Source organism: Onychomys torridus, chromosome 11, assembly GCF_903995425.1.
Source record: "Onychomys torridus chromosome 11, mOncTor1.1, whole genome shotgun sequence".
Classification (NCBI taxonomy): Eukaryota; Metazoa; Chordata; class Mammalia; order Rodentia; family Cricetidae; genus Onychomys; species Onychomys torridus.
Window position 1 is genome coordinate 4,135,956 of NC_050453.1, and position 143,554 is coordinate 4,279,509.

The 143,554-nt window shown below is 45.9% G+C and overlaps 3 protein-coding genes and 1 pseudogene across 4 annotated transcripts; 3 read left to right on the plus strand and 1 right to left on the minus strand.

The window, feature by feature from the left end:
• Positions 1-17,797: 17,797 nt before the first annotated feature.
• Ppp2r5a (protein phosphatase 2 regulatory subunit B'alpha) lies at positions 17,798-63,813 on the plus strand. Its single transcript, XM_036202315.1, has 13 exons — positions 17,798-18,611; positions 42,130-42,326; positions 45,805-45,906; positions 53,243-53,335; positions 56,294-56,424; positions 57,416-57,475; positions 58,131-58,239; positions 58,971-59,024; positions 60,638-60,688; positions 60,884-61,003; positions 61,087-61,214; positions 61,743-61,844; positions 62,810-63,813. Exons 1-13 carry the CDS (start codon positions 18,431-18,433, stop codon positions 62,940-62,942), a joined length of 1,461 nt encoding a protein of 486 aa, XP_036058208.1. The 5' UTR covers positions 17,798-18,430; the 3' UTR covers positions 62,943-63,813.
• On the plus strand, positions 32,373-32,876 carry LOC118592985 (annotated as a pseudogene).
• Positions 63,814-65,017: 1,204 nt separating the features above from the next.
• Positions 65,018-92,176, minus strand: Pacc1 (proton activated chloride channel 1). Of its 2 annotated transcripts, XM_036202954.1 has the most exons (8): positions 92,002-92,176; positions 89,732-89,828; positions 74,995-75,204; positions 73,158-73,309; positions 69,907-70,049; positions 68,640-68,784; positions 67,345-67,452; positions 65,018-66,298 (listed from the first exon to the last, which is right to left on the minus strand). In XM_036202954.1, the coding sequence occupies exons 1-8, from the start codon at positions 92,035-92,037 to the stop codon at positions 66,137-66,139; spliced, it is 1,053 nt and encodes a 350-aa protein (XP_036058847.1). In that variant the 5' UTR covers positions 92,038-92,176; the 3' UTR covers positions 65,018-66,136. The 2 variants fall into 2 exon arrangements, with proteins under 2 accessions (XP_036058847.1, XP_036058848.1); XM_036202955.1 differs by lacking the exons at positions 65,018-66,298; positions 68,640-68,784 and having other exon boundaries at positions 67,341-67,452; positions 92,002-92,137.
• Positions 92,177-98,396: 6,220 nt separating this feature from the next.
• On the plus strand, positions 98,397-109,183 carry Nenf (neudesin neurotrophic factor). The gene is made up of 4 exons (XM_036202841.1): positions 98,397-98,805; positions 105,592-105,652; positions 107,318-107,421; positions 108,659-109,183. The coding sequence occupies exons 1-4, from the start codon at positions 98,632-98,634 to the stop codon at positions 108,833-108,835; spliced, it is 516 nt and encodes a 171-aa protein (XP_036058734.1). The 5' UTR covers positions 98,397-98,631; the 3' UTR covers positions 108,836-109,183.
• Positions 109,184-143,554: the final 34,371 nt, after the last annotated feature.

Genomic DNA, 143,554 nt, shown 5'->3' on the forward strand with positions numbered 1-143,554 from the left:
AACTGTCTTCTGTTTCCACATTCCATAAGAGAATGAATCATAGAATGTGCACACCTTTAGGGTAACTTTAAGAACTACATCCACCCACGAGCTCGCTCTGAAGCATCTTCAAAATGTATCATTTAAGTGGAACAAGGAGCAGGGTGTTAGTGGAGCACACCTTTAATCTTAGCACCCAGGAGATAGAAGCAGGTGGATTTTTGTCAGTTTGAGCCAGCCTGGTGTTCATAGTGAGTTTCAGGCCAGCTGGGCTGCACAGTGAGTTCTGAGATAGCCCATGCTGCACAGTGAGACCCTGTCTCAAAAACAAACAAATAAAAAAGAGGAGCAAAGCATCAGGCAAAGGACGAACTTCTTGTTTTTGAAACTGCACTGAGTTCAGGGAGGCGTGGTAGGACACCCCAGTTCCAGTTCTCCATGGGACACCCCAGTCTGTAGGACACCCCAGTTCATGGGACACCCCAATCCCATCTCTCCGAGGCAGAGGCAGGAGAGTTGGAGGCCTGTGGGGTTTCATAAACTTAGCTTCTTGAGAAGCTAGAAGAGACCCTGCCTCAAAAGCCAAGGGCCAGGCTAGGCAGTGGTGGTGTAAGCCAGGCAGATCTTTGTGAGTTCAAGGCCAGCCTGGTCTACAGAGCAAGATCCAGGACAGGCACCAAAACTACTCAGAGAAACTCTCTGGGGTGGGGGGTGGGGGTAGGGGGGGTTGGGTGTGGGGGTAGGGGGGGTGTGGGGGTGTAGAGCATTTGTCTGGGATGTGAGAGGTCCTGGCCTGAGCCCTGAAGCCAAGCAAGCAAACACCACAGACAACCCAGGTCCTTATCTGTCATGGGTGCCCTTCACTGTGACAGAAATTACACTTGTCTTCTCTGGCAGAGGACTTTGACAGATGTAAAATTTGCAGATGTCTATGTAAATTAATTCAATATTCTACATAATGACAGTACTTTAAAGAAAATAGGTTTGAAAGTCCTGTGAGATGAATCTACTCCAAATATCAGTTGGTTGTGCTTCTCACATCATGTGACTTCCTCTGTAACTGAAGAAAGTCCTTAACAAACAGGATTTTGAATCGATTATATTTTTATATACTCTTAGGAAGACTTTGCATTCAAGGGCAATTGTTTGGTTGATTAAATGAAGAACTTCTGTTTTTTTCCCTCTGGAAAAAGCTGTACATATTTAAGATTTGAGAAATGCTGTGACATGATTACTAAATAAAACCAAGTATTTCACATCGACCATCTCAGGTACCCTTTAAAGAGTGGTGGGAATACTTAAGATCAAATACACTATGCATTAACAGTAATTAATACATTCTTATTTGATCATTTTGGGGCCTGGGGACTGAATCCCAGGCATTGCTCTTTCAAGGCAAGCATTCTACCACTGAGGAAACCCCCAACCCAGAATCATTATTTTCATAGTGGCCCTCCAGATCTCCACACTGTGAACGAGATCTTCTTCTTACAAAGAAAAGGCAGTGGCCTTCCATCAGCATCTCCCTGTTTCCAGGGCTCTCCATCTCTAGGGACTACCATGCTACTTTAACTCCTGAGCTGCCACATGTAATGAGATGGTACAGCATTTGTTCTAGACCTTCTAGCTTATCTCAGGTAGCATGGTGTCTCCCAGGTTTATCCACGTTGCAGGAAATGCATTTCCTTCTTTATCAGGCTGAATCATATAGATATAAACTTATATCTTTATATATCTGTCTATCTCACGTTTTCTTTATCCATTCACCCACCAGCAGGCCTTAGGCTGTTTCTGTATCTCAGCTATTGTAAACTGTGCTGGAGAGAGTAGAGTCTAAATATCTCTTCAAGGTACTGATTTCATCTCCTTTGGATCGATACCCAGAAGTAGGATTGTTGAACCATATGGTAGTTCTGCTTTTAATTTTTTTTTTTTTTTGAGGAACTTCCAAAACTGTTTCCCTAACGACTGTGCTGAGCTTATACTAGCTGTTAAACGTCCTTCAGATCTTCTATTGTACCTTCCCAATAGAATTTCCAGGATGAAGATGGTAATGTCTTTGGCTACCTCTTCATCTAAAAGTGGTTCTCTTTTGGGTGTGAGAATTCAACTCATCTTAACAGGCCAACATTATGAGCTAGGTCCTGGTAAGAATTGTTTAAAAATATTTATTGAACATTTAATTCCAATTTCAGGTAATTAATACTGATTCTCGTTTAACTGTTAAGAGAAAAGTTATTTTTTAAATTTCTGTCTTTTCATTTTAAGTGTCTACGACAGTCTCATGTAGTCCAGGCTGGCCTTGACTCCTGACCCTCCTGCCTCCACCACTCAAGAGCTAGGATTGCAGTTGCACACACCACAATAGCCCACTCTAAATTGTCTGTTTTAGAAAACAGCCTTTCCAGGCTGGAGAGATGGCTCAGAGGTGAAGAGCACTGAATGCTCTTCCAGAGGTCCTGAGTTCAATTCCCAGCACCACATGGTAGCTCACAGCCATCTGCAATGAGATCTGGCACCCTCTTCTGTATACATAATAAATAAACAAATCTTTAAAAAAAAAAAAAATCCTTCCCCTTCATGGGATATAATGGTGTTTAGTGGCTTTTTACCCAGAGTAAAAAAAAAAAAAAAAGACTTTTCATATCCTGTTTCTGCTGCCATAACAGAATACAACAGACTAAGTAATTTATAAAGATTTTTTTTTCCTCATAGTTTTGGAAGCTGAGGAATCTAAGAGCATATCTTTCTTGCTGCATTATAACAGGTGAAGGCTTTATGAATAGAGGAAGCTAGCTGGTGGGACAGACAGCGGGTGTGAACAAGAGAGTGTTGACAATATTGGGGACCCTCCTCCCCTGTCAGTCAGCAGGACCCAGGTGGAAGGAGGGAGAGGAGTCACCTTGCCTTTGCAACAGATCAACACACAAGATAGCTATCTTACTATTGTGACAGTCCCAGAGGTCTTCCCAATACCATCTCAGTAGCATTAAATGTCATCATGAATTTTTTTAGGGGGGTGGTGCCCTCACTTGTACCACTGTGCTCTGTACAGAGGACAGAAGACACATTACAGGAGTTCCATGTAGGTCCCAGGGATCAAATGCAATTGTCATGATTTAGAAAAGAAAGACTTCTTTTGAATTATGTCTATGTGTGTATAGATATATACATGTGACTGTAGATGTCCTTGGAGGCCAGAGGAGGGTGTTGGGAGCCCTGGAGCTAGAGTTACACTTGGTTGTGAGTTGTCCAGTGTGGTTGCTGGATACTGAACTAGAGTCCTCTGGAAGAACAGTAAGCATTCTTACCTACTGAACCATCTCCCAAGATATGAGATTTGACAGCACAGTCAACCCACACACTACTAGCTTTTGCATCCATTATTGATTTCTGTGTAGGTAGTAGTCCTTCATTTTAAACATTACAACTTTTCATGATTATTTTATAACTTATTATACCAAATTTTAAATTAAAATACTTCAGTTTTTTTAAACCAATTGAGTTGTGCAGATATACCTATAACTTGCATTACTGCATCAAATATTCAGATAAACATACTAAAGTGTTATGCTGACGTGTAAAATAATCACTCAAGCCATTAATGACAGTTAGAAAATGTGTTTATATGTAATATCGAGTCTATCCAGGTAGCACATGCTGCCCTTTCTTTCTTTCTTTCTTTCTTTCTTTCTTTCTTTCTTTCTTTCTTTCTTTCTTTTTTTTAGCTGAAGATTGAACCCAGGGCCTTGCACTTGCTAGGCAAGCACTCTACCACTGAGCTAAATCCCCAACCCATATGCTGCCATTTCTAACACTTTCCACAATCTGATAAATATAAAAATTATTTAAGTTTAAGGGTTGGCAAGATGGCTCAGCTTGTAAAGGGGCTTGGCACCAATCCCACCAACATGAATTCAATCCCTGAAATCCATATATTCAAGAGAGAGAACTAACTCCTAAAAGCTGTCCTCTGACCTTCACATGTACATGTGGTATGTGAATGCCCCATCCAACCTCAAATTAATAAACAATAAAAATTATAACTAAAACTTAATAAAAATTACAGGTAGGCATGGTGATACATACTTGTACTTGAAGGTTGAAGCAAGAGTTTAAAGCTGCAGGGTGGTGGTGGCACACACCTTTGATTCCAGCACTCAGGAGGCATCTGAGGGAGTTCGAGGCCAGCCTGGTCTACAGAGTGAGATCCAGGACAGGAACCAAAACTACATAGAGAAACCCTATCTCAAAAAACAAAAACAAAAACAAAAAAAGAAACAAGAAAAACAAAAAAATAAACAAAAAAGAGTTTAAAGCTAGCCTGGGTGATGTAATGAGTTCCAAGCCAATCTGAGATACAGAAAAATCTCTGAATCACCAGGCAGTGGTGGTGCATGCCTTTAATCCCAGCACTCAGGAGGCAGAGGTAGGCAGATCTCTGTGAGTTCCAGGTCAGCCTGGTCTACAAAGGGAGTTCCAGGGCAGCCAGGGCTACACAGAGAAACCCTATCTCAAAACACAAAGAAAAGAGAAAAAAATTCTCTGTATCAAAAGTAATTGTTTAATTAAATTGAAGATTAATTTAGGCTAATCACATTTCACATGCTCAGTAGCCACGTTTGGTTGGAGGCTACTGACTTAGGCAACAGACAATGCAGCCCCAGACTCTCTCAGCAGCAGACTCAGAGCCATGATTCAAATCCAGTTCCCAAGTCCAGAATGTCTTCCTCACTTCCTGCTGGGTCTCAGGAAAGGAGCCTTGGCTTCTAGGAGACATTTTCATGGCCCTCTGGGTTTAAGGCCTCTAGACTGGGGTTCAGAGAACTATAGGGTGAGGATAGAAAGTGTACCCACACCCTTTACTTCACAGTTACTTTATCGCCTCTGCAGAAGAATGTGGTAAGCAGGCTACTCCAGAGCCTCTCTTAAAGGCCACAGGGTTCTGTTCTCTCAAAGACCAGCAAAGTCTGCCCATTCTGTCTTGTTGGAACTAAAATGTTTCCCAGCCTTCCAAGCTCAGGAAACTCTTCCGCTTCCAGCTTCCAGGGGTATCTTTGCCCAATCGCCTAGATTGCATGCTGTGAAGCTTTGTTTAGTCACAAGGAAGCTCTTCTTAGTACACTCCCCCTTCTCTAGTACGTACTCTGCCTCACAAATGCCTCTGGAGCAGGCCTGACTGGAATGGGGAGGAGATTCTAAAAAGACACTTGTGTAGTCTTAGTCAGACTACAAGATTGTTAAAACAATCGACCCCAAAGAAATGGGAACTTCCCCAGGAATCTCATGCTGGGAAAAGGAGCAGGTACCAGCCTGAGTGGGAACCTGTCTTCCAGAGAGAGACTCCACACAGTTCTAGCTTGTCAGCCCACCTTACAGGATAAGATGAAGGCCACACATTGATGGATCAGTGGTGGGCGGAGGCACACCTTGGTCTCACTTCAGGACCAGAAGATGGACCGGGTGTGTGTGTGTGTGTGTGTGTGTGTGTGTGTGTGTGTGTGTGTGTGTGCAGGGGAGGGGAGGGGAGGGTTACTGGATCTTTTTGTCCCTCTTGTCAATGTGGCCACACTGAATAAATACCCCCTTTCTGCTTCTCACTTTGAATCTGGCTCTTGTAACTGTCTTATTGGGAACAGTTGACTGACCTGATTTGGGTCACAGGTTGTGATGGCACTGTGCCTTCCAGATGCTGCTGTTTCCCTCTTAATTTCAGCAATCCTATTATGTCCACCTGGATTTCCCCTGTAGTCTGAAGAGTACGTCCAGGCAGAGCGCCAGGGTACTGGACAGGTCCCTCATTTCTGTCCCTGTGCTGAGTGTTGCCCAATGAAAACAACCGTCCCTACGTTTTCCCCAGGTCGTCGTTTACTGGTGAGCATTTGGGTCTGGAAGTCTCCATAGCAATCACTGTCTGCACTGCTCAAACGGAGCCAATACAGATGCTCTGCTGACATCTTACTCTCTTCCCTGCCCCCACAAATGTCTCTCCCTTCCTAGTCTGTGCTTTTTTTTCTCCCCAAAAGTCTACAGAAGGGAACTTCCCTTGTCTTTGTTTTAGCGACCCGTCTGTCTCTCCAGGCTTCCTTCTGCGGCTGCCACTTCCTCGGCACATTTTCTGTGGTGCGTTTCCTCCAGGGAGGCACTGGAGACTGTCTTCCAGTATCCCACTCTTTCCTTGTGGGGATTCCTTCTCTGAGGGTTGGCAGTCTGTCTTCTGCCTGGATTAGATGTAGGCGGCAAAGGATCCTTCCCTCTCTGGTTTCCCTCTTTGACAGAACCCAGATGCCAGTTCGAACTCACCATTTCAAAAATAGAGGACCTGACTTTTTTCTCTCCAAAATTTAAAATTGTATACATATATCAGTATATTATTCCCTTCACACAAACTATGTAAACAGTAGAATAATAACTATCCACTCAGCACCCAGCTAGAAAAACATGTGAAATATTACTGCGTTTATTTTCCCTTCCTACTTTTCTCACAGGTGGTAACCCGTTGATTGACTTCAGTGTGTTTAAGTGTTCCTTATTGCTGTCATTAGTGTGCATGTGACAGAGGACGAGCCAGTGGAGTCAGTTCTCTCCTCCACCTTTCCTCGGGTCCCAGGGATCAAAATCAAGCCTCCTGGCTTGTGTGACAAGCACCTTACCCACTGAACCATTTCATCAGATATGAGTTCTCATAAAGAGTGTGTGTGTGTGTACATTGTGTCTACAGTTTGGGGACATGGAATATAAAGTTTTCTGTGTATGAATTTGTATATATGTATAATATATATACTTAGAGTTCCATGTATTTATAAACAATACAAAATTCTTTACGCATTTTTACTCCATTCATTAGTGAATCCAGGATTATCACTTTTATGAAGCCCTGTGCCTGGAGAAAGAAGACACAGAAAAATAGCCTCTGGGAAAAGGAATTCTGATGAATGTCTAAGTGTCCACCCTGGAGTGTGGCTGTGTGAGGAAAACAGAGCCAGTTAACTGTGGTTTCAGTGTTTAGCCTTGGTCATCACAGGGAAAAGCAACTGGGGCTGCAGCACATGTTTGCCACGTGTTTTTGTTTCCTGGCCTGGAGGAGGCATTCTGGAGCGAATAGAAGGGCTACATGGAAGAAGGAACAGTGTCACTGCCTCTGATGTAACCACAGCATTGGGCTATGTAGAAGAAGGAACAGTGTAACCACCTCTGATGTAACCACAGCACCATTACTGAACCTGCCCATCTTGAGTCAAATGCTGTGCCAAGTGTTTTCTAAAGCATTGTGTCTGGTTCCCAAAACAGCCTGAGGTGAGTGTGCTTGTCCCTGCCCTTGAGATGGAGAAGCTGAGGTTGCATAGACTATAACTGTATCTTCCTCCTGAAGGGCAGGCCCTCTTTCCGAGTCCTAGTGAGTGCAGACATGTTAGGCCCAGCATGTACAAAATATCTCTCTACCTTTGTTCTCCTCACTCTGAATTCTTCCCAGTGAACAGCTGCAGACTTAAACCTTGTTTTAGTTTACTTCCAATCACCGTAAAAAAGACCATGACCTAAAGCAACCTGGAAAGGAAAGGATTTATTTGGCTTACGCATCCAGATCACTGTCCATCATTGAGGGAATCAAATCAGGAACTTAAACAGGGCAGGAACCTGGAGGCAGGAACTGAAGCAGAGACCATGGCTTGCTCCCCATGGCTTGCTCAACCTGCTTCTTATATAACCCAGGACCACCAGCCCAGGGATATCACTGCCCATGGTGGGTTGTCTCCCTACCCCCAATCATTAACCAAGAAAATGCCCCACAGACATACCCATAGGCCTAGTCGATGGAGGCATTTTCTCAACCCAAGTCCCCTCTTCCCAGATGACCCAAGAAGGTTGTGTCAAGGTGACAAAATTTCACAGTGCAAGCCTCTTAGATCCAGGGGTAATCTGTGACTACCCTGCTCCAAATTCTTCACTAGTTCCTCTGTACCCAAACAGCTATGTGAAAGTCCTCACCTTGGCACCCCAAGCTCCTCTCCACTCTTTTAATAAACTTGGCTTTATTGCCTGCTCTCTCAACCCCCATCTCAGCTGCCCACTCCTGCTCTTCCTCTTGTTATTCACATCTGCTCACCCACTGACATCTGCTCACCTGTTGACATCCCACAGACCTCAGGGTAGACTGGCCAGGCTTTCCCTGTCGCTCGCTTTTCGCCCCTCAGTCAGAATATTCCTCTTGGTCTTCCAGCCCTGACTGAATTTGTGTGTGTCCCTGTGATCCTCTGTGCTTGCCTTTCCCAACCCCATGAAATGGTAAACTCCTGACAATGAGCTGTTTCCTCCTCACTGCTGCTCCGCCTAAGGAAGAAACAGGAGGAAACAGAGCTATCTGAGATCTTTGAATTGATGTAGCACTTCCCCTCCTCAGAGCACCAGACTCAAACAATGCATGTTGAAATACGGAGTTCAGCCTGGGCACAGAATAGATTTGCATCTTGCACGAGCTTAAGGCCGCGCTCCTCGTTCATCCTGCATCCTTGACCCGGAGAAGCTGAGAAAGACAATTACTGTAATTCAATGTGTGAGAGTAAGACAAGGTCCTGGGACAAGGGCACAGCTAATCAAGACTCTGGGAAGCTGTTTCATTTTACACAGGCTTTGCCTGGAACTGGGAGACAGTGTTCAATGGGCAGGTAAGATGTTGTACTTGCTCTGTTAGAGGCATTGTGAAGCCTTTCATAGTTCCAAGTGGAAGGTGGTTAGGGATAAACACAAGGCAGATGACAGAGTGTGCACTGTGTAGTGTACACATACTTGTGTACATATGGTATGTCCACAGTGGCTCTCAGCCTGTGAAGGGTATATGCTGTCTTCTTTCTGACTTTCAGCCCACTGGCACAGGAGTATCAGGGCTTGTCATGGGCTTTAGGGTCCCCTCCACACAGTCCTACTGAGCACTCAGTTACCCAAGAACCCCGAGGCACATGAGAGGCCTTTGCTTCTGTCATGATTTTTTTTTCCTGAAAGAGAAAGAAGCTTATGTTTGTATAATTTTCTCCTTTGCTCTTGCCTACTTCAGGCTGTTAGCCTGGTTCCAGGCATCTTCTTTCCCCAAATTAATATACATGTCATCACCTCTCTTTAAAAGTAAAGGTCCAGTCTGCCAGCTCCGATGTCCTTAAAAACTGTTAACTCAACACAGCTAACCTTGGATTCACCTTTGCTTCCTTTTTCTCCCTCCCTCTGACATCCCTCCTTCCCCCCCCCCCAACAGAACTGGCTCAGTTTCTGCCCTTTTGGTAAAGGGTCCGATTCACTTGATTACTGTTCAAAACCTTGGCATCATTTGTAATTCTTCTGATTTGATAGTTCCCAGCCCTACAGACTAGTGTGTGTTTGTGTGTGAGTGCGTGTATACACACACTAAACCCATTATCTTATACATACATACACACATGCTGGCCTAGCACTCTACAGCCCAGCTACATCCCTAGCCCTTTGTTACGTGAGTTCTTACCAAGATAACCTTTTTGAACTTACTGTTTGTCTTGATTTGATTTTTTTGTTTGGTCGCGGTGCTGTTGAACCCAGGCCTTGCACATGCTCAGCAAGTGGTCTACCACTGATCTGTAGCCCTAGCCCTCAAATCCTGCTTTAATCAAGACTTCCTAGCATTTCTTTTGTTGCATCTTCCAATATCTATTCCCAAAGCCAAGTTTAGCTTACACTCATCACTTAGAATTGTGGAAAGGGTTGAGTTGGGAGATTTATTATCTTTCCAAAACACAATTTACCTCTTCTACCATATGATTTTAGTTGCTTCTGGGGAGCTAGGGATGATAGCATAAAAAACCCTATGGGTGCACTTATACACACTGCTTAGCATCACTCAGTCCAGCCCTTGCTTCATGGACACTTGCAATCACCTCCAACCAATTCCTTTGGCTTCTACTTCCCCTACCTGCTATTCTGAAAACACTGCTTCTGACCTGGCATCTTCCATCAAATATTCTTCAGCTCCTCCTTGCTGATCTCAGGTCAAGTCCAAGACTGACTCTGTAATCAGATATCTCCTAGTGTCTGCTGCAAACCTGGCCACCCCAGCAGCTTCCTCACTCTCTTCCCTTCTCATTCCACATACTCCATTCTCTGTACTCCAGGACAGTAAGCGATGCCCTGTGTGCTCCATTTAGTCTGTGTCCTCTCCCAAGCCTCTGCCTCCAGCCTAGATCTCTTTCCACTCAGACTTCATTGTCCAACTACTTCTACATGTCTCACAGATTTAAAGCGTCTAGCTGTATGTCACCACCCTAAACCCAACCGCATCCACTCAATCTAGATACCTGGGGGGCCATCATTCCCTATCTGCCCCCAACCCCTATGCAATCCAGTAAACCATCAAGTCATCTCATGTATTTTGTGATATATATATATATATATATTACATCCGTATCTGAACTGTCTCCCATCTTGGGAGCAGACCCAGTTTCCCACTCCTTTTCTTCTGGTCTCCTGGGTCCCACTTTGCCCTGTGTAGTCAGTTTGTCCTCTGCATTGCCAACAATGTAGTTGTTTCTAGAACACAACTCTAGGTCCCCTCACAGCCTCCCCTCCTGCCATCTGCAGAGTTCAGAATAGTGTCCCCCTGGTTCTTGAACCACCTCTTTGTAGGGCTCTCACCTCCTGAACCTTGCTTCCCATGCTTAGAACAATTTTATTTCTTTGTTTTGGCTAACTTCTGGCTCTTTCTGATGCCTTCATCCAGAACCTTCCCTCTCCTACTCACCTGGGAGCTAGATCTAACCTCCTCTAGAACAAATGCTCCCTTAGGGCAGAGACCACAATGCTTTCCTACAAGATAAGCACACTGGAGGCCTTTAGTAAACTTGCTTTGTTCAAGAAGAGCTGTGCCTGTGGAGCGAGACCCTGCCAGAAAAAATAAATGTTCCTGATGTGACAGAAATAGCCAAGGGGCACGGAGGAGTCACATAGGTTAGAGAGGCCGTGAGGCAAGCTCCAGCTCATTTGTTCTCTTTCTGTTGGGGTCTTCACACTAGGGGCCTGACACACAGGAAGTAGGATATGTGTGAGGAAGATTATATTTATACATACTATAGACCCGTAGTTACTCCTTCATCCTCTTCCTTCCTTCCTTCCTTCCTTCCTTCCTTCCTTCCTTCCTTCCCTCCTTCCTTTCTTCTTTCTTTTCTTTTTCTTTTGTTTCAATAAGATCTTGCTGCATAGTCCAGACTAGCCTCAACTCTCCAACCAACCTGCCTCAGCCTCCTAAACAGTAGGATTTTATGAACACACCACTGCACTGGATTTATACATTTTGTGGTTGTTGTTGGTGAGGGTTTCTTTGTTTGCCTTTGTCATTGTTTTTGAGACAGGGTCTCATATGTAGCTCTGGCTGGCCTGGAACTTGTTATGTAGTTCTGCCTGCTGCTGAATCACACGGTTCTGAAAAACTGATGGCTTTTGTTATGGAAGTCAAAAATGTAGGCTCTGAAAATGCCCCAGTGTTTCTAACTCATTAATTCTGAACTCCCCCCACACACCATGATTATTATTTCATCCAGCTGCAGACAACATCACACTACTGAAGATAAAAGTCAGCTTGCTGGGTTGGAGCCTAAGCAGCAAGCCAAGGAGAGAGGACAGACGGCTGACATTCAGCAGCTTCGTGTTTTAGAACAGCCTCAAACTACCAGATGCTTCTTCAGGTAAATGAGGAAAGGCCACCCTCAGACTTACATAAGAGCTGCATGTTAGCACCAAGCGGACATGCAGGTTTTTACATCACTGCTTTTCATAATATGCAGAGGACAGTCATATGCCAAAACCTGCCCCTCCTTTCTTCCTCCTGGTCAAATTCTGATACAAGATGTGGCATAAGGTATTTTACTGTGTCTTTGGAATTTTAATTTTTGGCTGCACGTTATGTAAAATATGCAAGTCTTTATGGTGATGAAATGTCAGCTCGTTTCTAAAGCAGCAAGACTTTCTCTTTCGGGGGTCATCTGAAAAGTTGTTTTCTTCAAGTCTCATTTATTTCAAACATGGTTTCTGTCAAAATTTCTCTGACTCTTTCTTTCCAAACCAAACGAGGTTATTTTCCCGTAATACCGTAAAGAACATCTGTGGAAAGCGTTTGCTCCTTCATTTTGTCGTGGTGACTGTGCCTCTTTTGTTTCAGTGGGTTTTATTTACTTTTTCCTTCTGTTTTTGTGTTTTGAGACAGGGTCTCACGTTGCCCAGGCTGCCCTCAAACTTGTTCCATAGCCAAGCCTGGCCTTGGACTTCCGATCCTGCAGTCCCCACTTCCCTGGTGACGACAATACACAGTGGCACAAAGGCTTTTTTGGTATTTGTTCAAGTTTGTCTCTTCTCACTGGGCTGTTGTAAGGGCCACACTGTTTTTATGTCTTCATTTCCAGTGACTGGCGACACAAAGACACCTATAAAACGCTTGTAGGATTTTATTATTATAGCATGGCGAGTTTGCCAAGCTCAGGCATTTTACTTGTACTCTGCAAGGACAATAGTACATGACATGAACTTTACAATTCTATCTGACTCCTCATCTACATAGGTCAAAGACTGAGCAAGGACAAGCTGACACTTACGCCCGGTATTGATGGAGCACAGGCTTCCTAGCTGTGAAGAGAGAGTTAGGTGATCACCAGGAAGTTTACCACTGCAGGATCTTCAGGCACATTTTTAGCTCTGCTCCCATTCAGTCCACTTACAGGTCCCTTGTACTCCTCACCCCAAACAGATCTCCAATCTAACCATTCCGATTGTCACTGGCCTTGTGGAAAGTCCTGGTTGACCAACACAGTAGACCACAACAAACTGAGTTGAAATGATGCGCTTAAAAATGTTTACAATTACAATTAAAAAGAGAAAATTGGTGCCAGTTGAAAACTGGGACTTCCTACCTTCCTTGCTAACATCTTCTGAAGTCACAGGGACTCCAGTCATCTCAACACACGGTCGCACTTACAAAGTACCCAGGTAAGCCACATGGAATTTTAGTCCTTGAAAACCTAGAAAAGTGGCTGGAGGTGATGGCACTTGTCTTTAATTCTATTGCTGTGGGAGACAGAGGTAGGAGGATTACAAGTTCAGAGCCATCTTAGGTTATTTTGCAAGACCCTGGACTCACAAAATAAGCACCAGGTTTGGTTCAGGAAAACCAAATTTCCATACCTTTGAATAGCTCACATAGCAAAGATCTTCTTGCACATAGCAAATCTTTGGTAAGACAGTTTTGTTTTGTTTGAGACAGGGTCACACTATGCAGTCCTGGATGGCCAGGAACGAACTAGACAGACCAGACTGGCCTGGAACATTCAGCAGTCACTGTTCCTTTGCCTCCCAGGTGCTAGGTTTACAGGTGTCTGCTACCTTATAGATGCTTACAGTGACCAAATTTCTGTCTAGGACCCAAATGTTTTATTCAAGACAGAAGGTGGGAAGTAGATTTTTGACAAACACCTGTGTGTAAAGTGCTGTCTGCAGAGGTTCAAGTGTCCTTCATGCGTCACATTTAAAGCCCATGCCAACCCTTCCAAGGCCATGCACTTTTTCTTCCTACCGAGTATGCATGTGGAAGTCCAGACTCTTCAGGGTAAGCGATACAACAGGCTCACCCCGTTAATACCATTTAAAGTTGGGCCACTTCATTGCCAGGGTTCCCAGGCACAGGGGGATAGACACATCTATACACAGAAGGGCAGCAAGAACTGGACTTAGTGGGTTGCAAAATATTAGATTAGGGGGCTGGAGAGATGGCTCAGTAGTTAAGAGCACATGCTCTTCTTTCAGAGGACCCAGGTTTGTAGTTAGAGTTTTCCTGCCTGGCCCACAGTCAGGACACATCTCTCTTACCCGCCAGTCCCACAGTTGGTCAGACCCAACCAAGTAAGCTGGCAGAGACTTATATTGTTTAAACTGTATGTCTGTGGCAGGCTTCTTGCTATCTAGTTCTTATATCTTAAATTAACCCATTTCTGTTAGTCTATAAGTTGCCACGTGGCTCGTGGCTTACCAGTACCTCACATCTTGCTTGTCATGGCAGTGGCTGGCAGCATCTCTCCCCTCAGCCTTCCTGTTCCCAGCATTCTCCTCTTCCTTGTCCCGCCTACCCTATCTTTCCTGTCTGGCTACTGGCCAATCAGCACTTTATTTATTTTAACCAATCAGAGCAACACATTTGACATACAGAACATCCCACAGCACGGGTTCAAATCCCAGCACCCACAAGGCAGCTCACAGCTGTCTGTAACTCCAAGATCTGACACCCCCACACAGACATACATGCAGGTAAGACACCAATGCACATAAAATAAAAACAAATGTTAAGTTGGGTCTTAGTTTGCTTTGAGACAGGGCCACATTACATTTTATCCTTCCCAAAATGCTAACATGAACTTGGAACCACCCTCATTTTTTCTTTCTTCCAGTTTTTGACTTTACCTTTTTTTTCAAACTTTGAAAACTTCTTCCCCAGGTGACCACTTCAGACAATACTCAAAACAGTTATGCTCGTTCTAACTGAATTGCTAGGTCTTTTCTGTAGACAAATTTTCTCATTGGGACCCCCAGCTTACAAATAATGGCACAGAGACTTATTATTACTTATAAATGCTTGGCCTTAGCTTAGGCTTGCTCCTAACTAGTTCTTATAACTTAAATTAACTCAGTTTTTAATCTATGCTCTGGTGTGTGGTTCTATCTCATCTCCACACTGCCCATCCTGCTTCCTCCTCTTCTGGCTGAGAACTCTGTCATTCTTCTTCCCAGAGTGCTCTCCGTTCCCAGAAGTCCTGCCTAACCTCTTCCTGCCTAGCTATTGGCCCATTCAGCTTTTTATTAAACCAATCAGAAGTCGCCTTGGCAAAACCACATCTTTACAGAGTAAACAAATATTCTGCAACACTTTTCTTTGTGTGTATGTATGTATTCTTATATACATTGTTTTTATTATAAATAGCACTACCATGCATTGTAAACATTGGGGTGGTGCTGGGCACTGAATCCAGGGCCTTGTGTATGCTAACAAGTACTCTTACCTCTGAGCTACACCTCCAGACCTCTATACTATTTTTAATAATCTTTAGGTGACTAGAGAATTGTCATTTTAGACTTCTGTGTGTGTTAACAATAGAGAGCTTATTAAAAATGGATTTCTGGGCTGGAGAGATGGCTCAGCGGCTAAGAGCACTGGCTGCTCTTCCAAAAGACCTGAGTTCAATTCCTAGCAACCACATGGTGGCTCACAACTATCTGTAATGAGATCTTGTGCCCTCTTCTGGCCTGCAGGCAGACATACAGGCAGAACACTGTATACATAATAAATAAATAAATCTTTAAAAAAAATGGATTTCCAACCTTTTCTCCATATTGATATAGTGCATTAGATTAGAGGTCCAAGAATCTGTCATGCCTAGATCATGAGGACCACCAAACTCCCACCATGGAGACCAAATACCATATGTAAAAGCAAAGAGCCTTTAGTTCAAGCTCAAGCTTGGTCTCTCTGTCCAACACAGTGGTGAGAGCAGAGAGCCCCAAGCCCAGGCAGGTAGGTGAGGGGATTTCCAGGATGCAGGGCCCTGATTGGCTAACATTTGTCTAGGAGTACCTTGGTAAAAAGGGGAAATAGGTGTGTGGTAGGCTCAGGGACATCTGGCTATCTTATCTAATGGTTGGAATGTTTGGGATGTCAGATTCTTTCCCTTAGATGCTGGCCCACCCAGGGTGGATCTCTGGGTAGTGTCACCTTATGTCTTTTCCTAGATCTGGGTGTTGCCCGCCAGTAAGCCTGCCATGGCAGCTCTGTGGTCAAGCTGTTTGGGGTCCCCTCACAGAGTCTGCATTTCAAATAGTTACCTCAAGGATTCTGACACTAGGAATCCAGTAACCACACTTTCAGAAAATATTGAAAGCTGAAAATGATATTGCATTATACTGCCTGTCTATTAAGTAGAGGCTAGGAGCAATAAAGTAACCCAGGTCTGGCTTTGTTGGTGCTTCCAGATCTTCAGAGGAGAAGAGGCATACTACCATCTGGGAGATGAGGTGGCAGGTCATATGAGGAATATACCTAATACCTACAGTTGGAACACTGGCTCAGAGATTAAGAACACTGGCTGCTCTTCCAGAGGTCCTGAGTTCAATTCCCAGCAACCACATGGTGGCTCACAACCATCTATAATGACATCTGATGCCCTCTTCTGGCGTACAGGCTAACATGCAGACAGAACACTGTATACATAATAAAATAAATGTTAAGAAAAAATAAAATAAAAAAAAGGTCTTTTAATTGCTGATGCAGTCTGAGCCTCCATGGTGAGCCTCCAGACTGCATATAACCTTTTTCTTTGATTTTTAATATTTAATTTTATATTAGAAATTTCATACAAGTATTTTTGTGCATCAAATAAATTCCCCTCCCATTTATTAATTTATTAACACTTATTTCCTTAGACAACTTCATGTCTACTTTCAAGTTGTAAATACATACACGATTTAATGTACCTATGTAAAATCTAGAAACCACAAACGAGAAGGTCCAGGATATTTTATCTTTTTGAGAATGCCGTAATCAGCTTAATATAATTATCTCCAGTTGGGTTATTTTCTTACAAATGATATAACTTTGTTCTTTATAGTGAAAAAAATTCATTGTGTATATATACACGCACATTTTCTTTATCCATTCCTGGTGGGTGGTTATATAATTTGTTTAAGCAAATGTTTTGTGCATCCCCCCCCCCCCCAATTGGGTCAGTTTACTTCAACAGTTTTTATTATGTCAAAGGAAAGGGTGTGGCACTTGCAGAGACACTGTTGGGGGTCATTTACTGTCGAAACATGAAAAGCACTGCACAAAAACTAACATGAACAGTCCTTGGCTTTAAATTTAAATTTTAGTCGGGCGCTCCAGGGAAGAGATCCCGAGACCCCAAATCAGTGAATCTGAACTTGACTATATAGATTAGAAGACTGAAGGTCTTCAGGTGAAGGAAGGGGTTACATTGGGCTAAGTTCGAAATGGGAAACTTCTCTTCAGAGGGCATGGACTTGCATAGTTCTTTGAAGTGGCAGGGGCGAGCTTGCCCAAACCCCACGCGAGAGCAGCGCTCAGCGAACCGCGGCGCCTAAACCCTCGGGAGCTACAAAAAGCCTCCGCAACCACCAATTACGCGGTTTAGGACCCGGAGGACGAAGGCCCGCCCAGGAGCCCAGCACCGCGTTCCGATTGGACGAGCTCATTCCTCTCCGCTCGGGGGCTCCTTCGCCTGTCAATCACATTGCTCTGACACGACCTTTGCTCCGCCCCCGTTCCACTGACGCAACACTTGGCGTTCGGTGGCGCCCCGGCCCTCGCGTGAGAGGGCGGGAGGACGCTCTTCTGCCTACTGAACGGCTTGTCTAGTCTTCCTCTCTCCCTCCGTCTGGAGCCGAGCGCAGGCGTACACGAGGGCCCACAGTGGCGCGGCATTTCCCCGCTCTCCCTCCCGAGAGCTTGCACTACAGTTGTGACGCACGAGGCACCCCGCTCACTGCCTTCACTTGCGATTGGTTGACACCCGCGTCTGTCACATAGCCCCTCCCTCCCTCCCACCCGGCTCTGGACTCATGATAGACATCAAGGAGGCCACGCCCCCGCCCCCGTTCTGCCGCTGAGCCCTGCGATTGGCTGAGGGAACTGGCATGCTTTCCCGCCCCGGCCCCCTCCGGAGCCTCGAGAGGCTAGTGGGACCCCGCGGAAGTTGTCAGTCAAACTCCTCCCTCCACCCCCCGCGAGGACCTCCCCCGGGCCGCGCGAGCGCGCACGCACGCGCACGGTGCCCCCCCTCGCCCGTCCCAGCCACCCTCTCAAGTTGTAGCAGTCGCTCGCCCGGCGTGCTCCGTGGGCGGTCGGTGGGCGCCGGGGGGAGAGCGAGGGCGACGCTCCAAGCATTGGGGCGCGGGCGGCCGCCCCGGGCGATGAGGGGTCAGCGCTGACAGCAGGGCGAGCGCTCGGCGGCGGCTCGCGGGGACCTGCGATGGAAGTGCCCCGGGAGGAGGCTCCCGGCCGGGCGGACGGCGCGGGCAGCGGCCGCTGAGGAACCGCCGGGGCTCCGCGCGCCAAGGGGACGTCCGCGAGGCGCGCCCGGGGTCCGCACCCGCGCGCTCGCCCCAGCCGTCCAAACTTCGGGCTCGCCTCCGCCCGCCCTCGGCGCCGGGCGTCAGCAACTTGTGCGGCCCGCGCGCCCCAGCCCTCCCCTCCGCCAGCCCCGGGAGGCGGCCGCGCGGCGCGGGGATGCGGCCGTGAGGCGCTGTCGGGCGGGGAGCAGCTCGCGGAGCGCGAGGGCGGCGCGGCCGGGGCCCGGGGCGCAGGGGCGCAGGCTCGCCGCGCCCGTCCCTCGCCGATTTCCCCGGCTAGCCGCGGCGAGAGGCGCCCGGCGCCGGGGTCGCGGAGATGTCGTCGCCGTCGCCACCCGCGCCAGTTGCCTGCGCCGCCATCTCGGCCTCGGAAAAAGTGGACGGCTTCACCCGGAAATCGGTGCGCAAGGCGCAGAGGCAGAAGCGCTCGCAGGGCTCGTCGCAGTTCCGCAGCCAGGGCAGCCAGCCGGAGCTGCACCCCCTGCCCCAGCTCAAAGGTAAGGCGCGCGGCGGGCCGCCCTTGGTCCGCTCTCGGGGCCAGCCCACACCCCTTCCCACCTGTGCGCTCGCCCCACCTGCCCTGCCGTGGCGACCCCAGGGTCCCTAAGGTACCTAGGCTCCCTTTCCTTATCCGGTGCTCCGGCTCCCCACTTTGCCGAGTCTCAGCCCTGGCTTACCTCCACGCTTAGCTAGTTCTTCACTTTCTCTACTTGTTCCTCGGTCGCCAGGTTCAGGGTCCGAACAAACTGCCGCTCAGTTAGCTGGCCTTTAGACATAGCTATTAAAAAAAAAAAAAGCCCAAAACCGGGACCAAGTGACATATTTTACATACTGTATCGTTCGGCGTAAATGGTGTCCCTTAGAAGACCTCAACTGTCTTTGGAGAGGTTATGAAGGAAAGAGTATTCCTTTGCACTGGAATGGGAACTTGGTTCACGGGGCTGTGCTTCCAAGGACTTTGCAAGGTTTTGTACAGTAATTCAAATTGGTATCCGTGCCTAATGCCTTGCAGGAGTGCTTGGCATTGGTTTTGGCTCACTTTCCCCAGTGGGTTTGGAGGCTTTTCACGAAGTTGTTTCCCGGTGTTCTTGCTTATTCTTTGAGAATAACTGGCTTTTGATTGAATAATTTTACGTCTTTGCCTTTTATAGCTAGATGTCATTATGGAAAGATAATTATGTTCCTAGATATTTGAGAAATTCTTGCAAACCTGATGGGAATCTAGAGAATGATTTACAAGGCCAAGAAATTAAAGGCTCATGCCTAAATAGATAAATGATCAGCAGATTTTAAAGTTCGTTTGACAAAGATCCAGCATCCTTTCAAGGCCAGTCTGGTTCTGATTTGCCTTTGGGTCGCTGATTCCTGACAGTTTGGCAAGGAGTGTAAAGAAAAGACAGTCCCAGATCAAATCAACAGTTGACCAACAACAGCTTTGGAACCCCAGTAAGACCCTACATCCATCTGCCTCCTGGGGTGCTTCTGAATCAAGGACATACCACAGCTACACTCAAACGGACTTTGAAAAGAGTTTATGTATGTTCAGTGTAACTCCTTTACTATTAACATGCTAGAATTCTTAAAATTGATAAAGCACTGTCGGAGTGCAGCCATAGCCGCCATACAATAATCCTGTCCTGCCTGTTAGGATATTGAACTACTACTCAGAGGTTTAAGTTTATACTTAATTAACAGTTATTTTATACTTTGATTGTTTTTCATTATCGTGTTATTTTTAGTTTGAAGTCTTGATACTAGCATTTTTCTTTCATATTTTAATCCACTCAAGTGAGTTGTTCTTAATGTTGTATTTATTGTCCTTACCTAATAATTGAACTTTAAACATCTGGTTAATCTCAAGAGATAAAGTTTTAATAGGTTTTGCTTTTAAAGCTGACATAAATTTATAGAATCAGTAATCATATTCTAAGTTACATGGTGTTTGGTTCAAGAAGTTACAGGTACCATAGTTGTTTTTATGTACAGAATTTGGCCATTAGTAAAAAAAAAATTGAAACTTCAGATTAATTTTAGATATTTGCATGTGTACTATTTCTCAGGGTATTCACAATAAACCGATGCTGATTCAGTTGAAGAAGTAAAACCTTTACTTGGAAATAAAACCCTCAAATAGGAAAAACTGCTTTTACTCTAGTTGTCAAAAATGCTTTGAAAAATTGAGTTGTTTTACTTGGTTCTTTGGCCGTGCCCTTAATACCACACTGTTGTATGTTTTTGCTGTCAGTAGTAGTCCCCTACCCCCATTTGTGGGTTTAGCAGAAATAACACCAGAACCCTTTAGTATGAAAGAGAATTCTTCCTGCTCTAAAATACAATCTTACTGTGGAGTGATTCAGATATCCGTGGGCATCCGAGATCTTTCAAGTATTTATATCAACCTGTTTACTCTACACTTTGTCCACACGATCTGAACTGGAAAAGTGCCAAGTAGTTTTCTCAAAAGCAGACTGTGAGTAAGGATTAACAAAACAATCCAACCTTTTCAGTTTATTTTTGCAAAATCATGTAGGTGAGTGGGTTGCATGATTTTTAATGCTGCAAATGTTCAAAATAAATAGTAAGTTCCTCTGAGAGCTAGGTACTAGAAAATAAAATTAGGAACATTATATGTGAATCACCTTTCCTGGCCTTGAAATGTATGTTCATTTAAGATGTAATTTTTTTCACCTAAAACTTACTTGATAATGAACAATTAGGAAACTTGTCATTTAAAATAGGTAGTCTTTCAGTGTGTTTAGTCTGTTTTATTTTAAATTTCTGGAAGGATTGCTTTGGTACCATAGCTGATTCCGTACATGTATATAACAGCTTAGTATTTAAAATGATTATCTTTAAAGAGACAAAACAACACTAACCAACCAGTGTTGTCCATGACAACTGGAACAACCTGAAACTGTGTATTGTTAAACCTGTTCTCTGCCTTTTCACACCTACAATGGTAATGCTGTTACGATGTTATTTGACAGTCTAGGGCTCAGTGTATTTTCACAAATATCTTTCTTTGGTTGACACTAGTAACTTTTTATTTAGGAGAAAGCTGAGACTTAAACTGGTTAGTTTAAGTCTGACTTTGGGAGTCTGGTCAAAAGTCAGTATTTTTACCATAACTCATTTTACATAAAGTTAAAGTAGTATGGTTGAGAAAGTCAGGTCAGTTAGTTCAGGGTGAAAAGAAAGTTTTTGATATGAGTTATTTTCCTTATCTGAAAAGTGGGAATAACACTATCCTAGGATTGGAAGGATTAAGTGAAACAATTAAATACCTAAAAATAAGCAAAGAATGCTAGCTCCCATTCCCTTTTGTGTTTGAGAATCCAGATTACTATATATTAATATTTTATTAATTATATTTTTATTAACTTTATATATATTTTGGTTTTTCGAGACAGGGTTTCTCTGTGTAGCTTTGCGCCTTTCCTGGAACTCACTTGGTAGCCTAGGCTGGCCTCGAACTCAAAGATTCGCCTGGCTCTGCCTCCCAAGTACTGGGATTAAAGTCGTGCGCCACTACCGTCCGGCTAAAAAATATTTTTTAATGAAGAATTACTAATAGTACTTCAATGTAAACTTTCCCAGAATATTATTTTTAATTATGTATATGTGCATGTGAGTACAAGAGTCTTCAGAACCCAGAGTTGGACTGACACGTAGTTATGAGCGACTCTGACATAGGTGCTCAGAACTGAACTGGGGTCCTCTGGAGCAGTACATGCTTTTAACCTAGGAGTCATCTCTCCAGCCTGGAGTAATAAGGTTTTTGTCTATTTGTTTGTTTGTTTGTTTTACCAAAAAAGGGATCAAATTAGTTGTATGACTATACAGATTTGTATTTCTCCTGGAATAAAATTAGTAAACAGCAAGGAGCAGAAACTGATTTTGAGATTGAATTCCTTTTAAGATGAGGTGAAGAGGGTCTGGAGAGATGGTTCAGTGGTTAAGAGCACTGACTCTTCTGGAGGACCCAGGTTCTGATCCCAGCACTCACATGGTGGTTCACAACCATCTATAACTCCAGTTCCAGGGGATTCAATGCCCTCCTCTGGCCTGTGAGGACACCAGGCACATAAGTGGTACACAGACATACACTCATGCAATTTAAATAAATAAAATTTTAAAAAGACAAGGTAGAGAACTTTCCAACAATCATTCAGTTTCATTGTTGATCTCTGAAGGACCGAGGCCAGAACATAGCTGCTGATTGAAGGAGCTTGCTTAGTATTAGGGGAAATGTATGTGCTTGTTTTGTTCAGGATGTGGTCTTCTGAGTTAATTATGACATAATTGGTTTTTTAGTTATCTTGATTTGGGGAGGGGCACACTGCTACTACTCATTTACTTTTAGGTTCCTGGATATTCACAAGTTATTATCCCATCCAAACAACACCTTTGTAGTTAGGAAAACACTAAGGTAAAGTTGAAATTCATCTGAATAAGCTGAGGAGTGTTTTCTTTTTTCTTTTCTTTTTCTTTCTTTCTTTCTTTCTTCTTCTTCTTCTTTTTTTTTTTTTTTTGAGATAGTTTCTCTGTGTAGCTTTGGAGCCTAACCTGGAATTTGCTTTGTAGACCAAGCTTGCCTCAAATTCACAGAGATCCACCTGCCTGTGAGAAATGTTTTAATGATTTATAACATTTAGTTATTTTAGGACTGTTTTGACTATTGTCATATCCCTTCTAGAAGATATAATTAATTTTTTTTTTTTTTTACTTTTTAAGAATATACTTAATATAATGTCTAATGCTAGTATTCACATGAGGACAGCCTTTCTCCTTTAAGGCTGACATCTGCAGAATTCCTATTTAGGATCATATCCCCTTCCTCCCATTTTTGGTTGTCTTTCTTAATTTAATTTTGGATTATTTTTGGAAGCATCTAACTGGGTAAAGTGATAATCCAGGAAAATATATCTAGCAAATTGGTGAGGCCATTGGGGTAAGCACTGTCCTGTAAATAGCAGATTTGAATTGTCTTCCCGCTTCAGTGATGACTCACAGTTGCTTTGGGGTGAGCTGTTTAACTATAAATGGATGGTTTTCACCAGAAAGAAAACATTCTCCTTGATACAGGTACTGTGGTAGTTGGTCTTTATTATTGCTCCTTTAAGTTTTATAGACAAAGGCTTAGCTACAAAATTATACATTTGGGAAATAATAAGTTTTGTATTTTGTTTTGTTTTCCAATTTAGCTTTTAACATTGTAGCATCTGGGGTAAAGTCCAGTTTAGCTTTGTTTCTATGTATTGAGTACTCTGTGGCACACACTTGGAAAGCTTAAAATAAACCCATACCTGGCCCCTATTCCTCAGTCTGTGTTAATCGTCTAAGGTGGGATCCATGCATGTTTATTTTTTTAAACTCCCAGGGTGATTCTCATGGGCAGTTAGCAGTCAGGGCCGAGCGTCACTAGTATAGTATCAGGCATCTGCTGGTGTAATTCATTAACTGAGCTTTGTCTTTCCCTCTGATCCTCATGGCTACTTATACTTAGCCCCTTAGCTTTGGTGCCCTCACTTCACCTTCTGGTATTTACAACTCACTCTCTTAACTCTGCTGCCCCCTGTGGCCAGCTAATCAGCTGCTTTTCTAAAGGGGAAAATGTGGGCCTCTGGAGTTTTCATATGATGAGGGATTCTTTTAGATCTTGCTTTATTTATTTATGAAATGAAAGCCCAACTATTGTCATTCAGTGCTAGATAATCAGACCTTTACTTTAGTTTTTTAAGAGCTGAGAATTGAATAGGCAAGAATTGAGAACATATGATAAAGGTTGGCCTAGCTTTAGCCCAATCTTTTAGGATCACAGATGATGATGCCAGTCACTTTGGTGTAACAAACTGATGTCTTCAGTGTCCTGGGTATAGAATAGGGTGTAATGGTGGTGTACACGTTTAACCCCACCACTCTGGAGTCAAACAGCTCTCTGGGAGTTTGAGGCCATCCTGGTCCACATAGCAAATTCCAGGCCAATCAAGACTGCACAGTGGACCTGCCTCTTTTTCTTTTTCTTTTTCTTTTTTTTAGGTAATGGGAAAATGAACTGTTGAATTTAACTGTTTGGATCGTGCCTTATATTTATATCAAATATTTTCTTTCAGAGAGTTTTCATGTTAACGTTTAACTTAATCTTGACCATAGCTTTTTGTGAAAGGTAGCAGTGAGGATCCAGAGCCACTCTTAATCCATTTTCCTAGTTTATCTTTGACCTTTCTGTTGACCACTTTGAATAATACTAGCATTTGTTGATTTGTTACTGGTGAATGTTCAGTTGGCGTGTGGTAGTTTTCTCCCTAGACTGAAATGTAAATTTTGTTTTGCAAAAGTGGATGTCATTATCTCCCCCACTCCAAAAAAAAAGCTCATAGTACCAAATGCAGAATAATGAATGTCATGTAGACAAAGTCAGTATTTTGGTAAAATTCCCCTTGGTTGTCTTAGTCACCTACCTTCAATATTCAATATTGACTATCAGAGACCCATTCTCTTTTATTTGCCTTTTGTTTTAACATATTTATGCTTAAAACAGGCTAAGTAAATGAATTCTGATTTCTTAGTGCTTTCTAGTAAAGAGTAAATATGGGTTCAACTTGGTTTTTGTGTAAGAGCTGCTGAAGTGAGCACAGTAAACACTAGATTAAAACAAAGGTATTTGTTCTTTGTGTTTTGACATAGTGTGAGCTGTATAATACTGGTTGTTCTAAGAAAGCAGTTGTATACAGTTGTGTGGAAAAGTACTACAGGTTTGACTTAGATATGAACTTACATGTATTTAAATTTTGATAAAGAGAAATAGTTTATATTAATTTTTCTTTTTATTTCTTTGTGTGTGTGAGAGAGAGAGAGAGGAGGGGGAGGGGGGGAGGGAGGGAGGAAGGATATCTCACTGTGTAGCCTGGACTGATCTCAGACTCATTACTATGTAGCCCAATCTGGACTTGAACTCATATCCTCCTTCCTCTCAAGTGATGGGATTACAGGCCTGTACTACCATGCCCCTGTACTGCCATGCCCCTGCACCACCACGCCCCTGCACCGTCATGCCCAGCTAGTTTATATTAATTTCTAAATTCAAGGTGCAGCCTTGAAGGAAATAAAAGAAACAGATTTAAAATGTATAATTACTTTTAGTGCATTATTATGTAACAAGAAACCTAATTGCTGAAAGTTTGACATGGCAGGCTGGGTTTCTGTAAAACAGTCTACTTGTCTGAGCAGGATAATTGACTAATAAGCAGGTTCAGAACTTTTTTTCATGTATATATGTTTGAACTCTTCCCTGAAGGAATTTGTTTATATGAGCCTTTTGAGTGAGTAATGAAAAAATTTCAAAATCCTATCATTTTGATTCACATTTCCTTAAACGTGCTGGGTTTTATTTAGTCATGCCTGTTGTGCTGTAGTTTGTAGGTTTGCATGGTCTGAGAGAGCCTAGTCTAACTTGGATATGGACGGACGGAAGATTTCTTGGGGTCACAGTCCTAGAATAGCTGAGCTAACTCACCTTCTGCCCCCGTGAGGTGCTGGGCAGGAAGGCCTCGTCCCTCAGAAGTCGTTCTCTTGAGTCTCCTTTGGGAAGTAATTTCACTTTTGTAATAAAAAATAGCCTTCTAGTTACTTCATCAGAGAATCTCTTAAATAGGGAGGCGAGTGTGGGTTTGACACCGTCTAGATGGGGCTGGAGAGATAGCTGAGTGGTTAAGAGCTCTTGCGAAGGACCAGATTTGGTTCCCGGCACCCATATGGCAGCTCACAAATGTCTGTAATTCCAAAGGTACTAGCTGTGCACGTGGTACACATACATATGTAGAGTCACACACTCATCATGTAAAAATAAATCCTATGTGAATAAAAATAGTATAGGTCATGACTAGAGGTTAAGTGCCTGAAAGAAGAACTTTTTAATAACTGGGCTTAGAACTTGAAGTTCAGGAATATCAAATGTCAAAACTTGATTCCCCCCCCCCCAAATGTATACTTTGTCTGATCAAGGATGGTCTAAAATGATAGTTATTATCAGAAGCCAAGCAGTATTTGAAGTCATTATTAATTATTTCCTCGCAGTTAATAAAAGTGAAAAATATGACAATTGTTTTTATAACCCTAAAGTTAGCAAAGCTGGAGTGATTTTCTAAAACATAATTTTTCAGACAGACTTCTAAAGATAAACATCTGTTGAAGTTATAAGTAAAATAAGATAAAACTTTTGCAGAACTGTGTGTCTGATAAAAAACCCTTACCACTGCCTTTCTTTGAAAAGAGTCTGCTTGCCTGATATGAACTTTGCTTAAAAAAATTTTTTTTTCTCCCTCTGGTTTCCATGGTACTTAAAATTTACATGAACCATTATGGAGATTAAAATGTTACCTACGTAAATTAAACAATAAATGCTTTTTCTTTTTAAATTAATCCTATTTAGTAGCTTATGGTGGGTAAAGAATACATCCCTTTAAGAAGTTTCAGTGAGTTTGCTAAGTATTGGGATGTCAGGAAAGTGCAAGAGACCCAGCCTAATTTTATTATGGAAGGAGAGAAAAAAAGAAACCTTCCTGGAGAACGAGATCAACTGAGACCTGTGGCTAGGAGAGCTAGGCAAAGATGGATGGAGCCTAAGACCCACTCATCAGACAGCATGAGCAGCCCACAGATGAGCACAGCACATTTGAGGATTGCCAGCTTTTGTGTGCTTAGAGAAGACACCATAGCGGCAGTTCGGTGCAATCATTACACTGCGTTTATAGCTGACTGTTGTGAGGAATGTGGGGGATGAGAATAAGGTACTGATTGTAACCTGCACATGAGATATGAAAACAGCTTTCCTAATGGAGATGGGGTGGTGTCTCAGACAAGAGAACTTGGAAGTCAAGAACGGTACGGTTTTTTACTGAATAACTACCATATGATAGCGGTTTGTCAGTAGTAGTCCAGGCTAGCCTCAGACTCAACAGTCCTGCCTGCTTTAGCCGTCTCAGTGATGATATACACCACCTCACCCAGCAAAAACAGTTTACTGCGAGACACGTCAGATTTGTGGAAAGAAAAAAAACACTTTCATTGTTGTTTTTGTTGGTAGTGCTTTAAAAAAAAAAAACTTGTTTTTTTGTTTTGAGATAGGGTCACACTATAGTACAGGCTGGCCTAAAACTCATGGTGATCTGCCTTAGCCTTCCAAGTACTAAAATTACCAGCGTGAGCCACCATGCTAGGCAACATGTACATTATGATAGTAATTTGGGAGTCTTTAGCTTGTCAGTGGCTTTGAAGCAATGGGAGTTGAAGCAGTTGTTCAGTGGAAATCTGTAGACTAAGAGGCCAGACACGCTGACATCTAGAGGCGAGAGAGACAATGTGTGCATGGCACCAATGCACCAAGGTAAGAGAGTCTTAGTAAGGGGGCAGCAGAGTGAGTAGGAACAGAAAAATGGATGAGTCAAGTAAGAACTAAAGCTTGCCGTGCTTTTGGCAGTCTTCCTTCTGGTGTCATTGGTTATTTTGGGCATTTCAGAGGGTTGATAGACTTCAGTGAAGTACTTGTAGGGTAAAGATTAAGTAGAAATTGTGTAAGTACAGTCAATAAGTAAGGGAAATCCTTCAGAAAGTTTGGCAGACATATATGTGTGTCTCTCTGTGTGTATTTGTTCATTTAAATATTGGCTAGAGAGATGGTTCAGTGGTTAAGATCACTGGCTGCTCTTTCACAGGCCTGGGGTTTATATCCCAGCTCCCACAGAGCAGCAAACAACAGTTCTTAACTCCAGTTCCAGAGGATCTTCTGGCCTCCACAGGCACCAGGCACACATGTGGTGTACAGACATACATGCAAGCCAAACACCAATACACATTAAAAAAAAAAGTCTTTAAAAGTGTGTATTGTAGCTGCAGAGGGGAGAGTGGATTATAGCAGATCAAGGATTTAAGAGGGGAAGGCCCACTCAAGAGTTTTTTTGTTTTTGTTTTGTTTTTTTTTTTTAAACAGGCTAGGTAAGGCATGATAAACCATCCATAACGGTAGCTGCAGAAGTAGAAAGAGGTTTATTTGAAGTACATTATAGATAGGACTTGTTAATTGTTTGAGGTGGGATGAGATAGAAAGGGGAGGGTGGGTCATCCTGAGGTATGTTTTATCCTGGACACTTGACTGAATGCCACCACTGAGGAGTATGCTGGAAAAGGACCTAAGTAGGGAGGGAAGATCCAGTTTATTTTGTAAATTTAAATTTGAGATCCTTTAGGAAATACATTTCCAAATATCAAAAAGACCTTTGGATTTTTTGTTACGTATATTTCTGTGTGTGTGTCTTTCGAGTACACACATAGTGCAGGATTTCCTTGGTGTGTTAGTAGAGGGAGATGATATGCTGGGAGAATTGAATGAGTTATTTAATTGCCTGCTTTGTACCTTTAGACTATGTGCTGTGAAATCTGATGCCTGTATCTTCCTACACAGCATTTAGAGCCTGCCATATTGTTTATTGTGTGAAATAATTAAGCAAAAGCTATTATTAAGTCAATCTAAAGAAAAACACTTTGTATCATGTTATAGTTAACAATTTTAATATATATTTTATATCTTATATATTTATGCAAATTATATATTTGATATATATTTTGTAACATGTTTTATAACTGTCAGTTATTTTTCTATTGCTATAAAGAGACACCATGAACAAGGCAACTAATAGAAGAAAGAGTTTATTAGGAATTTATAGTTTCATAGAATTAAGAGTTCACTACCATCATGTGTGAACATGGCAGAAGGCCACCACCTAGCTGGAGGTGGGGGTGGGGGGAGAACACTATCTGGGAATGGCATGGGCTTTTGAAACTCAAAGGCCAACGCCAGCGACATGTCCTTCAACAAGGCCACTCCTCCCAATCCTCAGTTCCACCATCTGGGGACCAGATGTTCCAACATGTGGGCCTATGGGGCAGCTGCTCTCATTCAACCACCACATTAACTGAGTAATGTGTAGATATACCAACATTTTTACCATTTTGTAGATAAAGAAACCAAACCCTAGGTTAGGTTGTGTTCTATGCTGGTCACTTACAGTCTAATCTTCTCAGTTGGTTGTTAATTCCTTCTCTGTAGTGTTAACCTGAAGATGTATGTTGACTGTATTAAAGTAAAATTTAGCACCCTGTTTTCTTCTGTGCAAGAGAAAGACTTGTGGTTGAAAACTTTCCAAGAAAGCTGCTGGTTTCTTAGATGCTAGACAAGTGGCCCATTAATATTTAACACTGTATTCACTGCTCTTAAATAACCTAAAATTTGTTCTAAAATAACTGAGAACATTTGCTTTATGAACAAATCCTGATAAATAACTGTTGATGGTACAGCACATGTGTGACGCAAATAGAGTTGTAATCGGAGTCACCAGTCACTCCAGGATACAGTGACCTGTTCCAGAACTGTTGATAAACTTCACCTGTTTACCTCTCTTTTGGAAGTGCTGTCTGTAAGATTTTTGAATTTTCTTACACTGTAGCCGCATTAGTGTAGCTCGTCTTTCCTATTGGTTTCCCCCAGTTTGAAAGCTGGAAGTAAAGTGGGATGAGAAAACGGAGATTTGCATGTAAACCTAATAAGGAAAATTCATCAAACATTTCACTAATTTTAGTCTCCTAAGGTTTCCAGAGGGGATAAAATTGGACAGTTATGTATCATCTCTTTAAGTAGTGTTCCAGATGCATCTGTGCCTGCATTAAGTCAGCAAGCCATAACTGGAATGTAAACTACAACTAGAGTAGCAGGTGTAACAACGAAATGCTTCTAGGTGAGTTTGAAGTCCTGTTTCCTTCCAGGGAAATTCCAGTCATGCACTAGGAGAGGGGAAATAGCTCAGCTTTCCTTAGCTGACCAGCCACAGGTCTGCCAGGGATGGGGTTGGTGCTTCATTTGGCTGGTATCTGGTGTTGGTGTGGTCACCTGGATGACCCTGCACACACTTGGAAACTTGTTTTTAGTTCTAGAGCAGTAATGACTAATTTAAGATATAATACTTACTAGGAGTCATAATGAGTCTCAGTTTTCATTGTTTTCTGAAATAAACTCATTTCAAGAATACACAGTGAGAAATATCCTTCTTAACTACCCTGTGTCTTTGTGCCTTTATTTTTTTTAAGAGCTTGTAGATTGTTAAAAACAAAACTCCCTATTGAGAGCAAACCTCCAGTTTAACCTCTCATCCTCTTCTGTCAATGGGACCAGTGACGCTGGGTTGTTCACTCCATGCTTTAACTTCACAGTTCGGGGTTGATTCTGAATAAAGTAGTATTTCTAGAAATACTGAGTTGGGTCATTTGAAAGCTTGGTTATAAATTTCACTACGAGGGCTGTTGAGAAGGTTCAGCAGGCAGAAAGTGCTTGACGCTACGCCTAACGCCCTGCATTGGGAGTTGTCCTCTGGTTCTCACCTGCACCCCACACCCTGAGAGCACATCCTCAGTCTAAAATGAATAAATGTTAAATAAATAAATTACACTAACTAAAAGGAAGTTTCTTTTTTAAATCTTTACTTACTTACTTATTTACATATTTGTATGCATATGTGTGCACTCCAGGCATGCCTTGGAACAAATGGAGGTCAAAGGGCAACTTGTGAGAGTTGGTCCTTCTACTGTGTTAGTTCTGGGGATTTGACTCAGGTTGTCAGGCTTAGCAAGTGTCTTTACCTGATGAACTGTCTTTCTGGCTCAGAAATAGTTTTTTTTAATCTTTTCATTTTTAATTTTTTGTAGTGTAGTACTATGAGTACTGTTTCTAAGAGTCTTGTTTTAGGAGTTTATACATGGGTCTATTGAAAGAGTTCAGTTAAATCCATCATTTTCCCAGAAACTCGATGAACTATCCGTAGGTTTCTACTCTCAGCCATCACCTGAGAGCCAGTCTGTGATGGTAGAAGGAGTGGATGTAGAGCTGTGGTGCTGATGTAGATCTGGACCCCTGGAAAAGAAGGCAGCGCTCTCTGAACACAGTAGCAGGTGTTTCTTAAGAGCTGTGTAGGAATCAGCAGGAGGGAGATTTCCTCCCAGCCATTGAAGTAAGAGAGCTACAGCTGCCTTAGCCTTCCTCGTCATCTGTAAAGATCTACTTAACATTTCTTGGTCCTTAAAAGTCCCTCGAACAACTGTTTTGTGAGTCGCAGGTTTGTAGTCAAATGAGATTAAGGAGACACAAGTTTTCCATTTATTCTCCCAAGAGACAGTTGTCAGCAATGAGCTTGTTGATTTCTACAGCCACAGGGCTATGTAACGTGTCCAGTAGCTCACCTTGTTCTTGGTGCTTTATCGGAAGTGATACTTGACATTCAAAAGGTAATATGTAATTAATTTCCCTCCCTCCTTCCTCCTTCTCTCCCTTTCTTGATTGGGTTATGTAGCCCAGGATAGCCTGGAGCTCTCCATTCTCCTGCCCAGCCTTCAAAATATTAAGATTATAGTCGTGTGCCACCTTACCCAGATTCTAGTTATTTTTTTTGGAATAAAAACTAATTAGTATGCTTCTATAACAATAGTTACAGGTACACTTATATTTGAATGGTAATTAAAGCTGTTGTAAGGGTTTGGACAGTATTCCAGTGTTGTTTTATGAATATACACTTATATATTAAAATACCAGACTGATAGTGTGCATGTTAAAGTTTCCTGAAGTGTGATGTCTGTACATCTTTCCCACTGTTTTCAGTTGTAATGAAATCACAGACTCTTAACTAAGTCGTAGTTCTGAGACATTTGTTAATAAATACAAGCATTTCCCTTGTTCCTTTGCTAGTGCCTGATCTCTAGTTTTAGATAAAAGCTAGATCATGCTCTTAGTTTTAATGTTCTCAGATATTGCCAAAAAAGCTACATGTCCTATATCCTGTGTCAGTCTCTTAAATTAGAATTCTGGACCACACCCTCAGCATGCCACTGAATGGTGGTGCTGGGTTGCTATGATACTGTGCTTGTTCTATAATTTGTAGCATGAATCCTATATGAGATGTTAGTTTAGATTTCAAATAATTGAGCAGCAGTTACTGGAGATATGGTTTATAAAATTATCTTATTACAAATTATGCATGCCCTTTCAAATATTCATTATTAAACACAACCTAACAAATGAAAAACTTGAAATAGCTTGATTGTAGCTGGGTTTCTCACACTGACTATAAGGAAGATGGTGAAGAGGAAGAGAGCTTTAAGATAGGCTATTCAAGTATCAGTGTTCCTTTCCCCTGGCAGCAGCCATCGAGTGGGCCAAGATGAGTGCATGCAAACACATCCAGGAGCTATGGAAGGAGAAGCAGGCTGATGTGATGCACTTCTGAGGGTTCACTGCTGTCAATACTGCCAGGTCTCTGTGCTGCACAGGGATCCCCACCCTACCAGACCAGATCAAGTTCGTAGGCTGATGCAAAACCAAACAAGGTTATGTCATATACAGGATTCGCCTAGCTCCTTCAGTCTGTTGCTTAGGAGAGGTGGATGCCACTATGGGGCTTTGAGAGTTCCTACTAGGCTGGTGAAGATTCCACATACAGATTCTTTGAGGTTATCCTCATGGGTCCATCCCATAAAGCTATCAGCAGGAGCACTGATAGCTGTGGATCACCACACCCATCCACAAGCTCAGAGAGGTGCATGGCTGACATCTGCAGGCCAAAAGAGCTGTGGCCTTGAAAGGGCCACAAGTTCTCCCATACTGCTCTCCACATGCAGCCTGGAGAAGGAGCATTTCTTTCCAGCTCCACCATTCCGATAGCTAATACATGCAATGTACGTAAACTTCATACCCAATAAACAATCTGTGACAGTCAAAAAAAGAAAAGAAAAAAACCAGTGTTCTTAGGCTTAGTGTTTGAAACCTTGAGAGGTGAGAATATCGATTAGACTTTCTGCTGAGTTGCACTTGAGATAGTCCCAGCAATACCACATTATAGGGCCAATTCTAAATCATATCTCTGTAGTAGTTGATTTTACTGTTTTGAGACAGGGTCTCACTGTTTGCTCTGCTATCCTGAAACTCACTATGTAGACCAGGCTGGCCTTAAACTCAGAGATTTACCTCCTTCTGCCTCTTTTGTGCTGGGATTAAAGGCGTGTGCCACCACATCCAGCTTCACTAATTTTTATCAGTTTGTCAAACTGTTCTACAGACCAATCCTATGTGGCCATTCACACGTTTTTATTATATCTTTATTTTATTTGTTGATTTTTGGGTTCTTATTTATGGGTCCTTACAAGTTTTTACTGAATCCAATTTAATATTATAGAGATACTGTAAAGATTAAAGAGGAAATCTAAGCATGTGTTCTATCTATGTTTGTGGCGGACTGAAATGTATATGACTTCATCAAGGACATAACTACAGTTGATCTTTAAACTTTACTGTCTCTCAGTAATGTTAGGTATTTGATAGGAAAATATTTGAGAGTCTAGGACTGGACTACATTTTAAATTTACAGGGCTGAGGATATAGCTCACTTGGTACAGTACTTGCCTAGCATGTACAACCTAGGTTCACATAACCAGGGCTGCATAAACAGATTGGTGCATTGTGCTTGTGATCCCAGTTCCTAGAGGTTAAAAGCAGGAGGATCAGGAGTTGAAGGTCATCCTTAGCTACACAACAGATTTGAGGCCAGTTTTGGCTACATGAGACTACCTCAAAAAAAGATTAAGATTCACATCATATAAACCACCCATTTCCATAGTTGAGTAGCTTTTAATATATTCACAGATGTGTGCCACCTTTAGAGTCAGCTTTAGAATATTTCCATCATTCAGTTTTTTATTCGGTAATATCTTTATTTTTGCTGTCTTTTTAAAAAACAGCTTTGTTGGGTTGAGCATTTTTTTGGTCCATTGTTTTTTCTTTGAGACTTTGAATATGTGATTCTGTATTCTGGCCTCTGTTTCTTGGTTGATAATTTAACTATCAATCTCAGCTCCTGCAGATGACTTTTTATCTTGGCATTTTGAAGATTTTTGTCCTTGTCTGATTGTAAGTACTTGTACTGCACTGCGTCTGCAGTTTATGGATCTCTTTGATTTTAGCCTTGCTTTGGGTTTGTCAGGTGCTTTATTACTTTAAAACCTGATTTATTTTGAAAAAAGATCTTGCTCTATCTCCCTGACTATCCTGGATCTCTGTATGTAGACCAGGCCTTGAACTTTTGGTGATCTTCCTGCCTCTGCCTCTCAAGTGCTGGAGTTACAGGCATGTACCATCATATTTTGCTAAATGGTTGTTTTAAACTGAACTTTGAGGGAAGCAGGTAGGTCTGAGGAATTCTTACCCTTGTCTTGCTAGAAGTTGGCCTCTGACTTGACTATAATTTTAGCTTGTTTTATGGTAATAATTAGTACCTTTTATCTAGGATGTCATAGCTTTCAGGTACAAAATTATGCACTTACTTAAAATATTAAAGGATATGGGAAAAGTCTTTGATGTAAACAGCTTCCTAAAAATGACACAAGAAGAAACAAAAGTTTTAATAGGTATGTTTTTATTTGGTTGAGTCTAAACTAAGGAAAAACATTACTAGAAAGCAATGTCTCTATGAACATAAATTGAAAAATCTTTAATAAAATATTGGCAGATTGAATTCTAAAATATATAGGTAGAATAATGTATATTGACCATGTAAGATTCATGCAAGGGATGTAAAGCTGGGTTTGTTTGTTTGTTTTCATTCTTTAAAAAAAGACCAACAATCATTTCTTGGCCTTTTACTGAGTCTAGTGTAAAACACGACTACCCTTAGTTTTTGACAAAGATGTAAAGAATAAAGATGGAAGAAAAGATCGCCTCCTTAATAGTGCCAGAAAAACTGGATTTCACATGTAGAAGAATGGAACCAGATGCATATAGACTACCTGTGGTGTAATCCACTCAGGGTGGATCCAAGGCCTTAAGTTAGTTAAGTCTTGATTTTGAAACTGCTGGGAGTAAAGCACTTCACCATACGTCACAGGCAAGGACTTCCTGGAAAGGATTCCAACAGCCCAGGATAATCCTGAGAATTGGCAAAATTGTAATGACATGAAATTAAGCTTCTGCACAGCAAAAGGAAACAATCCCAGAGTGAGGAGACAGCTTAATGGACAAGGAGAAGTAAATCTTGACCATCTGTTGTCAGACCAGAGAGTTGTCCAAACAGATAAAGAGAGCTGCAAAAATTAACCACAGAAATCATCCAGTGAGTGAGTGGACTAAAATACAATAGTTCTCAATAGAAGAGATAAAATGGCCAGTAGTACTTTAAAAGTTCTCAATATCGTTAGCCATCAGGAAAATGCAAATTAAAACTTTTGAGAGCCCATTCTCACCCCTGCCAGATGGCTCTCAAGAAAACAAATAATAGCAAATGCTAGCAAGGCTATGGGGAAAGGGGCCCTCTTCACTGCTGGTGGGAAGGTAGACTTGTTTGCTGCACTGTGGAAGTTTCTCAGATCACTGAAAATAGAGCTACCCTATGACCCAGCTCTTCCACTATTAAATCAGCATATCACAGAGGTAACTTGCACACCCATGTGTGCTGCTGCTACACTGTTCACAACAATGAAACCAGCCTGGATGTCTGCCAGAGAATGGAGTACATGCACACAGTGGAATTTTATTCACCTTGAATGGGTGCTTTCTAGAAGAACAGAATTGATAGAATGAATCTATATTGAAAGGGAGTTTATTGGAGTGGCTTACAGGCTGTGCTCAGTCAGTCCAACAATGGTTGTCTCCTGAAGGAAAGGCCGAGAATCTGGTAGTTGTTTAGTCCACAAGGCTGATTTTTAGCCCGTGTTGGAGTCCCAAAGAAGTAAGTTCTAAACTAGCAAAGGAAAGCTTCAGCAGAATAGATGAACTTGCCAGCGAGAGGGAGGGCAAGCAGACAAAAAACAAAAGCTTCCCTCTTCCATGTCCTTTTATGTGCATTGTCACCTGAATGTGTGGCCTGGATTTAGGGTGGTCTTTTGACCTCAAATGATCTAATCAAGAAAAATCCCTCACAGGTGGGTCCAGCTAGTTACTTGGGTTTTAATGGATTCAAGTTGACAACCAAGATTAGCCATCACACAGCCATAAAGTGAAAGCCATGCTATACAGAAGAATAAATAAAATTAGAAAGAATTGAGAGAAATATGCCAGTGTCAGGAAGTCAGTAACCACTTGTTTTCTCTTATGCAGAACCTAGACTTAGCAGAGAGATATAGAGAGACAAAGAGACAAAGATATTGATTGATGATTGATGATTGATTGATGGAACTAGAAGAGATGAAAGGGGAGAAAGAGATTTTAAAGATGGGGTAAAATGAGGCTAGTCAGACACGTGTTGGATACATGGGACATGAAAGTAGAAGAGGCAGCTCTTGGCTCCTCAGCTTCCTGACGCTGTGACCCTTTAATCCAGTTCCTCATGTTGTGGTCACCCCCAACCACAAAATTGTTTTGGTTGCTATTTGGTAAATGTTATTTTGCTACTTCTATGAATCATCATATAAATATCTGTTTTTGATGGTCTTAGGTGACCCCTGTGAAAGAGTCATTGAACAACCAAAGGGGTCATGAGCCACAGGTTGAGAACTGCTGGTTTAGATAAACTTAGGTTCTGTAGGTCAACTTTCCAGGTTCTCAGAACATCATGTCAAGATTTTGATCCAAATTACATTTTTTTGCATAGACTTATTGGGGAAGATATTGAATGTTATAATCTCCATTTATTTGATGAAAGAAAGTGTCATGATTTTCTTTTTCTTTTTCCTGGCTTCTTGAGACAGGGTTTCTCTGTGTAACAGCCCTGGCTATCCTGGAACTCTCTTTGTAGAGTTTGAGGCTGGCCTCAAACTCACAGAGATCAGCCTCCTCTTGCTTTCTGCATGCTAGGACTAAAGGTGTGTACCACCATGCCCAGCTGTGTCTTGATTTTCTGTACAAAAGTCTTCCTTGTCTTTTGTAGACCTCTAGATTTCCTTTTTGTTAACCCTGATGACTGTATCTGAGGAAGCTTAGATGGGCCACGCTACAGGAGTTAAAGCTACCTGGCCTGTCTGTGGATGCAGCTTTTATATGGCTAGGCACATCTTCAAGTTAGGTATTTGGGGCAAAAACCCTGAAGAGTTTAGAAAACAAACATCCAACAGGGCTTTGGGGAGTTTTTGAAGGTATGCTAATAAATCTCCAAAGAGAAAATACATGCCTCATTTCCTCAGAGCTGTTTCTTCCACTGTTTCTTGTCACAGTGATTTTTTTTTTTATTTTTTAACAGTGGTAAAGTCTTTAGTGAAATCAAATTTCAGTCATAATAAAATGGAAAAGTTAAATGCATTTAAAAACTCCTTCTGTCTGGGCATGTTGGTGTACACCTTTAATCTCAACAGTTGGGAGACAGAGGGAGGCAGATCTCTGAGTTCTAGGCCAGTCTGATCTACAGAGCAAGTTCCAGGATAGGTAAGGCTACACCAACAAACCTTGTCTTGGGGCGGGGGGGGGGGGGGAGCCTTAGCTCTGAGGATGTTACTGAAGATGAGTACAGTTTGATAGTACAGGTCATTATATAATGACTCTTCCCTGGGCAACATAAAAACCTTAAAGCATTGAAATTGTTGAATGTGCTGAATTGCACCTTGGTAAATTCTTGGGGAGATCAAAATACTATTACAGGTTTATGTAGGATTGTTTTCGTTTTATCATTTAAATGGAGATCACTAATGTAAACTTTCCTCATCGATGACAATTTTGCCTGTCAGAAACAAGGGAGGAAATGTTAGTGTGGCTCACAGTTTCAGAGAATTGCAGTCTTCTCAGCCACGAAGGCACAGCAGTGGGAGCATGTGGCTTCAGATGCTTATTTGCATAAGGGCAGGCAAGCAGGAAGCAGAGAATGCAGGCTGGAGCCACAAGTACTATAACTTCTATAAGAAGTACTATAATTTCTATAAAAGCCCACCCCTAGCCACCTACCTCTGCCGTTTAAGCTCCATATTCCAAAGGCTCCACAGCCCCAGAAACAGCATCAGCAGCTGTGGACCACATGAGCCTGAGGGGACAGTTCTGACTCAAACCTGTTACTTTAAATACTCTGCCCATACACTCATGGTTCATTTATATGTTTCGAAGAGATTAATATCCATCAGTGTGTTCATTTTCTTATTGCTCTGACAAAAATACCTGATACAAATAAAGGAGCAAGGTGGTTTTTTGTTTGTTTGTTTTTTGCTGCATGCTCTTTGGCAGCACATTATTGTGGCAGAAGTGGCATGACCCCAGTGACCCATTTCCTCCAGGTAGACCCACCTGCAACCAAAGGTTCACCTCATGGGCTTGTGGGGAACATTTGCATTTTCAAACCGTAACACTACTTGAAATAGATAAATAGCATCAGTTCAAGAAGATTTTATTTAAATATCCCAACAAGAACCTGAGTTCCTTAGGATAATTAAATTCGGAATGACTGAGCAAGTGCAAATAGTCTGTGGCTTAGGATATGGTTGATACAAATACTTGGGGTTTCATGAATCTGCATTGTGTCTCTGGCAGTGGAAGGGATCAGAATTGAAACTAGTTTCTTATGAATGCAAACCATTTTCCTACCACTTTCTTACTATATTGTAGCATCAGGGCATGGGCTTTGTTGTTGTTTTTTGTTTTTGTTTGTTTTTTTTCAGACAGAGTTTCTCTGTGTAGCTTTGGTGTCTGTCCTGGAATTCACTCTGTAGCCCAGGCTGGCCTCGAACTCACAGAGCTCCGCCTGCTTCTGCCTCCTGAGTGCTGGGATTAAAGCTGTGTACTACCACCACCCAGCTTTGTTGTTTTTGAGACAGGTCTCACTGTGTGCCCTGGCTGGCCTGGAATTCACTATGTAGACCAGGCTGGCCTCTAACTCTTAGAAATTCTCTTGCCTTTGCCTCCAGGGATTAAAGAAGTGAACCACTGCTCCTGGCTAAGGTTTTGAATGGGTGACATGTCGTTTATAGAGTAAGAAGAAAACTAGTTTCACATGTGGAAGTGGGAGGATGGAGTGACCAGGACTTGTTTATAGATGGTGATTATATGTAGAAGTGGGAAAAAGCACCAATTTGTGTTCATTTCAGCATCAAGGAGAAAAAAGCTCAGAAAATATTTTAATACTGTTAAAACTGAGTCAGCCTCTGAAGATGGCACTAATTATCCTGAGATCATCATTATAATGGAATCTAATTATATTAAAGATGCAGTACAAGGGCTGGAACATAGCTCAGTGATAGAGCCTAGCATGTGTGATGCCTTGTGTTCAGTCCCCAGTACCACATACATACAAAAGACTAAGTTGTAATGAAGATATATTGTCTACTTTAGTAAAGATAAATCTATATTTGAAGGATATAGGTATTTTTGAAAATAAATGAGTGAGAGAACGATGGGGATTTTCTGTGAGTTAAGAAAGGGTTCTTAGAATGACTTCATCTTCTTGAATGGATACACAAAAATAATTATTCCGAAAAGCTTACCATTGTTAGTTTACAGAAAGCAAAGATGTCTTGTCTTCTAGCTTTTTAAACTAATGAACTTGGTACCAGTCTTAGGAAATGTCATTTATTAATGAAATCAACCATTTGACTTTAAGGGCCAAAAACTCCAAAAGATTTAAGAAAAAGGCCTTTCAGATATTATTGACTTAGCAGAGGTGGAGCAGTTTCTGCTGCTGGACACCTGATGTTTTGGAAGGAGCAAGGGTAGTAGGGCTGACTGCTGGCTGTGTGGCCATGTGTGTCAGATCTGCTTTGTTTTTACCACCGTATAATAAAGTCTAAATCCATAGCACAGATAGCTTTTATGTATAAAGGGCTGTAATTTTTTTGTTTTTTGTTTTTCGAGACAAGGTTTCTCCATGTAGTTTTGGTGCTTGCCCTGGATCTCACTGTGTAAACCAGCCTGTCCTCAAACTCTCAGAGATCCACCTGGCTCTGCCCACTGAGTGCTGGGATTAAAGGCGTGTGTCACCACTGTCCAGCAAGGGCTACAAATTTAATGATCCTTTTTTAAAAAAAAGGCTGTATTAAAATATTCCCACTTCAGAGCAGTTCCATAAAAGGTGATTGAATAAAAAAAATGTGACTACCACGATGGTGGTAAAAACATTTACTGTCTATCAGCTTTCCGTGGATTCTGAATACTAGTCTTATGGTGGAAACCTCAGCTTTATGCCAACAGAGACCCATTGCCAGTTCTGGAACAGAACAGTAGATGCATTATTCGTGAATGTAGAAACAAAGCCTTTAGTGGCATGGTGGCACAAATGGCTGTTATAGCAGATTCGGAATTTATTTTGTAATTTTCATTATTCACTCCTGAATTTATAACATTTACACTTTGCTACAGTACAAATGTACAGGGGGGCTGGGGAGATGGTTCAAGATGGGCTGTGAAGTCATGAGAACCTAAGTTGAATATCCAGTACCCACCCACAGAAGCCAGGCACCTATATAGTCCCAGCACTGAGGAGACAGAGACAGGAGGTCCCTGGAACTCACTGACCAGACATCTGGGCAAATTGGTAAGTTCCAGGAAAGTTCAGTGAAAGATCCTGACTCAAAAAACAAGGAGTTGATGGAGAAAGACATCTGATGTCAACCACATGTACACTCAAACACACACATGCATACCCACACATGGGGACGCAAAATGTAAATACCTACGGTGAGATTTTAATCTTTCTGAAGATCTTTTTCATATCTTTATATAAAATAGGTATTGGTTTTGGATGGAGAAATAACTTTACAAATTATGAACCTAAACATCAGGTTTTAGATATATGATCTTAGAAATTTAATCTCAGTAGTTCAAGAGACTTAGACAAGTGAGCAACTGGAAGGTTCCTGTTGACAGATGTGTAAGTCCAGAGTTTAAATGTTGTATTGTTTTATGCTAAGAACAAAAAGATGTATTTGTTAGGATCAATGTAATGTACCTTGTTTTTGTAACAAGCAAAAGGCAGATATTTATTAAGTGCCTTTTATGTACCAGGCTCTATGCTGGGCATTAGAGGGGAGAGAGAAAACAGTAGGCATAATGAGATAACACTTGCTTTCTGCTTTGGGGGACTTCATAGATTAGGATCATTAAAAACAACAAGATATAATTGCCATGTGATAGAAAAACTACTGCAGTAGAGATACAATCCTTAAATACTTCAGAAAAGGTGGATTAACCAGCCAGTTTAGTTTCAATTCTGTTAGGAAGACCCATGACTAAGGACTTAGGCCAAGATGGAACTAGTGGATAGAGTCTCCACAATAGATAGTAATGTGGGGAGATGGGCATTCTGGAGTCTCCACAATAGTAATGTGGGGAGATGGGCATTCTAGAGTCTCCACGATAGTAATGTGGGGAGATGGGCATTCTAGAGTCTCCACGATAGTAATGTGGGGAGATGGGCATTCTAGAGTCTCCATGATAGTAATGTGGAGAGATGGGTATTCTAGAGTCTCCATGATAGTAATGTGGAGAGATGGGCATTCTGGACTTGGGGAGCAGCATGTGCTCTTCAGGAGCCCCAGGGGCTATGGTTCCACCAGGATGGGGAGGCATGATGGGCTGTGTTGAAAGGTGACTTGGTGTAGGCAGCTACACTTTGATACAATACAGAGACTTCATTTTCTAAATTATTGAGGATCTTACTGAGTATGATAGTATTGATTCTTTTAGGAAAGCTTTAACTTTTTAAGTAGCTTAGATAATAAATCAGAAATGAATAAATAGTTATGGATAATGAGCATGTTCTGATTGAAATCTAGGTGAGGGATGATGAGCAGCTAAAATAGTTGAGGTGATCACGTTAGAATCAGTAATATTCAGTGATTGATTGTGGGCAATAAGAACAGCCCAGTATAAATCCCTACATGATAGGATTATAGATGCATGGATTTACCTCAGCCACTTAGAGGATTGTACACATGCAAATGCCTTCTACAAAATTATATTTAAAAAACACAAAAGTAATGTTGAGGTTGGTTTATTCAGAGCTTTTCTCTTTCTATTTATAGATGCCACTTCAAATGAACAACAAGAGCTTTTCTGCCAGAAGCTACAGCAGTGCTGTATACTGTTTGATTTCATGGACTCTGTTTCAGACTTGAAGAGCAAAGAAATTAAAAGAGCAACACTGAATGAACTGGTTGAGTATGTTTCAACTAATCGTGGTGTAATTGTTGAATCAGCGTATTCAGATATAGTAAAAATGGTAAGCCTCTAGATTTCTATTCCTCAGATTATGTAAGCTCAAGGATCTGAGGTGTATGTATAGTAACTAACATACCCAAAAGGATGTTCTTAGAAACTTTGCACTGGGACTTGGTGTGGTGACGTAAGCCATTCATCTCAGCACACGAGAGGCAGAAGCAGGTGGGTCTCTGAGTTCAAGGTCAGCTTGTTCTACAGAGTGAGTTCCAGGACAGTCAGGGCTACATAGTGAGATTCTGTCTCCAAAAAAGAAAAAAAAAGCCCATTTGAAAGATTATCCATTTCATTGATGTGGCCATTGATTATAGGAGCTGGAGAAATTAGTATGTTATAGTGGCTCTTGGCTACCATATTGGATAGTTCAGATCTTGAACTTAGGAGAAAGATGTAGGTTCAAGTGTACAGTTCTTGTACAGAACTACTAGAGTTCGGTTCCCAACACCTAAATCTGCTCACAACTGCCTGAATGTAGCTCCAACTCCAGGAGGATGCCTCTGGCTTCCGGCAGCTGCATTGAGGTGTACATATCTGCACACAAACACATACATGTGACTAAAACTAAAATCCTTAAAAAAAAAAAAAAAAAGCAAACTCATTTATCCAGATGACAGATGATATCTGAGCAAGTAGTCACTGGGAATTTTTAAGGGGGTGGGGAAGACACGTGAAAGACACATGTAGGCAGTGGCTAAGGGAGTTGGGTTTAAAAGAAAGTCTGTATAGGACATTTTCATATATTCGTAGATTATAACATTTTAATTATAGCTCACAACCTTTAAGGAGTTAAATAGGCATCTTATCAAGCCTCCTTAATGTGGAACCCAGAAATCTAAAGCACTGACATCATTCCCTAAGTGGAAAATTTTACACCTGACTTTATGGATTGAAGTTCAAACAAATGGGATAAAAATATTGACTATAATTGCCTTTAGGTTATGTGTAAGGCAGTCTTGAAACAAATGAACTTCATGTTTAGAGCTCAGGATACCTCATTATAGGCATGTATAGATGAGTAAGCCAAAATCCAGGACACTTCTTGCTCCAAGCATTTTAGGCAAGGACTGCTCAGCACGGGTAAATAAATTGTAGAATCTCTGATGTGAAAAAAATGAATTGTTGCCATTTTTATTGCAGTAAGGTTTTTGTTTGTTTGTTTTTTTAGGATGATGCTATTAGTAGTTTAACCTCTTCCTTCAGCAGTGGGAATTGATTCAGCATTTGAACTGCCCTTTCATCTATACTAATGAAATACTTGTGGGAGTGGTTGGAGTCATGGAGAACATAGTTTGAACTACCTAACACATGTTCTAGGAGAAGAATAAAATGGATAGTAGGAAAGACAGATCTGGCCCTAATAAACTAGTTGAGTTTTCTTTTAATCACAATCGAAGACCTGTCAAAGGAACTTAGGAACTTGTGTTGTATTTTTAAGAACAGAAATTAACGCTTTAGTGTTTTTTAAATAAGATTGGCTATAGAGAGAATATTAACCAGAATAAAACTAGCTTCCTAAACTCCCACATATAGTAAAGGGGAATTGTTGTTTGGTTTTGTTCTTTTGCGGGGGTGGGGGGTTATGGGGTGGGAGGGGGTACCCAGCTCCCAAATAAATCACGCAGGAGGCTTATTCTTACTTATAAATGCCAAGCCTTAGCGTGGCTTATTGCTAGCCAGTCTTTCTTAACTCTTATCCAGTCTGCCTTTTGTCTGTGGACTTTTACCTTTCTGCTACTTCTGTAAATCTTACTTTCACATTCACTCCGTGGCTGGCTGTGTAGCTGAATGGCTGGCCCTGGCATCCTCTTCTCCTTGGTCCTTGCTCCTTACTCTTACTCCTCAGTCCCTCTTTTCCTCCTTCTGTTTATTCTCTCTGCCTGCCACTCCACCCATCCTTTCTCTTGCCTCACTATTGGTCATTCAGCTCTTTATTAGACCATCAGGTGTTTTAGACAGGCCCAGTAACACAGCTTCACAGAGTTAAACAAATGCAACATAAACAAAAGTAACACGCCTAAAAATAATATTCTACAACAGGGGATATAAGTATTAAATATTGATGAACTTTCTATTTTTATTTATTTATTTGTTTGTTTGTTTGGTGGTTTGGTTGGTTGGTTGGCTGGTTTTTCAAGACAGGGTTTCTCTGTATAACAGTCCTTACTGTTCTGGAACTCTCTCTGTAGACCAGGCTGGCCTTGAACTCAGAGATCTGCCTGCCTCTGCCTCCTAAGTCCTGGGATTAAAGGTATACACCACTATGCCTGGCTGAACTTCCTATGCTTATTTTTATTTTATTATTAAAATTTCAAGAGTAAATCTATTTCCTTCTGTTAACTGATGTCCAGTGGTTTTTATTGAGAAACTTTGAAATTCCAGTGGAAGATACCCTATTTTATGAAGTGGATAGATACTGAAAACACTCAAATATTTGAGTCAGACTATTCTATAATTTTCTTCATATTATCCTGGGATTTAATCTCTTTACTCGAGTGTAAAGATGTATACATTTCATTGTTTTTGTTGTTTAAGTTCTGGTGTATTTTCTAGGTAAAATTGGGCCACCTGATCAGCCTAGTCCTTTAACATGCTTCTGAGTATTTGTTGTGGGTTATTTTATTGGTGGCTGCAAGGGTAACTTTTAGTTTCACTGGTTACAATCATGAGACTTCCTGCTATTTGTAAAGTTGATGCCCATCAGACTATTACTGGTTTTACCTTTAAATTTGGTTTTGAGAGCTGGGCATGGTGTCACACACCTTTAATCCCAGCACTCAGGAGGCAGAGGCCGGTGGAGCTCTGAGTTTGAGGCCAGCCTAGTCTACAGAGCATGTTTCGGGACAGCCAGGGCTACACAGAGAAACCCTGTCTCCAGTAAATAAATAAACAAAGAAATAATTTTGAGTTGTAACTTATGAAGTTCTAGATAGTTTCCTCCTGGCTCTTATTTGGGGTTATGGTAATGGTGCTGACAGGTATTTGACTGTCCTGGATGACACTTTATAAGAGTAGTTGGAAAGTTACTTGTATTAAAATACAGAGTTAAACCATCATTGAAGTTTTATAACTGTAATAACAAGGAAGGTGTTCTTGTTATGGGTACAGAGCATGCTGGGATAGAATATGGGAGGAGCTGTAGAATGATCGAATGAAAGATGGGTGAAGTTGCTGACTTTTACTTTCCCTCTCTTCTTTTCCCTGGGCCTCTTTCATTTTAAGCAAAATATGGAAAGAGCATCTGGTAATGGAAGTGTGTGGAGGTAATATGTAATCATCAGCTACTGGGGTCCAAGGGAGTTAGTAATCCACAGAAGAGAGAGAAACACTTCCCTCTTTTATATCCTGAAGAGATTTATAGATAGGAACTAAATTTATAGCTGTACATTTTTTCTGTAAAAAATGGTGTTAGAATGTTTTAATTTTTCACTGTTAAGCTCATTTATACATCAAAGAACATGAATACAAACTTATTTTCATTTCAGATCAGTGCTAACATCTTCCGTACACTTCCGCCAAGTGATAATCCAGATTTTGATCCAGAGGAGGACGAGCCCACACTTGAGGCCTCTTGGCCTCACATACAGGTATGGACTATAAGGTTGTATTAATAATGTTTACATTTCAATATTCTGCTGATTCTGGGGGTTTATTTAAAATATTTGACTTTTAAACTGTGCATGTCTCAGACCTTGGGAGGCTGAGGCAGGACGATCATGTGTGCAAGACCAGTTTGAGCTACATAGTAAGAACCTGTCTCAAAAAAAAATTTGGGGCCACCAAGATGTTGCAGTGGGTGAGGGCACACGCTGTGAAGCATGATGACAGTCGGGAACCCACATGGTGGAATGAGAGAACAGATTCCTGCAGGTTGTCCTCTGACCTTGAGATGCAAGGTGTGACATGCACCCTTCCCCCCACACACAAAAGATTAAATTAAAAAAAAACTAAATAATTTATTCTGAATACATTTTCTTAACATTATTTGGTTTTCTAAAAGTAATGTTTTGTGACAGCTTCTCTGTGTAGCCCTGACTGTAGGGGAACTCACTATGTAGGCCAGGCTGGCCTAGAACTCACAGAGATCCACTTGCTGAGTGCTATGATTAAAGGCATGCCACTATGCCTAACTAAAAGTAATGTTGGTTTTTTATTGTGATAAAATACATCTATGTTAAGATAAAATGTTACTTAGTGACATTTTAAGTTCATTCAAAGTATTGTGCAAGTGCCATCACTGTCCGTTCCAGAACTTTCCTCAACATACATGGACACAATGTTATCACTAGTAGTCAGCTCTCTATTTCCCATCTTCATTGCTCATAACAGATATAAAAAAAATCTGTTTTCTCTCTGTAGATATACTTACCTAGTTGGATATTTCATTTACACAGAATCATAATGTGTGGCTTTTCATGTATAGATTCTTTTACTTAGCATAGTATTTTCAAGGTTCATCCATACTGTGCCATAAGTCACTGCTGCTTATGGCTAAATAATATTTTATTTTATGGATGTATACTGTTTTTTTTTTTTTTTTTAAATCCATTGTCAGTTATTTGATGTTAAAGGTCTTTTTACCCTTTTGGCTGTGTCTTAGTTAGAATTTCTATTGCTGTATAGAGACACCATGACCACTGCAACTCTTTTGAAGGAAAACATTTAATTGAGGTGGCAGCTCACAGTTTCAGAGGTTCAGTTCATTATCATCATGGTGGGATATGGTGGCATGCCAGCAGACATGGTGTTAGAGAGGTAGCTGAGAGTTCTGTATCTTGCAGGCAGCAGAAAATGGACTCAGTGTCACACTGAGGGAAGCTTGAGAAAAAGAGACCTCAGAGCCTGTCCCCACAGTGACACACTTCCTCCAACGAGGCCATACCTACTCCATCAAAGACACGCCTCTTAGTAGTACCACTCCTGAGATTATGGGGGCCAATTACATTCAAACTACCACAGGCTGTTACAACTAGACCTATTTATAACATTCATATATAAGTTTTGTCTGAACATTTATTTCCCATAATATATGATCAGCCTTTTTTTTTTTTTTAAGATTTTATTTATTTATTACAAATATAGTGTTCTGTCTGCATGGCTGCCTAAACACCAGAAGAGGGCATTAGATCTGATTATAGATGGCTGTGAGCCAACATGTGGTTACTGGGAATTGAACTCAGGACATCTGGAAGAGCAGTCAATGCTTCCAACCTCTGAGCCATCTCTCCAGCCTGGTTTTTTTTTTTTTTTTATTCATCTAAAAATATTTGATTTCCCACATGATTTTATTGCATTGTTTAGAGAATATGTATTATATGATTTTAGTTCTTACAGAGTTGATGGCAGTATACAGTATGTCTTGGAGAACATTATATGTACTTGTGCTTGTTAAGAGCCTGTGTGCTGCTGGGCCTAGCTGGTTTATAATGTCAAGTCTATTCTGTTCCTTGAAAGAAAGGTATTGAGTCTCCAGATGTTGAATTGTCTTGGCATTTCTGAGTTTTTACTTCATGTGTTTTGGGACCTGGTTGATAGGTGCATATAAGTTTATGTTTATAACTGTTTCTTCCATGTGGATGGACCTTATCATTATGAAATGTCCTTTGTCTTTATTTTGAAGTTAGGTTGTCTGATGTTAGTACAACCAGTCCAACTTTTAGCTACTGTTTACATGACTTATGCTCTCCACCCTTGTTTTCACCGTTGTTTCTTTACTGTAAAGTGTGTCTCTTCAAATAGCATTTAGTTGGAGGTGCTGGGTCTGCAGTCGTTTTGTTTTGTTTTGTGTTTTGAGGTAGGTTTGTCTCTCTCACGTAATTCTGGCTAGCCTGGAACTCATAAAGATAGATAGATCTGACTGCTTCTGCCTCCCAAAGTTCTGAGATTAAAGGTGTGCACCCCATGCTGGCCCCTAAATTATTTTTTAAATAGAATTGAGCACAAGTTAATCTGAAATTTTCTGCTATACTTGGTATAAAATTAGTGGTACTATTTTTAGTAATGGGAGGTTTTTAAAGCGTGTAATTCTCATTAGCCAGTGTTATGCTTTTTTATTATGTGTAGTTGGATAGTCTTTGGAAAAGACTTTTAGTTTTTGAAATTTTAAAAGCAAAGACAGATTTTTCCATCAGGATATTTTTTACTCAGAAATTAGCACAAGAAATTCAGCCAAGTAAACAATGTGTTTTCCATTTTTCACTGGTATAATTTGAGGCTCCATTTAAATTCCCTCAGAGAAAATGATTCTTAACATTTTAGAAGACGGTAATTGCTATAAGATCCTATTTCTGTGACTAGTGAGGTTGCTCAGCAGATAAAAGCACATGCCATCAAGCCTGGTTCTGCCCTTAACCTTGTGGGGAAAAGAGCACCAACTTCCATAAGTTGTCCTCTGAGCATTACATATGTTCGCACGTGCTCTGGCACACACACACGCACACGCACACACACACACGCACGCACACACACACACACACACACACACACACAAATATACAAACAAAATATACAAACAAATGTAATTTTAAAAACGGTCCCAGGGGTTGGGGTAATGACTCTGTTGTAAAGTGCTTGTCATGCAAGCATGAGGACATGAGTTCAGAACCCCAGGACCACGTGGTGGAAGGAACTAACTCCTTGAAGTTGTCTTCTGCCTCTGCACATGTACTGTGGCACACTCACATAAATAAATGTAATTAAAATAATGTTTAGAAAGTGGATACCAATAGAAGATGACACTCAACAGTGACTCCTGGCTCCAAAGTGTGTGCACACTCACATGGACATCACACACACACACTTTAAAAGATAGATTCTTACACAAGACATACTCAGATTGTACAAGCATACAAACAATTTTTGTTCATTATGGTCTGTATGTCTAAAATTTTAAAATCCTGAGTTACTAAAATGTGGTTTGGCATTTAAATTTGGTGATTAAATGTTTTGGGGCTTTCTGAAGTGATTGTATGTTTCCAGCATGTTGTAGTTACATATTTAATCATCTTGAGTTTTTGATTTGTTTGTTTTTGCTTTTATTTTTCCTTTTTTTTTTCCCAGACATGGTTTCTCTGTGTAGCTCTGACTTCCCTGGAACTTGATCTGTAGGCCAGGCTGGCCTCGAACTCAGAATGCTGGAATTAAAGGCGTGAGTCACCATGCCCGGTGCATCTTCTCTGATAAGTGAGAGCACAGAAATTTACCATGCCAGAAAAAAAGGTGCTTAATGCAAGGTTCCTGTTGTGCTTTTATACAAGCTTCAGAGATTGATTTGTGACATTTTTAGTTGTCAGTAGGTATTGGTAATGATCTTTGCTGATCACTGTGTGTGGCGTGGGAGGCTTGTGGTGTTGCCCAAGCTGGTTTTGAACTCTTGGGCTCAGTTGATCTCTTGCCTCAGCTTCCTCAGTAGCTGGGATACAAGTGTGTGCTGTCCACCATGCCCAGCACGGTTTTGGTTGTTGTTGTTTAATTTTGAGATCGTATTTTAATTACATTTCTCCCTTTCTTTTTCTCCCTCCACATCTCCCATATACTACCCCTCCCCACTCGCCTTCAGATTGGTGGCTTTTTTCATCAAATGTTATTGAGTACATATACTACTGGAATGTATGTTTTCAGGGCTGACCATTTGCACTGGACAACCAGTTAGTGTGCTCTTTCCTGGGAAGGGCCACCTCCCACCCCCGGCTTTACTCAGTTACCTATAGTGCTTTGTGTCACGTTGAGCCTCATGGGCTCGTCTCTGTCAGTTTGGCATGTTTGTGAATGTCTGCACTTTTGTTCTGTGGATGAAAGAGCAGAGGGAAAGCATAGGCTGGCCATAATTAAACAGCTCGGTGTTTTGCAGAATCTTTGTCTTGCTTTCTCCAATCTCCAGAGGTAAGGAGGAGTCCTAGAGAACTGAGTTTCTGTTACTGCTCACTGTGTCCAGGCAGTGTTTTAAACATGTAATATGAACTACACGTTATAATTTATAGATGCTCATCCTCGTGAATTCTTTCATGGAGTACATCATCTTAAATTTCATTTACATCACTTTCCTATAAACAGAAGTTGTATACCTATAGATGAAAATAATTTAAGAAAGCAGGGGTCTGGAAATATGGCTCAGTAGTTAAAAGTTGACACTGGCTGCTCTTACAGAGGACCCAGGTTTGAGTCCCAGCACCAGCATCACAACTGACAACTATCTGTAGCTCCAGTTCAGGGAGATGTGATGCCCTCTGCTGTCCTCCTGGAGCACTGCATACACATGGTGCATACAGACATGTAGGCAAAACACCCCCACACATAAAATAATAGTATGATTAAGAAAGGAAGAAACCATATACAATTTATTAACAGCACAGTGTCAACAATATATTGCTTTAGGAAACTGGGGCTTGATGTCATGTACATCTCTCAAGGGATATGCTGTTTCTCTGAAAAGTTATTTGATGGAGTGCGTAAGAAAGTGGGTGATATGGGATCTGCATAAGAGCTGAGGCTGATTCCACACCATCAACCCCTTCTCTGCATCACCTCCCTCTCAAACATACACACATTGGCACTTTATAAAAGCCCTCTTCCTGTGTTCTCCAGATCAGAGTGAATGCAAAGCTCAAGTTGTATGTCCCTCTCCACAGCTTTCTTGCTGACTTTATCTGCCACCAGCTGTCTGTCAGAGCTTGTCAGTCTGTGCCGTGTCACTTGTGGGTATTCCTCTTGCTTTTTTGTTCACATCACTTCACTGTCTAGTTGGATGAGCTTTTTGAGCTGCACGGTGCTTATTCTTGCTCTCACTGTATGTAGTCTGCCTAGTGCCCAGCATGAAAATAGGCACCAAATAAGTTATGTTGTCAGCAAAGCTCTGCAGTTTAACTTTCCAGAGCATTCCAGACTCTTATGTTTTAGCATGTTTGTGCTCCAAAATAAAATTATTTTTTATTAGTATGTTCTTTTTTTGGTTTTATGAGACAGGGTTTCTCTGTGTAGCCCTGGCTATCCTGGAACTCTCTCTGTAGACCAGGCTGCCCTCAAACTCCAGAGATTAAAGGCGTGCACCACCACTGACAGCTTTTTATTATGTTCTTAATGTACACCGTCTCTCAGCCAAATAAACATTGTTCCCTGTATGTAGATGGGTAAATGTGCATTTAAACTTTTTTTTTTTTTCTTTTTCTTGAGACCTTTTTTTATTTTTGGAGCCCTGGTTGACCTGGAATTCACTATGTAGACCAGGCTGACTTTGAACTCACAGAGATTCACCTGCTTCTGCCTCCCAAATGCTGAGATTACAAGTGGGCCACCACACCTGTTTATCTTTTTTTCTTAAAGGTGTGTGTGTGTATGTGTTTGTGTATGTGTTATGTACACATGCGTACAGGTGCCTACAGAGGCCAGAAAAGGGCATCAGATTCTTCCCTGAAGCTGGAGTTAACAGGCAGTTATAAGCTGCCTAATGTAGGTTCTGGGAACTGAACTTCGGTCGTTTGAAGGGTAGCAAGTGCTCTTTAACTGTTGAGCCGTCCAGACCTTGTTCAGCTTTTCATATAGGATCCAAACTCTAGTCCTCATACTTGTGGACAAGAGATTTATCCATTGATCTATCTCCTTAGACCCCAAATGTTTCTTAAGTGGCCATTTTCTTTGAGATCTAATTCTCTTGTATTTCTAGGTTGCTAAACTGACATATTGTTTAATTGTGTTTATAATTAAAGGTATATCTTGAGGCTAGTCTCTTGCCTTTTGTAGCTGTTATGATTTTTTTGTTTTTTGAGACAGGATTTTTCTGTGTAGCCCTGGCTGTCCTGGAACTTGCTTTATCGAATAACCTGGGCTCTAACTCATAGAGATCCTCCTGCCTCTGATTCCCGAGTGCTAGGATTAAAGGCATGTGCCACTGCTGCCCAGCTATGATTTAAAGACAAGACTCTAGCCCGCTTTCTCTTTGTGCGCTGCTTTGATTCTGACTTGAAGTCCTGAGGTGCACTTTGCTGTCACACAGGTCACACAGCGCTTCTGGATATCAGACTCGCCCACACATCTGTTTTATTTACTCTGTACAGACCTTCCTTTCTCAGGCTCCTGCTTGTACAGTTTGGTTTGTTACTTTTAGGTTACTTTCTACCATGGGTACTGGGAATTGTACTCAGGTCAGCAGTTGGTGGCAAGCACCGTTATCTGCTGAACCATCTTACCAGATCCCCTGCTCTAGTTTATAGGAGACTTGATTTTTAAAGCTGGTGTGGATACACTGCCCACTCTCATCTGAGCCCGTGTTTAGGGGACCCTAGGGGTGAAATTGAGGTAGGCTAGTAGTGTACTGGGGGAAGGAACATGACCTGCTGCCTTAGGGGCCCTCTGACTGATGAGTGATGCAGAGCCACAGACCTCACAGACTGGCTAAGGAGACTGCCCCTGTGATGAACACCATGACCGAGAGCAGTCTGGGAGGAGAGGGTTATTTGGCCAAACTTTCATGGCACAGTCTACCAAGGACAGACTTCAGGACTGGAGATGGGAACTGAGGCAGAAGCCAGAGAAACACTGCTGACTGGTTTGCTTTCTTACAAATTCCAGGACCACCTGCCCATAGGGGGCTGGACCCCCTACATCATCATTAATTAAGAACAGGACCCACAGACTTCCCTACTGCAGTCCAATGGAGGCATTTTTTATCAATTGACTTCCTTTTCCCGGATAATTGTAGCTTGTGTCAAGTTGATAAAATAAATAAATAAACAAACAAACAAATAAACAAATAAATAAATAAGACCAATCAGGACAAAAGCCAAATTATAAACATAAAGTTTTTTTAAAACTTTGTTTTTCAGAAACAGTGGCCAACTCAAAGCTGGTAAGAGGTGTGTTTTCACATGAAACATAATTCAGAATAGTATTTTAAGCATCATTTTGCTTTTGTTTTACTTTCTTGCATAGTTGGTGTATGAATTCTTCTTGAGATTCTTGGAGAGTCCTGATTTCCAACCCAGCATTGCAAAGAGATACATTGATCAGAAGTTTGTACAACAGGTAAGGGACTCTTAAATCTCAAATCTTAGCACTTGCTTATTAAGACTAGTCATTCAAAATGTAAGTAACTTAAAAGTACTTAGTAATTGTCCTTGACAAACAAAAGCAACTTTGAGGGGTTGACAAGATGACTCCAGTCAAGCTTTCCTGCTTTTCCAGAGGCTCTGTGTTTGAGTCTTGGCACCAATGTCAGGCCCCTCACAAAAGCCTGTTAACTCCAGCTCCAGGGCATCAGGCAGGGCATCTGGTGGTCTTCTGACCCACACAGGCCACACCTCTTTTAGTAGCTTTCAGAAGTTAAGGGTTCTGTATCAAGGGTGAGCACCCAGTGAAATCAGTCAAGCTGCCCTTCCTGCAGTTCCTCAAAAGTTTGGGGTGACCATTTATAATCACTAAGTGTGAACTCTGGGTGCCTTTCTGGACATCCAGCATCAGTCACCTCCTTCCCTCTCCTAGTGCCACAGGTAAAATGAAGTGGTACCATCAAGGAGAAGAGGGAGCTAAGCATATGGAATGATTTCTTCATTTTAAGAAACTGGTATTGCCTCTATTTATAGAACTTACATGCAATTAATTTCTAAGAATGTGTCCATTTGTTTTTATTGTCAAGAGTTTTTAAGACAATTTAACAGTCTCTTTTTAAATCATTTGAAATTGGCCCTAAACAGAATGGTAAAGTGAAACAAATGTTTCTCTATCCATTTCCTTTTTTGGTTTTTCAAGACAGGGTTTCTCTGTGTAGCTTTGTGCTTGTCCTGGAACTCACTCTGTAGCCCAGGCTGGCCTCAAACTCATAGAGCTCCACCTGCCTCTGCCTCCCGAGTGCTGGGATTAAAGGTGTGCGCCACCACCGCCTGGCCCCATTTTTTCTTTTAAAGCCATTATCCATATGTAATAAACCTTGTTAGGAATTCGATGCTGAGGGCACAGTTAAACTCCATTATGAGGACCTTTCAGACCACTGTCAGACCACTGTCGGGTGGTCCAGATGTTAAAGACTCTACATAGTTAGAACTGTTCCTGGCTCATAGACGGTAAACAACACTGCCTGCCTAGTCCTTCAAGAGCTCTTCATAAACTACACCAGACTAGATGTCTGTTAACAGTGCAGTGTACACTTCAGCCATGAGTAAAATCAGTCAAATTAAAATGGGGTCTTTGGGGCTGTTGCAGAGGAAGCACATTTATTTTCTTGTCTGATTCTCATGTGGAATGCACTCAGGCCCTAATATTTCAGATGTCAGCAGGTTGAGGGGAATCTTGCTACTTCAGCCTGGTACTCTAGGTACACAGAATGCTGGGCTTTTCTGGGGGTGTGAGGGTAAACCTGGTACAGCAAGAACCATTTTCTACCTCTACCCCAAACTCCTAAGCTGTCTTGGGAAGCTAAGGCAGTAGTCTGATTCCAGCAGTCCGTAGCCTGCCTATGACCGCCTCTGGGGACTAGATGGTGCTCTGTAAACTGCTGTATGGGGATTCTCTGCTTTTGAGAGATTTTGTCAGACTTGGGGGTGGGGAGTAACCCTGCAAAATTTAAATTTATGTTCAAATCAGGGAATCTCCAAAGAAGACTAAGATGTATTCATTGTTTTTGTGAGTGTGAGACATGGAACCCATCATTTGAATACGTCACAAATGTTAAGCTTGTAGAGAGAGCCCACATCCAGTGCCACACTGCTAGTAAATGGCAGAGTCTGGATTTGAACTAGAGCAGTGGTTCTCAACCTCCCTAATGCTGTGACCATTTAATACAGTACCTCGTGTTGTGCTGACTCCCAGCCATGAAATCATTTCATTGCTGCTTCATAACTAATGTTTCTATTGTTATGGCTCATAATGTAAATATCTAGTATGCAGTATATCTGATATGAGACCTCAAGGGGTCATGACCTACATGTTGAGAACTGCTGAACTAGACCCTCTGACCTTGATTGAATTATTCTTAAAAAGTAGTTTGAGGGCAACAGAGCCAGAAAAAGCAGGTTTCCTGATATGAATATCATATTTCTAATTAGGTTTATTTAGTCATAATATTTCAAAATATGTTCAGCTAACAAGTACTTTCAGGCTTAGTATTTCCCCTTTAGAGATAAATCTACTTTGAACAAAGTCATTTTTCAAGTAAACCAATATCCAAAACAAGAATTTAAGGTTAAAAGTTTAGCCATTTTTAACTATAGTGATTTGGATCAGTGCTTCTGTTTCATAGGTATTTTTGGCTATAGCCTCATGCAGTACCATAACCTAGCCAAAAGTGAGTGCAAGTCATTTGTTTAGGGCACGTGAGTGTGACTTATGACTACCTCAGAAATTCTACTTGGGTTTGAAATCTACACGTAATTGAAGACAAAATGGAGTCAGAGCATCTGGTGAGGCCCAGAGCTTGTCACCTTTTCTGCAACTACCCAGCATTGCAGTCTAGAACATAAGGTTCCATGCAGTTTGGTAGTAGACTATATATATTTGCATATGGGCTTGCTGTTTGATACAGTCTCACCTGATGTGGCTTTGGAACTCACTGTGTAGATCAGGCTGGCCTCCAATGACCAGTTCTTGGAAGGCGGAGGCAGGAAGATTGCAAGTTCAAGGCCATCCTGGCCACATGAGTTCCTGTCTCAAAGACCAAGTTTTTAAATGTACTATCAAAATACATTAAATGTTTCTCAAATTATAACACTTAAAAAATTGTGTTAGGAAAGAATTTTAAAGTCACTGGCAAGGTTAAAAAAAATCTTATTTTTATAAAGTATTTATATTCTTTAAAATGACACAAAAGATGTATAAAGATGAATTTAGTAAAAATATTCATGCTTTCCTCAGAAAAGATAAAATCTGATAAGGCAGAATATTTAGGAAAAAGGTTAAAGATTTCATAAGCAGTCTTACGATCAAAATTAGAAAAAGAGTGGTTTTAGCTCGATTATTTTTTTAAAGTAATTTGTCAGATTTCTTTTAAAGCTCCTGGAGCTTTTTGATAGTGAAGATCCTCGAGAACGCGACTTCCTGAAGACTGTTCTGCATCGGATTTATGGGAAGTTTCTCGGGCTGAGAGCGTTCATCAGAAAGCAAATTAACAACATTTTCCTCAGGTAAATCCAGCGTTTAGAGCATTCTTCCCTCTCTCATTTTCTTTAACCAAGTTCCTTCAGGCTAATTGTAACATCTGAAACCTGACCTAGCTGATGCGCTCTCCAGCATTCCTACCTGTTTCATGGTCTCACTTGTGGCAGCTTCACGTTTGAGACGCATGGGACCTCCTCCTCCTCCAGGTCGGCAGTGGGGGTGAAGACAGTGTTTGGTAGATTAAAGGAGAATTTGCTGAAAAACTTTCGCAGAGCTTTTTAATTTTTTTAAATGTTATGAAGCCAATACCTGTACAAGTGCTTTCTTTTGATTTTTTCTGACAAAGCTAATTAAAATCCATATGGGACTATGATTTAAATACTTGTGAAACATTTGCTTCACATTAATACCTGTGTTTGAGGTTTATTTTCCTTGTCTCAGTTAATTGAAAACAGGGGATTAGGCTAGAACTGGACATGAGTGGTGACAGACACCCCCCCCCCAGAGTCTTAGGTCAGTGCTCTGTCCCTCATCTACTGCAACCCCATATCACCCCACTTCCTGCTGTCCTTTGCTCTAAAGGCAGTGGATAGCCTATGTCATTTACACTCCAGAAAAGTTCTGAGCAGCTGAAACAGCAGACCCCTTTTCCTTGGATCTTGAGAGTAGTGGTTTCCTTCTTTGAAAAGGCCGCTTTAAGCAATCTCTCCCTCTTCCTTATATATTAAGTAAAATAGAATAATCCAGATGAAATGAGACTGTTATTCTCAAGTGGCAAATGTTATGTGACTTGAGCAAATAGCTCAAAAGGTCAAAATTGGCTACATAGCAAGCTTGAAGACAGTTTGGGATGCATGAGACCCTGTCTCCAGAGAGAGAGAGAGGGAGAGGTGAACAAAATGCCTTGGGCTAAACACTTCAGAGAAGACCCATCACTGCAGCCCAGGCTTGGTTTCTTCGCCTAGCCTGTTTTCTGATGTTTACATTTTATTACATCTATCTTTATTTCAAATTCAGGTTTATATATGAAACAGAACATTTCAATGGTGTGGCTGAACTTCTTGAAATATTAGGAAGGTAGGTGGGGTTGTTATATTTAAAGAATTCAGTACTGAATGAATGTTTTATGTAACAAACAGCTGGAGTTGAAAAACCCAAGTTCCCATATTTTTAGAGTTTAGAACACAATGCTAGAGTCCCTGGGTTCAGGCCCCAACAACAGAGCCTAAGATGGTTTTAGGGCGTTGGCGTATAAAATACTGTTGTGTATAAGGTCTACACAGCCTTCTCCCTTTGGAGCTGTGGTGTGTATGCCACAGATGTTTTAGGCTCCAACTGGCAAGAGATAGGAGTTGTCATTTTATCAAACATTCAGTACAGGAATTCTTACCCGTTAATCTAGCTGTTCTTTAGTCTTTGGTTTTATATACACATTCCCTTCCTGTTCACTACACAGAAGTCATGGTAGAATTACATTAATTCCAGATTATTCAGAAATGTGGGAGAGACTCCCCACTTACCCCAGAACGTGGCGATTCTAACAGCACTGAGACAGACTCCTGTTGCTTTGGGAGGAAAAGAAAATGCAGCAGTGCAGAGCTGATGTGACAGTGTAGAGGATGGATGCACATGGCCCTGCAGGAGCAGAGCCCTTTCTGTGTTCATAGATAGTGTAACTCTGGAATCAAAGGGACTCCTTAACCCTTCCCCTCCCTGCCTTTTCTTCCCCCAGCATCATCAATGGCTTTGCATTGCCACTGAAAGCAGAACATAAGCAATTTCTAATGAAGGTTCTTATTCCTATGCACACTGCAAAAGGATTGGCTTTGTTTCATGCTCAGGTAAGTTTCAGAAAAATTGCAAATGAAATGAATATTTAATATAAAGGCAAAGATTTGAGAGATACTAAGATGCTAGTTTTATGTCTGTTAAGGAATTTGCTTTGGACCATTTTTATGAGTTTGTTTCCGTACTACTAGTACAGTTGTAAGTTAGACATACAAGTTTACTTAGGTTCAGGTCCAGGACCTAAGCTAAGCTACTTAGCTACGTGACCCTGAGTGAATCTTACACATCAAACCCTAACGACCTGTTAGAAAGGTCCTGGTCACTGTTAAACTTAAGAGCAGCAGTTCTCAACCTTCTTGACACTGTGACCCTTTAATACAGTTCCTCATGTTGTGGTGACCCCTAACCTTACCATTATTTTTGTTGCTACTTTATAACTAATTTTGCTTCTGTTATGAATCATAATGTAATACCTGATATGTAATCCCCAAAGGGATCACGACCCACTTGTTGAGAACCACAGCCTTAGAGGATAATAATCTGCATATTTCATATTCACAATTTCATAGGCACTGGAAGTCTAAATGGGTATTAAAGTTAACCAAGTCTAAAGCTAAGAATCTGCTGAACTTATAACTTAAAGGATTAAAAGTTACACAATTATGAATATACTCATCCCATACTGCAACTAAAAACTGAAGTGACATTTTGTGTAAATGTGAAAATATCTCGTATCCCTAAATGTCCCTTGACTGCCGTCTCCTCCACTTGTCTTTGCCTTTAGCTGGCGTACTGTGTGGTGCAGTTCCTGGAGAAAGACACAACGCTGACAGAGCCTGTAAGTGTTGGTTCCCTCATGTGCTGGTCTGGTGAGTGCCTGTGCAGCATGGGAGCAGCTTCTGGGGGCGGGGACGGGAGCATGCTCACGAGGAATGGAGATCCAGACACCACAGTGGACACCCTCACTGGGATCTGTTCCTCAGCCACTTTTTACAGTGAGTTTATGTTAAGAAGAAAGACACAAAAAGATGGTTTCCTCGCCTTTAGCAGTTTGGATTACAGTCTTAGAGTATATCTGCCCATAAGATGCAAATTCGGGAGAGAGTGAAAAGATAGATAATTATCAAGAAAAGTGACTGAGCTCGGACAAAGATGGAAGGTACCAGAAGCATAATGAAGTGTAACCTTCAGCACTGGCTGATCTGGAACATCCTGTGTATATCCTAGACTGGCCTCTAGCTTGCTGTGATCCTCCTGCCTCAGCCTCCTAAATGCTGGGATTTTGACCTCACCCAACTGACCATACAAACCCATTGCAACATTAATAAAATGAGTGATAGAATGATAGAATGCTTTCTAAGCACTTTAAATACAAATACTAAAGGATTAAATTCAACTATATTAGGCTAACCCTAGGGGTGCTTAAAAATTTATATGCATGGTATTCATCTTTCACTTGAAAAGTAGTTACAGTATCACAGCTGAAAACAAATCTTAAAGATAATCAAAATTCAAAGCTCTGTGGTACACATGGAGCTAAAGCACCCTAATGAGGTCAGCTATCAATTCTTGACGGCTCACACCTGGCACACAGTAACTAACTTAATGTGGTGTGAGTGAAGATTAAGGAGAGTTTCGAAGGCCATGTAGTTCTGTTTTTCTTTTTAACCTACAGAGTTGAACATTCTGGCAATTCTATTTTTTGTATTAGTGCACTACTGGATGAGCAGAATTTCTTTAACTGTTTGTTGAAATATATGGTCTCCTAATATTTTATTGTACCTTGATTTTGTCAACCAAGAAATAACTTGGGAACCCTGGCTTTTAAAATGTGTAGTTTATAAAGTTTAGATAATAGGAAATTATCTGTTCTTTGCTTGTGAAGAGCTGAGGCTTGAGCTCAGTTTATTGAGTGCTGGCCCAGCATGCACAGGGCCCTCATAAGCCTAAATGAGCCTTTCATCTCATTGAAAAAAAAAAAAAAAAAAGAGGAAGGCAGACACAGAAGATCAGAAATCCAAGGTCATTCTTGACTCTGGTATAGTCTTTAAAAAAAAAAAAACTTCCTGTAAAATAACCTCCTTCACCCAGTCAGGTTGTATTTCATTTTCTTGTGTTTTAATTGATCATTATGTCAATGTTCTTCCATTAGAATGTCAGTAGGTTCCACGTAAACCAGAGACTCCATCTGCTCACCTCTGTCCAGTGTCATGTCCCAGGCCCTCAGTATGTATTTGTTGAACTAGCCCAAGTGCAAAGCTGAGTAGGAATGTTCATGTACTGAGTGCTGAATGCTTTATTTTGGGAATTAGTAACTATCCTGACATTAGCTAGTGGAGGTCAGACAGGCTCTGGCTGTATTCCAGGACCTGTACCCGAGTACTAGGATTACAGACATGCATCACCACACCCGACTGTTCAGTTCATTCTAGCTTTCATTGTTTCTTGTAGGTGATCAGAGGACTGCTGAAATTTTGGCCAAAAACATGCAGTCAGAAAGAGGTAGGTTTTAGTAAAAAATACAATGCATTTCAGTCAGACTTTGCAATCTTGACCTGCTCCAGCATGCGGGGAGCAGGGAGACAGCACAGCTCTGAACTGTGCCCACTTCCTCATGTGCAGATGTGCCTGTCTCTACAGCTTCTAAATTAGTGTCATTTGTTGTAAAATTTTTAACACTTTTTTTTTTTAACCTAGGTGATGTTTTTAGGAGAAATTGAAGAAATCTTAGATGTCATTGAACCAACACAATTCAAAAAGATTGAAGAGCCCCTTTTTAAGCAGATGTCCAAGTGTGTTTCCAGTTCTCACTTTCAGGTATCAGCTTCCTTCCTGGGTGACACTCTGATTTGTCCCATCCTTTCCCCGTGAATTTTGATGTTTCTCATTATCTTTTGTAGGTTGCAGAAAGAGCACTGTACTTCTGGAATAATGAATATATTCTTAGTTTGATTGAAGAAAATATTGATAAAATTCTGCCAATTATGTTTGCCAGTTTGTATAAAATTTCCAAAGAACACTGGAATCAGTAAGTTCTTATTTTTATTTTTTTAACATATAGTCTAAATAGCCCTGGCTGGCCTTGAAATCATGTATTACTTAAAAAAAAATTTTTTTTTGAAACCTGTACTGCAGGCTACCTAACATTTTAGATATTAAAGTTGTATGTGAACATTCCTTAGCAAATGGTCTCACCAAAGTGTGGTCCAGTGCACTTTCGGAAACATAATGTGGCTGAGCTGCACCTGGCCTCCCAAGCTAGGAGCTTAAGACAATACATTTTAACATCTGTGACATTTTCATCTTGCCACCCAGGGTTTCAGATGAGACATACATGAGGAGAACCAGAATATTCTCAGCTATGTTAAACCTCAGCATAACATAGGAAGGATGTAAGCTTTGGAGTCAGATCATACATGCACCTCTGGCTTGTATAACCAGAGTTACATCATCTAAAGATAACTGTGTGTTCATCTGACACCAGCCCAATTCAGAGATGAAAGTGCTGTGTTTCCTGGCTGCTGGCCTCTAACCCTGAACTGGCTTCTTCCTTCAGGACCATTGTAGCACTTGTGTACAATGTGCTGAAAACCCTAATGGAGATGAACGGCAAGCTTTTTGATGATCTTACTAGTTCCTACAAAGCCGAGAGACAGAGGTACTTGATACACTTTATAATTCAGTGTTACTCAGTTCAGAAAGGTCTATCTCTCAGTTGTTGGATTTTCATACATTTTATAAATTTGACATGACTTTCTTCCTCTAATGGTTAGATTGTGGTCTTCTGTTGGTCTCATGCTGAACCTTAAGCTAGTAAGTACCACGTGCACTGTAATTTACACAAACCGTTTGTCCACACTGCATTCCCTGACAGTTCCAGTGCTGTGGATTACCAGCAGGTGGTATTGAGGTCAGCATACTGTCACAGCCCTGGCTTAGGATGATAGTTACCTGGTGTTCCTTGTGCTGTATTTTAGAGGATAGATGAATCCCATATCCACCTATAGGAACATGCCTTAGTGATTATTTCCTCATAAGGAGGGCAATGACTACTCAGTCCATCAAGGCTGCCTGCCACCTACTGTTTTGTTTACGTAGAAAAAATCCAGCCCTCCAGTAATTTACTGAATGCATTCTTCTCTTAATAGCTTCATAGTGGGCCAGGACTTGGGAGGGTTAGGCAGTCAGATCTCTGACTCTAAGGATAGGACTATATAGCTGAGACCCCCTGTCAAACAAAACCCCACAATGTTCAGATAGAAATTAGGAACACAGTCTGAGCCCAGAAAGCAACAGGCAGAAAGAGGTGAGTAGGAAACTGTACATTGGTCACATGACTGTCAGATTCTTTAAAATGAGCTGTAGAAATAAAAGCCCATGTTTACGGCCTGTACCCAAACTGAACATGAACGGATGGGTGGGTGGGTTGTGGGTAGGAGAAAAGGTGGGGCTTCTGCATCACTGACCTAGAACCACTCTAGTGACTGTGGTCAGCCAATCCATGTGTGGTCACCGAAGCCTACAACCACTTGGGAGGGTGACAAAAGTGAGGTATTCCACACAGTCAGCTGCCAATGAGTGGCTTCCTTGAGCTTCTGATTAAAGCTGTTGGTTTCTCCGTAGAGAGAAAAAGAAAGAATTGGAACGTGAAGAATTATGGAAAAAATTAGAAGAGTTGAAGCTAAAGAAGGTTCTAGAGAAACAGAACAGTGCTCATCACATGCACAGCATTCTCGGCAATACAAGTGCCAAATAAAGACCAGCTCCCACCGCTGCTGGGTGGGCAGCTTTGTACACTTTTTTGGAATATATAAAAACTTCAAAGCAAACCTCATCAGTATAATATAATTAGGAGGCCAGTTTTTCCTGGCAAGTGTAAGCGAAAAAAATCTGGACTAAACATAGCCCTGTGCTGTATCATGGCCACAGTCTATCATAACCTTTGCCTAATCGATTGTCACCGTCATCATGTTAGGAGGGAGGTGGCTGTGCTGCACACAGAGCGGGTCGTCTGCTGTGCTTCCACAGTGCTGTAGCCCTGTCACATCTGAGGAAGGAGCTCCGAAAGATGAACTGAGGTGTTGTCCTTCCCTTCTCCCAGGGAGAGGGTAGGGTAAAAGCCCACATCTTTGAAGATACTGCCATTCTCTGGGTATTGCAACACCTTGCAGTTCCAGGCTTCCGAAGCACAAAGTATTAAAGCTGGGGAAAGTAAACCAAAATTCTGACTGCTCCCAAATACCCCCTTCAGCAGCAGCACCCCAGAGTGTAACAAAGTAGCATCAGCAGGTGGACCCTAGGCTCACCTCACCTTCATTCCTCTCCAAGGCTGGAGGCAGGGCCTTCCCAGTCCTCGACTGCCCGACCCCAGGCCTGCCTGCAGGGTGGAGGCTCCGAGTCCCACAGTGTGATGCAGACTGCTAGCTGTCACTGCCTGGCTTTATTTAAAGGAAATGCATTGACTATGTAGAAGCCTTGTATGTTCTTACCTGGTCAGGTATTTCTCACATGTTGTTATCAGTACCATTCCAACCTCTTGCCTTGCCGTTGTATGGAAACCTGTTTTATAATGAAAGATCTTCACTGGGGATTGAGCAGCATTTAATAAAGTCTATGTTTGTATTTTGCCTTATGTCATCTGCTCTTTTATATCTGGGAGATATTTACAGAAAATCACAACTTGTGGATGTGTTCTAATTAAAATTAGGATGCTTATGGTCCATGAATTTGTAATCTGGCCATTTATTGAAATGTAACCATTTAAAGAATCTTTTATAAAATCCCAATGTTCTAGGACAGGTTTATCATTAAAGCTAGTTTTAATTAAAACAGGCTGGGGAGGGGGTGAGTCTCATAATCTACAACAGCAGCAGTTCTGTGAAGGGCTGGGAGACTGTAACACGGTTTCAACCAAACACCAGTTTAAAATGAGCACAGGATTCTTGCTGCTGTGACAGGAACCTGGACATTCTCCATGACCCTGGAGAAACCTTCCTTGCAGTATAGTGGCTTGTAATTTTTGCCACATTATCAAGCAGTGGACTTCCCAGGGCCACTCTATCATCACACAGGCTTGCCTTTCCATAAAGTGGGAGTTTGGTTTTTACTCAGTCAGTAGGCAAAAATACTCCCTAATTATCTAAAGCAAATGTAATAGCTTAACTTTTCACAATACAGGAAAGCTCTAGTGTTCGCTGAGGCAGATTTCATTAGATATTTAATTATTAAAGTGATACGCCACTTAGAGTTTTGTAATCATGCTAAGCACACACCCTACCACCAGGGCTGCACTCTTGCTCCTAGATAGACCTGGAGCCTTTCACTTATTTTTAATGTTGTTGATGTGTTTATGCTTGGCATTACATACTGTAATGGTATTTTATAAAAAAAAAAAATTGTCAGTTATTGGATGAGAGTTCCAGCACAGCAGTTAGGGTGTTTGGCCATCCGATCACCAGACTAGGTCAGTTCAGGCTTTCTCTCCACCATTGCCAGCAGTCTACAGAGGATGTATCATTGTGGATTTCTGGGGACCTCTCTAGCACTTTGCCTCTTCCTGTTCTCATGTGGTCATTTATCATGGTCTGTTATTCCTTGTTCTCCCTTTCTGTTCTTGATCCAGCAGGGATCTCCTGCTCCCCTAAGCTCTCTTTCCCTTGAACCTTGCTCTTCATCACTGGCCCTGGAGGAGATGGGAATGCAGGGGAGGGGCTGGGGGGAAGGCAGAGGAACCCATGTCTGATATATAAAATTAAAACACAAGTATAATTTAAAAAAACTGTCTAAAATCTAAATTCATGTACGTCTATGACACAGAAAGGTAGCAGGAAATACTTCATTATACAAGTTTATTTCTAGAGATTCAGGCAAAACAGTTTCTTGCTGCTAAATTTGGAGACAAAAATACCTTCCTTATACATGTGAGCAGTTCCCTTCAAATTCCCCAAGGCCTAATTTTGAATTCTTTGAATGTTACTATATTCCCTCTGGACACACAATTTGGAAAAGACAGGGTTTGGGTTTATATAAGTGCTATTTGTCAAAGCCTTAAAGGCCACCATTTTAGGTGAGTGTTTCTTTAGGACACAGTGACCTACTAAGCAGCTTACTCATAGTGTGATACGTCCATCTTACCTTCCCTGGAAGCAGTGGTGGCACACCTGGGGCAGAGCTGCCGTGGTGCCATTTGGTTTGGTGGTCACAGGGTGAACACGTCAGTATTGATGCCTGTTGGTTTACTGGGTATTCACACTCAACTCCTGTATTAGCCCAACTTTATTTACCTGTTAATGAAATCAAGGTACACTAAGTAGGTGCCTACTATATACATCTGTGCAAGTGCTTCCAGCAGGGACCACTGAGTTCACACCTCCATCAACACAGTCCATCACAAATGTCATCACTAGTTTCTAGTAGCCTTTAAAGTCTCAGGTAAGACCAGGCACCGTGGTACTTGCTTTTATTCTCAGCAATGGGAAGGCAGAGGCAGGCCTGGTCTAAATAATGAGTTCCACCAGGGTTACATTTTTAAAAAAGTCTCATCTAGACTCTGACAAGTTGTTAAGTAACAACAGTAGATGGTGTAAAAGTCATGAGGAATTTTGTATACAGGGCAGATCTGTCCACTTTAAAGAAAAACCTAAGGTAAAGAGGGAGTTTAACTATTTAATGAACAAATGGGAAGAAGCTGCCTTCCACAAACCCCCTCCAAGGCACTAGACAGCTCTGTAAAATGTCTGTTAATAATTTAAGTACTTAAATAAGTTTCAGGCTATTCATTGGATGTTTGCCTGTGGGCTCAGAGCAGCCTCCTGGGCCAGGTTTGACTGTCCAGTTGAAAGACGGTCCTTCCCTGCAAGTCCCTTCAAGTGAGTTCAGGATTGCTGGTGGCACGGTTTGTCAACGGGAGAATAAAGCTTCTGTGGGTTCGGAGTGCTGGACACAGCGGCTTCAGCTTATGTGGTTGGTTGCCTGGCCTCTTCTTTTTAGGTATCGTTTCCTGATTTTGATCATCCACTTCACACTTAGTTTGGCAAACTCTGCTGCTTTAAATAAGGCAAGGAAAGCCCCGCAGAGGAGTGCAATGGTGTTCCAGGGATTGGCCGTGATGATCTGTGGAACAGAGAAAAGTGGGGTTGTTGGTCTGCATCGACCCTGGCTCTGTGTTTTAGATTTTGGAGCCTCCACTCATTCAGACTTAATGCCCACAGCTGGCCAGGGGGAGCCATGAGCCCCGCCACATGATGAAGTAGCTCGGAGGACATTCCTTCTCAAAACTATAAGACATTCATGCTGAGCTGTAACTTGGTGCCTTCGTCCTACAAGTGACTCAATATATTCCCCTAAAGTCTTCTCATTTCAGTTACCGGTTTCCAGATGTGGCCCCCACACTCATCATGTGGACTCTGCCACTCGGCCTCTGTGCCTCTTCCTTCCCCTGCTGGGATGCTGACCTATCTGGACTTTATAATCCTTCCAGCTCAGCACTTTCTCCAGCCACTCAGCCAAAAACCTTCCTTTCATTGAAGTTGTTTATCCCATAGAGCCCCGTGACAGCTGCTTACTGTCTAGCAGTGACTTAAAGCAATAGCTTGGTCTCTACTCAATACTCTTATCCCTGTGCAGTGCTAATGGATGGACTCAGCCTTGTGCATGCGGGACAAGGACTCTTCCATCGAGTCTTCTCCCTCACCAGACTTAGGTAGAGTTTTGGAATTCCCATGTGTGGCTAAAAAAAGCACTTGCAAGCCTGGCTCAGTGGAGTAATCTGAGACAGGATGAGCCCCTGTTCACACATTGCACAGTGGCCATCCCTCTGCCTTCAGGACTGTTGTGATGCATGCTTCAAGGGACTTCAAGGGCTCCACTTGGACCGAAACAAGCCTTGCATAACAGGTAGCTCAGGTGAAGAACATCAGAGCACATACACTACGTGCACAGCTGTAAACCAGTTCCTTTCACCCTAGCTGTCCTAGCCTCAAGCCATCACCCTCACACAGCCTGGGCCAAGGGTGACAGCAAAAACACATCCATCTCACAGAATCCATCCTGGGATCTGAAGTGTCCATGTTTGAGCTTTAGAATCTCTTCCCTGTTGCCATGATCATTTCAGGATGTCTTGTGATGATGTGAAGAAGACCACTCTTAGCAGTACTTACATCCTGGACCTTCTGGATGAAGGGATCTTTCCATTCAAAGACCACAAAGAATAACTGAGTACTCTTCTCGGCGGCCGGCCTCTGGTCAATGTAATTAACCACACTGGTCTAGGTGCAGAACAGACAGAGAATTAGCACTTCTGGGCCCTCCCTTGCCTGGACCTAGGAAGAAGCAGCAGGAAGGGACTTGGCCCTTGCCTATTCTCCTCACAGCATCTTCCAGAGAAGGAAAGTCAAGTCTCATATACAAGACCTTTTCACTGGTACCAGAGCTGGCTGGGGCTTTACAGTTCTTTGGGAGAGAAAAGATTGCAATGTCTGTCACCAAAATCTGCCATCAGATGCCGAGACTCACAATTAAGCCATATTCAATCTACTACAGAAGACAAATTCAGAAGTCCCAAACTTCAAAATACTTGGGTCTTAAGGGATAAGCAGTCTAACCCTTAAGTCTACAAGGACAAAGCGTGGCCCCACTCCTTGTGACAAGGCAGTTCTAGAAGGTACTTGGTGAGTGGTAAGATCCACCAATCAACTATGAGAGCAGCTTCGTGAAATGATTGCGAGAAGACAGGCCTGAAAGGCATGGCCACCTCTGATCTGATGCTTACGTTGGCCACGAGAAGACAATGCTGAGATTTATTGCAGGGCTGCCCATGAGTGTGATGGCTAAGGACATGCCAAGCCTTTGTGGGACTGGGCAGTCATGTTACAATAGCATTTTGTAGTCTTGTTTTCTGGATTTGTCACCACCAAAGGCAGGAAAAATCCTGTCCCTTGACTAGACCTAGGTGCCAGGGTTCCAAGTGCACAGAGAGAACTAGAAAACCAGCACTAAAGCAGAGGTAGGGCTAGGTTCTTTCCAATTGTAATGAAACAGCACTCCCAAAGAAGCAAGCAGATCCCTTTCCGTCCCAGATCACAGTAGAAGGTCCCCAGCAATCCTCCTGCCTCAACCTGGCATGCTCCTGGCTCTGGGCCAAGGGACCAAAAGCTTTCTGATGAGCTCATCTTCTGCATCCTCACAGGTCATCACACCCCACTGTGCCTGATTCCCTCATCCCCCACAATCCCTGGCAGCATCAGGAGGTGCTTCCTATGTCTACAGGTATAGAGCTAGTTTTGTGGAGAACAAGCAAGCTGCTGTGGACTGCCTTCAGCACATAAAGCCTTAACAAGGGCTACTAAAGATATCCTCATCCTAGAACCCCACCCAAAAGACCCTTCCCCTCAAAGTCTCCCTCCACCACAGATTCAACTGTGGAGATCATGTATGCCAAGGAAACAGCCACTACCTCTTGCCGGAACTCGACAGCTTCTCGGCCATCCTCCTCTTTGGTCTTCACCAATGACATCTTGACCCAGGTACGGAAGCCTCCTGAGAACTTCCAGCTGGAATAGGCACTCTCACAGGCCTGCATGAAGCCTGCTTTGTCTGGGCTTGGGGAAGCAAGAAAAGGAAGGTCCAGGTTAATCCAATGTGGCCAAAGCAAATTCTAGTCCTGGGTCAAGCTGGTTTCTTTTCTGGTACAATCAAGATGCTGTGGATCTCCTGCTCCCTTCCCAAAATCTGACTATCTTTCCAGGGTTGTTGGTCAGCTAGCATCAAAAGCAATGCCCAACCTGGCTATACCTCCATTTGGTTTCCATGATCCTTGCCCCTCACCCCACCTCCACCATGGGCACATTCCTTCCCTCTCACATCACCCCCCCCATTAGCTCAGTCACCCACACTGGGGTTTCTGGAAGCACCCTGAAATATGGCTGAAGCATGGCGTGCCACAGTCAGTGAATTCAGCTTCCCTCTGAGAGGCCCAGCAATGGGAAGAACATCCCATGGGAACTAGGTGAAGCAGAAGCACAAGAGCGCAAGTGTAGAGTGGCATTACACCTGTCATCTCAGCACCCTGGAGGACAGCCTAGGCTACAGAGTAATGCCCTGCCTCAAAAACAGTGCGTGGTCCTAGAAGGGACAGTTAGACCACCACCACGCTCCCACTGAAGGATCAGGAAAAGTCTAGTTATAAACAGTTTACATGGAAAAAGACATGACAGTAGATAGGGGACTCATTGGGGACAATAAGGGTTTCAGTGGGGGAGACACTAAGGCCAAGGCTCAGAGATCCAGGGTGGGAAGGATAGCAGAGGTGGTATGTGACTTTCCGTTCTAGTGGACAGTCACCTCCCTGACACTGATGTATCGTCCTACATGATAGAAATGGAGCCTTCGGCTCAGCAACACTAGGCAGGGACAGACAGGAATATTCCTATTTTCTATCAAGTGTTTTAAGCCCCATAGATGGCACCAAATTGTCCCTCAGTGTTTGAAGACAACAGGAGCGGTTAGCGGGCAGGCATCTACAGGCAAGAGGGTTCCTCAGCACCGAGGCCGACAACAAGCCCTCTCCAGGCAGTACTGCATCCACAATTGCTTAACTGCGGCTAATGCAATGGACCACCAGGTTCTTAGGGTACCTCCTATCCTGAGCCAGCCCTGCTCCCCTTCCCCAGCTCCACCCCTACATTTCCAGCACGGACATGCGCAAGGCAGGAGACAGCCACCTTTGCATGAACTCGTGGAAAGAGGAGAAGAGGAGGTAGTCAATGGCACTGAAGTCCTCGGTGCTCTGGTTCAGGCTGAACTGGAGAAACACCAGCTCCCGCTTCTTCACTTCCTGTGGCCCCTGGACAATCAGGGCGGACTGCTGTGGGGGAAACAAGCCAGAGCCTTAGTGCTCGGAGCTGCACGCTCCCCCAGTGCTCACACAGGCCTGCAGAGGGGACTTAGCACAGCACCCAGAGCCCAGCTGAGTGTGACACACGTCCCTCTGCACAGGCTGCCCACGCTGTGGAGCACCTTTACTGGATGAGGGTGTTTGCTGTCTCCTGTTGGGTTGGTGTGTCCCAGTTAACCTTGCTCCTGATGTCATCTACTGCATGGGAGTGTTCGATTCAATACAGTGAATGAAGGCTGTCCATCTTTCTCTTGTGCCTTCTGGGTTGGCTTGCTAAGGAATGCCAATACTTTCACATTCCCCAGGTGTCATGTTTTAAATCTTACATATATATACTATGTACGCCTGGCTTTAGTTTTATGTGGCATTGTAAGCAACTGGTTCCCAACCTGCCTCCTGCCTTCCTGTCCCCTGCACTGTCCCTGAGCCAGGACTGTGTACCAATGGCATCACCCTGTTGAGGACAGTGACCATGGCCTGGGCTGGTCCTTCCCACATATTTTTCCCATAGTCTAGCTGTCGCAGTATGCGCTCTCCTCTCTCCTAAATGTACTTTAACAGTAGCTTGTAATGCCCAGCTAAACTCACCGGGGGTCTCACTGAGACAACGGCTGGCATCATGGGAGAAGATTACCTCCCTCCCCTTGCCTTCACCCTCCCTGACCTCTAGCCACTAACCTTCACCTCTATCCTTCCATGGAGCAGGCATGTGCTCAGAAACTGACCCTGACCACGTGAACAGACAGCACAGATAGTGGCACTGCTGGGCAGTCCCGTGAAGTGGCAGTGCCCGTGGGAGTGCCCGCAGTCAGGCTGCTGCCTCGGGAAGCACCTTTCCACACAGGAGCTAAGCCTGTGCCCTGACAGATGCAACTCAATGCTACAGGAGGTAGAAAAGCCAGAGGTGGTATGAGCTTCTCCTGTGGGTGGTGGGAAAACCGGGCAGTGAGGGGCACACCGATCCTACAGACCAGAAAGGGGGTGGCCCTGGCTGTGCGAGAGCAAATCATTGGCTCCAGGCAAACCACCATGAAATCCGGAGCACAAGAAACCAGGAAGTCAACAAAAACCTGAAGACTTAGGCAGTGACCTGATAAGACCCTCAACAGGGGTCACTGTCACGGGACCCAGTAGGCTCAGTCGGCCAGAGCCTGCACATTAACAGCTCACTGCAGTGAGAACAGGCCACCTCCCAGCCTGCCAGCTCAGTCCAAGTCCCCGGATAACTCAAGCTGGAAGCAGATCCTGGGGAAGAGGGCAGTTTCCTAAGATCCAGTTCTGATGCAGACCAGCCTGTAGATGAGGCTGCAGCAACCAGTTCCCCAGAGAGCAGCAGGAGCTGGCCACACACCCAGCAGAAATGTAGGCCCTGGGTGGCCATCACCAAGGTTGCAGAGCAGCAGTGAACCCTCCAGTCATCCTCACCACATGGACACAACGGTGCATCTTACTCCTCCCTGTTCCTTTTTCAGAGATGGAGTCTCACTGAGGTGCTCAGGCTCAACAGGCTGAACTGGCCTTGAGCAAGGTCCTCCCACCTCAGTCTCCCAAGTGCCCTGGAAGCTGGGTGCACACCCCACACCAGTCTCCTCATTACGTCATTACACGCTGGCTTTTGCTCAGGGAGCAGGTTCTTTGAGGTTCACAGCATGTGGCTGGAAGGAATTGATGGAGAATATTTATTATCCCTCAGAACTAGAGGTGGTAACTGCATCTAACATACTTCCCATGAAAACACTTGACTTCTGTGCCCCTTATTTCACGGGTTCTATATTTAAATCATGAACTACCATCGCAATACAACAGTTTTGAGTTTGAGCGGCTGCCTCATAGGAAGCATGCCCAGGTCATGGGGGAGAGGAAGGGATCCCCAGAATGGGCACAGCTGCACCCAGTGCTTTGTGCTTCTCAGAGAGAATGAGGTGAGCCGGGAGTCCAGATGCCACTTTCCTGGCTTCAGTCTCCCTCTTCTTGACTGTATTCTGCTGGTTCATTTCAGGTCATTATTTCATGTTGGCTTTGTAGAATGTCCAGTGACACAACTGTCCATTCTCAGGAATATGGGATTCAGATGCCAAGTAGTGGCCCAAGGGTAGACAGATGTCTCCCTAGTGCTTAGATCTGTTTGCCTAACACTCTCCACCCACGGGAGCACTATAACTGCGGACAGGGAACACCGACAGACCAGGTTTCCTCCTGAGATCCCTGCAGCAGTTCTGTCTCCACACCTGAGCAGAGGGCCTTCCCCCAGCCCGTGCAGAGGCTGTTTGGAGGCCTGGCACCCAGAGACACACCTTGCCCAGCAGCTCTGCAACCAGAGAGGACAAAGTCCTGGAGTCACAGCTGTCAGCCATGCTCCAAACTCAGTCATGCTGAGCTGGGGGCCAGAGGCTGGCACTGCCCAGCAGTCCTGTACTAGGTTATGAGCCTTCTCTGATTGGCCAGCTCCATCAGCCAGTTCCAATCTGTAATCTGCATGGTACACTTGCTCCTCCAGCCTTCTGGTCTACCAGTGTGCAGGGCCGTCCTCCTGCCTGTCCGTCATCAGGCTTTAGGAGGTGGCCTGGCCTGGAAACCAATCAGCTAGAGTCTCAGTGAGGTTTCTTTAACTTGTGGTTCCTCTCACTCAAAGGAACAGGACAGGCCCCACAGCACGACACCCTCCTGTCCTTTTTTCTGTCCCCAGCCACATCTCACGTAGCCCTCCAGCTCTGCACGGTCACCAGCTGAGCTGTGATGTGGGGTGTTTGCAATCTTCACCACCCACTGTACCATCTTCACATTGGCAAATTTCTCAAAGGATGGATCCCTAGGCCCCACCCACAGGAATGATGACAATTCCTGGAAATTGGTATTTTCAGTGACACTGATAACCACAGGCAGACCCCCCTGCAGTCCTGCCACCCTCCCATCAGGCAGGAAGCCCTGAGGGTTATCAGCCCAGTGGCACATACTTTTGCCACACCTCTCACCTGCCAAGGACCAAGGGCCCATGCCTACAGGCTATAAGAAAAGGAAGGCTATAATCCTTAGGGGGTATGGCTGACACAACACACAACCCAGGGAAACAGGCATTACCATGGTGTGATTGGAGAAGAGGTGGGTGTAATTGATCCTCTGGGTGGTGCAGTTCCTGTCTCCTGGCTGGCCAGGGCTGGCAAGAGGTGGGATGACCTCATAGTGGTGCTTACAGCTGAGCAGCTGAGCCTGACCAGGGTAGAGGGCGATCCCTGGAACAAAAAGAAATTGGCAAGTGTCAGAAGCCACAGTCCTGCGCACTCCCCATCATCTCACACCTACCTCCTTGGGAAAGTGCGGAGGCGATAGCGGAAAAGGGGGTGGATGGAGGCAGAGACACAGCCCCACTCCAATGGAGGGCACTCCCGCCTCAGTCATCCCTCCCTTCCTCAGTCAACCACCCACCCCACCCCACCCCTGCCTGGAATGGTTTCCAGGACTCACACCACTCATATCAGAGCACCTCATGGCACAGTGCTGCCTCCCAGGCCCCACCAGCTTGGTGCCGCAAAGGCTCTGGGCTGTACGGTTCCTCAAGGCTCATTTTCCCCGCTCTGCTGGGAACTCCAAGAACACACACCCCACAGTGTCCTGGGTGCTCTCAACTCAGGCTCCCAGGCCGGGACCCAGGAGCAGAAACACCGGCGATGACATATGGTATCCCACGCGGCAGAGCTGAGGGAAGAGAGCAAACACTACAAGAAAGGCCCACAGAGAGCCTCGACGACGCAGCCAAGCCAGGGCGAGAAGGAAATCACCAGGCCTGGCTGCGGGCTGCTGCTGGGAGCTCCTGGCAGGGGGACTCCCAGCTCTGGCTCTAGCCGGTGTGTCCTGGTGTCACTCGGGGCCAGAGCAGGTGGCACACTCATGGTGGGCAGGGCCTGACCCCACATCCCTTCCCTGATGCCATTATACAGGGCCATCGCTGGTGTTTCTGCTCCTGGGTCCCGGCCTGAGTTGAGAGCACCCAGGACACTGTGTGTGGGGGGGTGGGGGGTGGCGGGGGGGGGGGGGGTCTTCTTGGAGTTCCCAGCAGAGCGGAAAAATGAGCCCTGAGGAACCACACAGCCCAGAGCCTTTGCGGCACCATGCTGGTGGGGCCAGCCAGATCACCCACCCTGGCAGATAATAGTACTCAGGGATCAGTCATCCCAACGTGCAGAGAAGGGTACGCAGAGCAGCCGGAGCCCTCTAGGCTAGGCCCTATCTGACTGTGTGCACCTGCCTCCACATCCCACCACCTTTCTGAGCCCTGCTCCAGCCCTGCCAGTCACTGCCTGTGCACCTTGGAATGAGGATGGCCCCAGGGACTCCTCTGTTGAGGAAGTGGTCCCCGGTTGGTGGAACTGTTTTGGGAAGGCCTTGTTGGAGGAGACATGTTGCTCAGGGCAGGCTTGAGGTTTCAAAAACTGATGCCTGCTCCCAGTGTGCTCTCTGCCTCCTGCTTTCCATTCCGGCTGTGAGATCCCAGCTGTTCCTGCTGCCATCTCCGCTCCACCACCACAGCCTCCAACCCCCTGAAACTGTAAGCCGTTAAGTGCTTTCTTTTATGTCTCCTTGGCCATGGTGTTTTGTTACAGCAGTAGAAAACTGACACTGGCCTGTTCCCTGGCCTTCAGCTGAGGCCCACTGCCTCCCTATACACCCCCACAAGGCCCTGCTCCTCCTCCCACGAGCACTTGAGGCCTACCTCATGCCTAACAAAGCCTGGCTCCAATCCCACCCTCCCTGCCCACCCAGTGCTCCATGGCCTGGCGATGGCTCTCAGATGCATACCTACCACTGAAGTCTGTCCTGCTCCACTCTGCCTGTGCTGGGAACACAATGGTGGCTCAGGGAGGCAGTGTCTGCAAAACCCCAGAGCCGGGGCGCTGGTGCCTGGCCCAGCAGGCCCTACCTGGAGCATCGTAGCGGTCCACCTCCTTGTAAGACACGGACATCACGGGGTGCCTGAGCTTTTCTCGGAAGTCCGTGATGGTCTGGTAGACCAGGAAGACAGCCACAGCCATGAGCAGCAGGTAGATGAAGATGAGCAGAACTGAGAAGACGCTCTTCAGGCAGGCCTTGCTGAAGCGGATGCTGCTGGAGGCAGATTCGCTGTCCACACCTGCCCACAGGACAGCAGAGAGTCACCAGAGCAGCCAGCCATGGGCTGCTACTGCCAGGCCCTCACCTACCTTATGGAAGAGGCAAGGCTACCCTCATCAATAAAGGGTTCCTAGAAACATCAACTCCATACCGCCCCTCCTGGCCAAGGCCACCAACGTGACCATGTTTACTGTCTGCAGGGACTGGTGGTCTCAGTCAGACTCACATGCTCTCCTCCCTCCACCCCCCTTCTTTACAACTTTCCCATCTTTCAGTCCTGGGACTGCTCATATTTGCCATTCCTAGGCCTATTCTGAAGCACTGTTCATAGCCAACTCTGACCTGTCTTCACTTAGAAATGCCTTTTTCCAAGGATACCTCCTCTTGGTGGCTAATTGACTGGGTCTCCGTGCTGAGCAATGCACTCCTGTCCCTCTGCAAGGTGATCCAGACACCATACAACCAGCAACCACCTGTCACCGCTGCCACGTGACATGACAGACTGGTCCTCTCAAACCCCTCCTTCCCTGAAGTGCTTCCTGCCGGGACACCAGCACTGCCTTGACCTCAGACAGGGCGCCAGGCCTGGGGGTTCCTGATAAGAGCCACCCAGGACAGTGCTTGCTCAGGCAGCCTGCATTCACCTTCCCATGATGCCTCTTGTGGTGGTATTGTGTTCTCTGAAATATTGTGTGTTCCCCGAAATAAACTTATTTGGGGTCAGAGAATAGGACGGCCACACTATTAAACATGAGGATAGGCAGTGGTAGCACACGCCTTTAATCCCAGCACTCGGGAGGCAGAGCCAGGTGGATCTCTGTGAGTTCAAGGCCACATTGGAAACAGCCAGGCATGGTGACTCATACCTTTAACCCCAGGGAGTGATGGCAGAGAACAGAAAGATATATAAGGCGTGAAAACCAGGCACCAGAGCTAGTGAAGCATTTGGCTGGTTAAGCATTCAGGCTTTGGAGAAACACAGTTCAGTTGAGATTCATGTGGATGAGGACTCAGAAGCTTCCAGTCTGAGGAAATAAGACCAGCTGAGGAACTGGCAAGGTGAGGTAGCTGTGGCTTGTTCTGTCTCTCCAATCTTCCAGCATTCACCCCAGTGACTACTGGCCTCAGGTTTGTTCTTATTGATGAGACCTGTTAAGATTCCTGCTACAGCCTATGCCCTTCAGCTCCATGAGGGAAAGGCCTACTGTCTCCGTGGTCACACCACCTTCCTCAGATGACCACTGTAAGATCTGAACACTGTACTGAAGTTTAATGAAGGCATTAAAACATGGGCGAACGCAGAGGAGAGAATCACCCTCTGGAGAGAAGAATGGCCTGTGAGCGCCTCACGTTTTGCCTGAAGGTTCATTCCAAACCCCTAATGACATGGTTCAGGGTACCAGAGTTCAGGGCTGAAAGTGGGGAAATTCTGAAGCTAGGTGAATCCCAGAGGTGAGGTCCCTAATTCTGCAAATGATTGATATGCTCAAATCATTGGCTGGAGACTCCAAGGGCTGGGGGAAGCAGAGCTGAAGTTTGAGGAGAAATGGGCAATTTCACTGGCTACCATGAAAGCCTTAGAGCTTCTGCCCTGCTGTGCTGAGATGAAAGTACTTGAGACCCACAGCAGAATCCAGAACCTACAGCTGTACCGCTGCTCTCCTTGGTCTGCCCAGGAGACTCGACTCGGAGAGGGCTGACTCAGGCGGGAGGAGGACCCAGGAGGAAGGATCTGCAGTCCACATGAACACCATCTGCCAATGGGCCGCCCAGATAGGAAGTGTCCTGAGGAGAAAGCAGCGTGGCCTGCCGGCTTGGCTGCTTCCTGAGTGAGTACTGCCAATCCCTTCTAACGCCTGACTCCAGCTTCCCCGGCCTTCCAACCTAGCTCTCCAGGAAGCTTCCAGGTTCCTAGCACCAGGGGGACTGCTGAAGTACCAAGCTTTGTAGACTAAGTCTCTCCAGCACACAGACACTGCTGGACTTTATCATGTGAGCCTGTCTAACAAGTGCTTTTTGACACACACACACACACACACACACACACACACACACACACACACAGACATAAGCACACTTGCATTCTATTAGTTCTGTTCACCTAGAAGAACATGCCTAACACACCAGTGTTGAATTAAAATTACTAGACATGAGGAGCTGGAGAGATGGCTTGGCAGTTAAGAGCACTCACTGCTCTTCCAGAGGACCCGGGATCAATTCCTAGCAGCCACAGGGTAGCTCACAATCATCTGTAACTCCAGCTCCAGGGAATCCAACACCCTCTTCTGACCTCCACAGGCACCAGGCACACATGTAGTGCACAGACCTATATACAGGCAAAACACTAATACGTACAAAATAATAAAAGATGTGTTTTAACTACTAGACATGGAAAGAATAGAAATTGATGTGATTCAGGACCGGCAGAGACGGCTCAGCATTTGCCACAAGCCTAACAGCGTAAGATCCATCCCCAGACCCACATCATGGAAGGAGGAAAGAACAACTTCTGAAAGTTGTTCTCTGACCTCTCCCCATGTGCCATGGCACATTTGTATGTGCACATGTACACACACATGAGTGTGCACACGTGTGTACACACTAAATGTTTAAAGATAAAAGGAAAAGAAAATGCGACACAGTCAAGGAAAAACAAGCATCCACAGACATTATCTCAGATAAGCTGGTCACTGAGCCACCGAGCATTTGGCACTAACGAAGGTTGTGTGCCTGCTCCATGGTGCTGTTTCTCCCTACATCCATTTCATTTCCTGTTGCACAAATCCTAATTGGTCTTAATAAAAACCCAGAGCCAGATATCAGGGTGAAAGCTGAAAGATCAGAGAAGCACAGCAAGCCACAGCCACCACCTCTCTCCTCACAGTCCCTGTCTCCTCCCGCCTTACATTCCTCTCCCTGCCCAGCCATATCCCTTCCTGTCCCATCCTTCCTAGTGCGGGATTACAGGTGTGTTTTCCCAAGTGCTGGGATTAAAGTGTGTGCCACCACTGCCTGGTTTTGTTTCTCTTTCAGACTGGATTAATCTCATGTAGTCCAGGGTGGCCTTGAACTCACAGATCTCTGCCTCCCAAGTGCTAGGATTGCAGGTGTGTGCCACCACGGCCTGGCCTCTGTGTTTAATCTGGTGGCTGGCTCTGTCCTCTGATCTCCAGGCAGACAGCACCCAATTTCCAGCATCTTTCTCCCTGGTTATCAGGCTGTGGTTGTGCAGCGCTCACTCCTGACGTCTCACCACCAAGGGGGACGTAGAGGAGCATGTCTGCTGCTTCTGTTTCCTCATCAGCATAACTGCTCCCACCCAGTACTCTCTGCAGTTTCTAACAGCCCTGTAATCGACGTCATTGTTTCCTACCACGAAAGGCTCTCAGAGCCGTGAACATCTGGGGTTCTCAAGCAGTCAGAAGCCAAACCCCAAACTCCACATCAGCTCCTGCTTCCCATCAGCTCATGTGTCTGCTCTTTCAGTTCAGAAAATAAGAGAATAAAGTATTTTCTGTCCGGATTCTCTGGGTGCCATAGGCTCAGGTCAGCCAGACCTCTCTCCAAAGTGTCCACTCCTGCTGCCCTCCTCTCCGTTCTAAACTCGTTCTAAACTTGTTAGAACGAGGTGAGGAAGCTTCGGGAAGCTACTGCACACTGCCCAGCACAGTCATCGTCACACAATAAACCAACACGCCGAGGTGCGTTTTCAAGAGGCCAATTACTGCAGAGGCCACCAGGTACGGCAGAAGTAACTGGTCCACTACACACAACTCTTAACACTAGACCAAAAGGGTGAAAACTCAAGGTTACAGTATGCTTCCAAAAGAGTGAGATTATTAGCAAGAGGTGCCAAGGAAACCCAGATAGATAAAATGCTTGGTAAAGGATTCAAAATGTGATTAAATAGTTCAGTGTAGATAGGAAGACAACACAGGATGTGAATAAGAAACGTGGGGGCCAGCGAGAGGATGCAGAGAAAAAGCCACAGAGCTTGCTCATCTTTCTTAATGTTTGTGAAAAACGTTAAGGGAACAGAAACCTATTCAATGAAACGGGAGAGAAAACTGTCCTAATATTGGGAAAAATGTGGACAATGATGTTCAAAGGCTTTAGGAGCCCAAACAGACATGACTAGGAGAGATCTCCACCATGGCATGTTATGGTGCAGACATGACCAGGAGATATCTAACCACAGCATGTTATGGTGCAGGCATGACCAGAAGACATCTAACCACAGCACATTATGGTGCAGACATGACCAGGAGACATCTAGCCGCAGCATGTCATAGTAAAACTGCCAAAAGCACAAGGCCAAGCTGTAAAATCTGCAAGACAAAAGTCACACTAAGGACATCCCCCTTAGACCAACAGCAGACCCCTCGGTGGAAACCCTGCAACCAAGGATTATTATACTGAGCAATGCGATCTACCCTTCAAGAATATAGGAGAAATAAAGGCCTTCCAAGACAAAAACTGAAAGAATCCATGTCCACAGACCAGCCTTACAGAAGCTCAAGGCAGCCTGTGTTAGCCAGCTGCATGTCACTGTGACAGCATGCCTAAGTGGAACAACTTACGGGCTCCCAAGTCTCAGAGGTTGCTCTGTGTACTCACCTCAGAGTATCAGGAAGCAGAGAGAAGATGCCTGTGCTGTCGCCCCACCCCCCCATCCCGCCCCACCCCCCATCCCACCCCACCCCCCACCCCCCCACCCCCGCTCTTGTGGGCTGCCAGGTGCCATTCCCATGTAGCTGGGTCTTCCCCACTTATTCCTCTTTAGGGAAGCATGTCACAGACACCCAGGAGCGTGCTGTTCCGGTCTCCTTGACACTTCTCTAAGTCATCACCAATCAGATTAACCAGCATAAAGCCCAATAGCTACAAGAACGACAAATCCCACTGGAAGAGCGAAACTCAGAAGGAACCAACATTGCCGGTGCAGCGAGAAACCACCAGACCACAGCAGCCGACAAGGCGGCAAGGCGGAGGAGGAAAGGTGCCAAGAACAGCAGGAAGGGGCACGAACGCAGGGACATCCCTGTTCTGCAGCAGCAATGCTGACCAGGAGGTGCAGGTGGCGCAATGAGTGGGGGGGGAGCATGGGACAGGCAAGGTGATCCTTCGCCTTTGCCCTTGGGGCCTCTCACAGGCCCCAATGTCCAATTCCATTCAGTCCTTTCCTGACATCATGGGAGAAACTCCTTCCCAGAGCAAGTAAAGAACCTAATGCCTATTGTAAAAAACTGTACTGCTCTGGATGACAGAACAGCTTTAGAAAATAAAACAAAAATTTGAGGAGAAACCAGAAATCAAAACAAAGATTAGAAAAGAAAACTCCCCTAAGTTAGGACTGGGGAAGGGTTTTGCTTTTGTCTTTCAAAAGAATGCAGGCCAAGGAATCTGAAGACCACTGGACAAATGAGACGTCTGAAGAAAAAGGAGAAATCATTCAGAAAACTTGTCCAACAAAAAAAGATTTTCTGCAGTAAACCATGACCATGCCTAACAGCGACCTTTGAAGTCTCCAAAAAGATGACAGAACCCCACAATGATGATTCCACATGGATTATGATAATGCCACTAAGCTGGAAACCACCACCTAAAGATCGGCTTTGGACTACAAACTGCTCAGGACAATTTCGAGGTGGCTAGCTGAGAAGATCCAGCCTCACAGACTACTAGCCAGGACCTGAGACAAGCCCTGCACTTTCCCATCACACAGAGACTGGACAACAAATGACACAGCCGCCTCCCCCAGGACTGGACAATTAACCCAAAATTTCCTTTTCAGGATCCCCTAAAAATGTCTTCACACCCAGACAGCAAGCAGGAAGTAATTAAAAGACCATGACACCCACATTCCCAAAAGTGGGGTAGGTGGTTTTTGGTCATTTAATGAGTTATGGATATTTGGCATTGTTTTGGTGGTTGATTACAAGTTGTTATTGCTAATGGTCAGGTAAAAAAGCTAAACAAAGGAGATTAGATTCAGGGTTCTTGTTTGAAAAAAAAAAAGAAAAAGAAAAAAGAAAAATTGGATACAGATATGATAGGACAAAAGGGTAGATTATTGAATCTACTCTGAGAAGAAAAAAGGGAGAATATGGATATGATAAGATAAAAAGGTAGATTATTGAATCTACTTTTAAAAAGCAACTACTAGTTTTAAATATTTTACATTAGACTGGATTTTTGCATACTGTATCCAAATTTTGTATACTGATACAAATTTGAGATTAATTTTTTAGAACATACTGTATATATACTTCTACTCTTGTTCAAGGTATTGTACCTATACAGCTCATTTGTTAAATGCAAATTGCTAGTCCTTAAAAGTTATTATTACCAACTAATAAGGGTATAAAAAATGTAGGTTAGTGTTTAGTCACCTATTACAATCGAACTTGAAGTCATATTAGGTATGTTTTCAAGGTCAAACATACATTTTAGATAGAAGGGTCATCTTTAAATACCCCAGAGAGCTACAGAATATGGCATTTAAGATGTTTTAATAACAGATTTTTTTTTTTTTTTTATGTCAATGAGACATGTCTGCTCCTGGCAGCACCAATCTACTTCAGAGAAGATGACGGACACTAAAGAAACTCCATATGGAATTTACTTTCTTTGTGGCAAAAGTTAGCCACTGGGCAAGAAAATGTCCTCAAGTCGACTGCTGACAGTACAGTGTCCAAATGGGACAAGCAAGATACAAAAGGAAGGACTGCTACCAAGACAAGGTAGGAAGGCCTTTTAGAAAATCCTGTTTCACAGATGAGTCTGTCAGATATGCTAGGTCTGTAGGCTGAATGGATGCCCTAATGCTGCAGAGGAACCTTGGGTGACTGTCCAGGCATCTGGCTATTTCTGTCATTTCTCACATTTTTTGGAAGTCGCTTGTTTGTACATTCTGCTTACTTAGTATTATTTCCTTCTTGGGTCTCTGATGGAGTTGAAGACTAGATAGTTATAGTTTTCCTTGTTAACAAATTCAGAAAAGAAACTCACTAAAGAGGTGTAAAGTGTATACGTTTGAAAGACATCAAAAGATAGTTTTGGGTTGGTAACAAGTTAGGATATAAAGTGAATTAGGCACAACACTTTGGATTCACCAAAATAGGATAAATAATGGAGTATTTTCTCTGAATTTGTCAAATGTTTATGGACTGGACATTGTTAATATAATTCTTGACTGTATATATTATATATACTTATTGTATAGTTTTTCTTATATTAGTTATAATCTTCTTTTATTATTTTAGACAAAAAAGGGGAAATGTGGTGATATATTGTGTATCAAATAAAATTTGCCTGAAGATCAGAGGACAGAGCAAGCCACTAGATTAAACACAGAGGCCAGGCAGTGGTGGCACACATCTTTAATCCTAGCACTTGGGAGGCAGAGATCCATCTGGATCTCTGTGAATTCACAGCCACCCTGGATTACATGAGACTAGCTCAGTCTAGGACAGAAACAGAGCCAGGCAGTGGTGGCACACACCTTTAATCCCAGCACTAGGAAGGAAGTGATAGGCTGGGTGGAGAAAGGTATATAAGGAGGAGACAGGAACCAAGGCTTTTTCGGCTGAGGCCTTTCAGATAAGAACAGAGAGGCTTTCAAACAGAGGATTCATGGAGTTGGTGAGGTGAAACGTGACGCTGGCTTGTTCCTTTGTCTCTCTGATTTTTCAGCATTTACCCCAATATCTGGCTCCAGGATTTTTATCAAAAGGCCATCTAGATTTCAAGCAACACAAGCAGGAACATTACAGGGCTGGAGAGATGGCTCAGCAGTCAGAGCACTTGCTGCTCTTGCTGAGGGCTTGGGTTTGATTCCCAGCATCAACATGGTGCCTCAAAACTGTCTGTTTGGCCAGGTGGTGGTGGCACATACCTTTAGTCCCAGCACTTGGGAAGCAGAGGCAAGTGAATCTCTGTGAGTTTAAGGCCAGCCTGGTCCACAAAGTAAGTTCCAGGACAGCCAGAGCTACACAGGGAAACCCTGTCTCACAAAACAAAAACAAAACAAAAAACCCCAAAACCTAACTGTTACTCCCAGGCATTCCCAATAATAAACCTAAAAAAAAAAAAAATCAAATATATATAGACTTCACACATAAAGGCATACAGGCTTAAAGCAAAAGAAGAGAAAATGAGTTTCTAAGCAAACAGAAACCTGAATCGTGGAAAACCTAAGTAGTGGCCATAATTGCAATAGATAAAAGAGACTTCAGGAAAAGATTATAAGACAAGGAAGGCTGTCACACAGTGAGCAAAAAGTCAATTCACCCAGAAGATATAATGACTATAAGTTTACATGTACCTCATATCAATTCCATAAAACAAAATGCTACCACACCCGAAGGGCAAGAAGACCCAGAGCAATCACAACCTCAACGCTCACCCTCATCAGGGACAGATAAGCCAGACCAAAATTCAAGAGTTCCAACATTCCATAGATGGTACCTGACATTACAGACATCCTACCCAACAGCCCAAGGGTATTCTCAGGTCAGCAGGCTCCTTCACTGCTGAGCTGTCTTCCCAGCTCATGATGACCTTCATTGTCAATCTGACTCCATTTAGAGTCACCTAAGAAACAGACTTCCAGAGGTCTACTTGAGGAGGAAAGACCCTGATTAAATGTGAGTGGTTCCAATTCACAGTCTGGATTAGTTCACTACTAGCTTCCATGTGCACCAAGTGTGCACAGATATATACAGGCTCACTCATGAACATGCATACACATATCACACAAAGAAAAATGAAATTGTCTATTTGCAGAAACCAATGGCACTAGACAACCTTATACTACATGAAGTAGATACACAAAACAAGTCCCTCACAATCTCTGATATGGAATTAAAGAGTCAATCTGAGAGTATGTCAGTGGTTAGGTCAGGCTGGGAAGGGCAGGGTGAGGGGGTATTATCAGGACACAGTGTATGCATGTATGGAAATACACAGAACAGCATGTGGCACAAAGTGCAAGGACAGACACCACAGAGAGCAGTTCTCCAGAAATGGAGTGGGAATGCACAGGAAGGAGTTCTGAGTAACAACTAAGAAAACACAGTGAGAAGGAACAAGCAGTTCCTCATGAAACCAGAGTCAGTGTGTTCCGAGGGAAAGACTCAGCTGGTAAGAAATGAGAGATGGGCTGGCTTAGCAGGTAAGAGCACTAGAGGCTCTCCCAGAGGTCTTGAGTTCAATTCCCAGCAACCACAACATGACTCACAACCATCTATAACAGGATCTGGTGCTCTCTTCTGGCACACAGATGTTACATCACTCATGCTGTGGGATGTCTTTCTGGACGCTGTGAATATGTGTTGCTCCCATTGGCTAATAAATACAGCAGCTTTGGCCTATGGCAAGGCAGCTTAGAGGAAGGTGGAAAATACAAGTGGAGATACAGAGAGAAGGGTGGAGTTGGGGAAGATGTCAGCCCACCATCCAAGGAGCAACATGTAATGGACATACGTAAAGCCACAGGACACATGGCGATATATAGATTAATAGAAATGGGTTGAGTTAAGTTATAAGAACTAGCTAGCAAGAAGCTTGAGCAATAGGCCATACAGTTTGTAATTAATATTAAGCCTCTGAATGACTATTTTATAAGTAGCTGTGGGAGATTCGTCCAGACTGTGGGGCCCATCGGGACTGGAGAAACTTCCAGCTATACTCATATACATAAAATAAATCTAAAAAAGAAAAAAATGATAGATGAAGCCAGGCATGGTGGCAGGCACCTTTAATCCTAGCATTTGAGAGGCAGAGGCAGGCAGAACTCTGAGTTCAAGCCCATCCTAATCTGCAGAGCGAGTTCCTGGATAGCTAGGCCTTATACAGAAAAACTGTCTTGAAAAACCAAAACTAAACCAAACCAAACAAACAAACAAACAAAAAAAAGTGAGAAATGAAGATGCCAATGATTCAAAAATACAAGGAAATTCTGCAACAGCATCAGCAGCCTAGACCAAGCAGAATGCATTTCTAGAGTTGAAATGAGAGTTATTGATTTAAGCCAGCTGCAGACAGAAGTACAAGGAAAGCCCATAACACCTGTGGAAAGCCATCAAGAAAAGAACCACACAGTAGATTACAGAGGAGGAAGGAATGAAGGAAGGCATTTATTTAATAAAATAACAGCTAAAAACCATCGAGTAAGGTCTGGACATGGACTCAAGCTCTACTCACTCCAAAGAGCTCCCTTTCAAGGCACTATAAGCAAGCTATCCAGAGCCAGAGACAAAGAGAACTAGAGCTGGAAGTGGAGATGCCTGTCATCCCAGCACTGAGGAAGCTGAGCTGGGGGTTCACAAGACCAAGGCCAACCTAGGCCATGGGGAGATATCAAAAAAAAAAAATGGATAGATGAAGGATGGACAGACAGAAAGAGGAGAAGGAGAAGAGAAAGATGAGGAGGAGGAATTTAAAACCAGGAAGAGAGAGAGAGAAGGAGGGAGGGAGGGAGGGAGAGGGGCAGGCATTCCAGTTACTGATTCCCAGGGGACACCTGGAAAGGAGGAAGCACCACAGCCAAGAACGCTGTCCTCAGTGATGCAGCTTCTCAGAAAGGAGAGAAAAGATCCTCTAAGGCAAAGCTGGAGTCTTCATCACTGGCCTAAGAAACAGGGATAGATGGAACTGTTTCAGCCAGAAGCACAGACGTAATTATATCAGAAACACACACAAGGTAACTCTTTAGGAGGGGTAAATTCATGATTAGATTCAAAATACTCCCTTACTGTGACACAAGATATCAGCTTCCAGAATTTAAGACTTTTATTTTGTGGATATGTGCCGTATGTGCTGGGGAAGGTGCCTACAAAAGAGGGTGCTCGATCTCCCAGAGTTAGTTACAGGTGACTGCGAGGGCCGACATGGGTGCTGGGAAACACACTCAGGTTCTCTGCAAATTTTAAGTGGGAAGAATAAAAGTCAGGTGATGTCAAGGGTGGTGGCCCAATTCTGTAACCCAAGCAACCAGAAAGCCAAGAACCTGGAGACCTCAAGGTCAACCTGGACATGTGACCCAGCATCAAAAAGGAGCTCCCAACAGCAAATATCTACAGAGGGAAAGCTGGGGCTGCAGAGATGCTGGCACTGCTCTGTCAGGAGGGCCAGATCCTGATCCCACAGAGGAAGCCAGACTGAGGGGAGCAGGGGTGGAGGATTGCTGGGGCTTGCTACCTTCTGGCCTAAGCCAAGAAACGTGAGTTCTGGGCTCCAAGGGAGATTCTGCCTCAAAGAAACAGATGACAGATGGCCAGTGACAGAGGAGGATGTGCAGCGCCCTCTTCTGGCCTACACACACACACACACACACACACACACACACACACACACACACACGTATACACACACGCACACTGGCGCACACGACAAGAGCCGCAGCGTGGCTCAGAGCTGCCCATAACTCCAGCTCCAGGGGTCCAACACCCTCTTCTGGCCTTCGTGGGTAGCTTCTCACATACATGTGCACATATAAATAATAAATGGAGCCAGGCAGTGGTGGTGTACACCTTTAATCTTAGCACTCAGGAGGCAAAGGCAGGCAGATCTCTATAAGTTAGAGGCCAGCCTGGTCTAAAGAGTGAGTTCCAGGATAGCCAGGGCTGTTACACAGAGAAACCCTGTCTTCAAAAACTAAAAAAAAAAAAAAAAAAAAAAAAAATCCAAATAAGCAACTTAATGCTGCACCTCAAGGAACCAGAAAAATAAAGAACCAAGTCCAGGTCTTGGGATGGCTCAGCAATTAAGAGCACTTGCTGCCCTTGCAGAGGATGTTTCATTTCCAGCATCCACAGAAGGGCAGATAACCACCTGTAACTCCAGCTCAAGAGGATCCAACACCCTCTTCCAGCTTCCTCAGACACCCACATGCATGCATATATTCACACAGACACGTGTATATTCACATAAATCAAAATAAAATTTAAGGTTGATGAAACAATGAATTCCTTTTTAAAAAATTAAAAGAACTAAATCCAAAGTTAGGAAAAGAGTTAACAGAGATCGGAGAGTATGTAAATAGAAGCTAAAGAAACAGCACAGGGCTGGGGAAGTCACTGGTCACCACTGTGATCCCAGCACTCAGGAGGTGCACTCAGGAAGGCAGGGAGTGAAAGCCACCCTCCCCTACATAACAAGGGCAGCCTGAGATACATCAGACCCTGTCTCAAAAAAATAAAAATAAAAACATGAAGAAAGAAGAGGCATATTATGTGATCCAGTGATACGCCAATGTACCCGGAGAAGAGGAAATCAGTGTGTCTGTATTTGCTGCAGGACTAGTCACAAAAGCCAGGAATTGGAACCAATAAAAAGGTCTGGGGCTGGGGAGACGGCTCAGTCAATCACGCAGGTGGATCCAAGCCCAGTCCCTAGGGCTGTAAATGTAAAACAGTCCGGTGGGCCATGCTTGTAATCCCAGAGCTGGAGAGGTTGAGATGGCATCCCCCCGGGGCTTGCTGGCCAGCCAGTCTTGCCTGCACTGTGAGCTCTGGCCAGTGAGAGAGACTGTCTCAAAAAGGACACAGTAGAGACAGGAGTGGCATGGATCTCCAGTCGCCCAGGAGACCCAACTGCGGTGAGCCACGTCTGGAAGCTGAAAATGACCACACAAGGTAAGAAGACACCTCCTGGTGCTGATCCTCAGTGGTTGGAAAGGGTTAGAAGAGTCAGGGGAACTGGTCAAGTTTGGTCACTCTCATCCGAATCGATCAATTACCAGATAACAATCTAGAAGATTACCAGAGTCTGGTGACTCCCTGCCTCATGGAGTAAACTTCAATCAGAAGAGAACAGAGTGAGGACTATCCATACATTTACTCAGATAAGCCAACATCTGTCAGGGTAGGATTAAAAGTTCCAAGTCATCCTCAGAGAGTTCAAGACCAGCCTGGGCTAGCTACATAAGACCTTATCTAAACAGGACGTTCGAATCTTCATGTGCAAAGACACTTGAAGCCCAACAGCCTGACTTCAATTCCTGGAACCCACACAGTGGAAGATCTGACACCCACAAGTTGCCCCCCCCCCATTTCCACAGTGCCCACCCTCTCTCACACAAAATGAATGTTCTAAAATAAAAAGCCACCAGTCAGGTGGAGTGGGGCCAGAGTGCCTGAGTCTGTGGTCCTCATGTATGAAATGAGGACTTCACCTTGTAGAGTTCTTGTGAGAATTAAATGTGGTGGTGGTAGGGGGACAGGGGGGGCCGGAACGGCAGAGCCTGGCATGGAAGAGCTGTGGGAAACAGTAACTGCTTTGCCTCCTTCCTCGGTCTCCTCCAAGCAGTGAGCAGAATCACAGGACTTCCTCTCCCCCAAGACAGAGGAACCCGAAGAACAGAACCCATTCCCGAGCTCACCCAAGGAGCTGGAGCCAAGAGTGGCTCTGTCCACTCACTCACACTGACCAGCCACAGCTAAGGTGGACAACTGTGTCTGCCGTCACCAGGCTTCACTGGAGAAGAGAGACATCAGTGACAAACCTCCTCTGCAGCAGCAATACTGCAGGGGACAGGAGCACAGAGGACAGGGACAGTATTGGAGGGTGGGACGTGGCCCTGTCAGCGGGGAGCAGAGGAACAATTAGGCATTAACTAGGAGAGGAAGGGAAGAGCCGAGGCACCCATGGAGCCTGGCAACCTGAGCTCAACCACAGGAGCCCACATTAAAGGTGGATGGTGAGAAGTAAGTCCACGGAGTTATCCTTTGACCTCCGTGCACACACCATGGCCTTCATGCCCTCACATACATATCATGTGCCCCCCAATAATAATAATTTAAATTTTCAAAGGGGGCTGGCCGAAGAGGTGGCTCAGTGGAACAGAGAGGACCCAAGACCCCTTCCTAGCATCCATGTCAGTTGCTCACAACCATCTCAATGCCAGCTCCTGGGAACCTGGTACCCTCGTCTAGCTCCTATGGCATCCTCACACATGTGGCACACACTCACAGACACATACATAAATAAAAACAAGTCTTTTAAAAAGGAGATCGAGAATTTCAGAAAGAGAAATAAAATAACAAGGATGGCCTCTGCTGGGCAGATGGGCTTTAGGACCCACAGCTGAGGTCAGGGGAAGCACTGGACCAAACATGGGAGTTAAGCCTAGGCAGAGTCTGAAACAGGGGCCAGGCCTAGGAGAGCTCACCCACCAGAAGCAGGACCAGAGAGGCCTCAAAGGAGCTCTTCTCCTACAGGGCTCTGAGACATGATCAGCACATCAGAGTCATGCTGGCCAGCACCTCCTCAGGGAAAAGAGATGGCCTGGCCTCAGGAACTTGTTCAAACCCACTATCAAGAACGCAGACCTTGAGAGGCACATCCTCCATCTGGAGGCTGATTAAATATGTAGAGCTTTAGAACCAGAGAAGACCTCGAGACCCAACACCAGGGCACAAGTGTGGGGGAGAGGAGGCTGCCCTTCCCTCCCTCCACTGGCATGGCGCCTGGACTGGGCGGCAGCGGCAGCGGCAGCGGCAGCAGCAGCAGCAGCCAATGTCCAGTGCCCTAAATCCACTCACCTGGCAAGACCCCTGCACCTTGGACTTGGACTGGCTCCTTGTCTTGCTCATCCGCCTGCTCTGAGTTCTCAACGACCTGGTCCAACTCCTCGCTGAGCTAAAGGAGAAGAAAGGGATGAGCGGGTCGGCTGGGGCAGCCTTGCCTTTTCCAGGCTAAAAAGCAGAAGCCCCATCCACATAATCGTCACATAGGCACAAAGACCTCCCGACACAGGATGTGAGGCCAATCCGCTCTCACAGCCTGAGAGCAGTAAGCTGCAGTGAAGGTTTCAGCAGGGCTGGCTAGCTCCCTGACTGTGAGGGAGACAGGTCCCCGGCCTCTCTCCTTATTTCTGTACCTCCACCTTCACAAGGCCCCACGCAGTGTGTGCCCCTCTAGGGGTGCGCCTTTAAGGGCACTCACCACGCTGGATTTGGGGCCCAGTACAACCTGTCTTTGTGTGATACACCTGAGTGACTATTTCCACTTCCAAGTAGGGCAAGAACTGGAGTTACACTTCAATATCTCCCTCTGGGAAACGCCAACCCACAGCCAGAGTCAGTCAAAAAAGCAGGAGTCACGCCACCTTGGTCTGGTTCCAAAGCCCATGGTCTTAACCACTTCCCAGAGGAAGAGGAAACGGGGCTTAGAGTCTCCTCAGAGAGAAATGAGGACAGCGAAGCTGGTGTCAGGGCTCTGTGGGTGCTAAAGCCCACAGATGTGGGTGCAAGCGACAGAACAGGATGAAGGCTGTGCAGGGAATAGCATTAATTAGCAGCAGGGTACCAGGCAACCACAACCTCATAGTGTTCTCACCTGCCCTACCAGACGGGGAAATCTTGGCACTGAGAAAGCAGAAATTAGTAGGGTCAGCGTCCTAACGCTTTAGAAGGGGGCAGGTGAAGTCATTTTAGAGGGATTCCACCCACCTGGAGGGGAAGAGCTTTCCCTAGGCTCATAGTGTTATCAAGTAAAGCTATAAGGTACTTCCCCCCCCTCTGAGACAGGGTCGCGTGTAACCCAGGCTGGCTTCAAACCTACTATAGTGGAGAATGACCTCGAGTTCTGACCCTTTTACGTCCACCTACTAAGTTCCGGGATTAAACACTAAGTAAGTGCTGCAGCTTGGCTACAAACACCCGCGGCCCACAGAGAGCTTTCACACTCATCCCAGATGATTTAAGTAAAAAGTCTCAAGGAAGACAGCGGTCCCAAGAAGACTGGAACTCCTCAGAGCCAAGCCTGTCCAAGTCACCCTGACCCAGGCCGGCAGCAATTCCCCTTCCTCCCGATTCCCCATCCTGACACACAGCAGCCATCACAAGCCTTTGCCTGTCCCCGGCCAAACTTCTCAAAATGCCCCATCCTGGAGAGCCAAACCCTCCCCTCGGCAGACACTTAACTCAGTCAGGTCCACTCTCAAAGCAATCAGGGCTTTATTGCGTCTTTATTGACGCAAGTCAGTCTTCTTGGGACTTCAAAACAGGGCCCTTCTAGAGCCTTCTATCCATTGGACATGACTCCAGTGAACACCCGATTCCACCTGTGGCCTAGCTCTCCAAGCAAGACAAAAGCCTGTGCTTCAATAAATTATCTTATAAGCCCTGCTAAGTAAAGAGATACCGGCCATGTGTGGCTGAGCGCGGACCTCTGAAGCCAAGACCCCCAAACTCCCCAGAAGCAGGAGCTGGCAGCATCCTGTTGTTCACTCGGGGTCACTAACTAAGCCGGGTGCTGAGCTCAGCACTCTGCCAACTCGTTTGGAGACCGTGAGTTTCCAGTGTGGCCAGAGCCTCCGTGGGTGGAGATGGCCACCGGGACAAACTGCTGAGCTGCGGAAACCTGCTGAGAAGCTTGGGCTGCTCCGGTTGGACAAGGTCTAACGGTGTGAAGACGCTACACCGCCTCGAGCAAACCTGGAGAGTGGTGGCAGACGGCCTAGGATGCGGCGCCGCGGAAAGACACCAAGGGCAGGACCGGGGCATCCCCACGACAGAGGAGCACAAGGGGCCCGGAGCGAGCGCCGCCCGGCAAGGGGAAGCCCGAGGCTCGGGGAGACAGACAAAGGGCTGCAAGGGTCGTGGGGCCGTGGAGGCGACGGGGAGCGGCGGAGGAGCGGCCGGCCACGCGCTTTCTCCACAGCCAGAGGCCAGAGTCCCTGTCATCCCGCGTGCGGGGACCACGCAGCAGCTCCACCTGCTGCAGAGCCCGCACGCCACGGAGTGCCAATCATCCACCTGCGCGGGGGTCGCCGTGCCCTGCCCGCCTCCCGCGCCCGCCCCGCTCGCACCTCCTGGTAGGATGTGGAGAGGTCCTGTCGGATCATGGCACTAGCCTGCTGCGGCTCACCAGGGACCGCGACGCCGCGGAGGCGCGGGCTCCGAGATGTGCCCGCTGCACTAAGCTAGCTAGACCAGCTTGGTCTACCGCCGAAGACTAGGCGTGGCGGCGCTCTGCGCATGCGCGCCTCCTGCTGCCGCCGGGCCGGCGCAGGCGACGCTGGGAGATGTAGTTCTGTGTGCCGGTAGAGGCTGTGAGAAGAACCAGTTGGGCTCAACCTCCTGCTAGAGAGGCACGCATGAGTCTTAACTTCCTCTCTTTGTCAGGCAGAGGAACCGAGTGCCCGAGTGCAGCGTGGCACGCGGTCCAGGTCAGCTGGGTCTGAGCGCCCAGTAACGGGAAGAGGAAACTTGTGGTTTATAAATGTCCAAAGAGCCCTGTGTTACTAAGCTCACCGTGGACTTATGTTTTGATTCTTCAAGACATCCTCCAAGATTAGGAAATTGAGATACTGGGGATACATTGTATCAGAAAGGTTAGGGATAGAGGGGTGATCAATTTATTTCATCTGGAAAAGGACTAACAAAATTCTGAGGGGGCAGGGGAGGGAAAGACAGTCTCTCACTTTGTAGCTTAAGCTGACCTCGAATTCATAGGCAGTAGCCGTGCCCCAGCTTCCCAAGTCCTAGGATTACACCTTTCCCAAATTCATATAATCTTTATTCTTCTTTTAAAATATTTATTTACTTATTATTTATTTGTGTGTGTGTGTGTGTGTGTGTGTGTGTGTGTGTGCACACGCGCCTGAATGTATAACTGTGTACCTCCTGTATGTAAGTGACCATGGAGGCCAGAGAGGGCATCACATACATCCCAGCCTCCTATGTAGTGCTGGGAACCAAGCCCAGGTACTCTGCAATGTTAACAAGTGCTCTTAACCACTGAGCCATCTCTTCAACAGGTTCCTTCATTATCAAGTTGCACACTTGGAAGTCTAACTCTGCCCCTCACCCACAATTCTTGCCATGTTCTGAGCCCTCCTTTTGTCTACCACTGCAGCCAACACCATAGTTTCACAGTACCTTGTAAGAAACAAAAAGGGTCATCAGCCAACACCTACATACCTGTTCAACCTTGAGCCACAAGCCCTAAACGAGGGGAGAACGGAATGTCTGTGCTGTGACTGGGTGGACTTGAGGACCACATCTTCCTCCTCTCCCTGGCTAGAACCACTCAGCCATGAAGCAGACAGTTGCTTATTAACCCTCAGTGAGCATTGCTCTGTGCCCCCTGCAGCTGCAGCTTGGCCCTTCCCTCTACAATATTACCTCTCTTACTAGGCACAGTAGGGCAGGGTTCCTCAGCTGTATTCCAGCTCCTGAACCTAGGGAGTCTGAGACCCTTGGCACTCCAGACTTGACAGCTCCCGGAAGTCTTCCAGTAATGAGGTCCTACAGTTTCCCTTTTCAGGCTTGCTTTCTCTAGCCTTGCTCTCCACTCTCTACCTTCGTTGTCTTTGTCCCTGTGCTGGCCACTGTCTCAGCTGCTTTTGCAGCTCAGCCTTCTGACCACTCAGCTTTGCCTGTTGCTGTTCCCTTGTCTCTATGGCTGTGGCTGTGGTCTTCCTGTTTCCAGCTCGGCCTGTACCACCAGAAGTAGGCAATACAAGACCACTAAGGAAAGCTTCTTATTGAGCCTAATGTTGGGACACCGTGGGGAGCTGAACAGTGTTTATATAGTCAGAGAAGGGGTTCCAATCACAGAAAACTTCACATGCAAATGAAAGTTTGTGTTTTCACCAATCACGCATCCCCCTGCTGGACCACCAGGTGGGAGTGCTCTTCATCAACATGGCTGTTGGTTACCTAGAGTTCCACAAGGCTTGTGACAGCAGGTAGTCTGTTTTGGACTGTGGGAAACAACCCTGGCTGAGGCTGCATCTTTAAGAGCCAAAGCAATGGGTTGCAATAGCTGGAGACAGTTTTCTAAGGCTCCTGTGGAGTGTTCAGAATGGCTGGTGCTGCCATAAGGTCGTCAGCTGGTTATCTAACTGACAGTCCTTCTGCCTGAGACAGCTAGGACAGCTCAACTGGGGCGGGTTATGGCAGCCAGTTGCCCCCACCCTGGAAATGCCTTTGCTCATTTATCAGAATGGAGCATCAGAAGGAAGACTTAAGAACTTAGCAGATCTTTGATAAAAGTTTAACCATTCTCAACCACCTACCCAGTGTTCCAGAGAGAAGTTGGTTCCTTTTGTTTGTCTTACCTCTCATCTCACCCTCCCCTGCCCTAGGTCTTCTTCTCTCACATCTAAGTGGGCCAGTATACAGACAATACACACTCGAGCGTAGCCAAAAGCCCGAGAAGCAGCTATAGATGGTTTGTACAGCACCTAACACAATGTAGGTTCTCAACAAATGCTGGTTAAGTTTATTGATGGGACACTGGCTCAGCCTTCTCACTTAATAAGAGCTCACAGCGCTGGTTGGTTTTATGTCAACTTGACATAAGCTTGAGTAATTTTGGAGGAGGGAACTTCAATTGGAAACCTGACCCCACCAGATTGGCCTATGGGCAAACCTGTGGTGCACTTTCTTGACTGATGATCGATGTGGGAGAGCCCAGTTCATTTGGGCAATGTACCCTGGGCTGGTGGTCCTGGGTTCAATAAGAAAGCAGGTTGATCAAGCCATGAAGAGCAGGCCAGTAAGCAGCACTTCTCCATGGCCTCTAGTTCAGCTCCTGCCTCGATTTCCCTGGATGGTGGACTTAGAAGCTGTAGGGTGAAATAAACCCTTTCCTCCCCAAGTTACCTTTAGTCATGATGTTTTATCACAGCAACAGAAACCCTAAGTAAGACATTTAGCAAACAAAAATACATGCAGCTAATTAAATTTCTTACTGTGTCAACAAAAGAGTAGCTAATGGAATGTATCACACATAGGACTTTATAGCTTAAAGGAACCAGATAAACCTACCCCCGGCATACTGGACAATGACATATTTGAAGTCAATACTGGCTAATGCAATAGTCAACTCAGTTTAACAAATAGAATGTGCATGCCCACACTGGATCCAGAAGTGACTAAGACACTCAGCTCTCACTCCTGTGGCTCTGTTGTATGAGTGGGGAGAGGCCATAAAATAGGGATTTCAGCCCTTGATGTCCCCAAGGCCTCTTCTCCCACCCTCCTGAGCAGTCATGCTTCAAAAGTGTGTGGCTTCTATTTTGTCACACCAGATTTCTGTTTCCTCATGTTGCTTCCTGTTTGCTTGATGTATTATTAGTATGCATGTTTGAGATGGTGGGTGGTGTGTGTGCATGCCACAGTGTGTCCACGGAGGTCTGAAGACAACTTTTTGTAAAGTCTGTTCCCTCCTTCCACCTTTATGCAGGTTGCAGGGTTGAACTCAGGTAATAAGGCTTGCAAGCCAAGCACTGTACCACTGAACTATCTCACTGCCCCCATGTCCTCTCTGCTGTTCTGGACCCCAAACTCCTCCCCCAGCACACACTTTCCCTCCTGGCTTCCAGGACCCCTTGCTGCTACCCTCTTCTTTCCCAATCTTGTCCTCTGGCCGGTCCTCCTGGCTCTACAAGGTGACCATCTTCAAAACTAGCTTCTCCATCTCCTTTCCTCTGGTTCCCTAGGGGCCAAGGAAGTGGTCGTCTCATGGCTCATGGCTTCAATTACTCTCTCTGCCCTAGAGTCTTGTAATGAGTTTATGTCCCCTCAAAATATTTGGAAGTACCTCAGAATGTGACTTTGTTGGAAACAGGATCACTGAAGATTTGATCCGACATCAGGGGAATAGGGTAAGCCCTATCCACTAGTACCTGTGTCCTAGTGAAAAGAGGGACGGCATCTTACTTTCCCATTGCTGTTGATACTACACCATGAGCAAGGCAATGGATAAAAGGAAGCATTTGATTTGCTTTCAGTTTCAGAGGTTAGAGTCCACGATGGTGGGGTGAGGCTCACATTGTGCTCGATCTGCAACCCTGAGGCAGACAGAGAGAAAGCTCTGAGAATTCCATTAATCTCTTGAAACCTCAAAGCCACCCCCCAGGGACACACTTCTCCTCCATCTACGTCACACTGCCTAATCCTTTCCAAACAGTTCCATCAATTGGGACAAAGCTTTCAAAGATGAGCCCATGGGAGGCACCCTCATTCAAACCGTCACACACAGTGACCTGAAGACAGGACAGGAGGGCACCGGACACCGTGTGAGACAGAAGCAGCCCAGTGTGACACAGCCCGGCAAGCCAGAGTGGCTCTGGTGAGTCACATGAGGGCTCAGGTCTCCACTCCATCCCTGGGCCACGTGTGCCCCAGGACAGCTATGAACCCAGCTGGACACAAAAACCACAAACTTACTTAAAATACGAGATTTTTCTTTTTGTAACTTGATTGCTCAGCTCTCAAACATAGGCTTTGTAGATGATATTGTGTCACAATATGAAGACATTGGACACACCTATAAATCATCCAGTTTGCGGTCCTTCAGTTTAGTGAAACAAACCCACCCCCAAATGCATGCAAATGCATCACTCTCTGGGGCCTGGGCTTGCATGCCGCTTGCACTCAGAGCCCACCTAGAGACAGCGGAGGGCAGCTAGTGAGAGGGGGTACCTGGCACCCAGATGCCCAGGTCTTGGTTCTGCTCTGACCAACACTGTGGTCTTGGTAGTTAATGTACCTCAGTTACCTTATGTGTAATACAAAACTATTGCTACCTATTTGCGATGGTTAATTTTGATGGCCAACTTGATTGTGGAATAAGGAACCCTAGGGCACTGGTGAGATATTGGTGAGGCATTTTATCCTTGAGGAATAAATGAGTTCCCAGAAGTCTTTAGAGCTGGGTTTCCATCAAACTCAGTCCAGAGGAAGTACTGTCTGAGATTGGCAGGTCCAGGGAAAGGGAAAGGCACAGGTCATCTTTGAGCCTCCATTCTTTGCTGCAGAATGCAGCTGTTAAGCTCCAGCTTCCCTCCCAAGACTCCAGCCCCAAATCCAAAGGCTTCTTATTGCTCTAGTTCCAGCCAGGTGACCCACAGCCCTGACTCTCATACTGACCACCACCTCCTTCCTTCCTCTGCCCAGTCTCCTCTGGGTTGCCTCAGCCCGTCATCTCCACCTCTTCTGCCACCTCTATGGCCAACAACCTGCACATGGCACTTCTATCTTACCCATTAGACACAGTTAAGACATAAATACTAGTACACAATAGTGGGAAATAGTTTCTGTATTCTTTTTACATTTTATTTATTTTATGTGTATGGTGTGGAATATTCCTTTACACTGTGTAAATATGTGTCACTGTCATTGGCTTAATAAAAAAGCTGACTGGTCAACTGCTGGACAGGATAAGGTTAGAGGGAGAACCAGACTAAGTAAGGATGTAGGGAAGAAGGAGGAGGGAGTCTTGGGAGTTTTGAGCAGACACAGAGAGAAACAAGATGAACGTGCCATGTTGAAAGAAGGTACTGCCATGTGGCAGAGGGTGGATAAGAAATATGGGTTAATTTAAAATGTAAGAGTTAGCTAGTAACAAGCCTGAGCTATTGGCTGAGCATTCATAATTAATAATACGTCTCTGGATGGTATTTGGGAGTGGCTGCTGGGACACTGAGAAACTCTGCCTACAATGCGGATGTTTTGTCTGAATGTATGTCTGTGTACCACGTTCTTGCCTGTTGCCCACAGAGGTCAGAAAGGATGTCAGATCCTCTGGGACTGGGAGTTACTGATGGTGTGAGCTGCCATGTAAGTGCTGGGAATTTGAGCCCAGGTCTTCTAGAAGAGCAGCAAGTGCTCTTAAACACTGAGCCATCTTTCTGGCTCCAGTTTCTATTTTCTTTGGAGACCACAATTGCTACCAAGTATTTTTAAAAATTACTCTGGGTTTGAGTAGGAGAGGCTACTTGGGGCATTTGAAGAATTTGGGTTCAGGTAGATTCCAGTGTGCCTGGTGGACATGTTATTCAATTATAGACTGATCCTTAGCTTCTCTGGGAATTTGGCAGCTAGGTGTGGTCAGTAGAAATTGCAGGAAGGAGCTTTTGATTTCAAGAGGGTCCCGACACACAGGCCTGCAGACGGTGAAGGAGCTGGAGCAGTCAGACAGGATGCTGGAGGGCAGAGAGGTTGTCAAGTTGTTTGGCTTGAAGGGCCTCTCCAAGGCCACAGTCGTGTTAGTTGCAACACAATCCTATAAAAGAGCCAGGTTAGGAGGATCCCTGTAAGGTCAGCCTTGGTACATAAACTGCCGAGTGAGAACCTGGAGGAGGGGAGGGAGAGAGAGAGGAAAAGAAGGAAGGGAGGGAGGGAGGGAGGGAGGGAGGGAGGAAGGAAGGAAGGAAGGAAGGAAGGAAGGAAGGAAGGAAGGAAGGAAGGAAGGGAGGAGAGAAAAGTTAGCAAGCCAGCTGGGCCTGGTGCCACGGCCTGTAATGCAGTTTTCTGGAGGCTAAGGCAGGAGGATCCCCTCCAGTTCCGAATATTACAGGCTACCTAGTAGGACTTATCCTCAGAGAGAGAAGCCAATTACGAGGCTGGGTCCTGTCTTGCAGCGCCCCTCCCTAGGTGCCGATGGTGCTCCGCCCCGCCGTCCTCCCGCCCGCTCCTCGCGGTCCATGGCGCGCCGGGCGCCCGGGTGGCGGCTGCGGCCGCTGGCGGCGCTCGCCCTGGTGCTGGCTCTGACCCAGGTGCCCACAGCCCGCTCTGGGCAGACGCCGCGCCCCGCACAGCGCGGGCCCCCGGTGCGGCTCTTCACCGAGGAGGAGCTGGCCCGCTACGGCGGCGAGGAGGTAGGCGGCGCGGCCTGGGCCGGCTGCTGTCCCCAGGCCCCAGCTGGTGGCAGGGGCCCCACGCCAGGCCCTTGGTGAGGGCTGAGCGGTACCCTCGGCCCGCTTCCCTCGCCCCGCCTTGTCGCTGTGGGTTTGAGTACAGACCTCAGACCCTTCTAGGTTTCAGTGTGAGCATGGCTGGGGCCACACGGCCTACGGTTTGTGCAGTGGCCAGCAAGAGCGCTGAGGGGAGCGGGGAGGCTAGGGGGACGGGGGCGGGCCCAGATGATCAGCCCTTCCTTTTCCTGTCCCTGTGTCCCAGGCCTTCTGAAGCCCACCCAGCAGACCCTACTTAGTGTCTAGGCCCGTGGGCATGAATGCAGAGCGGGAAACAACTTGGGCGGCTGCTTTAGGTGGGGAGGAAGCTGGGGTCTGGTTTGGGAGAATCAGCTCAAGGCATTGCAGTGCTTTCCAGGAATGAGTCCCCGCCTTTACTGAGAGAGACACTGAAGCGCTCAGTGTACAGGAGGGAAGGGCCCGTGTGCATTTGCTGAGTCTCTCTGGCCTGTACTCCCTAGCTTCTCCTCCGTTAGCCGGCCTTACACTGACCAAATATGAGTGACGGTTTAGGCCATAGGTTCTCAACCTGTGGGTCACGACCCCTTTGGATCAAATGACCCTTTCACAGAGACCCCCTAAGACCATCTGAAAACACAGATATTTACATTACCATTCATAACAAAATTACAGTTATGAAGTAGCAACAAAAATAATTTTATGGTTGGGGGGTCATCACAACATGAGGAACTGTATTAAAGGGTCACAGCATTAGGAAGATTAAGAACCACTGGCACTGGTTTAGACCCATGGGTCCACGAGGACACAGGGATAGGAACATGATGGAAGGGAAGGGAGGGGAGGTGGGTGGGAATGGAGGGAGCTCTTGGTGCAGATGTGTGTGCAGAGACCCTTAGCAGAGCAGGCCTGCTGTCTAGCAAGGCCGTCCATTCCTCCCTAACTGATGGGGGTGTCACACTGCCTGCACTGTGTGCGCAATGTGGTTTAGGTGGAGCACTGTACATGGGAGCATCCGGAGTAGCTTCAGAAGAATCTGGGATTTCTAGTGGGCAGACTGGCTCTTGAGGAAAGGCACACCTAGAGACTGCAGCACAGGCTGAGAAAAGACCCTCGTCTTTATAGTAATCATACTGTGACCTGAGACTTCAGGGCGAGGGCCCTAAACTTGAGGTGGGAGGAGCCAGGGGAGGAGTTGGGGGCAGAGGCAGAGGAGTGCCCTGGGTAGAGTTAGCGGAGCTGGGATATGCTGGAAATGGCTCTGCTCTATGCTTTGGATCCAGGGGGAATTACCAATAGCCACCACCACCACCTCCAGTAGCATCGTGGTTTGTGTGATACATTATTTGGTCACTCTAAAGCTTAAACCTTTGAATGGTACGTGAGCTTGCATTCCTGCTGTGCCGTGTGATTTGGTCCAAGTCACTAAGCCTCACAGCTGCTATATTTTCAACTGTATGTTGTTGGCATCAGAGAGAGAGGGGGAGATATTATTACAACAGTTTGCAGATGGTAGGGCTGGCTAACTAGGCAGGCTGGACCAGGAAGGAGGCTGGAATTCTCCAGCAGATGAACTTTCCTCCCTCCCTCCTTCCCTCCCTCCCTCCCTCCTTCCCTCCCTCCCTCCCTCCTTCCCTCCCTCTCTCCCTCCCTTCCTCCCTCCTTTCCTCCCTTCCTCCCTTCCTTCCTTCCTGGAAGGGGTTGTTGAGACGGGGGTCTCACTATATAGTTCTGGCTGTCCTGGACTCACTGTGTAGACCATGGTGGCCAAGGAACTCAGAGATCTTAAGGCAGGCATCACCATGCCTGCCTAGGTGGAGTTCCTTTTTCCTCAGGGAACCTCACGGCCTTTCAGTGGGTTGGCGGAGGTCACACCCACCCAGGTTATATGTGATGACTTTATGTAAAGTCACCTGACTATAGATGACTTCTCTGCCACACCTGGCTGAATATTGATAAACTTTGGTTGGTAGCACTTCTGGATGGATGTGTAAAACTCATCACATGGTTACCGTGAGTTCCTCCTCTGCACAGGCATTTTGTGAAGCTGGAATGAGATTCAGCATGGCAACCGCTAACCAGTGTCAGCTGCTGCTAGCCTCGTTAGCTTGTGTGAAAGTTAATTGAGAGCACTGAAGGAAACCCCAGGCCCAGGCACTTCCGTTTTCTTCTACTTTCTACTATTTTCTCCTATCCCTATTAGTCTGCTGATAAATCCCTGTTCTGTGACCCACAAATAGGTCATGGGTGCTGCCTGCAGTTAGAAGAACGTGGCCTCACACCACAGGACGGCAGTGTTTTCTCTGGAAAAACCCACCCACAGCAGATTCCCTCTTTTCCAAAATGGGGTGCTGAGGAGCTGGTCTGGCTCAACCCTGGCTGGGCCCAGAGGATGGTGAGGTACAGATGCTCTGGCCAATGGCTAAGCCTGCCTGCCAGCTGTGCCCACACTCACTTCCTCTCTGCCCCATGGCCCTGCATTAGAGCTATTGAGGCACTTGCCACTGACCTCTGCCTGGCCAGAGACAGGCAGGAAGGCCAGATGGTAAGGCACACGTCCCAGGTGAAGGACATCAAAAGCTCTCATACCCTCCTGTCGTGTCTATGCTTTCCTAGAGCCCCGACTCTTGAGTAACTTTGGGTCCCTACATCCAGGCAAGTTCTCTCTGGGCTAAGGATGCCCTCTGGTGGCAGCAAGAGAGGGCAGGAAGAACCTTGTGCTCCAAAGCTCCACATGTGGTGCTGCCTTCCCCCAGTCACGCTGTATCATTTAACCTCCTTGGATCTAGACAGCCTTACTCAGCAGGGTGTGGTGGGGCAAGCCTGGAATCCCAACTCTCGGGAGACATTCAGGAGAACTGAGTTTAAGGCCAGCCTAGGTTATAGAGCAGGCAGTGTCTCAAAGCTCACACTTGTGTGCATGTGCACATACAGACCCATGCACACATGCACAGCTAACAGCCCCACCCATAAGAAAGTGTGAGCATCTTCTAGACTCCTTCCAGTTTTAACTTCAAAGTCTCTGAGCAGTTTTGGAATTACATTTGCATTGCTCTGGTTTTTGAGACAAAGTCTCACTATTTGGCCTTGTATCTTAGGGTTTCTGTTACTGTGGTACAACATAATAACCATGACCAAAGGCAGCTTGGGAGGAAAGGGGTTATTTCATCTTACACTTCCAGGTGACCACTGAAGGAGGTCGGGCAGGAACTGAAGCAGAGGCCGTGGAGAGGTATTGCTTAAGGGCTTGCTCCTCACAGATTGCTCAGCCTGGTTTTTGTTTTTTGTTTTTTTTTTTTTTGTTTTTTGTTTTTTGTTTTTGTTGTTGTTGTTTGGTTTTTTTTAGCTGAGGATCGAACCCAGGGCCTTGTGCTTGCTAGGCAGGTGCTCTACCACTGAGCTAAATCCCCAACCCCAGCCTGCTTTCTTATAGCACCCAGGACCACCAGCCCAGGGGTGGCACTGCCCGCAGTGAGCTGAGCCTCCCACATCAATCATCAAGGAAATGAACCACAAGTCAGCCTATAGGCCAGTCTCATGTAGATGTTTTTCAATTGGCGTTTCCTCTTCCAAAATGTCTTTAGCTTATGTCAAGTTGACATAAAGCTAGCCAGCCTACCCTGGCTGGCCAGGAACTCACTCTGTAGACCAGGCTGGCTTCAAACTCACAGACATCCACCTGCTTTTGCCTCTTAAATGCTGGGATATGCACACTCACACCTAACTAGAATTACACTTAATAGACATTTCCATTAGGAAAACCAGTCTTTCTTCTTGGTTGTCTGATTCTTCTTGAGTTTACAGCTCTTAAAACTTAGGTTAGGCTCTTCCATTTTGTGGTCATCTCTCTTGAGTGGCAGCTGCCAAAATGACGTTCAATCCTTTTGTGACTTCTGACCAAAGCAAGAACTGGAAGAGGAATTCCTGTGTCCCTTTCCACCGTGGGAGGAAGGTCACCTCTGGAAGGATGGCAAAGGTCAGGTTGCATGAAGACACCGCAGAGGTCAGTGAATCGTCAAAGCGATCCAGGTTTACAGGAAGGAAGGTGTCATTGAACAAGTGCGGAGTGGAGGACTGTCCGTGTTGGCGTTTACCCAAGAGGGCGGTTGTTACCCAGGCTGAAGTTAAAGGCCACAGGAAATGGTCCTTACTGGATGTAGAGCCAAATCAAACCAAGAAGAAACAACTGAGAAACAGCTAAAGAGGATCTTATAAAACTGTTAGATGAAAATTGAAGCAAGGCCCCGACTTAGAGGAGGGCTAACAGCGGCAGACACTACAAGACCAACTAGACATTTCAACGCTTGTCCACCGCCCCGCACCCCGCTGAGCTGACACTTTCACTGTCCATATGGACCCACATCTAGCTGTGGGTCCCAAAATATGGCACCTACCCAGGCGGAGAAGGGAGTGGGTGTCTCTGGTCATTCTATCCTCCCAACTGAGGCTCCCACCCACCGTCCACCCTCTCAGCCACCGTTTCCCGACAGTCTGAACCTGAGTGCCTTGTGGAGGGAGCAAACTGGTCTCCAGGAGAAACTCCTCCTCACACACCTGAGGTTCAGAGGCTGCAGTTCCTCTCCACATGGCTGTGTCACGATGCTCCTAAAAAGGTGCCACACACACCTGTCTGCCCCTTCCTGTAATCTCCTCTTAGCATGGCGCCCTCAGCATATAGTTTACTAAGGACATAAATGTTTCACGGGGAAGAAAGGAAGAGCGTCGGCAATAAGAAAAGCAAAGGAGGGACGGGACGGGAAGTTGGACAAACACCACAGTTACACTGCAGCCGTAACACACGTGTGGGAGAGGGGCGGGTGTTGAGACAGGCCTGCTGAGTAGCCCAGGCTGGCCTGGGCCCCATGCCAGTCCTCCTTCCTCAGCTCCCAGGTACTATAATTACACATTTTTTCTTGACACAGGGTCTCACGTAGCCTAGTCTTCCCCAGACCATATTATAGAGCCGAGGATGACCTGAAGCTTCTCAGCCTCCTGCCTCCACCTCCAGAACTTGGGGTGACAGGTGTGAGCCACCACTTAGTTTATGCAGGGGGTGGAAGCCAGGGCTTTCTTCATCCTAGGTGAGCATTCTATCAACTGAGCCTCATCTGCAGGCCGAGTTGCCCATACATGTCTTAGTCACAGTGTAGTTGTCACAGCAATAGAAAAGCCACTGATACAAAGGGCAGTTATCTCTCAGGCCAGTGCTGTGGTGGTCTGCTACCTTTTCTAATCTAGAGCAGTGGTCCTCAGCCTTCCTAAAGCTGTGGCCCTTTAATATAGTTCCTCATGTTGTGGTGACTCCTCAACCATAAAATTATTTTGTTGTAGTTACTTCATAACTGTATTTTTGCTACTGTTATCAGTCATATTGAGACCCACAGGTTGAGAACCATTGATCTAGAGGACTAGGAATCCATCATGCAGGGCAGTGTGGCAGCCAGCAGCAGGCATGTTGTCTGAGAATTGATGTCTCAAACCAGACAGGAAGCAGAGGTCTCACTGGGGATGGTGGGACGCTTTTGAAACCTCTAAGCCCACCCCCAGTGACACTCCCTCCAATAAGGCCACACCTCCTAATCCTTCCCAAACAGTTTCACTAACGGGGACCAAGCGTTCATACATGAGCCTGTGGGGACCGTTCTCATTCAGACCGCCCTATCCCTGTTAGGAGAGGTAGAGTGAATGACAGTCGTTGTCCTAGTCATGATGGCTAGGCACTCACATACACCATGTCCTTCAAATTCCTGCTGGGTAGGGAGGAGTCACCTCATGAGACTGGTAGAGAAACTGAGGTCGATGGGGATAATGGGTGGTAGAGTGTAGTTCCCAGGAAAATTGCTCACATTTTCCGAGCCTCAGTTCCTGTCATGTGACCAGAAATCTTACAAGGGCAAGAGCCCAAACACCACCCCTGAGAGAGGTCAAGTGGCAGCCCCCTCCCTAACCTGACCTGCGAACCCCCTGACACCCCTGCATCCCCATGGAGCTCTGCTCCTCATCCCAGCCTGAGCCCATACTGTATGCCCATGTGTTATTTCTTCATGTTCTCTCTCTCTCTCCCTCCCTCCTTCTGCTGTGTGTGCCTGGTGCCCACTGAGGCCAGGAGTCAGATCCCCTGGAATCGGAGTTGCAGATGGTTGTGAGCTGCCATGCAGGTGTTGGGAATCGAACCCAGGTTCTCTTATCCACTGAGCCATCTCTCCAGGCCCAAAATAAAAGTGGATCATCGTCATGCTTAAACCCACGTGTGTCTGTCTGTTGGTGACAGGACAGTGCTCTGACTCAACTCAACCAGCATTTTGTGCTCTTTTGATTTGTATTTTATTTATTTATTTATTTATTTTGTTTTTTGAGATAGGGTCTTACATAGCCTAGGCTAGCCTCAAATTTGATAAGTAGCTGAGACTAGCCTCAGACCTCTGGTCCTCCTGCCTCTGCTTCCTGAATGCTGAGATTACAGAGCGCAGCACCATGCCTGGCTTTCTCGTCTGGGTCAACTCCGGGTTGTTTTACAGGAGGGCATCAGCACACTCTCCATGGTGCTTTCTGACTTCCCATGCTTTGCTGAATGGGTATGGCACTGCCTATGAGGTGGTAGGCCTGCCGGGGTCAAGCCTTGCGACCCACCACCAGCTTGTGGTGAGCAGTCCTCACTACCTGCGTAGACAGCCAGTGGTTCTCCCTGCTCCTCAGACACCCCTGCTCCTCACGCCTCTCCCTGCTTTCTAGGAGGATCAGCCCATCTACCTGGCTGTGAAGGGAGTGGTGTTTGATGTCAGCTCTGGAAAGGGTAAGTGGCTCTTTCTTTCTGGGGAACTCAGGGCCGAGAAGGCTGGGCCTAGAGGAAAGAGGCAAGGGGTTATGTCAGGCAAGTGCTCCCCTTCCCTCTGAAAGACCCGGATGGAGCTAATTCCTGTCAGTGTTTTACCAGAAGAGGTCTCTCTACTTAGTCTTTCCTATCAGCACCATGTTCCTATTTGAAGGGCTCTGGAATCCAGTTCAAACCAGATGAACACTCTAGTTGAAACCAGAAAATTGCCCTTAGCTAAGAGTTGCTGGTGTAGAAGGTGACAGAACATTACAACACCATGGAATAGTTTCCCGTTTTTCTCTAATTTTTATTTTCTGTGTGTGGGTGTTTTGCCTGCATGTATGTCTGTATACCATGTGCATGAAGTACTCACAGAAGCCAGAAGAGGACGCTGGATCCACTGGAACTGGAGTTATAGTTGGTTGTGAGCCATCATGTGGGTACCGGGAATTGAACATGGGTCCTGTACAAGAGCCAGTGCCCTTAACTACTGAGCCATCTCTCCAGCCCCAGGAAGTGGGTTTTCATGACATCCTGTAGTAGGAGACTTGGCGTCCTGAGGCATTTGAGACCAGAGGCTCTTCTTGTCTGTGTATACATCTACATACATAGTTATAGACATACATACATCTGTGTTTCTGAATATATCTATACATACATACATAGAGATAAAACATGCCATACACATACACCCTATACACAGATACATTCAGACAGACAGACACACACACAGGATTGAACCCAGGACTTTATGTATGATAAAGTTGTACTTTATCATACTTTAAGTATAATAAAAGTAGGCAAGTACTCGACCACTGAGTTACATCCTGTTCTCCCACTTCTTATTTTAAAATACTTACTTTGAGGCAGATGCAGTCTAGCCTTGAACATGCAAGCCTCTTATACCAGCCTCCTTCCTAGCTCGTTAGGCATGACTTGAATTCTAATTTTTAAAGAGACTACATTGTGTGTTTTTTGCAAACCACCACTTAGTTGGCAGGTATGTCTCATTTGTGTTCTGGGTTAGTGGAGCACCATTCTGGGTTAGTGGAGCACCATTCTGGATTAGTGGAGCAGCATTCTGGATTAGTGGAGCAGCATTCTGGGTTAGCAGAGCACCATTCTGGGTTAGTGGAGCACCATTCTGGGTTAGTGGAGCACCATTCTGGGTTAGTGGAGCACCATTCTGGGTTAGTGGAGCACCATTCTGGGTTAGTGGAGCACCATTCTGGGTTAGTGGAGCACCATTCTGGGTTAGTGGAGCACCATTCTGGATTAGTGGAGCACCATTCTGGGTTAGTGGAGCACCATTCTGGGTTAGTGGAGCACCATTCTGGGTTAGTGGAGCACCATTCTGGGTTAGTGGAGCACCATTCTGGATTAGTGGAGCAGCATTCTGGATTAGTGGAGCACCATTCTGGGTTAGTGGAGCACCATTCTGGATTAGTGGAGCAGCATTCTGGATTAGTGGAGCAGCATTCTGGGTTAGCAGAGCACCATGTAGACTCAGGCCTCCCATCTGCCCTGCTGTGTTCATCTTCAGAACTACAGCCTTTCTGAGGATTGAGGGGTCTGGAGAACCCCCAAGTGTAAGCTCCTGGCTGCTGTCCATGTACACCCATTCCCTCCCTCACCCCATTGCAGAGTTTTATGGGCGAGGAGCCCCCTATAATGCCCTGACTGGGAAGGACTCCACCAGAGGTGTGGCCAAGATGTCATTGGATCCTGCAGACCTCACTCATGACACTGTAAGCTGATGAACACTTGTCTGCTTCCATGCTATGGGTTTTGTTTTCTGTCTTTTTTTTTTTCTGAGACAGGGTGTCACTATATAGCCCTGTCTGGGCTGGAACTCTCTATGTGGACCAGGCTGGCCTCAAACTTACAAGACTAATTCTGCTTCCTAAGTGCTAAGATTAAAGATTTAAACCACTAAGTCAAGGTGACTTTGGTTTTTTTGTTTGTTTGTTTTAAGTCTCTGGGTTAAAGAAAGTTGTTTTATTTCTGTGGATTCAAACCCAGGCCCCCACATTCTAGGCAAATACTCTGCCACTGGGCAAGATCCTTGGCCCACAGAACTTCTTAATAAGCAATTAATTAGCCTCTGTGGTATAGTGGCCAACTACTTTTGTGAAATGTTGTGTGATACTTTGACCGAATTCTGACAATAAAGTTTGCTCTAAGTCAGACGGCGGGCCTAGCCACTGGCTGACCAAAGTTAACCATAGAGGTCTTGAAGGACTGAGGACAGACAGGAGACAGGAAGTAGTAAGGTGGGGCTGAGAGAGGATCTCAGCACTTTTGGATGGAGGAATGGAAGAGAGGGGAGGTCATTGGTGGCTTCTCCGCTGCTTCTCTGATCTTTCAGGTTCTTACCCTGATATCTGACTCCCAATTTTGTATTGATAAAGAACAATTAGATAAATGCTTCAGTTCACCCCGACTTAGGAGCTTCCCTTCTCTTCTCACTGTCTACAGACTTAAGTCCAAGCTCTGTGTGAACTTGTCATCCAACATAGGAGACCTCACCCTCCTTCCTAGCATTCTCTCAGTTGGGCTCTCCTGCCTAACCTCTTCCTGCCTAGCTATTGGCCAGTCAGGTCTCTATTAACAATGACTGTAACACATCTTCACAGTGTACAAAAGGATTATTCCACAGCAGTTGCCCATTATTTGACCTAAGATGGTTTTTCCTTATATTTCTGGCAAGCAGGGGCATCATAAACACAAAGGTGAGCCTCATCCATTGTACTTCAGATATGCTGACCCCTGCAATTTCCCCCAAAGAAACTCAACTATATAACCTGTGGTGGTGAGGACTGTGTTCCTGAGCTCTCCTAAAAAAAGTTTTGTTTTTTAAAGTGTGTTTTTCTCTTGCATTTGGGGTTTGGGGTGGGTAAGGCAGGGGCAGAGAGAGGTCAGTGCCAGACACAATGTGGTCAAATTCAATTTGCTCACCTCCATCTCCCATTTCTTCTCTCCAAGACGGGTCTCACAGCCAAGGAGCTGGAGACCCTGGATGATGTCTTCAGCAAGGTGTACAAAGCCAAATACCCCATTGTCGGCTACACGGCCCGCAGGATCCTTAATGAGGATGGCAGCCCTAACCTGGACTTCAAGCCTGAAGACCAGCCCCATTTTGACATAAAGGATGAGTTCTGATGTCTAGCTGCGAAGGGCTGGTTCTAGGGTGAGGTGGGAGGACAGGGGTTAAATGTCCCATGGAAGAAACTGAGGAGGCCTCCAGGTCCTTTGCATTTGAATAAAGCTGTGTTGAACTGGGAGACTGCTTCAGAATGTCTTTGGTTGGGGCTCTGCCTGCCTGGGTGTCCCTGCCTGCATAGCAGCTAGGGTGGTACTACCAGCTGCAATTACAGGTCCATCGCTACTGGAGCAGAGGGGGGCTGTGAGGGACTGCTTCTCCCCTCACTTCCGGCTCCTGAGTTCCTACCACAACTACGTATGCTACTGTGTAGTAAGGACAAGAATAAATACCCCATTGCTACAACAGACTTCCGTCTCTGCCCTTCATTCACACAGCTTGCAGGCATTAGGCTTGAGGTACCTAGCTTGGTCCTGCTGTCCTTGTCTGCCTTGGGGGACTGGAAGCCATGGTGGGAACAAAGCAGAAGCCCTGGAGGGATGACGGGAAATGAGTGATTGTGGGAACTGGCCACAGCCAGACTGCAGTAAGGAGCCTGGAGTCCAGCATGGCAGAGCCTGCCCAGGAGTCATTCAGAGAATACTGACACCCACACTCACACTGTCTTCCAGGTCCCAGGAGGAAAACCCTCTTTTGGGGGTATTGTCCCTGCTGGTGCTGGGCACTATTCGTAGACGGTTTTCAGTTGGGTTCTGAGGACTGCAGAGGGCCACTGCACCTGTAGACAGAGTTGTCTGGCCCAAATGGCAGTCATGCCAAGGCTGGGAAATGCTGTGTCACACTGAACCTACAGACCCTGTAGTAGCAGGAAATGTCTTTATATAAACCTTTGTTATGTGTTTATTTATTTATTTTTTGAGACAGGGTCTCACTATGTAGCTCTGGCTGTCTTGGAACTCACTATGTAGACCAGACTGCCATAAATTCACAGAGATCCTCCTGCCTCTGCCTCTGCCTCTGGGATTAAAGGTTTGTGCCAACATGCCCAGCTTAACTTCTCGTAGAGTTGAAAGTTCGCAACTCCATTGGTCCCTCCAAGGGACCCAATGCCTGTGACTTCCCTGAACCCCTATACTTACATGTACCTACTGCCCCCTCCACATATACACAATTAAAAATAAAGATAAAGCTTTAAAAAATAATAAGGGGCTGCAGAGATGGCTCAGCAGTTGAAAGCACTATCTGCTCTTCCAGAGGACCTGGATGCAATTCCCAGCACCCACATGGTAGCTAGCTCACAACCATCTGTAACTCCAGGTCTAGAGAATCTGACACCCTCTTCTGGCCTCTGTGGGCACCAATCATACATGTGGTGCACAAACCAGATGTAGATGAAACAACCACACATTAAATAAACAAACAAAGAAAGAACATGCATGGGGCTCTGGATTCTAGCCCCAGCAAAAAATAACTGGTATGGTAACACACATCTGTGATGCTCAGGAGGTAGAGGCAGGAGGGTCAGAAGTTCCAGGTTGTCCTCAAGTATGCCGTGGGTTCAAGGCCAGCCTGGACTATGCGAGTCCCGGTCATAAATGTGTGTGTATGTGCATGTATACAAAACTAGAAATTAAAATCTGCCTCTGAGAAAATTTTTACATTAAACAGAGGACTGTCTGGAACCTTGTCCCAGGACTCAGTACACCTGGAACAACCTGGGAACTGTATTGTTAACCACTACCCCAGGAAGCTTTGACTGGACCAGAGGCACTGGGAAAGCCAGACCTGGGCCTTCCCCACACCTCAGAACAGGCTCAGCTCTTGACCGCCACCTTACTTACTGGCACATTCCAGGGCTGGGAAATCTAATGGCAAGTTTCTAGGTACTCCCAAGAAGCTGAGGGCTTGGTGGCCACTCAGGAGTAATGGACCTAGCGTAGGTGGAAATGCAGGCATGACCTGGTAGCCAGCCTGCTTGTCATACAGCACTTCTAAAGAAGCGTGGCACACCATGCTCAGAACACTGAATTCTGAAGTAGCGTGAGTAGCTGGCGCTGCCCTGCAGACTGTGGACCTTTAACATGCTTCTCCTACATAGAGACCCTGGTGGTGTGAGTGCTCACTGTCCTATCCGAGGTAATGTGCTACTCAATCACACTCATAGGCTTCCACTATATGAGCAATTGCTCACATGCAATAAAGCACACTGTTCCCCCAAACCCCACACCCTTTACCAACTCACGGACGGGCACTGCTATCTTGGTGGGGGACACCCTGGTAGTGATGGCAACCTAGAACATGCCAGAAAGACTCAGGCCTAGGATTCTAAAAGTTGTTCATGGAGCCAGTGTAGCCTGTATGGGGACATTTTCCCCCAAACAGATCACATTCAGATCAGTCCCAGCAGTGTACAGCCCTGGACAACACTGACCTCCCACACACCTTGACTTGGCAGTGGCAATAATGCCGTTCTTTAGGTTCTGATCTCCACAGAAGGCCAGAGCATCCAAACCTGGTTGGGATTTTCCGACAGTGCTGCCCCCCACCGGCCGCCAATCCTGCACCACCAGGGCCGTTTCCCCTGCAGGCCTCCAGCTCCCTACCTTCCTTCACAGCTACCACCTCAGCTGCCGAGGGGCCTCCCTCCGTATTAGTCTCTCACTTGGAGATTCCAAACCAGACCTGGCAGGATGGAGCACACCAGTCTGGGCAGCTGCATGGGCTACAGTGAGGGCAGTTCAGAGGACGCAGATGGGCTGGGGAATTTGCTGTAGGCCCAAAGCCTCCCTCACTGGCTTCACCCACCTCTCTGTTTGACGATGCCAGCAGCTGGCTGGGAGCCCCGCCCCTTTTTGAGGATGACTTTTTCTTTTGTGATTTGAAGACAGGCAGCCAGCATCATTCTTACGATTCATGGGAACCACAAAGTCCCTCCCAAGGTCATAGGGGCATAGGTTGTTTGGGACAAGTCCAGCCCTCTGTGGTTCCTTCCCATGCTACCTCCTTAGGGTCTCGTGACGTGAAGCAGTACCTTGCTGTCTTGGGTGCTTCAGCACTTGGCATGTAGATGTGCATGGTCTTTAGAGGTGGGTTTCAGAGTCACACCTGCGTTTGGCTCCCGACTGCATCATCACAGCTCTGGTGAGGCTCATTAGCTTCCGTTTCTTAATGTGTAAAACGAGGGCAAAAACAGCCACCACACAAGGCTGGCTCAGGACTAGGGGGAGGCAGGGGCGTGTTGTGCCCAGCTGGCCCCTGACACCTGTGAGTGCTACACTTCTCCACATTCATCCCCCTCTGAAGCATGCCACCCTTACCTTCCAGGCCGGTAGGCATCTCCCAGCAGGGGTATGGCCACAGACTGGGTTCTGGAGGGAGGGCAGGTGGGCAGCTAGTGCCAGCCTGAGCCGGAGGCCTAGCCTGGCTCTCCTGGTGGAAGCCTCCCTCCTGCAACTTCAGGGCTCTCAGATGCCCTGTGGAGCCTCCCTGCACCCCAGGGACAGCAGGGAAACCCACCTCTCTCCAGGGAATGGCCTGGGCTCCATTTTTGGTCCCCAGGACCTCATCAGAACTGTTTCATTGGCCCTAGCTCACCTCATCCCAAACCTCCCTGGTGACGTGGTTCTTGGCCTGGTCCCACTTTGCCCAGGATTGGGTGTGCACTCTGGAGGCGCTATACTCAGTCTCTTCTGGACCCATGCACATGCTGTCCACACTGGCTGCAAACCCCCTGTGGTGGCACAGATCCTGCTGAACGGAAGTCATACTTTACATTTCCAGCTTCCCATGGGACTGGACACCCTCACTGGGTTTGCCAAATCCATGTCACCTAGCACAAAGACCAGAGCCTTGAATGTTTGATCCTATGAGCAGAAAGTGAACATGTAGGAAGAGATGAACTGTGACTGAATTGCTGCCCCTCTCTTTGGGCATGGCCTTCCCCAGCCATCTTCTCTACCATATCAGGGCTGTGTGTTTGACTGCTGAGCTGAGCCTCTTCTCTTCCTGCCAAGCTCTCCTCTCTGCCAGAGCCTCCTTGGGTATCACTTCCCAGACCAACCTTGCCAGAGTGTTTCCACAGCTCATCATCCAGAGCCTGCATGAAAATAGCAAGAGTTCCCCAGGCAACCACAGCAGCAAGTGGTGACCAGCCTGGACATTCTGGGAGGAAAACAAAGACTGTCCTTGCTGGGGATCTTGGCTGCCCAGGGAGTCAGCTTGGCGGCCTCTTCTGGCCTCAGACCACCTGCTCTGGAGCCCAGAGGGAAACTGGCAGGAAGGAACTCCTTGGAGCCAGACCATTCGTCAGTCCCGGGGCTGTCACCCTGTCCCCTCCCTGTGGGATCACTGAGGGCCACTGCTAGCTGCCCTGGTGTCCAGAGACCTACCTGAGTGGTCAGAAGGATGTTAGCAGTTATCAGCCAGGGACTCCATCTTGCAGCCCAAGCCTCCTGATGCTTTAGGCTTGGCTCAAGTCCTCAGTTCCCTGGCTTTAAGCCCTCCCTGCCCTCTAGTAGGGCACACAGCCTGGTTCTTGCTGTGCTCCTGTCTGGGATGTTTAGAGGGTGTGGGGGTGTCACCAAAGGTGTTGGAGATCCTGGGGAGTGGGGGGGGAGTGCAGGTTGTGAACTGTGGCAGTTACTAGAAGAGAAAGGCTAGAGGGTAAAGCAACCACAGCCAGGAAGCAAGGCTCTAGTACCACCTGTGGGAAGGAGATCCAAAAAGGAGAACCAGCTGAGATCCAAGCTGGTGCGCAGGCAGAGCCTGGGGGTGACCCTGGGTGTGTGCAAGTGGACACAATGGTTCTGTGGCTCCTTTGGAGTGGCCTGGCTCGCTGGCTCTCTGCGGCTGTTGTCTCACACGCCACCTCCTGGAAGGAGACACTTGCTGCATGCCTTCGCTCTGGTTATCTCTTACTCCTCAGATGCGATCTGGCAAATTCAGGGTGATATAGCCATAAACACCCCTGTAATCGCCAATTCTGCTCTGGCTCAGCATCACGCACCCTGATATGCTTGTCTGAGTCTGCAGCTGGGTAGATGGCCCGTGCTTGAGCTGAGCAAGCACCGTGTGCTGGAACACTGTATTTGCTGCTTCCTACATGAAGGTGGAGTCTTCCTGCTGCTGTCCTGGCTCAGGGCAATGACAGTGAGAACCGAGCTGGGGAATGGGGCATGGGGGGGGGGGAGGGGGGGCGAGCTGGTGGCAGAGACTCTGGATCCTGGACAGAGAAGGCATCTTGAGACATCCCCATGCCCACCTCCTTCCATAGTTTAATCCTTTAGTCAACAAAAATATTTACAGTGCTCTAGATTGCCCAGAAATTCTGTGGGAACCAGGCCCACCAGGGGACCTAACAGCTGATGGTGGCAACTAGAAGCCACCTTAACACATTAGAAAAGAGATACAACCTGGGGGCCGTGAGGCCCAGGCAGAAGCCAGGTGGGAAGCTGCCTCATCTTCCCCATGTTCCTGGTACTGTCACTTAGGGCCCTGAAATGGAGGGTTTGGTCTCAGCATTAGGGAGCCTCCTCCTAAGGGCCCCCCAGAGCTCATGCAGAGTGTCTTCCTGCTGGAGCCTGTCTCTTCTTATCCTTCTACTTATCCATGGTCTTCTCCTTAACTCTCAGCCACAACCTTCTCTGATCCAACATGCTCTGCTTTCTTTACACTCCCTTAGAACTAGGGTAGCTTCTTTCCATTAAATAAAATATGGAGCTGGGGAGTTGGCTCAGGAGATGATAGCACCTGCTGGCAAGCCTGATGATCTAAGTTGGATCCTGGACCCCTGGAACCCATGTAAAAGCTGGACGTGGCACATGTCTGTAATTCTAGCTCTCCAAATGGTCCTGGAAGCTCATGAGTCAGCTGGCCTGGAGTACGCTGAACAGCGGCAAACAAGAGAGACCCTGCCTCAAAAACAAGGTTGAGAAACAAAGCCAGAGGTTGTCCTCTGACCTGTGGCACACATGACCTCACACACAAACATGTATCATATACACATACACAAAAACAACTAAGTGTTTTAATGAACTAAAATACATGAAGGCCATTAACTCACACTGAACTCCTCTGCTGGGTTCCCAGCAGGACAAACTGAAATGGAGCTCCATATGCTAATTCCACATCACCAGACCGAAGCCTAAAATCTGCCCTTCACAGAAGCAGGAGAGAGGTATCAGAGAAATCTCATTGAGCAGAGGATCCCTAGAGGAAAAGGAAGTTTAAAAACGACCTGTCCTGGATCAGCAACCTGTTTCTTTCCTTAGCTTTCTCTGTTCATGAAACCGTTGGCCCATGAAAACAGATCCCTGATAGGCCCATGAAAGCTGTTCTCTGATAGGCCCATGGACATCTTCTGTCTTCTAGATGGGAGGCTGCTGTGTTCACTGAAGCTAATTAGATGTTCTTCAAGGCTGCTCACAATTAGTTAACTATGCCTTTTGCACATTCATCTGCTGAACAACTAGATGTCTATTTTATATTTACTAGGCAGTCAGGCCTGGGCTAGGTCCTGGGGTGGATGCTAGAAGAATCTAGGACAAGAAAATACAAGAACCAAAAGCTGGGCGGTGGTGGTGTTCGCCTTTAATCTAGCACTCGGGAGGCAGAGCCAGGCAGATCTCTGTGAGTTCGAGGCCAGCCTGGTCTACAGAGCGAGATCCAGGACAGCCACCAAAACGATACAGAGAAACCCTGTCTCAGGGAAAAAAAAAAAAAAAAGGAGGAGAAGGAGGAGGAGGAGGAGGAGGAGGAGGAGGAGGAGGAGGAGGAGGAGGAGGAGGAGGAGGAGGAGAAGAAGAAGAAGAAGAAGAAGAAGAAGAAGAAGAAGAAGAAGAAGAAGAAGAAGAAGAAGAAAATACAAGAATCAGTCCTCCAGGAGGGAGAGCAGTGGGCTGAGTTGCAAAGTGGTTTTCCTAGGACCAGGAATTGCTGGTCTTTGGGGGCCACAGCACAGAACTGGGAAGCTGGGGTGACAGGTTGTTTACTGTGCTGGGTTTTCCTAGGAAACTGGGGGCCCACTATGGCCCACTATAGTTCACAGTCCAGCATCTGCACAGGTGACAGTGCCCTCTGGTGGCCGTGCTGCAGCTGCCCCAGCAGCTGTCTTGAAAGCCAGGAGGATTAAGCTTTGCTCAAGAACTTCTATTCTTGGTTCTCAGTATTTCCGAAATGAAATGCTAACAGGAGCGGCCAGGTGGCTCTGCTAAGGACCTGGACGCCGCACTGCCGGATCCTTGTTCTACACCTCTGTTCCCAGGACTAAATCTGCTCCTGGCTCCCAAGTGCTGGCCTCTACTCCACAGGCTTCGATGGAAGGGTCCCAAGGGTGGTGGTGGCTTTACTGGTTGCAATCTGGCCGCAGAGGCAAGAGAGTGTGACGTGTTGGAAAGAACACCAGATCCCGGGTCAGGAGGCTGAGGAGGCTGATGTGCAGAGACGTCAGCAGCGAAGAAGTGATGAGATAACAATTATAATAATAGCTAGGCTGACTCACTGGTGACTCCAGGCAGCTCGACATACCTGGATGACTTTCGTCCTGGGGACCCCGGGAAGCTGACACTGTCTCCATTTTCTCAGAGAAGGCTGTGTTCAGCAGAGCTTGGACCTGGGTTCCTGTGTTTGGGGACTTACTGACAGTCACATTTAGAGTGTCCTTGCACCTCTGTTACCCCACAGAAATGCCTAGAGATCTGTGCCCTATCAGGTTGACAGAACTAACCACCACACCTATGATACCATTCCCACAATGCACTTGTCGCTCCCCCAAATATGTTCGTGGCCTTCTGTGGGTCTCTGTGTGAAGCACATAGGGAAAAGGTCAGCATAAGGAACATCATGATACCATGTCGTTTTTTGTCTTTGATACAAGGTCTCATGCAGCCCAGGATGGCCTTGAACTCAACATGAGGCCAAGTGTGACCTTGGGCTCCTGACCCTCCTGCCTCCACCTCCACATCTGTAATGCCAAGCCGGCAGGTGTGCACCACTGCACCCAGCACACACCATATTGTTCACGGGAGGCATTACGCTGTGCAGCAAATCTCCAGCACGAGCCGTCTTCTTCTTCTTCTTCTTCTTCTTCTTCTTCTTCTTCTTCTTCTTCTTCTTCTTCTTCTTCTTTTTTCTTTTTGAGACAGGGTTTCTCTGTACAGCTTTGGAGCCTGTCCTGGAACCTCACTCTGTAGCCCAGGCTGGCCTCGAACTCACAGAGATCCGTCTGCCTCTGCCTCCCAAGTGCTGGGATTAAAGGTATGTGCCACCACTGCCCGGCCGTGCCTTCTTTTTGTAACAAAAATATTTTTTCTACTTTTCATCCCAACCCCCAGCACCCACCATTGTGTTCTCTGTTTCTAAGGGTTAACTACTCCAGACCCTCACATATGTGCCCTCATACAATGCCCGGCTCTCACTGGTCACGTTCATCAGAATAAAGTCCTCCAGGCTCTTCCTTCCACACTTTGCAACCGACAGGCATTCCTCCTTTTCCTAAAGGCTCAAGAATATTCCATGTTTTCTTTACCCATCACCTATTGGCAGACATTTGGGTTGTTTCCATATCTTAGTAATTATGAATAAGGGAGAAAAGTTATAGTTTCTTCATCCAAAGCAAACAGGGAAACACTGAATGATCCATTAACAGTGAACTTAACGGCCACCAGTGAGGAGAAATGCCTACATGGAGCTCATCTCACACTTGGGATTTTTCCACACGACACATCCCACCTGCTTCTTGTGTGAAGAACGCTATTCTTGGTAGACATTTTAAGCAGCAAAATCAACAAAAGGCACAAAAGCCCGAAACCAGGATGTTCAGTAGCTTGCCAGAGATCCATGTTTCTGGTACCATAGTGAGTAAAGGCTGATGACTCAAGTTCAGTCCCCAGAACCCACCTGAAGTACCAGGTGCAGTGGCATACATCTGTAGTGCCAGCTCTCCTGTGGCAAGACGCAAGCAGAGACAGGGAAGTCACCTGGCGGTACAGAGAGACTGCCTCAAAACAAGGTGAAAGATGTGGAGGTCTCCTGAATGTTGTCCTCTGACCTCCACACACTTGTACTACAGCATGCATCAACACACACATATATAGTGGATTGAATGAATTTTTAAAAAAGATTTATTTATTTATTATGTTTACAGTGTTCTGCCTGCCAGAAGAGGGAACCAAATCTCATTTTAGATGGTTGTGAGCCACCATATGTTTGCTGGGAATTGAACTCATGACCTTTGGAAGAACAGCCAGTACTCCTAACTGCTGAGCCATCTCTCCAGCCCCTGAATGAATGTTTTAAAAGAACTAAACCGGGGAAGTGAACCACACATTGATCCATGCCAGTCCACAACATGTGTTGAGCTTCTCCAATTCTTGAGTGACCCCCAGGGGAGGGTCAAGTGTTGATTGGGAGGGGAATACAGGAAACTTGTGACAAGTGAGTGCTCTTATACCTGTGGCATCTGAGTACCAAAGATGGCTGCTGCACCTAAGTGCTCTGTCTGCCTGGGATGTACTGGTCCTACAGCAGGGAGCGGGCATGTGACCAAACTATGGTGGGCTCAGTGGTCAGTCGTGTGGGCTGTTAGAGACAGTCTCATGGGAACCCAGAACAACAGCCCCAGTGCCAGGGGTGAGCAAGCCTACCACAAGTGTGCAGAAAACAAGAATATGGTTTCTCCTGCTCCTACTGAGAGCCCAAATTAGAACGCTGCCCTTTGTCCCTGAGAAGTGCAGGCAACTGTGTGTGGGTGTTGTGACCACAGGCCTCTTTGTCCCTCCCACCCACACAGGCCCCTCTGTCACTGTGCTCTGACCCTCAGCCCACATCCTGGCAGACCAGGACAACTGGTGAAGTTGACTTCAGCTTTGTCAAAGGACACGTCTAGAGTACATGGTGCCATCCGGGTGCTGGCCTGGGGCATCAGAACCTCTGGGGTTCTCCCAGCAGTGGGTGTCACCCGAATGCCTGAGGTACAGTGTTCTGTTTTGTTTGAGACAGGGTCTCTCTACACGGCCCTGGCTGTCCTGGAACTCACTCTAGACCAAGCTGTTCTCAAACTCACAGAGATCCTCCTGCCTCTGCCTCTCCAGTGCTGGAGTTAAAGGCATCAATTACCAGGTTTTTAAGTGTCACTAATCAAGGCTCTGGGTGGGGAGCATGGTGTCTCTTCCATGGCATCCTGGGTACCAGTTGTGTGGTTTGATGCTTTCCCCCCAGGCCTTGGCTCTGGCACACTGGGCCTTTGTGTTTATTCATGGGCAGCCTGGTGGGGAAGAAAGAAGGGGACGCAGGACTTATTTACTCACTGGGGCTTAGGCTGTCATAGGTTGACAGCTGATTGTCAAAACTTAGTCCACAGCACTCTGACTGTGGGATCTAGAAGTCTGCTCACTTTCCACCTTAGGGGGATATTAAACCCCACTCACAGCCACGTAACATTCATACTAAATGCTGATTACAGTGTGCTGCATGGAGGCTCCGTGAGACAGCTCAGTGGTTAAGAGCAGTGGCTGTACTTCCAGAGAACCCAGGTTTGACTCTCAAAACCTCAATGGCAGCTCACAACCACCCTCTTCTGGCCTCCTTGGGTATTGCACATATATCATACACATACACATAAAATAAAAATAAAATCTGATATGTATCCATGTAGTATGTATGTGTGTATACATATAACACATATACAACACATATACACACACACCACACACACACTCACTCACACACCACATACCACACACATACTTACCCTCTACACACACACACACACACACACACACACACACACACACACACATACACACATGTCCCAGAGACCAATGATCTAATATGTGCCCACCCTTCAAGGCCTTTTGATACCTATTGTTTTATTCTTTATAGTGTTTACAGATACAAACTTCTCACCCACTGAACATTCATGCTCTTCACCCACAGTGAAGAAGGCTCTTTGGGACCAGCTCTGGGATTGGTGATGAGTAAATAGCACGCGGCAGAAGTCAGCATGGGAGATGGCCTGGGTCCCTCTGTGAAGTGGTTGTAGGATGTGGCTCCCCTTGGTGTCCCACCTGAACTTCCCAAGAAGGTACCACAGGGGTGGGTCCTTGTGCAGCCGCTTATCCCGCAGGCTCTCTTTCTACTTTGTAGGCTCAGAAACCCAGGTTGGTTAGATGTGCATTCTCACGGTAACTGGTGTCCATACTAGAGTTGATCTGACCATGCATGGTAAGCATGGACTAAAGGAGTGTCTGTTTGCTCGTCAGAACCTCTCTGGTAGAGAAAGCCAGTGGCCAGCACAGCCTGAGAGCCAGAGTTAGTGGGAGCTGGGAAGTAGATTGTGCCATGGCTGGCCCTGGCACCAGCCCAGGAGCCTCATTGCCCCTCTTGCTGCCACCCCTTGTTGACCTGTGGCATCTCTTGTTCTGGTCTCTTCCACATCTGTGCAGTGAGACCTCTTCATTCAGGCTCCTGTAGTGATGGACAGAGGCTGCTGTGGTCTGACTATGTCCCGTCACCCCAAATGAAAACATGTTGTGTTAGAGACTTAATGCCACATTCATGTGGCAGTGGTATTTGGAGGTGGCTCCTGGTCTCCTGGGGCAGGACATGTGTCAGAAAATGAAGAGTTAGTGCTATATTCCTTCTGTTGAGGCTGAATGGGGTGGCCAGGGTCGATGAGTGCCATGACAGGAGAAACCACCTGGGAACATGTGATTGCATTGTGCTGCAAGGACAGAGTCTGTGCCTGCTGCCAGTGGACTCCCCGAAGCAGAATGGTGCACCTGTGACTGAAGTCCTTCCCACCCTGCTAGCCACCCACAGTGCAGGGGGCACTGCTCAGCACCCCACAGGTACCCAGGTATGAGTGTTGCTGACTAGCATGGACAGAAGACTAGCTCTTGCTGAGGAAGAGAAGCCAGAGGGATCCTTAGATCATGGGGAAGTGACTCCATGGAGGCACCAGACCATGGCAGAGTGACTCAGCTACCCACTGGCAGATGGACGTCAGTCCTCAAACTCGGCCCTTCCCTTTTCTTCCAGAAACAATAACAAATCCTGCTCTGTGCTTTAGTCACCACAGCAACTAGAAAACATTGGGCAACATGGAGCCTCTGGACAGGTGGGCTTCAGCAGGTCTCCATCACAGTGATCTGTCCCTGTCCCATTACCCAGAACCCCAGGCATCTCACCTGCTTGAAGAAGGCTAGGTAAACAACCAGAGCTTGGGTAAACTCAGAAGGCTGGGCAGTCACAGTCTGCAGGCCAGAGCTTACTCACGCTCCACCAGGAAGGAATGGGATTTCTTATAAGAAATAGGACCTTGAGAATCCCGTCCAGGCGACCCTGAGTATCCCATGTGTGCAGCTGCAGCCTGTGTGGCTCCCATCCTGGACTCTGTGGAGAGTGGGAAGTAAGGGAAGGGGCAGGATTGCTGGGGTCCGCACTCAGGAAGCTCTTGGCCTGCCAGAGCAGGGCACTCATGGAAAAGTCCTGTCAGGGAGCCAGGGAAGCCAGGACAGAGCTGGTGCGCCTTTGGGGCAGGGGGCAGGGTTCTGTGTGGTGAATCAGAACTCTCCATTCCCCGACAAGCCTGAACTGAGTGGGGTACATGTGGGGCGATGGGATTACAGGGTCACAGTGAGGGCTGCCCTGGCCGTGGCCTCTGACTGGTGCTTTTGGGTCCTAAGTCTTCACCCTCACTCTTGTTCTGACTTCGTCTCTGTGGCTGCGACAAGACGTCCTGACCAAAAACAGTTTAGGGAAGAAATGTTTATCTGGATTACAATTCCAGGGAAGTCGAGGCAGGAGTTCACATACACAGCACAGAGCAGAGTGAAGCAATGTTTCCCTGCTGCTCACTTTCTAATTCATTACTCCTGTGGTAGTGTGAGTGCTTTTCCTGTATGCATGTCTCTGTACCATTCAAGCCCGGTTCCCAGGTCCTCTGGAAAAGCAGACAGTACTCTAACCTGCTGCGCCACCTCTCCAGATCACTCTCATATAGTTCCTCTCACACACAGTGCAGGATCCAGCCTACAAAAGGGTGCCTCCCATACTCAGGGCAGATCTTTCTGCCTTATTGGTGAAATTATTTAGGCCACTCCACGTAGTTAAAAGGGAGGTTTATTTTGTGGGGCTAACTTACAATGAAGGGGTAGGTTGCAGGGTCTGGCAAAGGTATAGTGCAGTCAGGTGTTGTTCTCTGGAGAACTCTGCTCGGTCTCCCCCCAGCGTCCCACGTCCGGGAACAAAGCGCGCCTCCCCTTCCCCGTCTTCCTTCTCTGCCCTGCCTTGTGGGTGCAACCATTACCGAAGCCTCAATGGGGGTTGGAACTTCCCGGCCAATGCTGGGATGGCTATCCACTACACTGCCTCACATAACAATCAAGACATCTCAGCAGGCCAGCCTGATCTGGACCACCCTTCACTGAGACTCTCTTTCTAGGTGGCTCTATGTTGGACCAAGTTGACATTTAAAACTAACCATCTTGGGGCTGGAGAGACAGCTCAGTAGTTAAGAGGACTTGCTGCTCTTACAGAGGACCCTGGTTCAGTTGCCAATAACCACACAGAGGCTCACAACCATCCCTAACTCCAGTTCCAGGGGATCCAACATCTAAATTTCATTGGTACCAGGCATGACCATGGTGCACATACATGCATGCAAGAAAACATTCGTACACATAAACAGGAAACTAAACATCTCACCATGCTTTCTGATATGTTCTGGGGAAGACAATGGCTTGGGCATCTTTTATCACTATTAATTGGTAAATAACAATTGTGCACATTTATTATACAATGTAGTGTTCCAATACACAATAAACCATGAAAAGTTCCACAGCAGCTAATTAAACAGTGCATATCCAAACTCCTCACTGCACACACTTAGCAAATACCCCCTCCACTAAAATATCAATATTATTCCAGATTTAAAGCCATTCTTCCCATCCAGACTGCCGCCAGTGTAGGAGGAACAGCAGGTAGCAACTTATGTGGGCTTCCCCCATCCTTTCTCACCGCCGCCATCCTGGCCCTCTGCTGTGACCACTGTGGCCACCTTCTAGACATTCTCTCCCCACCTTTCAATCCCTTTGCATTTATCCCAAGACTTCTGGCTAGTGACAATCCTCCTCCTGCTACTCAGCAGGCACACTGTGGCCTTTATGTCCCTCTTCTCCTCAGACTAGAAGGTAAACACCAACAACAAAAACAGAAACACCCCTTTCATCCCAGCAAGTGCCCCCTTGAGCTTCCTGTGAGAGCAGAGGGCCTGACACCCAGGGAGGTCCCCAGGACTCTCTGGTGTGGCCAGGAGAGCCCAGCTGGCATAGGTGGAGCTAGCCTTTTGAGAGGTGGCTGCTGCGGTTTAGATTTTAGGGCTCAAACTCCTGTGTTGGAAGCTTAGCTCACAGCCTTGGGAACTACTGGAGAATTGTGGGACTTCTGAGAGTCTTCAGGTCAAGGGGGGGGGCACGTCCTTAAAGGGACTGTAAGATATTCCCCCTCCCCAGCCATGAAGTGAGTGGCTTCTCACGTGGTGCACTGCCCACCACAGCCCCAGTGTGTTTACTTCTGCCAGCTCTTCTTTATCGGTAAAGTTACAGTTGAGAAAGGAAACCTTGGGGCTGAGGAAACGATCGGATGGAAAGCTTGCTGTACAGACACAGGGGCCTGCGTTGGAGCCTCAGTATCCATACAACCAGCATACAGACATATGCAACCCCAGTGCCTGGTGGAGGGGAAGACAACAGAGTCTGGGGTCCCGCTGGCCAGCTAGTCTAGTAATCAGTGAGCTCCAGGCTTGTCAGGGAGGCTCCCCCAAGCAGGGTTTGAAGGACTGCTGGGCCTGGACAAGCCTCCCCAAGGCAGGGGTGCCCAGCCAGAACTAGGGCATTGGAAACTGCAGTGAGCCGAGGTCTCTCAGGTGACTCAGGCCTGTGGGTGACAAGCTACCTCTGTGACCTCCAAGAGGAAGAGACCATGGGCTATAGAGAACCTGTAGCTTTCAGCAGTCAAAACCTCACAATGTCCACAATGTCCATTGTGTGCACTGTGTGTGTGTGTTATGTATGTGTGTGTGCGGTGTGTAACATGTGTGTGTGTGTGTGTGTGTGTGGTGTGTGTGTGTGAGGTGTATGTGTGTGCGGTGTGTAACATGTGTGTATGTGTGTGTGTGTGGTATGTATGTGTGTGTGCGGTGTGTAATGTGTGTATGTGTGTGGGTGTGGTATGTGTGTGTGTGTGTGTGGTATGTATGTGTGTGTGCGGTGTGTAACATGTGTGTATGTGTGTGTGTGGTAAGGTGTGGTGTGCTGTGTGTGTGGTGTGCTGTGTGGTATATTATGTGTGTGAGGTGTATAGTGTGGGGGGTATGTGTGTGTGGTGTATTTGTGTGTGTGATGTGTGATGTATTGTGTGAGTGTGGTGTGTGTGGTATGTGGTGTGTGTGTGGTGTGTAGGTGTGTGGTGTGTGGGTGTGTGTCTTGCACCTGGGGAAGGAGCTACACTTGCCTTTAAGGGTCTGTTGCCTGAGCCCTCTGCCTACTGACTGACTGGGCAATGAAGAAGCTGTGCCCAAGGGTTGCTTAGGGATGTCGGCTCTCAAGGGGGCCACATGGGTGGGCTGAGAGACTGGAGACCCTGGCAATGGCCTGACTATGGAGCATGGGGATCCAGGTGCCTCATACACACCAGGCACAGCATGTGACCTGACTCCCACTCCCCAGCCCGAGGCCCCAGAGGAAGGCCTTAGTTTCCTCTCCTACATGGAGGAACATGTACATGGAGGCACTACCCTGGCCTCTGGTGGGTTATACTATAACCCTGCCGGTGTGCTGTGGACACCCAGTGAGGCCCTGGCTCTGCTCTCTGTCCAGCCTCTGGTGCTCTGGCAGGTGCTGGTCCTTCTGAGCAGAGTTTGAGGGAAGCTGGAGAGCCATTAGGTCAGCTGTGGGCAGAGTTCACACAGCGGCTAACTTCCACTCTGCCCTGGGTGGGCATCTAAGGATTGTCAGGAATGAAATAGGTGGCCCTGGAGACCTGGGATGGCGCCAGGAAAAGCTGGGCTTTTCTGTTGGGCACAACACTGTGTTTTTCATTCACTCTCCACAGCTCTCAGACCGCAGGATGGTTCTAACTTCTTCTCCATGAATTCAGTGCCACAAATCCACCCAACATCACATTGTGTTGTAATCAATGGGTTTATCCCACTTCGTATTTAATGATCCTATGCATTTTCTTTGCATATCTATGCATATGTAGCGTGGTGTGTGCCTGTGTGGGGCCAGAGGAGGTTCATGTTGGCTGTCTTCCTCGATGGGTTCCACCTTATGTACTGAGGGAAGGACTCTCACTGGCACTCAGAGCTCACATACAGCCACTCTAGCTTGCCAGCTTGATCTAGGGATCCCCCATTTCCTGAGAGCTGGAACTACATTTCTATGGGTGCTGGAGACCCAAACTCTGGTTCTCAGGCTCGTACTGAGCCATCTCCCCAGCTCCAGCACACTTAGTTGTATTATTATTATTATTATTATTATTATTATTATTATTATTATTTATTATTATTATATGGTCACGTGCCAGAGAGAACAAGGGGTGTTGAGTATGGCTGAAGGCCCAGTGTGACCGGGAGATGGACAGGGGAGGCTCCTGCAGCCTCCAGACCCTGCAAAGAACTGGACTCAAGCCCACAAGCAAGGGAGTTGCTAGAGGGTCTTAGGTAAGAATGATGTGCAAGCATGGAGCAGCTTGGTGGAAACATTCATTTCTGTTCATGCGATGGGAAAGTTCAGAGGGAGGGTTGGCTCTTGTCCAAGTTCACATTCAATGAACAGATTGAACAAGAGAGTTCTAGAGCCAAAGAGCCACAGCCAGCACTGGGGCAGCCCCTCCCCTTGGTCCCCATCACAAGTGTGCAGGAATGGGGACACAGGCAGGAGTGGAGAAGCAGAGAAGTTGCTGGGCACGGGACTCCTCCGACCCCACCTCACACCTACCAAATGGTAAATTCAGGTGCCGTGGGGTCACAGGCTGTGTCCTCTCGAACCCTCTAAGTATTCTTGCACACAGAGGTTTGAGACCCTCCGGAGCCATGGAGGGATTGCTCTTTCACAAGACCACCTGGCCCCAAGCTTTGGCCTGTGGCTTGGAGGACGGGTTCCTTGCCTGTCAGGAGGCATGAGGAGGCCATGCAGTGAATCAGGTTCAGGTGCCTGGGGAAGTCACTGTGCCAGCCTCGGGTCTCTTCTATATGGCAGGGGGCTTCTCTGCTGATCAGCCCAATCCTGGCCTTCCACAGGCCTCTGAAATGATTCACCCGAGGGCCACAGCAAGTGTATTTGCTGTCTGGTTGCCTTGACAACTTTCCCAGACCCCATTCCAGCTTTTCTATTAACCAAAGACAAACAACTTAAAAGCCAAGCGGCAGAAATGATGCAACATCCGTGTGGGCCCCGCGAGGCCACGAAACACCTGGGCAATCATCGATGGCAGCATGATGTCATGCAGAGAAATGCTTGCTCATGGGCAAAGGTAATCAATCACATGACCTGGCTTGAGTGCCCTGGTCATATGAGGGGAGGTGCTCTCCACTGAGGGCCAAACACAGACAGGAACTGCGGAGTCATGATGAAATCCTTCTCTCATGTGATGGGACTTTCCCCTCCCCCCAAGTTTTTGTTTTAGAGCAAAGATTCAGAACAAGTCCTGGATCAGAACCAGGAGCCTCCCAATGCTTTGGCTGCCACTGTCTAGCTGTGTGCTTTTAGACAAGTTGTCCAACTCTCTGAGCCTCCGAAATGTATAAACAGCTTATAAATATAAATTTATAAGAAGGCTACTGATTTACAAATAGAGATGGAAATTTCTGTCTCACAGGGTTGTTGGGACAATGAAATGGCAGTTTTGGAGGAGACATCGAAACGCCCGTCCTGTATGTTGTAACAGTTCCCTTTGTTCCTGAGGCGGGCTAAAGCTTTTGTGTCTGCTCTCAATCCCAGAGAAGATTAGAAGTGATGAGACCTGGGGCATAGTGTCTCAGCACTCGGGAGGCAGAGACAGGTGGATCTCTGAGTTCCAGGCCAGCCTGGTCAACAGAATGAGCTCTAGGACAGCCAGGGCTACATAGTGAAACCCCTATCTCAAAATCCCCAAACCAAACCGAACCAAACCACAAAAGAAGTTGTGAGGTGAGAGCTCTTCAAGGAAGGGCAGGGAAAGTCCACCATAAACGTCTGAAGGTGAGGGAAAGCTAGAAAAGCAAAATAAAAACAGACACAAAACCAAGATGGCACCCCAGGGTGGGTAGGTGTGGGGATGGTGATGGAAGAGCCGATGCCAGGGAAACATCCCAAGGAGGCAGAGATGGCGTGACATTTTTTGAGACACCTCCCTCCAGAGCTTCAGGTTTAGAAAGTATTATTATTGTTGTTATTTTTGCTGTTGTTATTGAAACAGGGTCTGACTGTGTAGACCAGGCTGGCCTCAAACTCACTGTGTAGACCAGGGTGGCCTGGATGCAGAGATCCTCCTGCCTCTGATTCCAGAGTGCTGGAATAAAAGGCTTCTACCACCATACCTTGCTAAGCTTAGCACTTTAAAAAGTGAATTTTATAAATTTAAAAAGTAAATTTTCAGGTGTCCAGGAAGCTCCTATGTGACACTTCCAGTGGATCAGCGGGGATTTGGATTTTCTTCTTTTAAAAAAATTACATGTGCGTGTGTATATGTGTGTGTATGTGCGTGTGTGTGCTCACATGTGCATGCCTGCATGTGCATGTGAAGGCAGGAGGTCAATTTGTAGAAGCTGTATCTCTCTTTCCTCCATGTGAGGCCCGTGGATTGAACTCAGGTCACCAGGCTTAGCAGCAAGCTCCTTTACGAGCTGAGCCATTTTGCTGGCTCTCAGCTGTGTTTTCTCTGCACTTTCTATGTACATGTCAAAGTGAGGTGCAGGGCTTGGAGCCTCTGTACCTGATCAGACAGACAGTACTGGAGCCCAGCTCCTTGCATTTCACATTTCAACTATTCCAAGCATCACCTGAGGTCAAGGACAGCTGCCATATATCTTGAAACATACATGAATATGTCCAGCCCCCCCCCCCCCCCAGTCCACTTTTTCTGGCTATATGGTCCAAGCTCCACTTGGCCTTAAACTTCCTCCATAGTTCAGATTGGCTTTGACTCACAGCAATTCCTACTGCCCCAGTGTTCTGAGTGCTGGCACCACGGGCATGCCCCCACATCAGCTACGCTGCTATGTTAGGAACCAGAATCCTTTTGCACACTGCCTTGTCAGGTGGGATCAGTTATCTCAAGGTTCAGATGTGGGCTTGAGAGTCATACAGTCCTTGTCTCAGGAGCTGTCCACCTTTTGAACATTGTAATGTGATGTCATCTACAAAGTTTATACTCAGAACTACACACTTACATCACAAAAATGATTGAAAAAAATCCCTCCTAAGGTTTTAAGTAAGTCTGTGGTTTTGTGTTGGCCACACTCATGGCTGTCCTCAGTCACACTGGACTGCAGACTGGGCTCAACTGGAATTGAATGGTGATGCATCAGATGCTTAGTTCCTCTGCATGCAGTCCCAGATTCTGCCCAAAGGGGGCACACAGTCCCAGCTGCTGCCAGGCCAACCCCTGAGACCCTAGGCTTTCTCCACTCTCAGGATGTACCACCTGTGTGTGGTGGGGGCTGGGGACACATGGTCTGTCCTTTCTCATTGATGGACCCTTGGGTAAGGATGTGACCTCAGCCACAGGACACCCAGATTTCTGCTGCAGACCACTAATCCTGGGCAAGGATGTACCCAGGACTCAGAGCAGCAGCCTGATCCTCACACATCTGCCTCCATCCACCTAAGCCTCCCAGATGCCCCACATCCTCAGAGATCACCGAGGGGCCATTCTAAGCAGTGGCCCATTTTGTTGCCCCATCCTCTGGTACCCTGCCTTGCCCTGCATTTGGGGTATCCAATACAAAGGCTCTCAATTCTGAAAATGTTCCCTTCTGTTTTTCACTGGACATGTGGTTTTTGTTGTTGTTGTTTTTAAAGTTATAAAAACAGATTAAGTTATTTTTAGAAGGAATCCCTAAGTAAGCTCTTTAAAAATTCCCACTCTGAGCAATCAGAGATTGTTCTCCTGAGGAGACCTGGGACAGGTCATGGCAGGATTCTGAGAGCTTCCCCAGGACTTCCCTTCCTCTCCATGCAGCAGGCCCCAGCGGGCAGGTGAGGCAGCAGGAGAAGGAAGCCTGGTAGATTTGGGACAGTGTCATCTGCATACTGAGTGATACTGAGTGATCCCAGGCGAGTCACTGGGTGGCTTTAGGTTTCATTCTCTTTTTCTCTAAAATGGAAACTGGGCTCACCTCCTCAATTAATTAGCCTCCCCTTCCCGAATTTCATAGCACTTAATAAGGGATGTGGCCTGTGGTAAGTGAATTCTACTGGTCTCATTCATAAACTCTACTATCTCAACTGTGACACGGGTCATTCCTGATAGGAAGCACCGCCAGCCTCCACCTGTGGGTCATTGCTGACAGGGAGCACCGCCAGCCTCCACCTGTGGGTCCTACCATTACAGATGGAAAGTAGTTCGAACCCCCCATCTTTACTGAGCTGGTATTTCTTTCATCCAGTAAACAACGTATTTAACAACTATCTGCACAGCATTCACATTGTATTAGGTACTAGAAGTGCTCTGGAGTGGCTCTGAGGTATAGGATACATAGGTCACATTCAAATGCCGCACCATTTCATATAAGGAGCGTGGAGTCTAAGAACTTTAGTATGCCCAATGGGTCCTGGAAGCACCCCTCTCCCGTGGACGTCAGGGGTAACTGAATGTGAATGAATGAGTGAATGAGAAAGGACAGATCTTCCTCACTGTAGAATGTCAGCACAGTGGAAACACATTCTCCACTTGACAAGCACAGCAATGATTATTTTAAGTAAGAGGCACCACTGGAAACAAACATCTGTGGGAGGAAATATGATGAGAAACAGGGTGTTTGCATAATGTCAATGTCTCCTCATGAGATACTTACCACAGCAAGGGGGAAGGTGGTGACTTTACAGTGGAAAGGCTTGGCACACACCACCTGGACCAGGTGACCAGAGTTACCATAGCAGCAATCTAACAACCGGGCCTCAGGGACCATCTGCCTTGAGACTCTGGGAAGGATCAACATAAACTATGCTGTTCCAGTCAAAAGTGTCCAACATGATCAGAAATGAGCCAAAACCAAATGTAAGACGTTCTACAAATGAACAACCCAGTATGCACTTTTCACAAGCCTGAAGGTCTCTGAAGAGTCAACTGTGGAGCAATCTCAGACCACAGACAACATATACAACACAACATACACAGCAGCTGATGACTGATGGGCTCACAGGCCAGACACGGACAGCAGTGGGGCAGTCTGGCGGAACTGGAATGATGTTAGTAGCTCATGTTAATTTCCTGGTGTTAATGACTGTTTTCATGTACAGTGTTGGGAAAAGATGGTGAAAAGTATCTGGGAACTGTTTATACTATTCATGCAACATTTGCCAAGGTCTGTGTGCTGGCTAGGGTTATTATGGCTGAGATGAAACGCCATGACCAAAGTGACTTCAGGAGGAAAGAGTTTATTAGGTTTACACTTTCATATTACTGTTCATCACTGAAGGAAGTCAGGGCAGGAACTCAACTGGTACAGGAACCCAGGGGCAGGATGCAGAGGCCATGGAGGGGAGCTGCTTACTGGTTTCCTCCCCATGGCTTGCTCAGCCTGCTATCTTATAGAATCCAGGACCACCAGCCCAGGGATGGCACTCCTCCGTCAGTCACTAATAAGAAAATGCCTTACAGTTGTGCATGCCTACAACCTGATCTTATGGAGGCGTTTTCTCTATTGAGGCTCCTTCCTTTCAGGTGATTTGAGCTTGTGTTGACAATAAACTAGACAGCACAGTCTGAAATCATTTTGAAAAACCAAACCAAACCTGTCCCGCTGTGCCCAAATTCTGTCTGCCCGCCAGCTGTGTGTGGAGTCAGTGGCTTCACAGATTACAGCCTGCCGTTGGCCTGTGGGGCTGCCTTGTTTGGGCCTCATCTTATAAAGCCATTTGCATGAACTCTGACCCCGTTTCTTGGTTTTCAAAGCACTCTCAGCCCACTTCACTTCTCACTATAATAGTAGGTTGTTGTTTACTGAGCAGGTCACCCAAGTCCCAGAAGTCACCACCAGACCTCTCTTTTTCTCTCATTCTATGGCAGGCCCACTAGCAAGTCTAGAGAGCTTTGTCTTCACCTGTTTTCTGTTGCCGTGACAGAACACCAGAGTCTGGGTATTTCATAAGGAAGAGAGGTTTGTTTAGCTCACAGCTCTGAAGGCTGAAAAGCTCACGATTGGCCGGTCCCATCTTCTGAGGTTCTTATTGTTGGTAAGGCACTCTCTATAGCAACTCTCCTAATCCTGCAACCCTTTAACGCAGTTCCTCATGCTGTGGTGACCCCAACCATAACATTATTTTTGGTGTTACTTCATAACTGAAATTTTGCCTCTGTTACAAATCACAATGTAAATACCTGTATTTTCTGATGGTCTTAGGAGACTCCTGTAAAGGGCCATTTGAACCTGGGGATCACAGCTCACAGGCTGAGAATGCTCTATAGGATTCTCAGTGGCATAGGGCATCACGTGGCAAAATGGGGCAAGCCAGAGAGTGGTAAACTGGCTTTTAAACAGCCCTACTGCTAGGGAAACACATTGTTTTGGTTTTGATAAGTGTCCTATAAAAATCTGTGTCTGAAAAGCTTGGTCTCCAGTCCTTGGTGCTATTGGAAAGGAGCGAACACTTTAAGAGGTGGGACCTAATGGGAGGTCATCTGGTTACTATGCACATGCTCTCAAAGAGGCTAATTAGCACCCCAGTCCTTTTCTTTCTGGGCTCTCTGCCTCTCAGCTGGTGAGCAGCTTTGCTCCATCATGTACTACCCATGATGCTCTGCCTCAACACAGGCCCAGAGGCAATGGGGCCAAGGCTCAGAAACTATGAGTCCAACAAGCCCCTCCTCCTTGTAGGTAGAAGAAAGCTGACAAACACATGACCCATGGATGGGCTAATTAATCTACTCATGGCAATGCATCACATGGTCCCTCAAGATACTTTACAGTGGAGATTGTGACATGAGGTTTCAGTGGGGACATTCAAACCAGAGCAGGGATCCTCTAGAATTGTTTTACTAACTGGGCCACTTCCCATCACTCCTCTGCCAGTACACTGGTCAAACCATCATTTATTTCTTAAAGAAATTGACCCATGCTCACCTGAATGTTTTCTTTTCAGCCTTCAAGCCCCCTTTCCCTGGAACAGCCTGAGGGAACCTCCAAGGGGACAGTAGGTCTCATATCACTGTCAAGGGCAGTTCCCTAGCACGGCCCAGAGCAGTCCAGTCGCTAGTGTCTGAGCCTCTTAGTCCCATCTGCCCTCACTGAGAGCCTGACTGGCCACGACCTGTCTGGGTCACTTTCATGGGCACCTATGGCTGGTGGTGGTGAGGGATCAGGAGGGGCTAACTAAGCTTTGCTTATGAGCCTACAGTGACTCTGCAGGGCCATTTCTGGGGAACTTGCTCTGGCCTAACCTTGTGTGGCAACAGACCCATGCAGCCACCCCCGAGAAGCTGAGCACCACTCATTCCTCTTACTTCCTAATTTAACACAAACTACAGACAAAGCTTTCTACAGACACACGCACCGAGAAACCAGCAAGGCTAAAAATAACCCCTCCCACACCTCATCCTTCTTTCTAAATTTGTAACTCAGGAGACTAGAAATTCTGTCAGAATGCATTAACTTCTGGCAGTGGGCAACAAGAGGGCTACAAGGCATCTTTCCTGAGACACCAGGAGTCCAGCGTCAGCGTGCCGTGCTGTTTGAGATGCCTGTCTGGTTGCTGGGCCTGGCCATCACTCAAGGGAAGAGCTGAACTTGATGATTTGAAGCATAGTCCCCCAGCTATTCCCTGGCATCCAGTCTGACACACAACAAGTGAAACCCTGTTCCCAGGAAAGTCGATCCAGGCACTTCTGAACTATTCACTCCTGCTCACTCCTTCACTTAACAGTTACTGGGCACCCACAATGTGTCAGATAAGAACCTGTCTTCCCAGGAGCTTGTGTTCTGTCAGAAAGACAATAAAATAAAAGGTACATAGCATGTTTGACTGGGGTAAGTGTTTCCAACAAAAGGGGCAAAAGTGGGTGGGACTGTAAGAAAAATCCTACTGAATGAACCCACAGGCGAAGCTGTACCACGCAGATAGCCAGAAGACTTGTTCCAAGCAGAGAGAAGGCCACTGCCCAGGCCTGGCCATGGGGGTGGACCTGGAGTTCTTTAGGCCATTGTGCCTGGTTGCAGTGAGCGGACCCCACTGTGCTAGGAGCCACACAGGCCACTGCGAGGACACCAACTCTTACTTTGAACTGAGACACGACACCACCAGAAGGCTGTGAGCCGAGGAGAAGGCTGATTTCTGACTTCCCAGAAGGGTCAGGATGCTGAGTTAGTTCTCTGGATTACAGAAACACAAGGAAGCAAGGACACACAAAGGGTACCACAACAAAGCAGGCCCGGGCTGGCTGCCGCTCACGGCAGAATGACAAGAGGGGAAGAGTCCAGAAGCCGTTTGCAGATTGAAGGGCTGCAGGCCCGAGAGAAACAGAAGTCAACGGTGGCTCCAGTGTGGCCTGAAGAATGATGGTCCCGCCATCACTAACCGTAGGAGGAGGAAAGACGAAGGACTTGGCTTTCGGCCTACAAGGATGGCTGTGCTCTCAGACATCCCTATGAGGAGCCAATGGGCAGTGCAGGCTGAGTGAGCTCGGTGGGGTTGGACTGCAGTGGCCCTTGTAGCTCTTGCTGACATAGAGCTAGACTTGGTGAGTTCACCATGATGAAGGGGGAGAGGGAAACCCAAGTGCAGAGGCAGAAGGGCCAGCCAGGAAGCTCTGCTCTGTGGCTGGACAGCAAAGCATTGGCGGCTCCCGTGCTAGCATGCAACACTCTATTTTACAGCCCTGGACTTATGCCACAGGGCTGTGAGGCCAAGGAGAATTACAAGAATTCAGAAGGGCAAAGGTTACTGAGGAGAGCTGGAATCCTGTGATGTTTGGAACAGAGAGGGAGACCTCACACCCATGAAGACAGCAGAGACGACATTTAGAATGAGGAAACGGCTTGCACAAGAGCCTGGAGAGAAAATTCCAGGGAGGAGGAAAGTAAAGGGCGGAGGGCAGGAGACAGCGAGCCATTCCTTCTGGCTCCATAGAGGGGGACGCAGATGCAAAGCTTGGAAACAGACTCTGGAAGATGTTTTACCAGAATGAGCCCACAGTTTGATTCTCTCCATAGCAGTGGCCTTGCATCTGAGGAGCAGCAGTATGGAGAGCTTGTCACCTGGGCTTGGCACTCCCAAGATTCCCATGGTGTGTCCTTGAGATCATCTTGTCACCCTCGGTTTGTGAACAGAGAGATAGACTTGAAGTCACCTGCTCACATCTAAGCTTTAACAACAGGCTGAGGCTTGTGACTCGACAGGATGCTTTGGAGGAAGTGGCCTGGAACTGATAGTGGTGCTGGGACCTGGAAATGGAGGAGAGGGTTGCAACAGGCTACACGGAGATGCAAGGAGTCAGAGGGCACTGAGATGAAAGGTGGGCGGACCAGAAGAGAGGAGCAAAGAGAAGGTTGGGAGCTGGTGTTTGAGCAGCGGGTGGAGAGCTAACAGAAAGAGAAACACTCTCCCTGGGCCTTTCTCAGCTAATCAGTGTCCCCAAAGCCAACTCAGGCCCCAGGGCGAGGTACTTAGGAAACTGCTATGAGCAGAACAGGAACACTCACAGGTAAGTGACAACAATAAAGGCTGTGGACGGCCTCTGGGCCCAGCCAGACATAGGCCCATGTCCCAACTGTCTCCACACACCCGGCACCCAAAGGGAGCCAGTGGTGTTGGTCCACAGCAGGTCTCACTCCGAAGGGGTGAGTGGCCAGTATGAGTGGCCACAGCCTGGGAACATGGATTCAGATTGTCCCAAATGACCTATTCTACTGTGGACATGGTTACACGAACATGTTTTATTTGTTTGGGGGGGGGGGCAGGATCTCATGTAACCCAGGCTGTCTTTGAGCTCAATATGTTCCTGAGAATAGCTTTAAATTCTTCCTGTCTCTACCTCTCATGTGTAAGGCGTGACCATGGGAGGTTTTTAATGTGGTGCTGGGGTCTGAACCCAGGGTTTCATGCATGCTAGGTGAACAGTTTACCAACTGGGCCATATCCCCAGTGCTTCATGAACCTTTATAGTCACAGATCAAAGATAGTCACAAAACAGTATTACCAAATACATTGATGGAAACAACAGGTAGGTAGGTTTCAGCAAAGGGGGAGGGTTGGGGGGGGGACACACTCCATTAAGGTTTCAGTATCATCACATGACAGTCTTAGCTTTGGGCTTGGTGAAAGCTAGTGTTCTGCTGACATGTTCCAAAGGTTTTTGTTATAATGAGATGAATGCTGGTCAGATTCAGGTGGCTGACAAATGACTACTAGGGAACTAAAGACAGCCCCAAATGATTTTGGCTCTGGAGCTACAACATTTCAACTCTCCCAACCAGAATGTTTTAACCAGTGAGTCTGCAGAATCCTCGTGGATGTGGCTTCTCAGAACTGCAGCTCATAGTGGAGAGGAATATTGTGGGAACATAATACAGAAGCATGTTTTCATGGCAGCAACATCTTCCCATTCACTAAGCCTGTTTCTCTTTCTCCCATGTTTTTATTCCTGGTCCCTGCCTTCAGATCTACCAGCTTCCAGACTGTGGAATGTAGTTTTATGTTCTCTTTGGACTTTCTTGGACTGCCATCCTGCAAATAACGTCAGAGAGACTTCTTATCAATTGTGAAAGCTTGGCCTTTAGCTTAGGCTTGTCCTCAACTAGCTCTTATAACTCAAATTAACCTGCTTCAATTAATCTGTGTTCTGCCACGTGACTTGGTGACCTCTCCTCTGTGCCACACGTCCGACTTGTTCTGAGTCTTGCTGGCATCTACACCTCTCTTCTTCCCTGGGAGCCCCACCTATCCTCTCTTGCCACTTAACTCCATTAAACCAATCAAAAAGCACCTCAGGCAAAGATGCATCTTTACAGTGTAAATAAATATTCCACAACATTTGCCCCTTTTTGTCTAAATAAAAAGGAAAAGTTTTAACTCTAACATAGTAAAACTATACATAATAAGAACAATTATCAGGTAAGAATTACATTCACAATGTCTAGTCTGTATGTATTTGGCAAGTTCACAGAAACTACTTTATTATCCATCTTCTCTTAGTAAGTCCAAAGCTTTATACCTAAACTACTTCCTATCATAACTTGTACTACCATCCTAAAACTATCTTTTTAGATCTTAAGACATCTTCTTAGATAAACAACTTAAGCTTTTGTTTCCCAACCTTATTAACTTTACATCTCTTATGTAAGTTTCTTTTCTGATTTTGGGCACCAAATGTAGCAAGCTTTCTTGGTCAGACTATCTTTGGATCGCCAATCCCACATTGGGTGACATATGTGGTTGGATTTTTCTTTGGGCCACCAGCTCACAAATAATTACATGGAGATTTATTATTTTATGAAAGCTCAGCCTTAGCTTAAGCTTGTTCCACTAGCTCTTATAACTTAAATCAACCAATTTATATTCATCTATGTTCTGCCATGTGGCTTGTTACCTTTCTTCTCTCCCGCACCTCCTGTTTCCTCTCTGTGTCTTGCTGGTGAATTCTTCCTTCCTTCTTCCCAGAGTTCCCTCTCTGCCCAGAAGTCCCGCTTATACCTCCTGCCTTGCTATTGGCCATTCAGCTTTTTATTGCACCAATCATAGCAATACATCCTCACACAGTGTAAGATATCCCACAACAGTGGAATATGGGTGGAGGGAGGAGTAGCCACTTCCAGGGCTACATCCCTCACCCCCCAACAGCTTCTGTGAGGCTCTTGTGTCTTCTGGGTCTGCCACTGATGGTGACCTGAACACCCTGTATGAAGAGCAGTTCTTCAGGGCCTGAGGGGTAGGGTTTCTGTCTGTGCATGTCCTAGACAGCAAATGAGATGAATTAAAGTAAGCCACCACAATCCAAAGGTCTGAGCACCGGCCCTCCCCATAGAGGGAAGTTTTTTGAGAACTAATATAGTCAAGTACTGTAATCTATTTTATCCTGTTTGAATGTTTAAAATCAGCGATGTTTCCAGTCCTGAAGGACCATTTAGAAGGGCCAGCAAGGACAGCTGACAGTGAGTAGGGTTGTTCTAGGACCAAAGAGAGTTCTCCTCTCAGTGTCTGAATGGTGGAAATCAAACCCCACACCCTGTGTCTGGGGCTCACAGAGTCAAGCCAACCCTGGGGCCACTGAGGATAACCCTTTCCCTGTGTGCGATGATGAAACACAGGGGTGTCAGAAGGGAGCTGTCCTTCCCCTGGTCTCCTGTGCATGCTGGCCACTGGCAGGTGATACAGTAGCACATCCCAGTAGTAAGTACTTCTTCCTGCCCATGGTTCTGGGCTTGACTGTGTGATCCAATTTCTACTCTCTCTTGCTGCTAAGACCCTGTCTGTTCTCACAGGGAGCCTGGGCTAGCCTATGAGAAGACCAGACCAGTGATAGTGAAGACAGGTCAACCATCCCTGCAGTGTTCCCTGTATGCTTTGTCTTCAAAGGACAGTCCTCCCCTGAGGGAACACAGCCAACATCTGGAGATACTGTTAGTTTTCCTGTTGAGAGCTTGTGGGCAGAGGTAAGGGATTCGAGTTTAGTGCATAACAATGGCTAGTCCCTACAATAAGGACTTGCCTCATCCTGAAGGTTGGCAGTGCTGGAGTAGAGAAAGCCTGTCTCAAAACAAGCCCCCAGCTGACCTCCCCACTGATATCAGCACAGTGAGTGAATCTGGGTAACACCAATAGGAGATTGTAGAGAGCCGCGTGTAGCTGCACCCTAAAGATGGCTCTGGATTCTACCCTCTGCCTTCCCGATGGCAAACACTCTTTAGGGTAAACAGCTCCTTATTTGGCTATGGCTGGATTCGTGTGTTGCTGGCATATGCGTGAACCTGTGGACAGTGCCCACGTGGCGGCCTGGGGTTGGCAGCCCAGCCCTACTTAGGTGCTGGGAGAGGCTTGCCCCAGAGAGAGAGACACAATGCAACTAATCAAAGGTCTGAATAAACTGTGATGAGAAGGATCCCGGTGTCGCGTCTTCCTTGCTGGTCGAGGCGGGCACGACAAGTGGTGGCCCGTACAGGGACAATTACCACGACTCTCTCCGGATTCAGAACTCATTTACAGTCAGGCGGTATACCGGTAAGTCCTCAGAAAAAACTGGGGATCTGCGACAAAAGCGGGTAACGCTCACCTGTAGAAGGGAGAGCGGGATAGCAGAGCTGCGATAAAAGCAGACGGGTAATTCTAGAGCCGTGATAAAAGGGGTAATTAGACAAAACAAACAGGGAAACCGGAGGGCTGGAGCAATTCTGCAGAGGCTCTGAGAAACCTCCGAGAAACTTCTCAACTTGAGAGAAAAAAAAAAAAAGTATACTAACATGGGCGCCTCCTCCTCGCACCCAATTTTTTTGGCTCTTAACGAGCTGCTTCTCTCTAAGAAACTGAAAATAAAAAAACGCACCTTAGAACGATTTTTACAACAGTGTGATGTAATTGCTCCTTGGTTTGCAATTACAGGAAGCCTCACAGTGCCTTCCTGGGAGAAATTGGGAAGAGACCTAGATTTGGATACTGGAGCAGATTGCAGGTGCAGATCTCAGTATCATAGCTAGCAAAGATTGGCCTTGAGGTTGGCCTATACAGGCTTCCTCACAAACATTGCAGGGACTGGGTTATGCCAGTGTTCCAAATGTTAGTGCAAATTTGTTAAATTGGCAAGATTCCAAAGGTCACTCTGGCGTTATGCAACCCTACGTCCTTGAGCTTCCAGTGTCCCTCTGGGGGAGGGATCTTATGAAATCCATGGGCTTTCAGTTGAGTAATGAATACTCCAAAGAATCTAAAAATATTATGAAAAACATGGGGTGTCATCCTGATTTTGGCCTGGGAAAATTTTTACAAGGCAAAAAGGAGCCAATACAAACAGTACCTAGGAAACCCAAACAAGGGTTGGGGTTTTCCTAGGGGCTGCTGAGGAGAGCATTCCCATATCCTGAGTAACGGAGGAGCCAGTTTGGGTTCCTCAGTGGCCACTCTCCTCTGAGAAATTACATGCTGCATATCAATTAAGCTTCCATTGCTGTCAGCCTTGCCTGAAAATTGGCCTATTATTGTGGTAGATATTAAGGACTGCTTCTTTTCCATTCCACTGAATAGCAAAGACAGTGAGAGATTCGCTTTCACTTTACCGTCCACTAATCATGAGGAACCTGATAAAAGATATCAGTGGGTTGTATTGCCACAAGGCATGGCCAATAGTCCTACAATGTGTCAATTATTTGTAACAACTGCTTTAGAACCTTTGAGAGCACGTTTTCCAGGCTTGAAATGCCTCCATTATATGGATGATATATTGTTAACAGCTAAAGAAGAGAGCATTCTTCAAGAAACATATAGCTCACTTGTAGAACTGCTAAAGCAAAAGGGACTCTGTATTGCCCCTAAGAAGGTGCAACAGAGCAAAGCTGTCAATTATCTTGGCTCTAAAATAACTAAACATCATATCATGCCACAAAAGGTAGAGTTAAGGAAGGATCATCTTTGCACATTGAATGATTTTCAGAAATTATTAGGAGATATAAATTGGATAAGAGGAAGTTTAGGAATGGCTAATTATGAGTTAAAACCATTATATGATATTTTAATTGGAGATGCAGCCTTGGATTCACCGAGACAATTAACCAATGCAGCCCGAGAAGCCTTAACAAAATTAGAAGATAGGCTACAAAGAGCTTTTCTTCAAAGAGTGCAAAATAATGATGATATTACCCTGTGCATTCTGCCTACCCAGTTACAACCTACGGGAATTTTATGGCAAAAAAGGACCCTTGTTATGGATTTATACTAAAATCTCACCTGCAAAATCAATTGAGTATTATCCTACTGCTGTGGCATTACTTGCGCAACAGGGTATTCAACAATGTTTACAATATTTTGGGACATCACCACAAACGCTAGTTGTTCCTTATGATTCTACTCAAGTCAAGGTATTATGTGCTGCCATAGATGATTGGGCAATACTGCGTTGTACCTATCCAGGACACATAGATTGCCATTATCCTAAACATCCACTATTAACTTTCTTTAAAGAACATCCTGTAGTTTTCCCTAAAGTAACTGCTTCAAAGCCCATTCCAGAAGCAAGTGTTATATTTACAGATGGGTCTAAGACAGGCTGTGGTGCTTATATGGTGGATTCTAATGAACCTGTAAAGCATCATTTCTTGCCAGGTGCACCTCAACAGGTGGAGCTTTCAATAGTTCTTGAAGTTTTCAAGGCTTGTCCATTTGCTTTTAATTTAGTGTCAGATTCTAGTTATGTTGTTAATGCTTTGAAAAGCCTTGAATGTGCAGGGTCCATCAAATCTTCTAGCCTGGTTAGCCCATTATTTGGCCAATTACAGAAACTGATCTGGCAACGTAAAAATTCCTTTTTTTGTGCAACACATCCGTGCACATACCAGTCTGCCAGGTCCATTGGCTGAAGGTAATGATATAGTGGACCAGTGTACTAGACAGGAATGGATGTTTGTGGCTTCTGCCATACAACGAGCACATGCTTTCCACAAAGAATTTCATGTTAATGCAAGGACATTACAACAAAAATTTTCTATCTCACGTGCAGAGGCACGAAAGGTGGTACTAGATTGTTCTCAATGTGTCATTTTTCATCATCCTTCTAGATTAGGAGTTAACCCTCGTGGTTTGCTCCCCTTAAAAATATGGCAAATGGATGTTACACACATCTCTGAATTTGGACGTGTCAAATATGTACATGTATCTGTTGATACCTGTTCTGGAATCATTCATGCCACCCCAATGGCAGGAGAAAAAGCCTCTCATGTCATTGCTCATTGCTTAGAAGCTTGGGCAGCATGGGGTAAGCCTCAACAGTTAAAGACAGACAATGGTCCTGCATATACTGGACAGAAGTTCACTTCCTTCTGTCAACAGATGAATGTGAAACTTGTACATGGCCTACCATATAATCCACAAGGTCAAGGCATTGTGGAGCATGCTCATCACTCTTTGAAGGAGTTGCTTCAAAAACAAAAAGGGGGAATAGGCTATGGCCATACCCCTAAGGACAGACTTTCTCTTGCATTATTTACTCTGAATTTTTTGAATTTGGATTCTTCCAATTGTCATGCTGCAAATTTATCTAAAAAGTTGTCTAGTTATCTGTTAGGTAATTGGACTGGAGAGTTTGATAACCTGATGGACCAGCTGAGAGTGGCTATTGTCACGGTGAATTCGACTCGAGTGGATACCGGACTGGTGGAGGGATTGTCTTCCTGGATTGCTACAGCCATGGATCACATGAAGGAGTGGGCAGGAATAGGAGCCCTAGTAGGTTTACTGGTGCTCACCTCCCTAGTATGCTTGTGGTGCATTTGTCGTATTAGGATCTCACAGCGTCGCCATGCAGCCATGATTGTCCAAGCCTTTATGGCCATTGATGCAGGACAGTCTCCCCAAGCCTGGTTGGCTACTTTAAAAGATATTTAGGCACAGGATGCGAGGCCTGCGCACTGCACTTGAGGTTATGATACGCTGACCTCAAGAAGAGCAAGTCTGATTGCATGTGGGTTGGTACCCTAACTCCCACCTCTGTGAAAAGGGTATCGGACGGGTCTAATGTTCTCTGGGTGGACGATGCCTGGACAAACATTAGTACATGTTCCATTTTAGCAGAGATCAGACCTCTACTCTTGCCTGTTGCTCTGTAAAACAAAAAGGGGGAAACTGTAGAGAGCCGCGTGTAGCCGCACCCTAAAGATGGCTCTGGCTTCTACCCTCTGCCTTCCCGATGGCAAACACTCTTTAGGGTAAACAGCTCCTTATTTGGCTATGGCTGGATTCGTGTGTTGCTGGCATATGCGTGAACCTGTGGACAGTGCCCACGTGGCTGCCTGGGGTTGGCAGCCCAGCCCTACTTAGGTGCTGGGAGAGGCTTGCCCCAGCGAGAGAGACACAATGCAACTAATCAAAGGTCTGAATAAACTGTGATGAGAAGGATCCCGGTGTCGCGTCTTCCTTGCTGGTCGAGGTGGGCGCGACAGGAGATCAGCCTGTTGATACCAGGTTAAGAACTATGAGGAACAATGACTGCTGTAAACCTTTGTGTTGGGGACAACCTTATGCAGCAAAGTCTGTACCTGAATACTCGGCTGGGGTACTCATGGCTGCGTATGTGTGCACATATGCATCCACCTATCTGGCTGGGAGTGCAGGGGTGGCTAGTCACACATTACAACAGCCACACATAGTGATTTTCTTAGTGCTGTTTGCAGACACGTACACATACACACAAGTATATATACATACATACATACATACACACACACACACATACACAAATATACCCATACATGCAAACACATACACACACATTCACACATTATAGACCAATAGCTCCTCTAAGCTCTCCAAAAGTCTTAGTTCCTTTAACCCTCATAAAAACCCATGAGATAGCCGGGTGGCCATGGCACATGCCTTTAATCCCAGCACTTGGAAGGCAGAGCCAGGCAGATCTCTGTGAGTTTGAGGCCAGCCTGATCTACAGAGTGAGTTCCAGGACAGGCACCAAAACTACACAGAGAAACTGTCTTGAAAAACAAAAACAACAACAACAAAAATCCATGACATATTGCTTCCATTTTATAAAGGAGAAACTGAGGCTCAGGATGATTAACTTGCCCAAGATCTCATGGTCACTGAGTGGGGTCAGAACTTTGCCATTGGGCATGGAGTCCACATACTTGTCCCTGTCTTTATGCTGTTGCCTGCCAGGGGCTCCTGTTGGTGTCTCTGTGTGCTTAGCCCTTTCTATGTCTAGCTGCCCTGCCTACCCCACTGCCCTTGACACCTGGACACAGCTGTGCTGGCCCAGGTGTGCCTCCCGTGACACAGTGCTCTACACATGACTCTTCGGGAGTGTGAGGCATGGCTGGGGTCTCGGATGCTCATTCAAGGTGAGACCCTGAACGAGTTCCTGAGTTTCTAGGAGCCTGAGCTTCCTTTCTGGCAGAATGGAGCAGACTGCAGTGTCAGGCAGCAAGGGGAATGCAGGGCAAAGTCCTTGATGCCAGCGACACAGGCAGCGGGCACAGAGGGCCACTGATCTCTCAGAAATCTCGGCACATGGGAAATGAGAAACGGTAAACGCAGAAGAAAGCGGGGAGAGTGCTGAGTTTCACTGTGGCCCCCCACAGTGTCTGAAGGATTAAGTCAGAAATTGGCTGTGCAACCATTTCAAGTGTCTGGTGGCTTGGGCTTGGGAGAGATTAGTGGAGCCTTCATCCCGGCCTTCCATGGATGAAGTTTTAAGTCCATGGCTGTGACTTTGAGACCCCAGTGGTGGGAGGAAGGCAGGGGTTGTCAGTCGGTATGGGTGACTTTGAACACTTCCAGAAATAAAAGGTGGCTTTTCTTTAGGACTTTAGCATTTCAGCTGCAGGGGTGCCCTTGGATGCCCTGTTGGCCCTCCTTGTCATGGATGAGCCC

Excerpts from the sequence above, each read along its gene's own strand:
- Ppp2r5a (XM_036202315.1), top strand. The coding sequence starts at position 18,431 with ATGTCGTCGCCGTCGCCACCCGCGCCAGTTGCCTGCGCCGCCATCTCG. Across the intron at positions 58,240-58,970 it reads TGGCTTTGTTTCATGCTCAG|CTGGCGTACTGTGTGGTGCA; the intron begins GTAAGTTTCAGA and ends CTTTGCCTTTAG. Across the intron at positions 59,025-60,637 it reads ACACAACGCTGACAGAGCCT|GTGATCAGAGGACTGCTGAA; the intron begins GTAAGTGTTGGT and ends TGTTTCTTGTAG.
- Pacc1 (XM_036202954.1), bottom strand. The coding sequence starts at position 92,037 with ATGATCCGACAGGACCTCTCCACATCCTACCAGGAG. Across the intron at positions 89,829-92,001 it reads TCTCCACATCCTACCAGGAG|CTCAGCGAGGAGTTGGACCA; the intron begins GTGCGAGCGGGG and ends CTTCTCCTTTAG. Across the intron at positions 75,205-89,731 it reads AGGTGCAGGGGTCTTGCCAG|GTGTGGACAGCGAATCTGCC; the intron begins GTGAGTGGATTT and ends TCCTGTGGGCAG.
- Nenf (XM_036202841.1), top strand. The coding sequence starts at position 98,632 with ATGGCGCGCCGGGCGCCCGGGTGGCGGCTGCGGCCGCTGGCGGCGCTC. Across the intron at positions 98,806-105,591 it reads CCCGCTACGGCGGCGAGGAG|GAGGATCAGCCCATCTACCT; the intron begins GTAGGCGGCGCG and ends CCTGCTTTCTAG. Across the intron at positions 105,653-107,317 it reads TGATGTCAGCTCTGGAAAGG|AGTTTTATGGGCGAGGAGCC; the intron begins GTAAGTGGCTCT and ends ACCCCATTGCAG.